General features: G+C 22.9%; 9 protein-coding genes and 1 long non-coding RNA gene across 12 annotated transcripts; 6 read left to right on the forward strand and 4 right to left on the reverse strand.

Annotated features, from left to right (window-relative positions):
• Nucleotides 1–1,553: 1,553 nt before the first annotated feature.
• On the forward strand, nucleotides 1,554–7,810 carry LOC122498080 (serine/threonine/tyrosine-interacting protein B-like). The gene is made up of 5 exons (XM_043605635.1): nucleotides 1,554–1,728; nucleotides 2,308–2,409; nucleotides 2,950–3,101; nucleotides 5,768–5,956; nucleotides 6,252–7,810. The coding sequence occupies exons 1-5, from the start codon at nucleotides 1,690–1,692 to the stop codon at nucleotides 6,451–6,453; spliced, it is 684 nt and encodes a 227-aa protein (XP_043461570.1). The 5' UTR covers nucleotides 1,554–1,689; the 3' UTR covers nucleotides 6,454–7,810.
• LOC122498087 (NPC intracellular cholesterol transporter 2-like) lies at nucleotides 7,801–11,190 on the reverse strand. The gene is made up of 4 exons (XM_043605649.1): nucleotides 11,009–11,190; nucleotides 10,554–10,667; nucleotides 8,315–8,484; nucleotides 7,801–7,933 (listed from the first exon to the last, which is right to left on the reverse strand). The coding sequence occupies exons 1-4, from the start codon at nucleotides 11,091–11,093 to the stop codon at nucleotides 7,850–7,852; spliced, it is 453 nt and encodes a 150-aa protein (XP_043461584.1). The 5' UTR covers nucleotides 11,094–11,190; the 3' UTR covers nucleotides 7,801–7,849.
• A 502-nt stretch (nucleotides 11,191–11,692) lies between these two features.
• On the reverse strand, nucleotides 11,693–17,734 carry LOC122498093 (NPC intracellular cholesterol transporter 2 homolog a-like). The gene is made up of 4 exons (XM_043605663.1): nucleotides 17,329–17,734; nucleotides 13,866–13,979; nucleotides 12,407–12,576; nucleotides 11,693–12,114 (listed from the first exon to the last, which is right to left on the reverse strand). The coding sequence occupies exons 1-4, from the start codon at nucleotides 17,399–17,401 to the stop codon at nucleotides 12,028–12,030; spliced, it is 444 nt and encodes a 147-aa protein (XP_043461598.1). The 5' UTR covers nucleotides 17,402–17,734; the 3' UTR covers nucleotides 11,693–12,027.
• Nucleotides 17,735–18,851: 1,117 nt separating this feature from the next.
• LOC122498228 (protein transport protein Sec61 subunit gamma) lies at nucleotides 18,852–21,493 on the forward strand. Its single transcript, XM_043605875.1, has 4 exons — nucleotides 18,852–19,121; nucleotides 19,860–19,967; nucleotides 20,282–20,384; nucleotides 21,237–21,493. The coding sequence occupies exons 2-4, from the start codon at nucleotides 19,874–19,876 to the stop codon at nucleotides 21,244–21,246; spliced, it is 207 nt and encodes a 68-aa protein (XP_043461810.1). The 5' UTR covers nucleotides 18,852–19,121; nucleotides 19,860–19,873; the 3' UTR covers nucleotides 21,247–21,493.
• A 4,313-nt stretch (nucleotides 21,494–25,806) lies between these two features.
• LOC122498280 lies at nucleotides 25,807–93,993 on the forward strand. Its single transcript, XR_006301214.1, has 3 exons — nucleotides 25,807–26,296; nucleotides 70,670–70,723; nucleotides 93,862–93,993. It is a non-coding gene; the product is annotated as an uncharacterized LOC122498280 (long non-coding RNA).
• LOC122498259 (activating transcription factor 3) lies at nucleotides 27,392–71,403 on the reverse strand. 3 transcript variants are annotated; one of them, XM_043605926.1, is made up of 4 exons: nucleotides 71,274–71,403; nucleotides 32,097–32,359; nucleotides 29,924–30,054; nucleotides 27,392–28,041 (listed from the first exon to the last, which is right to left on the reverse strand). In XM_043605926.1, the coding sequence occupies exons 2-4, from the start codon at nucleotides 32,332–32,334 to the stop codon at nucleotides 27,598–27,600; spliced, it is 813 nt and encodes a 270-aa protein (XP_043461861.1). In that variant the 5' UTR covers nucleotides 32,335–32,359; nucleotides 71,274–71,403; the 3' UTR covers nucleotides 27,392–27,597. The 3 variants fall into 3 exon arrangements, with proteins under 3 accessions (XP_043461861.1, XP_043461871.1, XP_043461852.1); XM_043605936.1 differs by lacking the exon at nucleotides 71,274–71,403 and adding an exon at nucleotides 70,969–71,250; XM_043605917.1 differs by lacking the exon at nucleotides 71,274–71,403 and adding an exon at nucleotides 39,174–39,466.
• LOC122498251 (nucleic acid dioxygenase ALKBH1) lies at nucleotides 80,252–83,368 on the forward strand. The gene is made up of 4 exons (XM_043605905.1): nucleotides 80,252–80,399; nucleotides 80,484–80,595; nucleotides 81,131–81,284; nucleotides 82,727–83,368. Exons 1-4 carry the CDS (start codon nucleotides 80,307–80,309, stop codon nucleotides 83,301–83,303), a joined length of 936 nt encoding a protein of 311 aa, XP_043461840.1. The 5' UTR covers nucleotides 80,252–80,306; the 3' UTR covers nucleotides 83,304–83,368.
• Nucleotides 83,265–89,710, forward strand: LOC122498275 (V-type proton ATPase subunit D). The gene is made up of 5 exons (XM_043605949.1): nucleotides 83,265–83,283; nucleotides 86,094–86,209; nucleotides 86,532–86,649; nucleotides 86,791–87,276; nucleotides 89,003–89,710. The coding sequence occupies exons 2-5, from the start codon at nucleotides 86,169–86,171 to the stop codon at nucleotides 89,093–89,095; spliced, it is 738 nt and encodes a 245-aa protein (XP_043461884.1). The 5' UTR covers nucleotides 83,265–83,283; nucleotides 86,094–86,168; the 3' UTR covers nucleotides 89,096–89,710.
• On the reverse strand, nucleotides 89,975–101,308 carry LOC122498242. Its single transcript, XM_043605898.1, has 7 exons — nucleotides 101,172–101,308; nucleotides 98,955–99,531; nucleotides 98,230–98,541; nucleotides 95,859–96,191; nucleotides 94,728–95,141; nucleotides 93,902–94,423; nucleotides 89,975–91,490 (listed from the first exon to the last, which is right to left on the reverse strand). The coding sequence occupies exons 2-7, from the start codon at nucleotides 99,528–99,530 to the stop codon at nucleotides 91,041–91,043; spliced, it is 2,607 nt and encodes an 868-aa protein (XP_043461833.1). The 5' UTR covers nucleotide 99,531; nucleotides 101,172–101,308; the 3' UTR covers nucleotides 89,975–91,040.
• Nucleotides 100,163–119,811, forward strand: LOC122498233 (IQ and AAA domain-containing protein 1-like). Its single transcript, XM_043605888.1, has 10 exons — nucleotides 100,163–100,311; nucleotides 100,737–100,889; nucleotides 101,292–101,437; nucleotides 103,688–103,960; nucleotides 105,481–105,782; nucleotides 108,156–108,705; nucleotides 111,133–111,731; nucleotides 115,794–116,290; nucleotides 118,265–118,621; nucleotides 119,675–119,811. Exons 1-8 carry the CDS (start codon nucleotides 100,166–100,168, stop codon nucleotides 116,250–116,252), a joined length of 2,628 nt encoding a protein of 875 aa, XP_043461823.1. The 5' UTR covers nucleotides 100,163–100,165; the 3' UTR covers nucleotides 116,253–116,290; nucleotides 118,265–118,621; nucleotides 119,675–119,811.
• Nucleotides 119,812–121,896: the final 2,085 nt, after the last annotated feature.

The raw sequence follows: 121,896 nt of genomic DNA on the forward strand, positions 1-121,896 counted from the left end.
ATTTAAATTAGTCAATTTTCAACTGATTCAAATTTGGAAAACAGAAAAAAAATTTCTAGTTATTTAAAAAATTTGACAAAAAAGATAAAAACCATAAAATCTTTTTTCCTTAACTATTTTATCATTATTTAAAGAATAAACTTTTTAAAGTGGGGCAAGGTATATCGTAAAACATTAGCACTTTACCTTAATTGCATCGTTAAAATTTAAATATTAATACCCCAAGTGTGAACTGTTGAAATTCTTCTGCTCTAATAAAGATTTAAAGAGCGGAAAAACGTTTTTTCAAAATAATTTTAACTTTATTCTGTTGATAATTTGGTTTTTCTCATCTAATAGTTCTTTAATTTTATGATTTGTGATAAATAATATAATGTATATTATTACAATTCTTTTATTATTTTCATTAGTATCATTTTTATTTAGATTATTTAATTTTTAATTAATTAAATAAATGTTTTTCACTTTTACAAAAGGTATTATACAAATTTTATTATAAGTATTATTATTATTAAAAATTATTATCATTATTATTGTTATATCTTTTCTGAATTTTTATCAGTAGGTATCACTTTTAATAAAATATTTACATTTAATATAATTAATATTCAACATTAATATTTTTTATATTTTGAAATTACTTTTTTTAAATGAATTTAAATTATTATAAAATTATTTAACAATTTTATTATTACGTAATTTAAAACTTAGTTTAAAATAAAAAATTTTCCCTATAATTAATTATGATAAATAATAGACAGGAGCTGTAAATAATTTTTATTCAAAATATTGAAACATATTTCGAATGCCTATATATTTATTAAAATTTACAATCATTTCGTAATATTATGAAATAAAAGAAAGTTGATGAAAATTTATTGTTAATAATAATTTAAGAACAAGCGCTGCATCGTTTTATGAAATTATCGACATTTTACTTATATGTATTTAAAATCAAAGTCCTATGAATATTGACAAATAAGGTGTGTCCTTTATGGATCATTAAAGAAAAACAACAACACACTTGTGCAATGCAACTTTGATGACAACGTTTTTTTTCATAAAAATTAAAATTTCTCTATTAAACCTTGATAAAGAAAATTTTCTTTCAAAAAAGAAAATATTTTTTCTATAGAAAAAATTAATTTAAATAATATTAAAGAAATAAATAAAAGATGTAAATAAATAAATATTTATTGCAATTATTTTTACGTATTATAAAAATTATTTTTTTATAATAAAAATATTAATTATTCAAATTTTTATTTTGGTAGGTAGTGAATTATTTAAAACTGAATAAGAAATATTTGTAAAATTAAAAAAGTATTTCATTATATTTATTTATTTCTTTTATTCACATTTGCGAATAATTATTAGGAATATATTTTATTATCTTAATTTTTTAAATATTATATATTACTAAAAATTTCGAATGAATTTTTACTTTAATTTTTTTTTAATAAAAGAATCGATAAATTCAAATTTACCGCGACGGCAAAAAAGGTTAGTGTAGATAACTTCAGATGGCGCAGTGATTATCTCATCTTCGAGATAATCGAAAATTTGCAAATGGCCGCCATGTCAAAAAATTTATCCGAGTGTTGAAAAATTAGTGAAAGAATTTTATTTTCTCCGGTTATATTTTAAATTAATATTGTTTATTGATAAGTCTGTGTTAAAATTATCGGTATGATATCCGTTGATAATAATAGAAGTCATCACAAGGAGGTAAATATTAACAACACTAATGATTCCTTTGGTAACGTAGTTGTCAATTTTAAGGTTATGACTGCATTTGTTTGTCTGTTTAATTGAGTTTTTTTTTATTTTTCCTTCCTACGAAAATGCGTATGAATGTTGACCACAAAATTATTGTCGAGTCAAAACGCTTTTCTGCAAATATTGAAATGTTATTCGTCTGCATATACATATACATGACGTATTACTATTTTCTATAAAAATTAGAAATTATTCGGGCATTTTATTTTTTTGTTTTCTATAACGGGTTTGTACTCGTTAAATTTGTTGCTGTTTTTGCGGCGTTTTATTATTTGCCTTGCAAAAATTGGAAGTTTGTAAATGTTTTGGAAAATATTAGAGCGAATGTTTGTGTATATTTTTCAATATTATGAAGTGATTTGATTGAATCTTGTTTTGAAAGTTTCGTAGTGAATGAGAATATGAACCGTTACTTTTCATGCGGAAAAAATGGATGCGAATATGTAAACAAAGAGATAAGTATGTGTGGATTAGTAATTATTGTTAAGAGACTGGAATTTTATTTTTTTGCTTTTAATCGTCGTTTAGATTCAGGAAAACAATGAACAAAATCCTGAACTCTATCCAAGTATTCCTTCTGCTTATGATGCTCCTAAGGAATGGACCTACACAATGAGAAGGAGTATGCAGGTGATGATAATTACAATTTTTTTTATTAGGTATATTCGAAATTTAAAAAAGGGAAAAATAAGGACAAGAGAAAGAATATCAAGATTTACGAAATTTTACAAAATATTTTAATGTCTCTGTGTTTATTTTTATTTTAGTTTTATTTTTTTACTTCTGTTATGATTTATTGAAAAAATGGACATTATGACCAAAAATACATAATTATTTAACAATATAAATAAATATCAAATAAATAAATATTGTTAGATATTTTTCCTTCCACAAATATTAGTACATAATTATTTTTTTCGATCTAGAAATGTTGCCTTAGAAAAAAAATGAATAAGTATTTTCTTTCAACTTTCTACACATCTTTTGAAAATCGAAAAAAATAATTATTTACTAATATAATTATATAGTTAATTTACATAATTATAATTAAAGTAATAAAACATATTTATTGATAGAAAAACTAATAAGCAAAACTTTGATTCGTAGAGTATCAATTAAGTAGATAAAATTAATTATTTGTTATTAATTTTCTTTTTTTTTCTTTTTTAGGAAGTTGTTCCTGGATTGTATCTTGGTCCTTACAGTGCTGCAAGTCGCTCAAATTTACAATCTCTGTTAGATTGCGGAATAACTCATATTGTATGTGTTCGACAAGACATTGAAGCTTATTTCATTAAACCCAACTTTCCGGAAAGATTTAAGTACGTGAATTTTAATCCAAAATTTCGATTTTTGGTTAAATTTTTATAAGTACTAGGTTTATTGTGACTAATTGCTATTTTTACTATTTATTAATTGCAGGCTTCGCATATAATTACTTATTAATACCTACTATTTACTAGTTTTTTACGATTTGCTACGATTTGAAATTATTTTAGATCTGTACCATTAAAAGATATTTTTTTCTTTCGTTTGAGAATTTGCACTACTTTAAACCCGCTAATAATTGAAATAAAAAATTTAATGTTTATTTTTTTCAATATACTAATTTCAGTTACGATTTTAGAAAATAATTAAACATTAGAAGCGTTATAGTAGGAATTTTTAGAAATAATTGAATTTCAATAGGTTTTTAAATTAAAATCATGGTTGTCACAGGTTAGGGAAATCAAGAAATTCAGGGAAAGTACAGTTGATCAAGGAAATCAGGGAAAAGTCGGCGAATTTCTTTTTGTTGCCTTATAAACTTTTAAATCACTACGAATTTTAATACAAAACATTAAATTTTTTTTACTTCTAATAATAGTTTAAATTTGCAGAAAAAGAAATTTAATTTATTTAAAATAATTCAATTCTTAAATAAATATTATAAATTATTCTTTAATCGATAATTTTACTTAAAAAATCCAAAAATAATTGAATTTTGTAAGAGTTAAGGGGGTATTCTGGTCTACAGGCCTCAATTTTAGGTATTTTTCCGAATAGCGATAAAAAAGAAAGTTTAACATTTTTAGTATTTACTTTTTTTACAAGTTGTTTATTAATGTTTAAAAAATACAGAAAAAAATTAGAAATAAAACTAAAATTTTAAAAGTTATAAACTGGTAAAGTGGGAACTGAAAAAAAACTGGTTGGCACGATATCTCAAAATCTATTCAACTGATTTACTGCAAATTTTGCAGAAATATTCTTTGTGCAACACCTGTAAGGAAAGTAATACTTTGCATGCCTGTAAAGTAGGCGCAAAACAGTACTTTGCTGCACTAGTGCGGCAAAGTGCTTATTTTGCTGCACTAGTGCGGCAAAGTGCTTTTTTGCTGCACTAGTGCGGCAAAGTTCTTAAACTTTTGGATTTTTTTGGTGATATACATAGGTATTTGTTTTCTATTTGTAGAATACCTGTTTTTTACAGTAATATACGCGTAAAAAACCACGAATATTACGTGCGGTAACATACGTTCCAAACCCTGCTAAACAGTACGTATGTTGGCGTCAACTAGCGTTTCCAAACAGCTTTTTTATCAAAACCAAAAGGTGTTGCACAAAGTACTGTGTGCAACACGTACGAAAGAAGATTTTCCAACTTCGTGCAAATTGCTGCCCTCGCTTCGCTCGGGACAGCAAACTTTGCACTCGTCGGAAAACAGCTTCTTTCTGTACTTGTTGCACAATATACTATTGTATATCTCTTTATGGCCGGGACCTTGGATTTTAAAAAATATTTTTTTTACTATTTTTAAAAAATTCTTTTTTATCTTACTCGGAAAAACGCCTAAAATTAAGGCCTCTAGACCAGAATACCCCCTTAAGGTTACAATTTTTTTAAATAATTGAAATTCAAAGAGTTTTAAACTCAAATTTTAGAAAGTTAGAATTTTTAATTTTACATTTAAATAATTTTAATTAATAATTCAATTAGTTATTTTTAAAAAAAAATTTTAATTAAATTTTTGTTTAAATTAATTGAATTTTTGAATATGATATTCAATTAAAAATTTCTTAAATAGAGAGAAGAATTCGAGTTAAAAATTTTAGAGAATAATTAAATTGAAATCTTGAAGTTAATTTTGAAAAATGGAAAAAGTCAAAATTCTGACTGGAAATCAGGGAAACATAAAGTCAAATTTTTTAGGCAACCGTAAAATCTTTGAAAATTTTAATTGCTCTAAAAGTATAATAATATTTAAATATTTAGTTTTAAAAATGATTAATTTATTATTTTTCTAAAAAGTTATTAAATTTTTAAATAATTTGTTTTAAAATTTCTAAAAAAATAATTGAATTTTAGAAAAGTTACAATCGTAATTTTCAGAAATCATTAAATTTTAAAAGGTTATTAAATTGAAATCTTTGGAATAATAAATAACAACTTCTAAGTATTTAAATATTTATTTAGCAAAAATTATTTAAGTTTTGATTAATTTAATTTAGAAATTCTGAAAAAATTAGTTTTTTGAAAAATTGTAATGAAACTTTTTTGAAAATAGTTGAAATTCATTGAAATAAATTTTATATTTTAAAGTATTTTTTCTTTCTTTTGAAAATTATTTTTAAAGAATTCTGACTGAAAATTTGGAAAATAATAATTGAATTTTACAGAAATTTAGAATTGAAGTTTTTAGCAGCATAAGGAAGAAAATTAATATTCTTTCTGGAAATCAGGAAAATACATAATTAAATTTTTGTGATAATCCTGAATAAATTGGTTTACTTTTCTTGCATATTTAATCAACTAAAATTTTTTCAGTTGTCAAATTTAATTTTTTACTTTTTTACTTCTTCTTTTCAGTCTTAAAAATACTTTTTGCTAGATTTTTAAATTAATGAACGAGTGCGAAGCCTGTATTTGTACTAATTAGTATAGTTGTTTGTTTTTTTCAATATTGAAATTTATGAACTACAATTTACTAAATAATTTGATTTTTAGATACTTAGTGTTAAATATCGCTGATGTTGCAACGGAAAACATAATTCAACACTTTCAGAAAGTGAAAACATTCATCGATGAAGGTTTACTATCAGGTGGTCAAGTTCTTGTGCATGGAAATGCAGGAATATCAAGATCAGCAGCTCTTGTTCTTGCTTACGTTATGGAAACTTACGGCTTGACCCACGTGTACGACAAATTTACTCTAAATTACTTTAATTTTAAAACTTGACTTCAATTTCAATTTAATTTATACAATACAAATTTAATTTAAATTAAATTAAAATTACAATAATTTAAATTTAAATTTAAATTGAATAAAATTTAAATTTAAATTTAAATTAAATTAAATTTTAATTTCAATATTGACAAAATATTCCAGTACTGAATAAAATATACATTAGCCAAAGTAAATTCTGTATATTTAACTAAACAAGAAATTTCACAAAATATAAACGAAGTAAATCGAAGTAAATTTTTTTAGGAGAGCCTACACGATTGTTCAACAAAGGAGATTCTGTATAAATCCAAATGAAGGCTTTATGGCTCAATTAAAAGAGTACGAACCAATTTATCAAGCGCAGAAAACATTAAAGAATGGACAACAAAGTAGAACAACGCAGAGATGCAAAAGGAGCTATCATCAATTAGACACGGAATTTATACCTGAACCGATGGATAGTTGATATCAGACAGATTAATGCCAAAGTTACCAGAAGACTTATCCTAGTGTAACAACTGATATTAGTTAGTGTCTCGTACATTTCTCTTTAAAAAAAAAACAAGTTCAAACCAATCTGACTGTTATCGAAAAAAATAGGCCTCTCTATTAATCATTAACTTCTTTCTTTCTTTCTTTGTCTTGAAAGAAACAAATTATCATTTTTAAGACTGAAGAAATCTTCCTATTTTTCATATAAATAATATGATAAACTAAGAATAACGTGAAATTAATAACAGTCAATAAGAATTGTATATTACAAAAATATGCAACTAGTAGAAAGAAGGTTCGGGGGGTTTTTTTTTTTGTTTAAAAAAAGAGATAATCGTGATTTATTTTATCAGAAATTACTGGATTAAAGTCTTTTCTTTTTCGCGACTATTTTTCATTCAGTTAGGCGCGAAAAATTTAAAAGTCAAAAATATATATCTATTGTGTTCAAAAAATGCGCTTTAAATACTCTTTCAGTGTTGTAGAAATTATTATTATTATTATTTAGTTAAACTTTTTATACGTTTTCATTTATTTAAATTTTCTAAAAAGAAAAAAAATTAAAATGTGTTTTCTAAGAGTTAAGTAACAAAATTTATCTATAAATAGTGATGGCTAGTTTATAAAAAAAATTCTTGTTTTGTCATAAATAATTTTTTCTTTAATATATTACCCATTTCATTTATCGATTAAAACATGAGAATATCAGTCATATCGGTTTGAATGACTCATTTTCCTAACCGAAGTAACAGCGAGTGCGTATTTCTGTAATAACAAAAAAAGAAAAAACAAACGCTTAGTGTACAAAAAGTATATTTAGGAATTTCTATAATATTAGAATCGATGAATGTAAAATTACTCTTTAAATGCAAACATCACAGAACTAATATTGTAGCTTTAAAAGCTTTCCATAAAAAAAAAAAAAGAAATTTCACGTACTTTCACACTCATATAGTATTTAACGCATCATTAGTTAAATAGTCTTTGATATAATTAGGATAAAATAATTCTCTCTAAAATGAAAAGAAAGAAAAATGAAAACAGGAAATTGTATTCGTCTCACTAGTTACTCTATTTATTTATTAAGCAATTAAGTTTTATTTTATAATAATTGTTACAAGTTTCTTAAATTATGAGGAAAAGAAAAAGGAAAAAAAAAGAATAACAAAAGTAGATAATAATTTTTCGTGAATTTAGAAATGTCACGTGTGCTGATGAAACATGAGTAGTTCTTAAACAAATTTTTTTAAACAAAATACTTGGCTCTGTGATCACAAATATATTATAACAGCGATATTTATAAAGAAAATATAAGTACTATCAGATTTTCATATATGTCTTTATTACTCAATAATTAATCTTTGAACAATTTAAACAATTTTTATGGGAACAATTACACAGGCAACAACTTTATTTTTTTCATTTTTTAATTTTAACTTCGCTACTGTCTCAATCTGAAAATTAAATATTTTCGATATTAGTCAATAATGTAATTTTTTTTTTTTTTTTTTTTTTTTTTTATTTTTTTTTTTAATGTAATTTTATATCTACTATATTTATATATATTTTATATAAATTTTATATATATATAATAAGAAATAGTATAATTATACTTTACTTATTTTAGAATATAAATTTATATTCTTGATAATTCAAGATATTATTAATCAAGAATATTAATTATATTAATTATAATTAATTAAAAAAAAAAACTAAAATTACTTGAAAATTTAATAATTCGGTTATTTCATGAAATTTATTGAATTAATAAATGGTTAATTTAATTATCGAATTAAAGTACCTAATTAAATCCTTATTGGATTTTTTTTGTTTACCTTTGGGTAATATTCTTCAATTGCCATTTTTATTTTGTATACATATGGTCCACCTTTTTTGAGAGGACACTTTAATACTTTACATCCATTTAAATTTGGTAACGTTGGAGAGAGATCCATTCCATTTAATGTGATTGAAGCAGAAGCTTTAAGATCTTTAACTTCTCTGTCTGGAAAAGTAAAGTTACTAATTGATATTATAATATTTACCTGGAATAATAACTTTTTCGACTATTTTTAAAAAATGCAACTTTTTTCGCGATTTATTTTCGAAAAATGCGACTACTTAGACTTTTCTTTCACATATTACAAAAAGTACTACTTTTTTGTATAAAATGACAATTTTTTTAATCCAAAATGTCTTACAATTGTTTTTTTCAAAAATTTTACTTTTTGGTGAATTTTGAAAATATTGGAAACTTTTAACTGTTCTTGATTGAACTTTTTCACCTTAAAAACTTAAAAAAAAAAACTAAAAGCAGTTACCAGTGGAATTAAAATTATTTAAAGTAATTGATTTGGGGAAAAACTTCTAATTAAAGATTCTGATAATTGAATTTTGGAAGCATTGTAGTAGACATTTTTTGGAAACAATTAAATTTAAAATTTCTGAGTAGTTCAACTTTTGAATATAAAATTAATTGAGAAATTTTCTAATAACGGATATTTTGTAAAATTGAATTTTTCAAATTTTATTTTAAGTGAACGTCCTTATTCTTTTTTGAATAATTCAATTCTTAAGGAACTTTATAAAAATTACGAGAGAAGAGGAGAAGAATTTGGCTTAGAAATTTTAGAAAATAATATTGGAAGAGTTATAGTAGAAATTTTTAGAAATAATAAAATTTAAAAAGGTTTCAAATTCCAATTTGAAAATTTTTTTAAAGATTTCAATTTTCAATTATGTATTTTGAGTAAAAATTGTTAACAACTTTGAAAAACTTTGATTTAATTTTTTTTAAATTAGTTATAAAGATAGTAATTTTTTAGAATTTTCTTTTGTTTATTTAAATTAAAGAATTGTCGAATAATCAAGATTTCGTAAAATAGAATTAAAAACCATTTTAATCTTAGACGAATTTTAAGTATCAAAAATTTTGTTTTCAAATAATTGAATTCTTGAAATACTTTCTCAAAATTAATAAAAATAATTGTTTTATAAAAGAATTTTAGAAAAATAATTGAATTTTGGAGAAGTTGCAGTGTAGCAATTTTTAGAAATAATTAAATTGCAGAAGATTACAACTTAAAATATTTCCTCTATGAGGAAGCAATTTTTTGAAAACTCCAATTGTTGTAGAAGTTTAATTATATTTATAAATATGTATTACATTTTTAAGTTTTGATATTTTTAAAATTATCAACTTCTGTGGAAAGATGTATTATTATAAATATTTGAATATATTTATTTAACAAGTTTATTGAAATTTTGAATAATCAAATTCAAAAACTTTAAAAAATTAGGTTGTTGAAAAATTTTAATTACACTTTTTTTAAGATATGTAATTTGAATTTCCAAGGGAATGAAGGAAAAAGTAAAAAAATTTTCTGGAAATCAGGAATTATTTATTTTCTTTTGCTTCGCCGCGACAAGTTTTGAAATAAGAAGTAGAAATGATGCAATTTTTTTTCTTTATTTCTAAAAAAAATTTTGAAAATTATTTAAAGAAATTTTAAATATTTTTTAAGTTAAAAAATTTGCATAATTTCTTATTTTTCTTATTTTTTAATTTATTACGATTTATAAGAACATTCTGATTCTTCAGAATTAAGTGAAAAAGATAATCGCAATGTTTGTTAGTTGTCCTATGTTAATCAATTATTGTTAATTTCAATTAATTTCTTTCTTAATTTTTATTTTAAATTTAATAATAAAAATAAATGATAGGCATAAATTGCATATTTCAGTTAATTTGTATTCTTTTAATTATTGAATGAGAACGTACACACGCTCTTTAGCGCACGTATCTAATGCGAGTATTTAGTATAAAATTAATAAATATCAAACTATAATCATATGCATATTTTTTTTTGTTCTGTTATAATCTTTTAATGACGTAGCTACGAAGTCAATATAACAAAATAAAATACAAGACTATTTTTATTATTTTTGCAATAACTTAATTAATATCGACAAATAAGGAAATAGTCGAATTAATTTATTGACTTTTTTTGTACACCTGATTTAATTTTTAATTTATTTTAATTAATAATAATTAACCATTGTTGGATAATTTACCTGTTGTGAATGTGACTTCAATACCAGCTTCAGAGCCCTGCTTTAAAAGATATTTTCCATTTTTGAATTTACTGCCAATGACAATTGCTTTTTCGACGTGTCCAATTGAAGATTCTGCAAAAAAAATTTAATTTTCGAAGAACTAAAAAACTGTTCCTTTAACATAAAATTTTTTTTTAAATGTAAAAAATAACTTAAAGACTGACGTTTTGTGACGTCAGTGGAGTGTTGTTGAAATTGCGACAAATTTAAAGAAAAAGTTACTTGAACAAAGTCATTATTTACTTTTTAATTATCATAAATATTTTTAAAGAAAAAAGGACAAATTTTGCATTTTGTTTTTAAAATAAACAAAAATGACAATAATTATTGAAATGAAATTGTTGTTACAAAATTAATTTTGTGTATTTATTGTTGAAATACTTTTATGAGAAAATTTTCTTTTGTGTACTTACTACATGTTTGTAATTTTGGAGTATCATCGCCTTGAACGCCTAATGTTAATGCGAATAGAAAATTTAGCAAAAGAATACGATTCATGTTCTTTGATCAAAAGTGTGAAATACGTATTGAAATTATTTGTCAATTTTTTAACTCACTCAACGTTACAGAATGATAACGATATATAAGAAATTAACTGTTTAAACATATTTACAAGTAACTATTCTTTGTTATCAGTAAAAAAAATAGTTTTTGTCTAATAGGGGAAACTTAAATTAATATTACGTAAAATGTGAGTAACGCGGTATTGTTTCTTTTCAATTTTTTGCACAATTAATTTTTATTTTTAAGTAAACAATTTTTAAAAAATTTAATTTATGTCCCTTTTTATTTTTGTCTGTAGGAATTTTTTTTTAAGAACAATTTTTTTCGTAAGTACGCTGCAAAGTCGATTTTTCCATTAAATTGAAATTGTTTTGTCTCTTTATTTCCGTTTGTAATATTTTTTGGAAAAAGAAAAATTTTTTCCTTCCGCTGCAAAAGAAATAATCTTGCTCGATTTTTCTATTATTAAATTACATTTGTTTTTCTGTTTTATTTCCATATTTAAATAATTTTTCTTAGTAAAAGAAAAAATAATAATAATATTAACAGTACAGATTTTAAAGTGAATATTTTTTATTTATTACAAAATTTAATTTTGACGCATTACAAACGCTTACATAGAAATTTAAAAAAAGTTGAAGAGAACTAAAAGTTTATTTAATTTTTAAATTGAGTATTTAATGAAAATGTATCTCAAAAGGAAATTGCTCATTTGGTAACTAGTGCTTTGAAAATTTAAAAATTTTCTGAGATTACTATTTTAAAATAAATACTTTTTGAGTAGAAGCATTTCTCTTTGTTTTCTTTTTTGCAAGAAAATTAAATTAAATTTTTTACACGAATATCATAATATTATACTAATTTTAAACACTAAATAATTGATAATACTTTCAATTATTTTCTTAATTTATCATCTTTTTTGGAAATATCAGGCAACAATTCTTGCGGGAATTATAATGCAAGCAAGAACTTTTTGGTTTTCATCTTTGAGTTTCCATATCACGTCCACGGTAAGCTGCAAAATTACAATGAAAATAATTGTATTTTTTATAATTAGTTATTACGTCTAATTAGTGTAGGAAATCAATAATTAAATTAATTAATAAATTACTAAATTAATACAGTTTAACAAAATATCCTAAATTTAAAATTTATAGTTTGTTGTCTATGCGAAAATTTAGCTTTTTTTATAGAATATTTTTCGTAAATGGTACTTTACTTGATTGAATTAATTATTTTATTTTATTTATGATATATTAGAATAAGAGAATTATTTATGATATATTATTGAAATTATATGAGGTTACCATAGGATAAGCTTGGAGGACGTCCAAAACATTATAATATTTATAGGGTCCACCTTTTTGCAGGGGGCATTTTAAAGACGTACATCCATTTGCATTCGGTAGTATAAATGGAATTGGTATTGATAATACTACTCCTGCAACTTCTGCAGTTACTGTCTTCGCCTCGTCAACTAATAAGAAAATTATCATTTTTAGCATTTTTTATTCAATTAATTAATACTAATTATTACATTAATTATTTTATTTAACTTTATTATATTATTTAACAAAAAATTGTTATTCAACCAAATAATTTTTTTTCTTACTTGTATTCAATGAGATTAGGATTAATTTTATTTTTTTCCTTCATTTAGATTAAAAAGTTTAAAAATTGATGGGACTGACAATTTTTTTATCGAATAAAGATTAGAAATAAATAAAATTTCGATTAATTGAAAGTTAGATTCTTTGAAATACAGAGCAAGTTGTGTCCCTAAAGTTGTGCAAATTTAAATTAACGAAATTTATTTATTTCTTTTTCAAATTCAAATTTATGTCACGTTTGAATGAAAAAGAATTTATAAACTTTGAATATCTTTAATTTAGGTCTTCGATTTTTATTAAAGTCAAATAACTTTTCAAAATATTTATATCAAAAAATTTTTCATTATTTCAAATGTTGAGAATTTTTGGGAATATGTATAGCAAATTTATAAAAACTGATAAATCTATTTTTGAAACTTTTTAAATATAAATTATTTTAAATAATATAATTTACAAATATAATTTACAAATTAAACTCAGAATCAACTAAGATTTTGATTGATGAAAGTATTTACAAATTAAAATTAAGGTTTGTTAAAATATAAATTAATTAGACTTTTTTAGAAACTAATTGTTTGATTAAAAATATTTGAAAAATTTCCAAAATAGGTGAAAATTAACGAAATAGATTTTTATCTATTTCGTTAATTGGTGACAAAATTCGAATAATATTTGAGTCACTTATTATCAAACTATTTATTTTTTACTTCCAAAAATTCTTAAATTTCTTTGAAGAATTTCTTTGTAAAATTGGTTTTTGTGTACAGAATACTAGTTCTTTTTCTGCTGACAATAATGTAAAAAAATGATTAATGATTTATAGCCTTTTGAGTAAAATTCACAGAAATCGTACAAAAACAACTTTTTTATTTATCATGATTAGAAACTTTGTAATAAAATGACAAAGAAGGTATTAAAGTTTTTTACTATAACATTCATCTCTCATTAGAAACCAAAGAAAAAATTATATAGACATGTTTTGGTTTTAAAAGAAAGCAAAAATTCGAATAAAAACTAATATTATAATACAAATTGAGAAAAAAAATCAGGAATGTTTGTAAAAAATATTGGTCGGTAAATTATTTATTTAAAGGAAAGAAAAAAAGATTTGTTTGAAAGAAGAAATTAAAGAATAATTAATGATCATTCAACTCACAAATTTCGAATTCAATTCCAATGCCAGCTTTTGTGTTACGCTTCAGTAGATATCTCCCACCACTAATTCTACTATTTTTTATTGTAGTATTAACGACGTTTCCACCTGGAGAATCTGCATAACAAAAAAAAAATTTGAAAATTTTCAAATCACAGTAGAATTATAGTAAAATAAGAATCACAATAATTAATAATAGAACGTATTTTTTCACACTTTTTTGTGTAAAATTTTTAATATTTCAATTTTCTTTTTTGGAACTAAAGTTTTAATGTTCAAAACATTTTTTCGATTATATTTATTATTATATATGATATTTTCTTATTATAATAATTAAATAAATAAAAAATATACAAAGAATTTTTAAATTACGGAATAACAATAAAATAATAAATCGTATTTTTTATCTAAAATTTTAATATTCAAATTTACTTTTCCGGCTCTAACGTTTTAATATTCAAAACATGTTTTACGATTATATTTATTTTATGTACTATTATTTTTTATTACGATAAGCAAAAGAATATTGATTTAAAAAAGAAAAAGAGGTTTTACTTTTTTTATTTTAGAAATTTAATAGATAAAAGCCATCGTTGGCAAATTTTTTTCTATTCATTAGCATTTATGTTACAAACATCTGTAAAGAGAGAAAAAAAAATCATTTAGGAAGAAGGAAAAATATAAAAGATTTTAATTTTCTGTGAGAGTATATAAATATTGAATATATAAAGTGGAATATTGAAATTTTATACAATTTTTATTTTTTTTTTTTAATGGTCAGGGTCCAAGTTAACATTCTGCGTCTAAGAATTTTTATATCTTGTCCTTGCTATCGACCTTTCATATTTAAACTTCTATATATATTTATTTTTTTTTAAAAGGAATCTTGTCTCTTGAAGAATCTAATCAGGTTAATGTCCAGTAGTATGGTTTTAATCTAAGTGAAATAAAATCAGTAAATGTCAATATTGTTTAAAAGGATAAACTGACGAAAAAGGAGACGAACCGTTTAAATTTTTTCTTCTTTTTTGAAGCAACAAGAATATCCTATCATTTTTAATGACGCAACAATGAAAATTGCTTTTACCTTGAAATCTTTGTGAAATTGAATGAGAATTATAGACCTTTATCAACATATCTCGAATTACCTGCTTTTTATTTAATTAATATTCCGCGATTATTTTTTTTGATACATTTATTTTTAATGGAACTTGAATTTAGAAAAAATTCTGTTCACTTAAATAATTGTTTAATTTTTTAACTTTGAGAATTTTATCAATTTTAGCTTTAAACTTATTTGTTCTTATAGCGTTCATAAGATTTTTCCAACATTTTTTATGTTCAAAATAATAGAAAAAATTTACTGAATATTTTTTGTTTGTTTTTATTTAACAAATAGACGGGATTAACCCTTTTGTAATATTTATTGATTATAATTTAATTAATAATAATGATAATACGAAAGGGCAATTTTCTTTTTTCATTAAAAGCCCGTTTATAAAAATAAAAAAATAACAATAATATAAATAAATAAAAATTGTTATATACAAAATAAAAAATAATTATTATTATTATTCTTATTATTATATTTGTTCATTTTATAATAAATTTATTTATTTTTTAGATAAAATAAGTTATTTATTTCATTGTACACCCTAGACAATTTAATTTTTACAAATTTAATTCTTTATTTTTCATTTATTTATTGCTTCTTCCTAGAGAAAGGATTTTATTTATTTATTTATTTATTTATTCAAAAATAATATAATAATAAAGAAAAATTATTGTGTTAATTACGTGAATAAATAAAAAATATATAATTATGTTATTGTTATTACGATTAAGTAATAAAAATTTTTAATAGAAAATAATTATTGATCTAATTTAAACTTTAATTACTTTCTCCTTGATCACGGAAAATTTATAAATAATTTTTCAAAACATTTACATTGTAATTTTCAAAAAAAAAAATATATATATAATTCCAGAATATACATTAATATTTAAAATGTATCTCTAGTATTCATAAATTATCATTTGACATTGTGAGAAAAAAGTGCAATTTGCATTCTGAAATAAAAAGACTATTGTGATATTTACAATTAAAATTAAGCGTTCTTTGTGAGATAAATTTTAATAACAATAAAAGAATATTCTAATAACATTAATTAATTAAACAATCAGGTAATTTTTTTTACGTAGGTATAATATTTAAATGCTTTGTAAAATAAAGAATAATGCAATTTCTTTGTAGATCATTAAGAAAGAAATATATAAAAGAAATATTAAATATTTGTTTCACGATTTCATCATTCGGCAAATATAAATCATAAAATTATGCTTACACGCATAAAATTATTATTCACTTTCAGTTGTATTGTCAGTTGGGAAATTTAAAATTTTTATATTTTCAATTATTATTATTATTAATCGAAAAATATTAAAGAAAATATTTAAATATAGTTTTATGTTTATATTTTATATTATATTTTTATTTTATAAAAATATATAATTATTTACACTCAGAGAAAAATTTTATTTAAACCAAATATAATTTATTTGACTTAAAGAAATGTACATTTTTGTCTCAGAGCCGTACTAAATTATTTATTTGTTTTAAATAAAAATTTTATTCACAACAAATAAAATGTTTAATTGAACGAAATAAAATTTATTTGAAACAAATAAAAAAATGTTGTCTCTGAGTCAAATCTATCTTTTTTCTGGGTGTAATTTTATGAATAAAAGAATATTGAAAATTATGCAAATTTATGTTACAATTCATAAATTTTGATCATATTAATATATTAAAATAATTTATAGATTAATATAGTATTAATGTAATATTATAATATTAATATTTATATTTTTATAGTTGTATAATGATAACATTATCATTTTGCATAATTTTATAATTATGCATAATTACTAAATTGATAATTAAATTTTAATTTTATGTATTTTTAAATTTAACAATTTGTTTAAATTAAATGTTTAAACAATTTTTCAAAAAACTTTTAAATATAAATTTTTATAAAGCAAAAACTTTTCAACTAGAAATCAAAATGTTTTATTTTTAAGTTCTGACGTTCTACTGATACTTTTGCCTATAGTAATGATAAAAAAACTACTACAAAGAATCATATAAAGAAAACTATGACAAAGAATACATATATTTTTGTGAGAGAAATTCAAAAATCGTATATTTAAATATTTTCTTTAATATTACTCGTTATATATAGTAAAACAAAAATAATATAATTTTATGATTATTTCATTATTATAATATTTTTTTCAAACAGTAAAAGAAAATAAAAGCATTTCAAAATGCGTCTAGGATTTATACATTACAAAGAAAAAAAGTTCACTTTGAAAAACTAGAAATTTTTCTTTTTCAAATAGAAAAAATTAAGAAAAAAATAAATCGATTTTATAATTAATTTTAGAAAAATTGTAATTTATTTACCGCATTTTTGTATTATTGAATTGTCGCCTGACACGAAGGAGATGAGGAGCACCACAAAAAGAATTCGTATCATGTTGATTGTTGAATAGCTGAGCGCACAATAAATGAAAGACGCAAGGATTCACAAAGAAAGAACTTCTAAACTACTACTATACTATACTTGACGCTTTAAGAGGGCGAGAAATTGGCACTTTTTTATCGATTGAGATACGAGAAATTTTTCAAGTGATAAGTTTAATATTTTTTATTTTTCTTTTTATTTTTAAACTTCTCACATATCGTCAACGTATTTAATCGGGTTTAGAGGATATCTTTTTTTTTAATTTGCGCTCAGTTGCAAATAAAAGTAAAAGTAATTAGAAAGTGTTCGCTAATTCTGTTCCAATTGCTTTTCCAATTCAATTAACTATTATTTTATAACAAAATTAATTTTTCTTGTTGTTAAAAAATTTATTTTTTTTACAGAATTTATAATATATATTAATAAAAATTTTATGATTGCGTATTTATTAATATATTTATAGCAAATTTTGTGATAAAAAATAATTTTTTTAAATATATTTTTCTATTATTATTATTATTTTTATTATTTTATGATTATTTTAATTTTGATTATTTTTTTATTATTTTTTTTGTGAACTTTTTAGTTACGAAATTTCTTATTTTTCGATTTTTATTTAGATTAATATTTGTCTATTATATTTATTATATTTAGTTTAACATAATTATAATTAATAATCTTTTTTTATTAAAATGGAATAAAAGCTATTTTTTTCTGTGCTTTTTCTTTTTACTATTTTTTTAATTAAATCAATTGATTTTTTTAAATTTAATTTAATGTTTATTATAGATATTTTTTATTATATATACATTGTTACATATGCATATAATTAAAATTAATAACATTTTTGAATTATAATAAAATTCAGTATAAATTTAATTTTAAAAATCTTAAAGTGCAAATGAAAAAGGGACTAATTAAAATTAATAACATTTTTGAATTAAAATAAAATTCAGTATAAATTTAATTTTAAAAAAAATTTTATACTTAAGGTGCAAATGAAAAAGGGACTTTCAAAAGTTTTCACTATTAAAGGACAACTGAAAATGCACATTTCTTACTCTCCTTTTATTGAGGGGAACACAAAACGTATCAAAAGACATCTGAAACCTTTTTTTTCTCGTTTCTTTTTGACCCACTTTCAAGAATATCAAGGACCCTTATGTAATTTTCTTATTACATGTCATGACAAATATTTAATATTTTATACTACCTATTAGATTTTTTTGATTTTTACAAAGACCGTATTTTTTTCAATATAATATTACATTTATATAATTTAATTAATCTAATCAGTGGATAATTTAAATTTTGAATTTCAAAATTTCGCGCGCTTGAGAACTGTCAAAATTTATTTGTGTGTAGTGGTTGCAGTGTTGCCAAATCAAGAAGTATTTATCAATTATTTTCATGGAAACTGAATTGCAAATGAGTAAAGAATTACTTGTTTGACATAATAATTAAGTGAATTGATAAATGTCAGTGTTTTGAATGAATAATATTAGTGGAATAGTGTAAATTAGTAATTGTAGAAATTGAGTGAATAGTAAACACGTGGCATTAGTTGTCAAGCATAGTTCGTATGCAACGTCGCCATTCCGGAAGTTACGTTTCGTGAAACACGAGTCCACGTAGGTGCTTTTGGTTGAAGTAAAGTGGAATTTTAGTCGTCAAACAACATACAAAGTGTGAGTAATCTGACAATCTTCTTCAAGACAACAACCTACTTTATGTGAGTAAAACAATATGGTTATTTTTTTAAATTAAAATCTTGTCTAATTATTCTACGCGATTACAATTTCATTGATTATAACCTCTAAATTGTTTTTTACGCCGACGATTAGATATTTTATAAATAATGATAAACAAATAATCACTTGTTTTATCCTTAGAGAATTTTCATCCGGATGTGAAAAAATTTCGACCTGGAAATATATTTCGGTTTAGTTATTATTTTCAATAAATTGAATATTTTTGACTTTTTTTGTGAGCGGAAAATATTTCGGAGTCGCTTTTGTTTATTAAGAAAAACGTAACTGTTAACTTTGTTTTATTTATAATTTGCTTGTACAATTATACAATTTACAATTGTAAGAGAGTATGCAACGTTAAATATGCAAACATTGGAAATATGTCGAAGATTTTCGTTTTGCTAAGTGGAGAATTTGTTTTGTCTCAAAAATAATTAATGTGTGCCAGATGTTGAGAACTGAAATTAAAGAAGAGTTTGTCGTTATCATTCAGAGTATGATTTTATTTCGACGGGAACCGTTATTTTTATTGCGTTTTTTTATAAAGCGTAATTTATATTTATTATTAATGTAGGTATTTATTATTTTATTTTTTCACGATTGAAAATTTTGTAGAAATGTCAAGTAATACAGAGTAGTATATGAGAATATTTACTCTTTTACTCTGTATTAACTAATTACTATTTTAATTTGATAATTAATAGTTTATTTTCTTTCAGTCCACTAAGCAGAAATGGATCAAATCAAGAAATTTACTGAACCCGGAAGGCAATTTGCCAAAGACAGTATTCGTCTTGTCAAAAGATGCACTAAACCCGACAGAAAAGGTATTTACGAATTAAATTCAAAAATTGACTCGCAAAAATAGTCGTTTAAACCTTTGTGTACATAATTGCAGTTTAAACATTTATAAACATAATTGCTGTGTTTTTAATTGTTCTATGGATCTCAATTGTAATTATTCTTACTTTTTCAATTGATACTTGATGAGAAAAGTACATAATTTACTTGTAAAGATGTATCGTAAGAAATAAAGGACCTTTTTGAATTTATTTTTAATTAAATTATGAATTATAAAAATAAAATAGAAAAACAAGAAGAAAAATATAAAATAAAACTAATACTATTCTCTTTTTTATAGAATTCCAGAAGATTGCTATCGCTACAGCAATTGGTTTCTGTATAATGGGCTTCATAGGATTCTTCGTTAAATTAATTCATATTCCAATTAACAACATCATTGTGTAAGTATTCTTAAATTTTTTTTGAATATTCTTTTTGTGTTTTATACAAATACTTTATATTTCCTAAAAGTTAAATAATTATCATAAGAGAAAATATGTTTGGCTTTAACTACAAATTTTCTTTTAGAAATTTGTGCGATGAATTTATTCTTATTTTCTTTAGCTGAAGAAAATTTATTTAATGATGCGACCCAAAAACAAACAAATTTTTATTGCAGTATTAATTAGTATTTTGTAATAAAATTTTGACTATATTTAATAACTAAATTTTAAGAAAATGCAAATGTAAAATTATTACTATTTAAATTTCAACTCCAATTATTATATTATTTTTATATTGAAAAATGTAAAATCTAAAAATAAAATATAAAATTAATTTCATACTGAATAGAATTTCATATTGAAAAATTCTAAAATTACAAAAGTTTTGTTATAAAAAACAAATAAGGATCAATATTCATATTAAATTACTATTTTGTAATACAATTTTATTAAAAGTAATAACTAAATTTTAACAAAAGACAAATATTAAATTATTATCATTATTATTTAAATTTCGGCTTCAATTATTATATTTTACATTAAAATTACTTTTATACTTCTAAAAAGTTCTGTTACAAAAGTACTGACATGTTTTGTAGTTTAAACAAAAATTTTTTTCTCACTCATTTACTAATGAATAAAAATTCATTTAATAATTAATAGAAATTAAGTCAAAGCGTTTGTTTCTTTTTCAAATAATTTATTTTTTTTATTTTTACTAGTCTTAGTTTTCTGTCATTAAAATAAAAATTGTTATTTCCGATCTTAATTTGATGAAATTAATTTTTCTCTTTTCTTTTTCTTTTTCAGAGGATCCTAAGACCAATGGAAATTACTTAATGTTAAGACTTATTAAGCATAATTTTCTATCTCATCCTTCCCCCTATCTTCCCATTTCCCCATGACGTTCACGAGAGCGTTACTCTCCTTACTCTTATTTATGCGAAATATCTTTAGATAATTAGATATATTATTATGTTCGAAATTGATTGCGATAAATGTAAGAAACAGTTTATATGAAATGGTGCGTAATTTAATAAAAATAGGAATTGTTTAAAAAACACAAACACACGTTTTCTGTTCATTAATAAACTTTCATTTATTTCATATTTTTCTTGTTTTTTCTTTAAATAGTTACAATTTACGTTCGTTCAAAAAAAAAAATCGTTTAATATAAACTACATTTGAAATGAAATAATAATGAAGGCACATTTATTTTTAAGAAATTCTTGGCTTACAATATAGACGAATTTTTAATTACAAGAAAAAATTTTTTTCTATTACAAGAAAGAAAAATTATTTTGATTAAAAAAACCTTTTTTAAGAAAAAGGTTTTTTCCTTTTTTAAAAGAGAAATGTTTTTTTTTCATTCGTAAAAGAGAAATGTTTTTTTCTTTCGTAAAAGAAAAAATAATAAAAAGACAGTGGACATTTGAAATGCCCCGGTAAAGAGTGTGTAAAAATAATTAAAATTGCTTCGCGTTAAAATGTTAAAAATATGAAACGAAATAATACAAAAAAACAAGTACATATATATATTCACTTTTTGACATTTGTGTCAACAAATATCCTGTCGTGGCAGTTATTTCTTACAAACTAAATTCAACGAAGCAATATATTTAATTTAATTTTGAATACGACAGCGGCAGAAATTTAAAGCTATAGAAAGCATATGAATTTTTTTGTTTAAATATACAAACGTAGCTTTTTTCTAGTGTTGAATATTTCAGACATGATTTTGTACATTTTTTTCAACGAAAAAATAAAATTATTTTCCAAAACAGTCTGACTTTGTAAAAAAAAAGTGAAAACACTACTTCAACACATTCGCGAAATATGAATTAACTAACGTGTTAATCCTGCGAATGTAATTCGTCATCCAAAATACTCGAGCTATTTTGTTCTTTCAAAAATTTTTTAAAGACTTACTTTTACTGGATTTTCAAATTATAATCGGTGATATTTTTTTTATTTTGATTATAATTGAATGTAATTAACAATTTATTGTCAAATTCATAAAAACAGTGTTTCTAATTGTTTTTAAATTGTATTTAAAGATTAAAAATATTGTTAGTTAAAAGTATATATTTGATTATTTAAAAGGTAATTTGAACTATTTTTTTTACAAAATAGACTTTTAATTCAATTTTAAAAAATTAGAAACATTTTTAGTTAAAAAAGTTCGTATTTATATTTGATTATTCAAAACATAATTTTCTTGTAATCAAAATTGACTTAATTTATTTTTTTAAATTTAGAAATATTCTTAGTTCAAAATTTTGATTTGATCTGATTTTTGTATTTGATTATTTAAAAGATAATTTCTATTTTACTTATAATCAAAATTGAATTTAATTATTATTTTTCTGCAGTAATTTTTTTTATTTTAATAAAAAGCAAGAGTAATTTGGATATTAGGTAACTAACCACAAGATTATTGAGGTATGTCGTTAGAGGCACATGGTTTACTTACTCTCTTATACATAACATTTAAAAAAATAATCCTCTTAACTCTTTCTATTTCGAATTTTCATAATTTTTCATTTGCAAAGACATTAGGAAAAATATTGTCGTAATTTTTATTCTGTACAAATTGGAAGGCAATTGAATGTAAAATAAGTCTTGAAAACTTTTTTCGATAGTGACTCAAGCAAAACTTATAGTTAATTACTTAAGTAATATTAATTAATTGTTTAATTAATCAATTTAATTACACGAGTAATTAATTATATTCAAATAATTGCGTTTAATTAGCGAAATACCTAAGAAATTAATTAATTATATTTAATTAATTTTTTTAATTTTATAATTAATTAATTAAGTATAATTAATTAATTACTTCAGTACTTAAATGCTTTTAATTAATTAAATACAATTTTTGCTAGAGTCACTATCGAAAATAGTTTGAAACTTTTTTCTTGAATTATATTTTTATAATTATATTATTAAAATACGAAAAGTCATAAAAACTTTTTTCGGTAGTGAATCAAGCAAAAATTACATTTAATTAATTATATTTAATTCCATAAGTAATTAATTAATTATATTCAATTTTGTAAGAAATTAATTAAGTAATCAAATTTAACTAACTAATTAATTTTTTAATTACTTTGTCACTGAAAAAAGTCAAGTATCCCATTTTTTCTCTGTCAACAAAAAATCGAAATAAGTGAATAATAAATAAATTATGCGTTTCTTAGAGTATTAAAATGTAAAAAAATGAAAATTATAAAAGTGATATAGAAAGAATTAAAAGTTTATTAGTTATTAACAGCAATATGCGGTTTTGTAGTATAAAATATGCATATACGTATTATATAATAACATTATTAAATATCAGTAAAATTTTTATATAATTATAAGTATCCTCTGAACGCTTGTCGGTGATACAATTTTTAATTAATAATAATAATAATAATAATAATTATACACATAGTAATCAATATCAAACAGAACATTCTGATACACTGGCTTTTTTTGTGTGACTCCAAAAGGTGAAAAAAAAACTACACGCATGTTAATTATTATACTCTTAAGTAATGTCCTGCAATTACCAGAGTACTGTTAAAATCTATTTCACATTTTTTTTAATATCACTGCGAATTTTGTGATATTTGAACCTTTCTATAATTTTTTTTTTTAAGAGAAATTGTTTTCTTTATTATACGAAAAATTGTTTTCTTTGAAAGAAATTATACTTTCTTTACGAGAAATTTTTCTTTGAAAAGTAAAACTTTATTTATCGAGAACAAATTTGTTTTTTCTTAAATTAAAAATAAATAAATTTGCGAAAAATAAATTAAAATCCAATTTGTGTAAAATGAATTTGTTTATCTTTGAAAATTAAAAACAGACTGAAAAAAATTTATTCTTTTAATAAAGACAAATTTATAGAAAATAAATTTGTTCATATTAATAACAAATAAAACTGAAATGTAATCCAAATTTAAAACAAAACTAATGTTGGCGTTTCGTAATTAAAGGAAGAATTTTTAATTTTTTAAACTTTTAATTAAAAAATCGTGAATTTAATTTCTTTTCTCGATTCTATTTACAAAAAGAAATTTTTTGAATTCAGTGGCATTTTATAGAGATATCACAAAAATCGCGTTTCTTACTTTGTCCTAAGAATTTTCTATACAAGCGTAGTTATTTAGAAAAAAAATAAAATAAAGAAAAAAAATGAGGCTTTAAAGAATGTCACAGTAGAAGTATTAGTAACGAAGGAATGTCTCATGACGTTCGCCTCGAACGTCTCAATAATAATTGAAAGTACAGAAAATTGTTACGAAAGACGGAAGAAGATAAGTTGTTAATTATAATAAAATACACTGGGCGACTTAATAATATTAAAACTTAATTTTAACGGAAAAGAGTGCTGGATACTTGACCAGTAGTAAAAAAAAAGAAACTCGCAGAGAAATTATTCTAGAGCGATTTTAAATATTTTTTTAAATTTCGAAAAGTAGAAAAATTTACCATCGCACTTTTATAAATTTTCAGCACTTCAGACTTCCTTTTCTCTATATATTTTCTCACTTGGAATGCATAATCTCTTTATCTCCCTTTTTATTTATTATAAAAAAAGAATACAGTCATATTTTTTATTTTTTAATAATTTTTTTCTTTTTGTTTTTGAATCAATTTTTTCGTTTTTATTTTTAAATGGATTATTTCTATTTTTGAATGAACTTTTTCTATTTTCACTTTTGAATGAATTTTATTGTTTTTAAATTAAATTTGATATTTTTTTAAGTACCGATAATGAATAATAATATGTATCCCGCATCTCTTTCCCACAAGATTCTGACATTTTATTCTAATTTGCTTTACTGTATTTTATTATATACAGTTCGACTAGGAACTAGAAAACTAATTTTTATTCTCGGAAGCTCAGTAAAGGAGACCATTCAAAAATTGTCATGAATTTTAATTATTTAATATTATTAATCTTTTTAGAAATTTTATTATATTAATTTAAAAAGACAATTGAAAATTTGAAATTAAAGAATTAATTCAAAAATACATATATAATTAATTTCATCGGTTTAATTCAACGAACTCACTGAAAAATTTTCGAGTCGAATATTTTTGAAATCGTAAGTTTTTGAAAATAAAAACTATTTTTTTCTGCTTTAGTTTGTAAAAAATTATTTTTTGATCCTGCATTTAAGGTAATTTTTAATTTGAAGTACTTTTACTTTAATAAGCGTATAAATTTCTTATTTGTATTTTTACATTTATTATTTTCTATTTACACCCAAAGAAATATTTTATTTGGATCAAATAAAATCTATTTGGATTAAATATAATATTTACATTTATCTCATAGTTTACAGATCTATTTAATTGTTTAAAAAAAAATTTATTTGTCACAAATACAGTTTTTTGACAATAATAAATATTCTATTTCAACCAATAGAAATTTACTTGAATCAAATAAATTCTTTTACAATCAAATAAAATTTATTTGAAACAAAGAAAACTTTATTGAACCAAGTAAATTCTATTTCAATCAAATAAAATTAATTTGTAACAAATAAATTTCTATTTTGCTGTGAGATAAATGTACCTTTTCTCAAGATGTATATTTTTATATTTATAATTTTCTATATTTAATTTCTTTTTGTATTTATAATTTTATATCCCCATTATTATATCTGTAAATTTGTTATTTTACATTTTTATTTTATTTTTATATTTCACATTATTTATATTTTACTTTTTAAAAGAAGATTTGCAAACGAGAATATTTTTTTCAGGTATTTTTTACCCTTTTTTCTAAGAAAAGTGAGATTTCGAAAACTAACCAGTGAGGATATTTTTGTCCGCGAAAAATGGAATCCACGATATTTTCTATCAATAAAAAAGTGAGTAATTAAATTTGTTTACTAAAATACTAGAAATAGAAAAATATTTACTATGACACACATTGAATGGTCGAAAAAGTACTTCAGGAAGAAACTATTTATACAAATTTTATCCATTAAATTCAGAATTGCCTCCAGCATTGGCGACGGTTTACATTTTTTTTAATTTCTTGACTTACACCCAGAAAAAAATATATTTGACTCAGAGTTTAGGTACTTGTTATTTGTTTCAAATAAATTGTATTTGTTATAAATAAATTTTATTTCTTTCAAAGAAATTTTATTTGCTTCTAATAAATTTCTTTCTTTTAAAGGAATTTTATTTGTTTCAAAGAAATTTTATATAGTTCAAATAAAATTAATTATTTTGTATCAAAGAAACTTTATTTCTGTCGAAAAAATGTTTATTGAAAATAATTAATAAATTTAAACAAACATACCTTCACTGAGAAAAGAAATTATTTGATTCAAACAAATTTTGTTTAAATCAAACTTAAAATATCTTTGCTATACAGTCAAACATATTTAAGTTTAATTCAAACATATTTTCTGGTTCAGCTTAAGAGATTATATATTAAAATCAAACATAAATTGTGATTGATTTTAAATTATCTGTAGTCAACTTTTTAAGTTTGATTCAAACTTAAAATTTTTAAACATAATTTTTGTTTAAACCGTAACAAAAAATATGTTTGAATTAAATATAATTATTAAGACAAATAATACTTTTGAATCAATGCAGTAGATATTTTCTGTATATTGAGATTAAACTTACAAACTAATTTCAATTAAACAAAATCGTCTAACATTATTTTTGTGTTTCATTTAAGTATAATGTTTTCTCAGTGTTTATTTAACTGAAATAAATTATATTATTGATTCGAATAAAATTTTCTCTGGGTGTAAAAATTGCGCCTCCCTTTTTTCGGCAAATCGATTGATTTCTCTTCTATAAAAGAAGAGTAAAGAAGAAGAAAAAATTTTTGTAATTGCCCTTTACATGGAAATTCCACAGAAAGTCGTATATATACGAGAATAAAAAAAATTGCTATGTTAAAAAAAAATACAATTCGCGGAGATATATTCTTTCTTAAAAAAAAAAAATTAAATTATAAAGCTAGCGATTAAATTTAGAAATAAATACTGTATCTTGTGCCAAATTTTTGTATACATTTGGAAGTGGATTGACGGCATTTGTGTCTTTCTTGGAAGATTCACTTTGATATCCAAAAGTCCACGACTCTCCGAATAATAATTATTAATTAATTAATAATAATAATAAAAAATCAACGTCTCATCGACTAGACAGTGCAACTTGAATCCGATGTTGGTATATAGGGACTATTTTGTCGATAATAATCCGATGCTGAACTATCGAAATTCTCAACTTTAACTGGATAATCCGAGACGCAATTTTGCGTTGGATTTAATTGTGGCGATAGGAAATTTTCTTGATAACTAGGTAATGGAGGAAGTGGCTCGGCATATTGTTGATAGGAAGTGTCACTTGCGCCACCATGCTTCACGCACGTTGGCGTATGTAAACTCAACATATCGACGAGTCTTCGTCGTTGAGTTTCCAATTCTTGTATTTGAGTCTTTAGATCGTGATTTTGTGTCTCGAGAATTTCCGATTCCTGCACAAGAATAACCGTTTTCTCGCGTTTTTTTAATCGGCATTTTGTCGCTGCTATTTTATTACGCTCTCGTCTTCGGCGACGTCTCTCCTCGTCCTCTGGAGTCAACTGAAAAAATTGAAAACATTTTTCTTAGTAAAGAATATTCTTTAAATACTCTTCTTCGGGAGTGGAAAAAAATGCCAGGGATCACAGTTAGTTCGCTTTTTTTACTAAATCCCCCTTTTACCCTTTTTTGTATCCTCCCGAAATTAATAAAATGTCCTAAAACACCTGAAGGGGAATATTAAAATTAGGGGATAAATTAATTGTAAGATGAAAGAATTCAGGGAAAAATATGCGAATTTTATCAAAAGTAATAAATTTCTGGAATTGATAAAATTCTAATTTTGAAAATATTGAAAACTCAAAAAAAAATTTTCTTTTTGTTCACTTTATAAACATTAAAGTTATCTTGAATTTTAATACAAAACTTTAAATTTTCTCTATTTTTGACAATAATTACCACGAAAATTTTTGTCAAAAAAGTTATTTATAAAAATTGAATATGCCACTCTTACAACTTCAATTATTTATAAAAATTGAAAACGTAACACTTATTTACTTATTTGTTTATTGACATTATGTCCTGGGTTGCTGTAGAACAAAAAAATAATTGAAAATAATAATTAATAATTAAAATTATCAAATAATTAATAATTAATTGAAAGAAATTTCAATTGTTTATATAAATTCAAACACAAGTCTTCAAAATTTCAGTCACTTATAAAAATTGAAAACACAATTCTTCCAAATAATTTTAAAAATTGAAAACATAACACTTATTTATTTGTTTATCTACATTATATCTCCCGCGTTCCTATAGAACAAAAAAAATTGAAAATAATTAATATTACAATAAATTTCAATCATTTATAGAAATTAAAAACGAAAATCTTTCAAATTTCAATTATTTATCACAATTGGAAACACAAATCTTCTAAATATCAATTACTTTATGCGCATTTCTAATTAAATTAATTTAGTGTATAAAATAAATTAAATTTTTTAGTGTGTAAACATTTTTTAAGATTTTGTATTGAAATTGGTAGTGATTTCAAAGTTTATTTTTTTTCAGTACTTTTAAAAAAATTCCTTGATTTTTTTCCTATTTTGGCCTGATCAATTTTAAAAAATTCAAAAGTAATCGAATAATTCGTAAGATTTTTGTTTGCAAAAAAAAAAATAAAATAAAATAAATTAAATAAATAAATAAATAATACAATTTCGGAAAGTTTTAAATTTCTAATTTTTGAAAATCTTTCTTCCTGTGAAAATGTGATGATAATGATTAAATATTTATTTAAAAAAAATGATTCATATTTCCAGTAATTTCACAATTGAATATAATCACAAATAAATGTATTAAGAACATTTTCTTGTGTATCCAATAATTTTTGGAGTGAATCAGAATTTACTAAGTTGAAAGAATATTTTATTAATTTTTTTCTATAATTTACTATTCGAATATTATAAAATTTACTCTGGAAATAACGATTTTTATTTTTAATAACAAATTTTATTATTTCCACAGTTTTTTTTATACATTTTTTTTAAGTTTTCTTCGAACATTAGTATAATTTGTTATTAAAAACTATTATTTCCAGAGTAAAAAAAAAATTGCATAGTAAATTTTACTGCTTTTGGAGGAAATTTTACTAAGTCCAAAGTAAATTTTACTAATTTTTACTGAAATTTTCTTTGCATATTGTAAAATATTATGTTCTTAAAGTTTCGAACGTTCAAATGAACGACGATATTTTTATTACATATGTTAATTTGAATTTTATTCACAAAATATTCCTAATTTTTTATAATTAAAAAAACAATTTTCAAATGGAAATTTAAAACAAAAGCTGTTATCTTTGATATTTCTTTAGGAAAAATTAATTTAAGGGGTGAAAAATTATTTTCATTTTTGAATGATGGGAAAAAAATGTCTCACTCTTACAGAATGATTGTTGTGATTGGAGTCGTCATCTTCTTCGTCGTCTGCACTACCATCTTCTTTTCTCGTCTTTTTCTTGCTTTCATCGCCACTGCCGTGTGCTCTTCTTTTTGTTTGAAGAGTCAGCTTTAATCCTGAAAAATTATGCAGATTTGTTAAAAACAAACAGGTTTAAGTATTTTTAGTCAGTAAATAAATAATATAATGGTAATTTCGCAAATTTTTTTTATTTAAACTTTTGGAACTTATTTTGCTTTTATTCATTTATAATAATTTATCGGAAATTCCGGTTGAATGCGTATTTTTGTTATACATTTGAAAAATTTTACTTGTATTAACTATTTTTGCTTCTTTTTCATTTTTTGTAGAGGGAAATGTGGAATTTATTTTTTTCTTCTAGCGTAATTTGTTAATATTTTTTTCTAAAAGATTGAAAACACATTTTTGGGACTTTTCGTTTTGTTTATTAATAATTTATCGGAAATTCCGAATACATTTTTTTTCTCTTTCTCAAAAAATTTTTCTTGTTTCGTCACTGTTTGTGGAATTGGTTTTCGACAAACTATTTTTATTTAATTTTTTTGTTTTCTCTAGAAGAAAATTTGAAATTTATTTATTTCTACTGGCTAAAGAATTATTATTATTTTCATTAATAACAATATTTATCACAAGAATTCAATTATTTTCAAAATTTAAAAAAAAATTCTCGTCAAGATTTCAATTAATATTCATATAAATAGCAAAATGCTTCGCCGAAATTCAATTATTTCGAAAAATTTTAGTCCTAATTTCAATTATTTTCAAAAATATTTCTCAATTCAATGTTCTTCAATATCTACTACTTTAATAAAGTTCCCCAAAAGAATTCAATTATTTAAAAAAAAATATTTAATAAAATTCTACCCAAACACTTAATTTTTTTCATAAATAATAAAACTTTCACAGGAATTCAATTATTTTTTATTTTTGTATTTTAATAATTTAATTCTTGTAAAATTTTCTAATAAAGATTTATTTTAAAATTAATTTTGGTTAAACTTTTATATAATAATTGAATTTTGGAAAAATGACAAATAATTGCAATTTTTAGAAATAATTGAATTTTAAAAAGTTTACAAATTAGAATCTTTGAAAATCTGAAATTTCCATACTTTTAATTAAACTTTCTAATAGAAACTAATTTTTTTGAAAAAGTTTAATTTAAATTTTTTTGTAAAAATTCTCAAAAAATTTTGTCAAATATTATTAAAAATAATTCATTTAGAAGTTTAGTTAAAAATTCTTGAAAATAATAATTGAATTTAAATGATGAAAATAATTTTGAAGAAAAAGAAAGTTATTGATGTCGTCGAATAATTATTTACAATTAAATAATAATTACATTTTTCGAGGAATTCGATTACAATTGTATTAAAAATAATTGAAATTCTGCAATGAGTTTTATTATTTATCAGAATAATTGAATTCCTAAATAAAATTTTATTATTTACGAAAATAATTGAATCCATGTAAAAATTTTATTTATTTATGAAAATAATTGAATGATTGTAGAGAAATTTATAAAAAAAATTTGTAAATTGAATTCCTGTAAAATTTTTATTATTTCATGAAAATAATTAAAGGATTGCGTAGAATTTTATTAAATTTTGTTGAAATAATTGAATTCTTTTGGAAAATTCTATTAAAATAGTAGATATTGAAAATAATTGAATTAAGAAAATAGTTGAATTTCGGAGAAGAAATTTAATTATTTCTAAAGATAATTTAAATTTTGACTAGAATTTTCAAAAATTTTTGAACATAATTGAATTTCTGCAATCATTTGTAATTTCTCTAAAATTCTCCAAATTATATCGTACAATTTACGAACTTTTCATCCTTTTTCAATCAAAATATGAACTTTACGGACCTTTTTTAAAAAAAAAATTATTTTTACGGCATTTACAAACATAGTTCGAGCCCTGTATGAAAAAAAACATATTCTATTTTTTCTCTATTTAAAAATTTCTTTTTATAGGTACCTATTTTAACTTCATTTGTAGAATTCGTTTTCGATAAGTTCTATTGTTTGTTCTTTGTCTTTTTCTCAAGAAGAAAATATGAAATTTATCGTTTTTGATCTATTTAGGAAAATAATCAATTTCTTCTGATGATAGAAAAAAATTGTTTTTGGTACCTTCTTTAATAAGCTGACTGCAGGTATGTTGAACACTTGGAGGACTTGGTTCGCCGCTACTCGTTGAATCGGTTCGATCTCTTGTTTTTTCGCTATTGTAACTCTCAAAGGGATTCGTCATGGCGATAAGGGAATTTACAATTTCCGGTGTCCTTGGAGTGACCTCGGCCGCCGCGACACCAAGAAGACCCGCGGCAGCCGAAGGACTAGGATTCACATTCACATTTAGACTGTACATTGTTGTTCCTTTTCATTTAATTAATCTGCAAAAAAAGAGAAGAGAGAACATAAGTAGAGATTTATTTTTACAACTCTATTAGATCAGGTAGATTCAATTTTTACAAGTATAATATGCTATTATATTCGCATCAACTCGCAACTATATAATTTTATTTCTCATATCAAAAAAAAAAAAAGCGCACCACAATTATAAATTTGCATTATTTATTTTTGAAAAAAAATTCTTTTTGTATAATTATAAAGAAGGATTTTTTTCAATTTTTTTACGTTTTTACCTTTTCATTAGTACTACTTATTTATTTTTTATTCAGATGGAACTTTTAAAAGAATTTTTTTTTTCTTTTTTGAAAATTGTAATTTTTTGATCGACTTTTCATGAAAAGGATAAATTTACGTGGGAGTAAAAATAATAAATTGGTGTTTCTTGTAGGATAAAATGTGTACTTTCAATTTATACGGGTGGTCGAAGAAGACGACGCGGACTAAAAGCTTGTCATTGTCTGTCAAAAAATAGTTATTTGACACATAGAGTATTTTTCGAAAAAAAAATGAAAGTCTGGTTTTTCAGGAAATATCGTTTTACCCATTATCTTGACACATTGTTTATTGTTTGAAAAAAAATTGTTCAATTTTTTCCAGTAGGTGCATTAGTATTGTATAAGAGAATTTTTTTTATGAAATCCATGCGCAACTGTTTTTCTTTAAATATCGATTCAATTTTGTCTTTTCGTCATTTTTTTTTTATTTCACTGAGAAACAATTTATTTGATTCAAATAAACGATTATAATTATTTATATTATAAAAGTAAATATTTCAAATAAATATTATTTACTTGAATCAAATAAATTTTTTGTTTTTTATTTCAATGAGTAATTATAAAAAATAAAAATATTTATAACGAAAAAATATTTCGTTTATTTGAAAGTTCAAAATTTTTGAAATATGTATTTGCATAAATACTGAAAAAGCGATTTTTTTATTTTTAAAAATAACCCACTGACAATATATAAAATTTTTAATAATAATAATATATTAATATTGCACAGAAAAATAAATTTATTTGATTGAAATAACTGATTATTTGCGTCTATTATCAATTAAATATTTACTTGAATCAAATAATTTTTAATTTTAAATCAATTAAATAATATTTGCTTCAAATACTGAATTTATTGGTTCAAATAAATACAATTTTCAATACAATTTATTTAATATCAATAAAAGTTATTTGATTCAAGTAAAAAGATTTATTTGATAATTGACAAGTAATCAGTTATTTGAATCAAATAAATTTTTTTTCATTGTGAAAAATTAAAAATTAACATTTGCTTTTTTGTTGTTAAAAAAAATAATAATTAGAAATGAATACTTAAAATGAATATTATATTAATATTAAAAACAAATATATATTGAAAATTATTAATCTTGTTAAGTTTACGATGCATTACCTATATATATCGAAAATTATCATAATTACTTTTAATAAAATAATAAATCATGACAATGAATCAACTATATAAGTATATAGATATAATGGTTTGAAAACAATACAAGGTCATGTGAGACAGATGTTAAAAAAAAGTTGCATATTTATAATCGCAATTATTACAGAGTAATTTATATAAAGTTTTCTTTTCTTTTTCTTATATAAAAATTTCATCTCTTAGAGAAATGGGAATAATCGACAATTTAATTCCCATCAGTAAATAATTAAAGACTTTATCGGGCGTATATATATAGGGAATAATAAAAAATTATCTCGACAATTATACTTTATGGCATTAATAATAATGCTATATGTATATATATATGAAACATCGCGCAAGTAATTTTATAAATTGATTACATTCATCAATCATTGTCAATAAATTTGACATTAAAATTATTTTATGTATTCGTACACAGGCAAAATATTTTTTATTTTTCTGTATTTTACTTTTTTATTTTGATTTTTCTGAATTCAGTTTTTTAATTTGATTTTCATATATTTCATTTTTCATTAATTCTAATTTTTATATTTTGTTAATTTTTTTATTTACGGGCACTGCCAGTTAACATTTTTGTTTTTTAATTTCATCTTTCTTATTTCGCTTCTTTTAGTTTTAGTCTTATATATTTCCTTGTCCCGTATATTTCTTATTAAATAAATAAATAAATTTTATTTTATAGTTTTATTTCACTTTCTTTTTAATTTTAATTCTTTCTTATTCTTTTCATTTCACTTTTTATTAATTTTATTTTTTTCTATACTTCATTTTTCTAATTTATTTTTTTATGCATTCGACTTGTTGAGCCTCCATTTGTTTTCAAATTTACATTATATTTATTCATTGTCATTCGAGTAATATATGTGAAATAGTGAAAGATAAATGGGAGAAAAATTCCACCTACTAATTCAGTAATCCCATGAACGAAACCTTGAACTATAACTAACTATAGAACTTTATGGGGCGTTTCTCTGTTTAAAAAAAATTCTTAATACACTTTTATTCAGCATTTTCTACTCGCAATCTCTTCTAAAACCGGTTTTTATCCATTTTTTTCTATGGGAATTTTCCTAAAAGTTGTATTTGAAATTTTGTTTTCATTATAAATAATTATGTGTGATAGGAAAAAATGTAAAAAAATAAAGATGAGAATTTCGTTGAATTATAAAAGTCGTAGGAATTTTATTTCCTTTCGAGAAAATAAAATTCACCTGTAAACTGTTGTCTATTGTAATTAGAGAGATTATTTTTTGTATCGTTCTTCATAATAAATGAATTTCATCTTTAAATTTATTTTTTTCATAATACTTTTCAAATTGGCAGAGGAGTTGCTTAAGAGAAAGAGAGATGACTCCAAAATGTATTGCATAAGAATTTTATCATTTCGGTTTCGTGTTTCTAATATGCCCTTGCAGGTCCACCTACTCCGAATTCTTGTATTTTTTCTGATTTCACGTATACAAATTGCATTATAGAAAAGAATAGTATTTTTTGTATTATATTAATATATTAAAATTATATTTATTTATTTTCATTACTGTTTAGTATTTAATATTATAATTATATTTAATATTATCTAATTAATATTTTAATATATATTAGAAATTATTAATATACAATATAATAAGAAATATGTTAATTGGAAATAAATAAAATAAATAATGAAACAAATGAGCAAAAAAGTGCATAATTAAAAATCTAATGAATTATTAGAAAAAGAAACTGATTTCAATCATAATCCCGAGAATGTAAATAAAAGAATTTTTTCACAATTATTAGTATAAAAAATTATATTTGTCACTTACATAATTAACGGAATTTTTTAATTGTTAAAGAATGGACAAAAAAAATTTACGAATGCAACAAATTTGAGCATAAAACTATTAGTAATATTTTAACGTATTTACTGTGTCAGAAATTTCGAAACTTACATTTTGTACTGTAATGATAAATAAATAATAAATAATTTTATTTTCAAATAATTTATTAAAATAATATTAAAGTACAATTTCTAAAAATGTTTTTAATTAATTTATATTTCAGTGAATTTGAAAAAGAAATAAATATAGATTTCGTTAATTTAAATTTGCAAAACTTTAGGAGCATAACTTACTCCGTGTTTTAAAGAATCCAAATTTTTATTAAAAAAAAATTGTCTATCCGATCTATAAATTTCAAACTTTTTTAACACTGAAAAAATTTATTTAATATTCTCGAGATTATGACTGAAATCAGTTTCTTTTTCTAATAATTCATTACATTTTTAATTATGCACTTTTTTGCTCATTTGTTTCATTATTCCTTTTATTATTTTTTTAATTAACATATTTCTTATTATATTATATTTTAATAATTTTTTTATTTGATTTAAATTATCGATTTACTTGTCTATTATCAAATAAATATTTACTTGAATCCAATAATTTTTGTTTAAATCAAATAAATTGTATTTGAACTAATAATTTCAGAATTTGAAGCAAATATCAAATTATTGTCTTAAATAAAAGTTATTTGATACAAATAAATAATTATTTAATAAAAGATAAGTAAATAATTGTTTATTTGAGTCAAATGAACTTTTTTTCGGTGTACTTATTTTTCATATAATTTGCACAGTAAATAATAGTAATAAATATCATAATAACAATAAATAATAATAAGTAATAATAATAATAGATAATGAAACTAAAAAATAATAATAAATAATAATAATAATAATAATAATAATATATAATATTAAATAACAGTTAATGATAGTAATAGTAATAATGCACTGATAATAAATAATAAGCAATAAATAAATAATTATAAAAAGTGTAATAAAAAAAATAATATATAGTACTGTAAAAAAAAGAAAGTTGATTTAGTATCTTTGGTGTACGTAATTTAAAAATAAATATAAACGCGTTTTCACACAGAGAGTCTTTGTTTTAAAAAGGAACTTCCTACGCGCCTGATTATAACCACATGTTGACTTTGATTTCCTCAGCCGGTATATTTTGGCCTCCATATGTGTGTCTAAAATTCTCGACACATTCTTTAGGTTTTATAGGTTCTCGCGACAAAGGGTTTTGCTTCTTTATTATATATAGGCGCGAACAACGCAACCATTGACCTATATATTTTTCATATATACATATATAGTCGAGGTTATAATATAATCTTCGACACATTTTTTCGTCAATTTTTCGAAATTTTTGACACAGAAAATTTTGTTTTATTTCATTTTTTAAAAAAGATAAGCAACAGCTGTCGTTTTTTTGTTTGTTTGTGTTATTTTAATTATAATTTTTTACTATTGAAATAAGAGTGTTGAGGTTTATTTTTTGTGGTAATTTTAAATACTTTTTGTATTCAATAAAATTGTTAAGTAAATTCTGTTTCACTCAGATTTGAATTTGAAAATTTATAATTTTGAACTTCAATTTATTCCATTTTACTGAAATTGGAAAAATTGGAAATTTTAATTAGTTATAAAAATAAGTACTAATATATTGGTCGAATTTTGGCTTTTTGTACATTTTATTTTGCTGAATTGTTGTAAATTAAAATTTTTTTATTAGTTAAAAATAACTGTAAACATTATGTCAAATATTGGCTTTTAGTAAATCATATTTTGCTGAATAATGAAATTGACTGTTATGAATTGTAATTAAATTAGTTATAAATAACTATATAAGAATTTTTGTAAAATTTTGTCTTATTTTTTCCTTGGTCAGTTAAAAAAAATTAATTTTATTAGTAAAAACATTAGAAAAAAGCAATTATTGATTTTTAGTATCTAAAAAGACACGAATTCGAAAATTTAGAGATCAACTTTTTGTAATTGTCCAACCAATTTTTTTTTTAAATTATATAATAACTAATTAAAATTATGTTTTCCGATTTTTAAATTCAGCACTTTGAGAAATAAAATAAATTCTGTTTGTATAGAAAAATAATATCGTTAAACACACTGCTTTTATATAAATAGAAAACTATAAAATTTTAATTTACGTTTAAAACGCCTGCATAATATTGCGTATAATAATAATATATTTTGCAGATAATTCTCCTTTATAATCTGGAAAATATAATTTATTTTATCGTTAAAACAAAATAAAAATTAACAAACTCTTTTCTTTTACAAACTTTCTCTTTGAAAATCAAATTTATGGAAAAAGGAACATAGAAAGTTTAGGAGAAAAATTCTATAGAAATTGAAATATATTCGCGAATACAAACTTCGTGTTTGAAAATGTAAAAAATATTTTTTCTGTACCTATAATGCGTCGTGAAATATAAGTAGAGGCCTATCTGGAAAACTTTATCACAAGATACGAAGTCTTTAAAAGTGAATAAGTCAAAGCCAACAAAGTCTATAATATACTTTTTACTAAACGAATTTAAATTATTTTATGCTTTATACATTTTTAATTTCCACAATTGAGATAATTGTAGACATGCATGCAATAATAATTTATTATTTAAATTCACACAAGTTTTAATCACTTTAAATGTTTTTAAATACAATGAATTTAAATTACTCTATATGTTAAATTAATTACTCTTTTGAAATTTTTCCGTTTCAAAACGTAGAAATTTTGTTTCTTCAACTTAACTAAAAAAAATTCAATTTTATAAGAAAATTATATTTTTTGTAATTTTTTTTTTAATGTGAAAAGTGGAGAATATGCACGATTTCATGTGTTTTAGGGGATTTTATTAATTTTAGGTGCTAACAATAGGGAAGAGAGGAAAAAAAGTACAAATTTGACCCGAAAGGTAATCAGTTTTCTTCTCTTTGAAAAAAATTTAATTTATGCAAAAAGAAAAAATTTAAAAAAAAAGTCTTTACTTCGCTAAAGTGCATATTAATATTGAATATTTTGCGTAAATAATAATTTATAACAGAAAAAAAATATATAAACAATTGATTAATGCTCGTGTGCAAAAAAAAATTGTTTTCGACGATTTTCTCTCGTAAAATATTATTTAATAAAAAAAAAAGAATATAATATTCGGTCAATCGAATTCCCGAGGTCGATTACTTAATAGAAAATAGGAATAAAAAAAAAAGTTGAGAATCTGCATTTTTCATAATTTATGATCAATATGCTTGCAAACCAAGATTCACTGACTAAGCTGGTTGGCCTCTAACATCACGCACTAAAGAAAGTGTCATTAGGGAAACACGTTTTTGTTATTTACTAAATAAAAATTCTTCTTTTCTAAAGTTCTATTTGTTTTTTAAGAACAAAATGTACTATCACTATATCAGTAAAATTCGAGGTAAAATTTAAAAAAAAATGTCGATGTAGAACAAATTTTTATTAGGATATTGATGATCCTAAAGTTTCGTACACTCACTCGAATGAACTTGTTGATTTGTGTTACGCGTCGAGTAGATAAAATTTTGTTAATTAACTGTTTGTCTCGAGTCGCGATTTTTGTTGTTTAAAATAATAATAGTCAATGGTTGATAAATGAGAAAATAACTAAAACACAGAATTTAATGTACAATAGTCTTGAAATTAATTTATTCACTTTGTCACAGGCCTGGATCACAATTACAATTAATTAAATTAAAATAAATTCGTCGTCAAATATAAAATACTGTTATCATTCGTTATTGCGAGAGACTAACTCTCAAAATTGCTCGTAAGGGCCATCACACCTGATTTCCCCCCTTTATCCCCTCTTTTCACCATACGCAATTAATTACTTAGTCATTTTAACTCATTACTAATACTTTGCTTCGCAAACAATTTGAATTGTTTTCAATACTTTGTTCAAATTTGAATTTTATTAAAAATTTACTTTTTGTAAATTAAAGAAATTGGATCATAACGAATTTAAATTGTTTAATTTAAATGATTTTTCATTTTGTTACAGTAATTTTTGAAAATATTAAAAATATTATAGGCAATAAGGAAATCAGGAAAGAGTCAGGGATTTTTATTAAAAGTATGTATTGGAAAAAAATTAAATTTTTAGAATTCATAAGAAAATTCTGAATTTTTGTGTCTTTTTTGGTTGACTCATAAACTATGAAATTACAACGAATTCTATGCAAAACCTTTAATTTTTTCTATTTCTGACAATAATTTCTTTTTAAATAACTTAATTCTTGAAGAACTATCATAAAGTTATTATGTACTTATAAATTATTTCGTGAATAATTTTACTTAAATATTTCAAAATTAATTGAATTTTAAAAGAGTTGCGTTTACAATTTTGAGTAATTTTTAAAGAACTTAAATTTTTGAAAAATTTTAATAATTCAAATTTTTTTTGAAATGAGTTAAATTTATGAATATTATTTAATTAATTGTTACAAGTAATGAATTTATAAAAGATTTTTTGTTAAAGACACCAAAAAAATTCAATTTTTGAGAAGTTAGATCAGAATTTCAATTATTTTCAAAAATAATAAAATTTTTAGCAAAAATTCAATTATGTTCAAAAATTTTTTTAAATAATATTATCAATATTTCAATTATCTTTATAAATAATAAAATTCTTCTCCGAAATTCAATTACTTTCAAAAATTTTAATAAAATTCTTGTCAAAATTTCAATTATTTTAAAAAATTTCCCTCAAGTCAATGATTTTCAATATCTATACTATTATAATAAAATTTTCCAAAAGAATTTAATTATTTAAAAAGAATTTTGATAAAATTCTACACAAACATTTAAATATTATTATAAATATAATAAAAATTCCACAGGAATTCAATTATTCATAAATTTTGAAAAATATTTCTTCGTAATAATATTCAATTATTTTGATAAGTATAATAAAAAAATTTTACAGGGATTCAATTATTTTCATAAATAATAAAATTCTTTTTAGGAATTCAATTATTTTTACAAATAATAAAACTCATCGCAGAATTTCAATTATTTTTAATACAATTTTAATCGAATTCCTTGAAAAAAATGTTCGTCGAAAGAATTCAATTATTTAAAAATTTATTGAAAAAATTTTAGATAATAATTGTATATTAAAAGAATTATAGCTTAAATTTTTTGGAAAAAATTGAATTTTAAAAAGGTTTCAAATTAAAATCTTTGAAAATCTGAACTTTTCATACTTTAAACTAACAATTTCGTAAAATAGTATTGTAAATAAATGAATTTTGAAAATTCTCAAAGACCTTTTTTGAAAACTATTAAAAATAATTGATTTTAACATTTTTATTATGATTAGAGTCTAATAATAAACCGAAACACGAAGTACTCAGAACTGTTTTAGAATTTATTTCCGATTTAGAAAAAATTTGTATCTTGAAAAACAACTCCAGTCTTGACAATTTTTTTAACAATTTTTGCATATTAAATTTGGGCTTTTCTTCATCAAATTGGAGCTTTTTTCGAAACACGGAGGTACTCAGAAATTGGAGCTTTTTTTATTAAAGAGGAGATTTTTCCGAATTACGGAAGTACTCAGAATTATTTTTGAATTTTTTTTCGATTCAGAAAAAAATTGTATCTTCAAAAACGACGCTGGTCTTGTACATTATTATTTTCACAATTTTTGGAGTCGAATATTAAATTTGAGCTTTTTTTATAAAGAAGAGCTTTTTCTGAAACACGAAGGTTTACTCAGGACTCTTTTAGAATTTATTTCCGATTCAGAAAAAATTCATTTCTTGAAAAACGACACTGGTTTTGCAAATAAATTGCAACAAAGCTTATTCCATGGGATTTTTCGACGTGGGGAAAAATTTGTATATATATAAAGGTAATAGAACATTTTTTTTGAGTGTCTATTCAATTTGAGAGTGAATTAGAATATTCTTAAGGATCAGAGAAAAGATCAAAATTTTGTCCGAAAATCAGGGAAAAAGAAAATAAAATTTTTGTGGCAACCCTGTAATTTCTTTTTTTTTCATTTAGTTGTAAATGTAGGTGGTACAGATATATGTTATTCGCCGTTGTTGTTCTGGCATGAAGCATCGCACACAACTCTTGTATTATAAAGATTCTTACGCAACTCTTGCCCATCTGGCCAGAAAATTTTTATCATACTTTGCTTCGACGGGAACGCGTCTCTTGCACATCTCTCGGGGCATAAAATGCGTGGGCGGCCTAATTCCGCGTGGCGCGTTTCTCCAACGCAAAATCTCTTACGTGTGCGTTATATTGCTCCTCAGTAATGTATCACGGCCCATTAATTTCACTCAGAAATCTCTCTGTATAGACACTATATACTAGAAGCGCGACAGACATCCCGTTTCCTCAAGTGCCAAAGTTTAACCAATCCACGCACTTGTCCTTATATTTCGATTTTATATTCAATTTATAGGTACTAATTAGTAATTCAAATAAAAAATGCAAGTATTAAATTTTTTCAACTTTTTTTTTACTATTATGAAAAAAATTTTGAATTAGGGAAAAAATTGTTTTTTTATTAAAAATTATATTTGCGCTGGTTTTATCAAAAAAGACGTCTTTTGAATGCCAAGATTTTGAAATATTACTGGTATTATTTTGAATATCCAGAATATAATAAATACTTGAAGGTATTTTTGTTTAGGGAAACGAAATTAGAAATATTTTTTTTACATCGACAAAGTATTAAATTAATTAATTTAGTATTTACGGACTTACTGAAAAAATACCCTTTCCCTAATTAATATTTCTTTAATTTATTCAAAAGCATAATTATATTTTTAAAATATTTAAATTTGAAAAAAATTTTGAATTTGTTTGCTATTTTTTTCGTTTTTGAAATTGAAAATAAATTGAAATTCCGTTTATTATTTATTGCGTTTACTTTGTTTTATCGCTTGAAAGATTATATTTAACAAGTTCACAACAAAAGTTTATGAAACAAATTGAATAATTTTCGGAAAATATTCGCTTGGGTAAAGAAAATAAACAATCGCGGTGGATATTTTTAAACACAAGGGTTAAAATAATTTCCCCTTGAACTTGAAGGTTTCTTTGGCTGCAAAAAGCGAATAATAAGAGTTGAAATGAACGAAATATATTTTCGATATATAATATTTTGAAAAATTATTGATTTTAATAAAAATGAAAAACCAAAAATTAATATTTTCAAAGTTTATAAATTGTTTTTTTTTCAAACATGACAGAATTTTGAATTTGAAAAAGAAATAAATAGATTTCGTTAATTTAAATTTGCACAACTTTAGGGTCACAACTTGTTCCGTATTTCAAAGAATCTAAATTTTAATCGAAAATTGATTTACATATTTCTAATTTTTATTGAATAAAAAATTGTCAGTCCGATTAATAAATTTTAAACTTTTTAATCTTATGAAAAAAAATAATATTAGTCATATTCTGAATAAAAAGAAGTTACAGTAAAAAAAAATTTATTTGATTTAAATTATGGATTTACTTGTCTATTATCAAATAAATATTTACTTGAATCAAATAATTTTCGTTCAAATCAAATAAATTGTATACTTGAACTAATAACATTTCTGTATTTAAACCGTTTAATTGAGTTAAATAAAAACTATATTTAATACAAATAAAAATTATTTGATACATAGTAAAAATTATTTGATACAATAAAAATTATTTGATACAAATAAAAATTATTTTGGTGCAGTAAAAATTATTTGATACAAATAGAAATTATTTGATTGATTTTGCTTATAACTTTAATTTATCTAATTTTTTAATTATCATCTTTTATCACCTTTTTAATAAAATAATTCACCCTTTCAAAAAAAAACTGTAATCCCCGAATTTATTGATTTTTAAATTTATTGACTAGTTTTGTTTAAATTAGAAAAAAGTCCAATTCTTGAAAATGAAAATTGATCTTTGATTTGATATTTTATATTTTCCAAGAATGTAGAACAACTATTAACGTAAGGACCAATATCTTATTTTGCAGACATTTTCATTAGTTTCGTATTTTCAAATAATAAAATTAGAATTTTGGCATCAAGCCAGCTTCCATAATTTGACTTTGAAAAATATATGCACGTTATATGTGTATGCCTTTCATTTGAAAATGTCGGAGATCAATGTCTTCATAAAAATGAAACAATAAACCATTTCAATTTTATTAATAAAAACGCGCGTTTAGACTATTTTTACACCCCATATATGTTTAAATAAATTACACTTATCGCACTTTAACAGTGTTTTTTTTATGTATAAGATAACGATAACTTCTTTCACTTTTTTTCTTACCTATAAAAAGCGAATATTTCTTTATTGAATTTCATTCGACAAAATTTTTTTTAAGTTTCACTCGAGAAACATATAAAAAAAAAATTTATGAACCAATTGGCAGTTTTATTTGAAAACAAGTTTTATCACTCGGTAAAAAAAGACGTTTCGAATAAAAGGCAAAAAAAAGTCTCATTATAAATTTTACACGCGTGTTGAAAAAAAACATGTGAACGAATCCATAAAGAAAGTTATAGAATTTAAGAGCGTAAAAAAATCGAATATAGTATATAATGGGAAAAAAAGGAAAGGGTTAAAATGCTATGAAAAAGAATTTTAAGGTCATTGTTTACAAGTCCCATAAGATAAAGCACGTAGGAATAGTGAAATAAAGATAAGATTTTTTTTTTTTAATTTAAATTTTCTTTTTCTTGAGAGAGAAAAAAAGAGGCCTTTCTGACTCAAATGCTTATTGTGCCAAAGAGGCAATTTTCTTTCATCTTGAAGCGAAATGCAGTCTACGTCCCAGATTTCCTAAAAAGGCAAATCAAGTTCGAAAATTTCTTTTTACAGGACACACCAAAAACTTGCTTTCCATCTCCCACTTCCCTTTGTAATTTACTTTTCCTTTTGCTTTCAATTTAAAAATCGAGAAAGAAAAAATTTAACATTTTATTATCAATTTGAAAAAAAGAATTGAAAATTTCTTCAAAATTTTATAGAGATCATAGTTTTCTTTTTATACCTAATCACTTTTTTTTCTTTCCCCTTTTTTATCCCCTTAAATTAATCAAATCCCTAAAAACATCAGCTAAAATCATGAATATTCTTCCCTTTTCCTTTCAAAAAAATAGAGTATCATAGGAAACATTTAATTCTTCTTGAATTTTTGTTATATCGATATTTAATTAATTATTATTTATTAAAGATTTATAATTTTAATAATTTAATAAAAATGCCTTTAACATTTTGTTGTCGATTTGAAAAAAATAATCGCGAATTGAAAATTTCTTTAACCCTGACATTTTAGTATATTTTGAAAGAACAATCAAATGAGTAAAAGAACAAAAGAGAATATTTTTGAGCTAGAAAAAAAAATTTGCTGCGAAAAAAAAGAATGCGCAAATTACTTATACTACTATATATGAAATTGAACCCCACAGACGAATTATAAAGTGAAGGTCGTATGAAATGTGCATAAATTAGCTGCTGAAAGCGGTGCGAGATACAAAAGAGGCGAAAGAAGCAAAAATTTTTTTATTAGTTGATCCTTGTCTTTTTATTCCATGCGTGTATTTCTCACGTCTCATTTTTCTTCGCCTTATATGTATATGGTTTACTATGAAGCGAAATAACAGATCTTTTATCTTTTACTTTTCTGACACTGATGTAAGATTTAATAAATGAAATATGAAGACCATAAGGCCGGACATGTATAAACTTGCGGCTCGCAAACAAAATGGAATAATGATGGAAGGGGTTTAAGAATCGGAGGGCTGTCGAGACTTATCAGTTCGTTTTCATGTCTGAGTGAAATGGCTTAGTGGTTTTTGTACTTGATTTGCAATAACAGGGACCAGGGTTCGATTCTTCATGACTAGATTTTTTCTGCTTTATTTTCTATAATAGTAATAATAATGAAAATAATATAATTAATAGTAAAGATTATAAAAATTTAGTAAATGGTAGTAAACAACGTTATATGTTTTCTCTAAATTTGAATTAGTAAAAATGTTTATTAATTTGAATTAGTGACTGATTTTTTGCTTTTGAAATAGTAAATTTTACTGATAAATAGTAATTTCTACTAATTTATTAGTAAAATTTGTGACTGGACTTTTGCTTTTGAATTGGTAAGTTTTACTAATAAATTAGTAGAAATGAATATTTATTAGTAAAATTTACAATTTCAAAAGCAAAAAGTCAGTCACTAATTCAAATTAATAAACATTTTTACTAATTCAAATTTAGAGAAAACATTCTCAAACATTTCTAAGCTTATTTATTAGTAAAATTTGTGACTGGCCTTTTGCTTTTGAATTAGTAAATTTTACTAATAAATTAGTAAAAGTTAATAATAAATTAGTAAAAATCACTAAATTACTAAAATTTTCAAAAATTTTAAATTAAAGCCTTTATGAAATTCAACAATTTATAAGAATATTATTATAAAACATGACCGAGTAATAAAATCATTATTTTATATTATAAGAATACTGTTACTGTAACTTCTTCAAAATTATTATTATTTAATAATTTTTTGAAAAAGTTCTTTGATAATTTTCAAATCCATTTGTTTACAACTTAATTTTACGAAATTTCGATTATTCGGAAATTCTTCAATTAAATATATATTAGAATATAAAAACAAATCATTTCAAAGAAATACAATTAATTCAAAAAAAATTAATTCTGCATAATTGTTTGTTAAAAGTATAAAAAAATTCAGATTTTCAAAGATTTTAATTTGAAACCTTTTCAAAATTCAATTATTTTTAAAAATCTACGCTATAATGCTCTTGACATTCAATTATTATCTATAATTTTAACTGAAATTTATTTTTAAATTAATTTTTATTAGAAAATTCTACGAGAATTCAATTATTGAAATACAAAAATAAATAATTTATTAAATAATTTAATGTTTCTCAAAATTGAATTCTCATAAAGAATTTTATCAACAAATTTTTAGATAATTGAATTATTCTTTCAACGAATTTTAATAAAATTTTTAAGAATAATTACATTTTTCGAGGAATTCTATTAAAATTTTATTAAAGATAATTAAAATCCTGCGATGAGTTTTATTATTTACGAAAATAATTGAATTCCTAAAGAGAATGTTATTATTTATGAAAATAATTGAATCCCTGTAAAAAATATATTTATTATGAAAATATTTTTTAATTATTGCGAAGCAATTTGTATAAAAAATTTGTAAATAATTGAATTCCTGTGAAATTTTTATTATTTATGAAAATAATTAAATGATTGCGTAAAATTTTTTTAAATTTAAATAATATTGATTTCTTTTGGAAAATGTTATTAAAATAGTAGATATTGAAAATCATTTAATTGAGGAAAATTTTTGAAAATAAATAAATTTTTGAGAAGAATTTTATTATTTATATAAATATAAATAATTGAAATTTTGATGAGAATTTTTTAAAAAATTTGAAACATTATTGAATTTTTGAGAAAAATTTTATTACTTTTTGAAAATAATTGAAATTCTGCCTGCAATCATTTGTAATTTCTCTAAAATTCAATTTTTTAGTGTTTTTAAGTAAAATTCTTTTACAAATCCATTATTTTTTATAATTAATTAAATATATATATATATATATATATATACGCAACTCTTTTCAAATTCAATTAGTTTTGAAATATTTAAGTAAAATTATTCACTAAATAATTTATAAGTAATAATTTTATGATAGTTCTTCAAGAATTAAGTTATTAAAAAGAAATTATTGTCAGAAATAGAAAAAATTGAAGGTTTTGTATTTAGAATTCGTGGTAATTTCATAGTTTGAGGCAAACCAAAAAAACACAAAAATTCAGAATTTACTTATGAATTCTAAAAATTAATTTTTATCCAGCACTTTTAATAAAAATCCCTGATTTCCTCAACCAATTCTTCTTTCCCTGATTTTTCCTTGAATTTCCTGACCTGTGGCAACCCTGTATTTATTAGTAAAATTTACCAATTCAAAAGTAAAAAGTCAGACACTAATTCACATTAGTAAACATTTTTATTAATTCAAATTTAGAAAGTTTATAATTATTAATTAATTTATTCTAATTATTCTTGTAATTTTTTGTTTTGTCTTGTCATTCTTGTCACAATAACAAGAAATTTTTTTTCTGTAATAAATTATATATAAGAAAAAACGTGAAAATAGGTAACTTTGTAATATGCGGGTAGTTTAACAGAAGTTTTCGATTATGTTTGAAGATTCTGTGAACAAGCAGAATTAGAAAGACCATATAAGTGTGTATATGGACCAAATAGGGATGAATTGCGAAGAAGGAAAGTCGTAAATTGATGCGGGCATGGTCGCATCAATCTCTATTAATTTTCGTCTGTTTCGTCTGAGTTTTTAGAGCAGGGCCGTGTAGTGTATAGTATTACCATCATTTTATATACGTATTTTTCCATTACATTTTTCTCTTAGCAATGCGTATATAGGTGTCAAAAATTTAACTAAAAATTCGAAAAACAAGGTTATCAATAATAATTATTATAATTTTAATAATTATAATAATTATTATATGTTATAAATAATAATGATAATTTTTAAAGTAGGCAGGCACTTTGCGTGACATTTTTCTCTAAAGTAAATTGTACGTAAGTTAACTCAAAGAGTGTGCATTTGAGTATACAAAAGATTTTTGCTCTGGTCAAGAGTTGCGTGATTGCATTATTGTAAGAGCACTAATTCATCTTTGTGTTAATGCAGTCACGTTATATGTATACGTACAAGAGCAGACAGGAAGCATAAATTTTACGAACATCAAACATAGAAAGAGCGGTCCCTTAGAACTTATCCCCTTCTCACTGTACATATATATAGTACATAAAGAAATTCTTATGAAAACCATTAAATTTTTCACTGGGCAAAATATTTCCCCTCATAATGTATTCGAATTCTTTATCAAATACTCTTCAAGTTCTTCAATTTTCTTGACACGATTAGTCGTGTACTCTTTTCGAATAATGTAACAATTTTCTTAAATGTAAAAATATTTTTTTTAAATAAATTTAATTAACCCTTATAACCAAACCCTTAACTAAATAACCCTAATTTTTAATTTAAAGAAATGGAAAATTAATTAATTAATGGAAATGTAAAGTAGAAAAAATTCTATAGTTGTAGGGAACGAACCCTGGTCCTGAGGTTTGGAAATCCGATTAGAAGGACGCTTGGCTATTGCACACGTTATAAAAATTAGATTTGCAAATTCGTCTTTTTGAACTAAAACTACAGTTGAATGTTTATTACAATTTTTTTAATTACAAAAAGTGAAAAAACCACCTCGTTATTTTAAATAGGGCAAAAGGGACAATTTCTAAAATATTTTTGTTCGAGAAAATAGTCAATTCTAAAAATTCTTTTGTACCACATATATTTTTATTTATTCCTTTTTTTCTGCTCGATCTCTATACATGGAAATCAAATGAAAGATAATTACTCTCACATTATACACATGATCTTGAAACATGTAATTAAAATGATTTTATAATCGAAACACTCTATGTAATAATGTATTGCATAATTTCTTTGCTACATTTTAAAGAAAAATATATATATTGTATTAATTCTCTCTTTATTAACTAAAACAAAGACGTTCTTGTCATAGAATTTTTATTTTTTAATTAATTTTACGGTTAATAATATTATTAAATAATAATAATTATTATTATTATAAGAATAAAAATAATAATAATGAAAATAATAAATAAATTAAAATATAATACAATAAAAAATAATATAATAAATGGTAATAAATAATAATAATAAAATTAATTAATTTTTAAATTTTCTTAGTATTACAGTGGAAACAAATAATTTATTTGATTCAAATAACCGATTAATTGACCCATTATAAATTAAATATTTAATAAATTGAATCAAATAATATTAAAATTGGAGTCAATTAAATGGTATTTGCTTCAAATACTGAAGTTATTGGTTCAAATACCATTTAATTTACTCCAATAAATATTATTTGATTCAAGTAAATCGATTATTTGAATCAAAAAAATTTTTTTTTTCAGTGCAGTTATTAACTATTATTATTTATTTATTTTTAGTATTAATTTGTTTACTTTTTATTTTCTTCTATTTCTTTATTTCCTCCAATTTAAAAATACTCAAATGTTACTCAATTTTATCAAAAACTGTAAAATTCTGTTTTAAACGAGGTTTTAAATTAAATGCGATTAAATTTTTCCCGATGAAAATATAATTCTTTTTCTTGAAAAAAAAAATTATAGCACCATTCTCGATTATGGAAGGATAGTAATAGTGATAAAGAAAATGGGTTTTTAAAAGATACGGAATTACATCTCGATTATTACTCGATAAACTTGATCGAGCCTTCTAATTTACGTGGGCGTTACAAACATAACAATTATTAACAAACTCCCACGAATAGACTGGTTTCTTCACGCAAAAAAATATATGTCGCTCTCTCTCTTTTTCTGTGTGTGAAAAAATAAGAGACGAAAAGAAAATGAATAATTATTCAGTGTATTAAAATAAGTATGTAATATGAATAATTTTTATTTTTTCAATTCAACAAGACCATAATTTCATTAATTAAAATTTCATTTTTCATACAAGGAAAGGTGAGATTTCATAAATAAAATTTGTTTAATAATTTTCGACAAGAAGATTATACTGTTGAAAAAAGAAAGGAAAATAGTATACAGAAAATAAAGAAAGAAGAGAGGAAAAAAATTAAGTAAATAAAAAAATTAAGAAAGAAGAAAAAAAAGAAAAAAAGAGAAAATAAATAAAAATTAGAAATTTTGAGAAATATTTTACCGAAAATTTGAATAAATTATTGAAAAATTTATTAAAATTCTTTATTAAAATTCTATAGCGACTATATTTTGATTTCTTTTACAAATTACTTAATATTTCTTTAGCTGTCAGACTCTAAGTCATTTTATCAGCGAATCAAAATCGAAATTGTTTACATTGAAGACTCTTATAGCTCTAAAAGTTTCTCGTTGCCAAATAGACTATATGCATTGAATTCTTCTTTCTTTCTCTAGCGCGCTTTTGCTAAAATCAAAGTCATGTCTCGTCTCAAAGTCTTGTCGAGAGAGAAAATACAAATTCTCTTTTCTCCTTTCATCGTTCCATCGCTCTCAATCGTTTCTGCTGTAATGCATGATTACATAATATGTATATAGACCAAACAGTTGGCAGAAAACCCAATTCTATACACCGTGAGATCTCTCGATCTTTTGCCGTCACTTCAGCTCGTCAAGAGTCGAATAAACCAAAGTAAAAAAAGAGAAAAAATAGTATTTTGTATAGAGTAAATTAATGGCATCTATACATTCGTTAGCCTTCGATTTTTTAGTTTTGTATTAATTAAAAAAAATATTTATCAAATTTTTATAAGGGTAGCACACAGTTTTTCTAAGGATATCAAATTGAGACAAAAAACGTATCAAAACGTTGCTTCGCAACTATTTTGATATACGTTGATCACAGACTGTCACCTTTTCACATTCTTTCACCTTTTTTTAAAATTTTTTCACCCATTTCACCTATTTCGTTAATTTTTACCTATTTCACTTATTTTGTAAATTTTTAAAATATTTTTAATCAAAAATTTAGTTTTCAAAAATGTTTGATTAATTTATATTTCATTAATTTTTTTTTGAATCTCTCATCGGTTTAAATTTTAGTTGACTCTGAATTTAATTTGTCAAAGCTTTTAATCTTTGGAATTCTAATTCATCCTATTTTTAATTAAGCTGAAATTAAGTTGACCTAAATTACAATTCATTCAAATCTTTAAAAGATTAAAAATTCAAATTCCAATGTTAATTAATCTCAAATTTAATCATTTTAAAAATTTAAACTTCAATTTATGTACTTTTGTCATTTATTTAAATTTTAGAAACAATTTAACAGAACCTGAAAAACTATTTTTCATTATTTTCCCAAAACGTCTATGAATGTTTGCATAAATAAGATGTTAAAGATGTTATGCATAAAATTTATATTTAAAATGTTTAAAAAATAGATTTATCGCAGTTTTTGTAAACTTGCTGTATTTATAAAAATTCTCAATTTTTAAATGAACGAAATATTTTTCCGATATAAATATTTTGAAAAGTTATTGACTTTAATAAAAATTGAAAACCTAATGAAATATTTCTAAAGTTTATAAATTGTTTTTCTTTCAAACGTGGCACAAATTTGAATTTAAAATAGAAATAAATAAAAATTCGTTAATTTAAATTTGCACAACTTTAGGGACATAACTTCCTCCTTATTTCAAGGAATCTAAATTTTCATTAATCGAAATTTGATTTATTTCTAATTCTTATTCGATAAAAAATTGTCAGTTCGATTAATAAATTTTAAACTTTTTGATCTTATGAAGAAAAAAATAAATTTAGTTAAATCTCTAAATATAAGTAACACTAGAAAAAAAATTTGTTTGATTTAAATTGTGGATTTACTTGTCTATTATTATCAAATAAATATTTACTTGAATCCAATAATTTTTGTTTAAATCAAATGTATTGTACTTGAACTAATAATATTTGTGTATTCGAGGAGTTTGATTGAGTTAAATAAAAATTATATTTGATACAAATAAAAATTATATTTGATACAAATAAAAATTATTTGATGCAGTAAAAATTATTAGATACAAATAAAAATTATTTGATACAGCAAAAATTATTAGATACAAATAAAAATTATTTGATAATAGTCAAGTTATTGTTTATTTGAAGCAAATAAGTTTTTTTCATAATTTTCTGTTACTTATTTATATTTTTTATCCTCTTTCGTAGTCTGCAATTTTTAGAAATTTGGTATCAAAAGTTTTGTCAGAATGTTACGTTTTTTTTTTTAAATTCCATGAATTTTACTATATCGGAAGTAAATTTCAGTAAAGCTGAGTAAAATTCATTTCGGACTTGGTAAAATTTCATCCCAAAACTATTAGTAAAATTTTCTATTAAAAATAGTTATTTCCAGAATAATTTTACTATTTTAAAAGAAAAATTTACTTCAGAAGTACTCAACACTCTGCTAATAAGTTTTAATAATAAATTGTATTACATTCGAAGAAAATTAAAAAAAATGTTTATTAAATTGTTAACAGTGGAAAAAATAAAATTTGCTGTTAAAAATTATTTCCAGAGTCAATTTTGTAATATTAGAATAAATTTGATTAAAAAATTAGTAAAATATACTTTCTACGTAGTAAAATTTATTCTGAGAACATTATAGTACAAATTTGTCAGAAATTTCAAACAGTTTAAGTTTTATTTTGTATTAGTAATAAAAATTATTTTATATTTGTTACTTTGTATAAAAAAATTTCTGAGTTTGAAAACTAAGAAAGTACGATAAACAGATTCTTAAGTTTCAAAAAACTAAAATTTTTCAAAGTTTACAAAAAGTAAAAATTTCTTTCTTTAACATAACTGAAAATGTTTTTAACTTACAAAAAATGACAACTTATGTAGGTTATTTCTTCTACTAAAAAGTGGGCAAAGAGGAGAATATATATGCATGATTTTTTTTATTTTATTATATTAAGGGGATTAAAAAAGAGGACTAACTGTGATGCCCGTAAAGATTACTAATTCAAAAAAAATTGTTTTAAATAAATAATTACGTAAAAAAGTTTTACTATTCTATTTTTCTACCTCATTTTTAATTTTTTAATTTAAAAATTTTTTCAGATAAATAATTGCATGAACAAGTTTAATCAACGTGAACACAATGAGACATAAAGGAAAATGTCAACGAAAAAAAAAAATGTAGCAATTAAGCCTCTCCCACTTCCGCCGGATTCGTTTGTTTCTAATTAATTATAATCCAAGTCTCATTAAGGTCTCTTTAATTTAATGACTATATATTAAGTTTGCAATTGTTGGGATTCTAATGAAGATGAAAAAAAAGAGAGAACATTTTCCCCAGTTAAACTGTCATTGGAAATTTTATAATAATATACTTAATTAGAGTTAATTGTTCCTTAATCAAATTAAGTTTATTATGACAATTGTTTCTTAATTTGTAATATAACTAAGTGAATTATTTCTCCTCTAAAAATAAACATTCCTTTAGACAAAAAAAAAAGGAAAAAGAATATATTTTATATATTATTATTGTCGTGAGTGAATGTCACAAATTTTCCAACTATGCAATAAAAATTCATAAAATGTCACAACTTGAAAATTTTTCAAGCATGACATTTAATGAGAGATAAAGTGGAAAAATAAAGAAAATGGGAGAAATTAATTTTGAAAAAATGCGCTTTTTCTCCTTGAAAGAAATTAGAATTTCGAGAGAGATTAAAAAATTTTTTCAAGGAGAAATTACTGTTTATTTAAAATGCATACATGACACTTTACCACACCCAAGAAAAAAATGTATTTATTTCCGAGAGGGAAAAATATTTATTATTTACATTTTATTATTATTATTATTATTATTATTATTATTATCATTATATTATTTATTTTCTTATTAATTTATTTTGTATATTTACAAATAGAAAACTTTACTAATTATTTGTTTCTCAATATTAAAATTATAAATTATACTTATTTAAATTATATTATTAGTGAATATTAAAATTTAAATTATAACTTTGCAACTAAAATCTACCCCTATTATAAACATATAATAAAATTTATTCTTGGTTTAAAATTCGAATTCAAATTCAAATTTAAATTAGCTTTTTATGGGACTGTAATTTTTGGTCAAAACTATCAGTAAATTAACACGATTTTTAACCAATTTTTATTAATGGACATTAATTCTATTAAATATATTTATATATAAATTAAAACTTATCGACTCCACTTTGAATAGAAATCAAAATAATTAACAATTACGAACTGAAAAAATTTATTTCATTCAAATAATCGATTACTTGTCTATTATCAAATAAATATTTACTTGAATCAAATAAATTGGATTTGAACCAATAATTTTAGCATTTGCAGCAAATATCATTTAATGGACTTAATTAACTTGTATAAAAAAATGTATCTGAGGCATATAAATATCTATTTGATATAATAGACAAGTAATCTTTTATTTTAATTAAGTAAATTTCACTTGAGTGTAAAATGAAGATTGTGAAGACATTTTCCAATAAATAATTTAAGAAGAAGAAGAAGAAGAAAAAGAAAAACAGAGATAATTGCTTAAATAATTTTTCTAATCAGTTGATATGCGATTTTCGTGTCAGGATTAAATTCTTAATATCTCTCGCGAATACTATGTATATAAGAATACACATATTGTATATATTGGCTCTGCAAAAATGCTGATGGTATCCGAAGACTTGAAATTTTTTTTTTTTTTTTATGAAAAAAAGACATCCGCCACTTTGCGACTCATTTATTGTTTAGACTTTGAAGGCAAATCAAGATGAAGAACCACTCATTTTGTCTTGATTGTTTGTATAGATACCAAAGCGAGACCTTCAAAATGAGCCACACCGTGGGAGGAAAGGATGTCTTTGCTTTGCACATGTACCGCGTTACTGTGTACACTTACGCGCGCAGTGGCGTAAATCAATGCTTAGGCCCCGAGGCATCTAATTTATCAATACTTATAGAACTCTGTCTATATACATATATGCATATAATAACCTGTCCAATGTTAGAAAAAATATTGTTAGTTTACATATTTTTTTAACCCATTTTTTTTACGACATTCTGAATTATAAATTATTATAATATACATTCACCTACACTTGGTTTTATGAAAAGGATTTTTTTATTCCACTTATTTGGAAAATTAAAAAATTGAATCAAATTTCAAAATTAAATTCTTTAAGGAAGAAAAATAGAAAATTTCAAAGCTCACAGGTTGTCAGCTTTTTTATACTTTATTTTACCTTCTTTCAATTTTTGTACCAATTTCACCTACTTGGTTCATTTTCACGCAGGGATTAGAGTTAATCCCTTTTTTTCTTAATTTTTCCCCCTTCTAATCCTCTTAAATTAACAAAATACTCCCCACCCCCAAATTAGTCAGATTCACCCTTTTTCCACTTTCCTTTAAGAAAATCTTGACAAATTTTTCTACTTTCTTGCAAACTTTGAAAAAATTTTTTTAAAACAAAAATTTTCTTATATTTTTTTCTAAAAGTTTTTAACTACCTTTTAAGCCGTTTTTGGGTTCGCCCATTACGAATCTGAAATCAGATTTGCAAATTCAAAATGGCGAATCGAATATGGCGGACAATGAAAACTAAAAATTAATCAAAATTTCTTGAATGTTTTTATTGACAACTCCAAAAATCCCTAAACAACAAATGACGAAAAACTCTTCTATTTTTAATATTTTAACCGCAACATTAGTCAGCGACCCCGAAAATCTCCAAATAATAAATTTTCAGCAAATTGATTAATTTTTTAGTTCCTTTTGCGACATCTTGGATCCGCGAAATTGAATTTCAAAAACTAACCTGAAATTCACAATCGGCGATCATAAAAACCCTTAAAATGATATCTTTCAAGCAAATTTTATCGATTTTTAATTTCATTGGGCACCATATAAATTTTGTAAATATTTATCAAGTTTCCTAATTATGGGACTGAAAGAGTCAAACTTAAAAATTCTTTTATACAAATGTAACAAAAATAAAATAACTTTTATAATTTGTTATTAAAAAAATATTCTTTAATATTAAAAATTACTATTTTTAGAATAAATTTTACTAAATTAAAAAAAAATTCTTCAGAAATAGTAAAAATTGTTATGGAAATAACAATTTTTAATAGTAAACTTTACTAGTTTTTGAAAGAAATTTTACCAAGTCCGAAGTAAATTTTCCTAATTTTTATAGAAATTTACTTCTGTTATAATAAAATTCGTGAAATATTTTAAAAAACAAAATTGGTGTTCTAACAAAAATTTGGATTCCACATTTAGAACAAATATAAAATTTTTACTACTTACAAAGTAAAACCCGAAATATTTGTAATTTCTGCCAACTTTTACTATTTCCGGAATAAATTTTACTACGTTGAAAGTATATTTTACTAAATATGTACTATAATTTACTTCGGATGTTATAAAATTTACTCTGAAAATTAAAATATTAAATATTAAAAATCATTATTTTTAAAAGCAAATTTTACAATTTCCGCAGTTAATTTTTGTACAAAAATTTAAAAAAAAATTTTCAAAACGTAGTACAATTATTGTTATATGAAAAATTATTATTTCTAGAGTAAATTTTACTATTTTTGATGCAAATATTTCTAACTTTTGTAAAAAAAAGATTTTCTTCGTAGAAATAGTAAAAATTACTCTGAAATATTTCTCATCAAAACTTTAGTTTCTGAAAAGTAATTAATTTTCATTTGAATAAATCTTATTCTTAATGTTTTAAAACTTTTATCTATTAGAATTTTAATTGACAATCAATTTGTTTCGTCAAAATTTCTAACCTTTGGAATTCCAATTCATCTTATTCTCGTAATTAAGTTAATTCAATTTATCTAAATTTCAAACGATAAAAATTTCAAATTCTAATTTTAATCAATCTCAAATTCAATCATTTCACTGAAAGTATAAAGTCTGAGGAAAAATGCATATTTGATTTAAAATATTTAAATAATACTTGTATATTTTAAAATTTGAATAAAAATTTTTTGATTCAAGTAAATATTTATTTTTTAGTAGACAAGTAGAATTTTTTTCATGTGTTCAGACTTCAATTTATTTATTATTAATTTTTAGAAAATAATTCACCTTTTCATCTATTTCAAAGAAAAAAAGCTTCTGTGATCCCTGAATTTGTTTTGAGCTAAACTTTTTTAATTCCCGATTTATACATAATAAATTTTTGAAAAACAATAATTTGGTTTCGCCAACTAAATTTAAAAAGAATGAGAATTTAAAAGTGTGTTGTGTCTGAAAAAAACAGATTTTCTTTTCTTGCGTTCTTTTGATTACCTTTTGTTATTAACAGATAACATACTTCTACTATAGGTATTGAGAAAAAATGAAAATAAAGAATGAAAAGAAATAAGAAAATACTGTAACTGCAACGAATTTTTTATCATTGTGCTCTGTCTTTTATACTGGAAATTCCACGTGCTTGAAATTTAATGTACAGTTAGTTGAAATTTTAAATTACCTGTGCAGAGAAAAGTTTCCAATATGTGTACATTAAAATTCAGTCTGAGTTTTCTAACAATGTGACTAACTCTACGAGTGCAAGAGGCATAAAATGTGTATATCCTGGTAAAAACATTCCATTCAATTTTATAACAAGCGCGAAAAATTTTGAGAAAAAGAAAAATATATAGGGAAAATCCCTGAAGTATTTTGGCTTTTTTATCGCCAATATAGAATATTTTAGCAGCAAATGTACAATTTTCTTTCTAATAATAATAATCAAAAAGAAAAATTGTACTTATAATTATTGACAAATACATGTTGAATATTTTTACTATTATTAAATTTTTTTATACAACATATTCATTTTATTTTTATTCTCTTTTAGTTATTTTGTATTCAGTGTAAAAATACCTTTTTTTTAGGAGCAGAAGAAAAAAAAGAATAGAAAAGAAAAGAAAACAATATAGTTAAAAAACAATATTTGAAAAAAATAACGAAATCTCATTGTAATTACGCCAGAGAAACGACCGTGGCCTCCAAGAGACAACACTTGTGTGTAGAGATTACAATATTGTGAACTTTAAATCTAGCACAATTATACGTGCCGTCTTTATTTACAATTCTAAAGCACTTTGTGTTTTCATTCATTCAAAAAACCACTTTCTCAAGTTTCAAATACCATCTGTCATTATTTTTAAGCTTTTTATATACGCAATATATGCGTGTATTTATGTACAAATTTTTTTATCATTACTGTGCAAAATTTTGTCTTTTCAATTATATTTCAAGTAATTTTTATCTGTTTTTCGCGAAGAAAAAATTATGTTGCGGAAAAGTTTATAGTAATAAACTTTTATTAAATTTAACAGAAATCCATTATAATGAATTAATCTTTTAGGAAAAAATCGAATAATGTAACTTTTACTATTTTTGTTTAGTAAAATTTAAACTGTTTGGAATTTCTGAGAATTTCCACGATGCTAACTTTTATTATTTCGGGAATAAATTTTACTATTTCCTATAAGTAATTCCATAAGTAAATTTCAGTATTTTTTCATTAAAATTTGCTTTGCATTTAGTCCAAAGTAATAATTAATTGTTAATTAGAATAAACTAAATTTTATTTAATCATTTAGTTTAATTTTTGACATTGCAAAAAATGCGCAGAAATTTCAAAAAAGTTTCTTACTATGAATGTCATAAAAGTTATTTTATTTAATTTTCCGTTGACAAAATTTTGACTTAATCGAAAAAAATTATCTTTATTGATAAAATTATTAAAAGATTAAAATTTTGATTTAATCGCAAATTAATGTGTAAATTAAATTTAAATTATTAAATTATTACTAATAATTTTTATTACTTTTTAATTTATTATATTATATTTTGTTTATGTTTTTTTTTATTAATTTATAGTAATTATTAATTTAAATTAGTTTAATTAAAATCAGTTTCTTATTTTTATAATTAAAATTACTTTGAGTAAAAAGTTCCAAATCTCAAAGTTCTAAAATTTCTATATCATTTTTCGTCAATTTTTACTTTTTCTGAAGTAAATTTTAATAAATTTTTCCAAAATTTTGTAATTTTATTTAAATTTGAAGCTTTACTAAAATTTACATTGGACGTATATCGTAAAATTTACTCCGGTGATAGTAAAATTTACATCGCATAAATTTCTGATAATTTTTATTGGGTTCTACTTTTTATACACAATAAAAATTGCTTTATTTCCATTTTGCGAGTATGAAATTTATTGTAGAAAATTTTTTTTATTTTTAATGAGACAAAATTTCTATTTAGCTGCAAATAAACAAAATATATAGTCATTTTACTTATTATTTTTACCAATTACAAGAAGTAAAATATAATATATGTCAGCAATTTCTCTTTTTATTTTTTTGAGAATTTTTACTATTTTTTAATGTAAATTTTAATAATTGTTACTAAAATTTACTTTCGACGTAAAGTATTTAAAAATAAATATATTTGAAATTACTACAAAAATATAAAAAATTACTTTCATAAATAACATGCACTGTTGCCAACAATTTATTTTTGTTATTTTTATTTTATTTTTGATTTTATTTTAAAATTTTAATTTTAATGTGTAAATATAGTAAAAATTATTGTAAAAAATTTTATAAATTATATAATTGTCTAAATGTCTTTTTTAATTTTCTATTTATTTATTTATGTATTTATTTATTTATATAAAATTTATTTTATTTTCGAACGTTAATGCAGTAATAACCAATTTATAATGATAATAGGTAATTATTTATTTTTTACTAAATAAATTATTAGTTATTTTTAAATAACTAAAATTTAGAGAGTAATCACAGCAATTTAATTTTTATATAATTATTTTCACACACAGTAGACTGAATTTAAAAATAGATGAAAATATTCTAAAATAAGTGCCAAGTATATACCCTTTATTCTCAATTTCAAAATATTTTTCTATAAATAAAAAAAAACTTGTTTGTGCAAGTATTGTTAATAATTATTAAAAATATTATTAGTTATGTTTAGAGGAGAGAAAAAACATATCATTACTGCAATAAAAGAAAATGTTTTAAATTGTTAGAAAACGAATGTAAATTAGAACTAAATTGTTCAATGTAGAACACCTAATTTGTGGTAATAGATATATAGAAATTGACGACGCCTTCAGTGCGTTTAAGTCTCGTTATGCACAACCTTTTACTACTTGAAAAAAAAGTAGGTGCACTGAAAATGTCATGCTCAAGATATTTTGCCATAAAATGTAAACGTTATTGTAGTTTGTTGTATATATACTGTTGTACTATTTTTATTTTTTTGTATTTGTTTTACTATTTTGCTTCTATTATATTCTATTATTAAATGCTTCTAAAAATAATTTTGCTCTTTTTCTCTCAATTTATCTAAAAAGTTTCAATTTTTTTACCGATAAAAATTGTACATATACTTGTATTTGTAAAAGTATTGCGCCAGGGGCGAAGAATGAAACGTCAAAAAGGTCACGGTCACAAAAAAAATAAAGAATCCTGAGCATTCGAGTATATAGTCTCAACAATGAAGGGATCAAATGCGTTTACACAATCTAAATGACCTCATAAAATACATTAATTATCAAATAATTATAATTTTTAGAGAATTTAGAAAATATTTTCTCCAGATTTTTATTATTTTCCTATATTTAAAATTTTCAAGATTAAATAATTTCGAAAATTATCATTTTACATCGAATATATCACTGTTAACTTGAAATTATCAAAATGCAAAAAATTGATACCAAAAATGTGGATCAAATTAAAAATTGATCCAAATTTTTGGCATTAATTTGATACTTTCAAGAAAACTGTGTTTAGACTTTATAAAAAATGTAGGTTTTCAATTGTTAAAAATTTGTTTCAAAACAAATTTTTCATTAAAAAGAACATTATTAAACTACATTATAATAAATTATCAAATAATTAATTTTAATAGACAGTTTTTCTGAGAATATCAAATTGAGACAAAAAATGTATCAAAACGTTGCTTCGCAACACTTTTGATACTTTTTTGTCTCAATTTGATATCCTTAGAAAAACTGTGATACGTTTATTGTTTTAATTTATGGTATCCTTGGAAAAACTGCGAGAATTTAGAAAATATTTTCCAGATTTGTATTATTTTTCTGTATATTTAAAATGTTTGATATTAAATAATCTTGAAAACCAATATCAAACATCAAATATTTTAGACTGTATATGAAAACTTTAGATTTTCAACATGCAGTTAAAATTTTGTTCAAAAATAAATTTTTTGTACGTATATTATATTTTTTTAATTTAATTAAATAAAATTAAATTTGAAAAATTAGTTATATTAACTGTATTGCAATAATAACTTGTTAGGATAAATTATTCATAATTTACATAATTGAAAATTATTTTAAAATAATTTTATAATAATAAATTATTAGGAATTATGTAAGGTATAGTAAAAGAGAAAGAAATTAAAAAAAATAGAAAGAGATTTTTTTTGAGAAAATAAAGCTTTAGAAATGAGGAATAGACACATGCGGAAAATTCTATTTAGTTAAAGTTAATTAAAAAAGATAAAATTAAAAGTTTTTTGTTAACATGAAAGCTAATTAAATTAGCTTAGAATGCGAGAAGGGTCTTTAAAGTTGTTTTTTTTCACTATTTCACAAGCAAACTCATTGAGTTATTTCCTGGGACAATATTTCAGCTCAAGGATACAAAGCGCTGACTTTTGAAGTGTCAGTTTTCAGAAAGAATTATTTCTTAATTAGAAATTTTTATTATAATAATAATTTACATTAATTTCATTAAATAATGAAATCGTATATTATTATATTACTATATGTTAATATCTAATATATTTTTAAAATTATGACAATCAAAATTATAAAAATAATTTTAGGAATAAACTTCTTTAATTTAATTTAAAATTTAAAATTGAGATTGAATATTATTTTGGTACATATTAAAAAAATAAATCAATGCCACTTTAAAATTCTGCCTATTATCTTAAAATAAAGAGTAATTTTGAAAAATTCTGTACTTTCAAAAATATTTTCTTAAATTTAGAATTAGGTATTTAAATATGACAATAAATTTTATTTTAATTATATTTAAATGTATTTAATTAATTTTCTGAATCATTAATGGTAATAAATAATATTAATAATACATGAAAATAAAAATAGAGTAACTATTACTATATAGTTATAAAGAAAAAACCAAACTGTCCTGAAATTTTGAGCATTTCTTAATATTTTCAATATATCTAAAATAAATTTTAGAATAAACAAAAATAAAGTAATTACAATATTAAATATTAGTATTAAAAATTAAAAAATATTCAATCATTGAAAATATTAAAAATGACCAGAAATGAACAAAAATATGTAGACAGTTTCGCGGTTTTAGTGTGAAAGTATGGTAAAAATTACTGTATTAATTTTGTTGTGTAGTATCGATAATAATTATTATACTGTTATTATAATTATATAAGTATTTTAATTAAATAATTCATAATTAATTGCAATTATTATTTTATTTATTATTTGATGTAAAATGTAAAACTCTAAATTTAAATTAGTAAATTTGATTAATATTAGTAATTGTTACTAATTTATGAGTAAATTTTACTAATTCAAATTGATAGAGAAAGTAATTATATATAGCATTTAGGAAATAAATTCTATTCTATTATTTATTACTTAAATCGAGGGGGTATTTACTTGTGTATTAGCGTGTACGCTCCTCCCGTAATAGTCACGTAATAGAGTGTAATTGAGCATTATTACGTCAGTGTAATACCACATAGTATAGAGGTAATATTCTGTAATAATCAGTAATACCCTGTAATAGTTCTGTAATACCCTATAATACTAGATAATACGCGTAATAGCAGGAAAATTTAGTGTATTAGAGTGTACACCATTTTAACCAGTAATTACCCCCTCGGCTTAAATAAATAAGAATTTACTGACAATTACAATAATTGTAGTAATAATAGTAATACATTAATAATATAATAATGATAATAGTAATATAGTAATAGAAGGTAAAAATAACAGTAATAATAAAAATAATTAAAACAATAATAATAGTAAAAAGTATACTGATAAAGATAACAAAAACAAATAATAATAATAATAAAAGTAAATAATTGTTAGATTAAAATTGCAGTTAAGTATTGAATGAATCTGAATAAAAGAGCTCGCTCAATCGATAAGCATTCATTGATTAAACTCTCAAGGCAACGTGCGAGAGATTCAAGCATGAAAACCGGAACTGCTCAAACAACAAAGGCGGAAATGAAAGCGGACCTTGAACGAAGAATTATTTTGGATATTTTACGTTTATTATTATAACATATTACGTAACGTGCTTCGATGCTACAAATTTTAAGGCTGGATTAGCGAGAACACCTGTTTCTAATATAGTAGACTTTTGATAAAATTTAACTCAATTTTTAGATAATTTAGTATCAATAAGTAACTTTTATTTTAATAATGAGTCCTAAAGTGTCTGTAATTTCTGTCAACTTTGACTATTTTTGGGGCAAATTTATCCAAGAAATTGTAAAATTTTTTTGACATTTTGAATTTCGGACAAACGATTTCAAATTTCATTAGCAAATCCAAAATTCTAGTTCCAGAGTGATCTTCGAAAAGTCGAGATTTCTTTAATTCCGAGTTTTTCAAAAATCACAATTAAAAATTGTTAACTAATTATTATTAAAATTTTTAATTTTTTTTTTTTTTTTTTTTTATATTAAATAAGAGAAAAAATAATCAAAAATATACAGGACTGTCTAATTATAATATAGTATTTATAATAATTATTATTATTATTCATTTTAATTATAATTACCGTTGATGGTATAATTATATTAATGGTATTATGGGACATAAGCTCACAGAGCATTATCTTCAAAAAAGAAAAAAATACTTTTTTATCTGAAAAAGTTTCTGAAAAGTAATAATGCTTATTGTAATGTTGCATATTCCTGAGAAAATACAATCTTTTATAGAATTTCTTTCTTCTTTTTTTTTTTTTGTTCAAAAAAATACCGCGGAGATCAAAGATTAATAACGTCCGTTTCACATTAACTTATTTTTATGTGATTATTATTCGAAATGATACAAAGTCAAGAAGAATTTGTCAATATCTGCGCGAGTACAATAATTATATGATAACCTTTCAATATCAAAATTGTCTGTGATAGTAAACTGTTTTTTATTCAAAAATTATTTTTATTAAAATATGCACTAATTATATAATTAGCATCTTAATTTATATAGTATGTTAATAAATAATTAATATATCATAAGAACGTTTAGAATATAGAATTTAATTTCTTAATATGCTGCATAAATGTTTTATACATCAAAGTTAATATATTAATAATAATTTATATATTTCCTCTTGAAACTTATCTATTTTTTTCTTCTTCTTGAATTGAAAGACCTAATTTGAAGTGCTTGTAAACTCTTGATCTAGAGTGTAAGAAATTTATAGTTACGACTACTAATTTAAATTCTCCGAAGTCCGATTTGCAAGCATCGCAAATGTGTGCTCCTTTAAGTCAACAAACTAATGGTTAAGTATGAAATGCTTGCGAATGGATAATTTCTTTAGCACGTTGACTTCTCCATATATATTGACATCTCTTTAAGCAGAGTTTCAAGTTTCCTTTCGTGTATAATGTCTGAGGGAGAAAAAAAGGAAATACACCTCTAATTTTCGCTATACATTTTAACACAATTATGTTTCAAATGAATCACTTCTTTTTTTCTCAGTTCTTCTTTTTATTTCCTCTCTATAATATATCATTAATGTATCAATCCTTTTCAGAATATAAATTTTCCCGTAACGTGCACAATTTTTTTTTTTTTTTTGAATTATTCTTGTATAGTGTGTAATCATTAATTTCATGCTACTGGTATTATACGATTTTAACTACCGTAAACTACAGCGTCGATTAGTTATTTTTTCTGATGCTTGTTACATTATCCTTCTTTTGGATTTGGTTTTTCTGAGAATAAATCTAAGAAAGAAGTTTCTTACTGGATAAAATCAGTTTTTCTGCGGATATCAAATTGAGACAAAAAACAAATCAAAACGTTACTTCGCAACACTTTTGATTTGTTTTTTGTCTCAATTTTATATCCTTAGAAAAACTGTGATGATAATGGTACAGAAGTGCCATTTTTGTAATGGTACAGGCACTTTTTTTAGTGACTGTAAATCATCAATCGAGATTGTATCAGTTTGAGTAGAGATTGTACGGAGTAATGTCTAAATTGTCTGGAGTGAAATAACAGTATTATTGTACCATTTCGGATGGTATTCCAGTAGCATATTGATTGTATCGTCTAGCATCTTTTTTTTCTATCCGTTAAATTAAAATAATTGAAAATTATTTGATATTATAGTAAAAATAATCGATAGTATTTACAGTAGATGTTGGTTTCAACTAATTATTTTTATAGTTAGCAATAGTTTTAATCAATACGAGTTATAATGTTACAAAAATCAATAGTATAGTTATAACCAATGGTAGTTATAATCAATGGTAGTCATAGTCAATGATAGTTATAATCAACAGTAATTATAATCAATGGAGTAAACAAAGTCTCCGAAGCTGCATAGTTCTCTCGAAGACAAAATTAAATTACTAATGTTCTTTGTGTGAACTAGAAGCAACTAAGAAACAATTAAGCTGCATAGTCCTCTCGAAAACAAAATTAAATTAATAATGTTCTTTGTGTAAACTAGAAGCAACTAAGAAACAATTAACAGCGATCTATTAATAATTAGAAAATATTAATAGATACTATTAATAATTAGACATTATTAATAGAAAATTCTTTTTGTTCCTCCTATAATAAACATTACTATACAAAATTGGAAAAAAAGATAAAAAAAATTTCTCCGCAGAATGAACCCCATCAGAAGAGCGAGCGATAACTTGACGTGCGAAACGAAAGATATTATATATTTACCAAAGTTATTTTCGTTTGCCGAATAGAAGCTATATAATAATAGTAAAGGAAAAAAAGGAACATCGAGTTGTGATTTACGAAGCTTCGAATAAATGAATCCGAAGGACACCGCGAATAAAAGTATACGCACACGCTTTTCTAAAACTACCTGGCACTTTTTTGTGTATCTGCTATAAAAACAAAAAAAGAAAGATATTTGATTGATGACTCTGTCTGATGAGTTGTGTCTACAGAACAATAATCATATGTACAGAACATAACACAACACTCGAAAATGTTTGAAGAAATGCGTGTCTATGTTCTTCTCTGCCGAAACAGTAATTAGGAATAATTAAATTTTAAAAGCAACTGAGACCACTAGAGGACTTGAAATTTTAATTTAGTTTAATTTACCTATGCTACGTTAATTAATTTCATTTTAATAAAAGAGGAAAAAATGAGATGGAAATTGTCCATGTATAATTAAAAGTAGCAACGGTTGTAAATCTTTAATGTTGTATAACTGACTGTAGAATTATTTCAGGGTAGTAAAACAATAATTGCAGGTATTATTTATAATTAAACTAATTTATTTGGTCGTTGACTATACCAAATAGGTAACAACAACAACAACCAAATGGATTATATAAAAATGATTAGAAAAGCTGAGAATATTTATTATAATTTATTTATTAGTAAAATTTATGTGAATTGTTGGATTATTAATCGAAATGACGAAGGGTTATTGGTGAGAAAAATGACCACCATCAATATTTGTTTACTTTAGTACAACTGATTGAAACTATCAGTGAGTGTAACTAAAATTGAAACTATCATTGTTATTAGTCCTCTCTTTCACTTTATCCCTTTTTTTTCTTCTTTTTATCCTCTTAAATTAATATAATCCTCTAAAATCCTAAGACCATGCATTTTCTCCCCTTTTCCCCTTTTTCTTAATGAAAAACTTAAAAATTGTCATTTTTTTGTATAAAAACTTTAAATTTTCTTCAAACGTAGTACAATTTGTTATTGAAAATTATTATTTTCAGAGTAAATTTTACTACTTCTGAAGAAAATTTCTTTGAAGAAAATAGTGAAAGCGTTCTAACAAAAATTTTGATTCAAAAATTAGAAAATTTGCAGACTTCGAAAACTGATAAAAAATATCACAAATGAACAGAACAAATATCAAATAATTTCTACTATTTCTACTATAAAGTAAAACACAAATTGATTGAAATTTCTATCAACTTTTACTATTTCAAAAATAAATTTTACTACGCTGATAGAATATTTTACTAAATATTTACTACATATTTTCTTCCGATGATATAAAATTTACCCAGAAACTAATGATTTTTAATATAGCAAATTTTACTAATTCTAGAACTAACTAATTCCATAATTAATTCTTATACATAACATTTTTTTAAATTTTCTTTCCCTCTTAATTTGAATCAGTGAAATTTACATTGAATGGTATGTAGTCAAAATGTTCAAAAATTTTGTTAAACATTTACTTTTGTTTTAAAATTCCATGAATTTCACTATATCCGCAGTAAATTTCAGTAAAAATTACTTCGGAATTAGTAAAATTTTCTCTAAAGATAGTAAAATTTAATATTAAAAATTTTTATTTCCTAAATAACGTTAAATTTTATTTTATTTTACAGAAATTTACTGCGGGTATAGTAAAATTCATGGAATTTTAAAACAAAAGTAGAAGTCTTAAAAAATTTTTTATCCAAAGTTTAGAGAAATTGAAGATTGATTTAAAAAAGCTGCAATTAAGATAAAAAAAAGTAAAAAATCTTGAGAGTAAACGATGTACGGTATATAATACAATAGTTTTTACTCATAATTTTGAAAAATATCCTTTTTTAAACTTAATCCCCTATTTAAAATTAAAAACTCCCTTGTTACTAATTTAATAGTAGTTTAATAGTACTTTAATAGTAGCTTCGTACTCTTTAAATCTGAAATTGTTAAAAATAACTAATTGTTAGTAAAATGGTAGTTGACTTTTTGCTTTAGCAACTAGTAAGAAAGAACTAATTATTAGTAAATAAATTACTACGAAAATAGTTAAATTTGACTAAAAAACTTAATTACTAACTGTCTAAATTTGAATTAGTAAAAATGTTATTGCTAATTTGAATTAGTGACACTTTTTTCTTTTGAATTGGTAAATTTTACTAATGAATTAGTAGAAATTACTATTTATTAGTCAAATTTACTACTTAAAAAGCAACAAAGTCAATTAATAATTTAAATTAGTAAACATTTTTACTAATTAAAATTTGGAGAAAAAATTGTTAGTTAATTTTACGTAAGTTTATTACAATCAGTGACTGACTTTTTACTATCAAGTTTATTATTTTCAATTATTTCAAATGCAGAGTGTAGAAGTTTGATAATAATTTTATAGTAGTTTAGTATAATTATGGTAGTAGTTCGTTAGTAATATTATAATAGTTTGATAGTACTTTAGTAGTTTACTACTCTCTAAATATAAATTAGTAAAAATGTTTACTAATTTGAATTAGTGACTGCCTTTTTGCTTTTAAATTAGTACATTTTACTAATAAATTAGTAGAAATGACTATTTGTTAGTAAACTTTACTAATTCAGAAGCAAAAAGTCAGTCACTATTTCGAATTAGTAAAAATTTTTACTAATTCAAAATTTAGAGAGTATCTTATAAAAGATATTCCTTTGAAACAGCACTACCATAATAAAAATTATAAAATGCTATCATGAACTATAACTATACTAACAACCAATTAACTATATGAAATATTATTTCAACCATAATTAAAAGTTTAAAAAAATAGAATAAAATTGTATCGAACTACTTGTGCTGATACCATATAATGAAGATTATATTTAACACGCTAAATAGTACAAAAGATACTATGTGTCATATGAATTTTAATTTATGGGAGGCATAAATTCATATTTATTATAGGCCATATGCAAAGTAACTTCCCTTACTAATAATTTACTGTCCCTTTCAAATTAAAATACGTCAAGTGTATCATAATTCTCCAAGAAAACATATATCATTAGTAAATTGAGAATGTTTCTCACACCACAAAATGGAATTCGTAATTATTAAGATTTTCTCATTCTTTTAAAGAGTCGATCTAATAATAAAATCACGTGGAATGTGTTTTTTTCTTTCTTTCTCAAAACTCCTTTTTAGGAAAAATTTATTTTTTACACAATCTAATATTATTTAATTTTTGTATTGTTTAGAAATTATAGTATTATTTTATTTTATTACTGTTCTATTTAAGTTTATTTTAGTACTATTTCATTTTAGATTATATTATTTCAGTACTAATTTATTTTAGTGTGAATAAACAAACAAATTTTCCTTCAATGTGTCCTATATATACTAGAATTAAATTCAATAATTAATAATTATATTTCAACTCCTAGTATAAAGTTATTGAAAAAAATATTTCATAAAAATAATAATAATAATAATGAATTGTTGAAAAAAGAAAAACGTGTTATTTGAAAAAAATGCTACATACAGATAAGATTCGAAGTAGTTCCGCTATATAGAAACAAACTTTTCAATGAAATTCGATAAATAATTTTTTCAAAATTCCTAGTCGAGTAAAATATTATATTTATAATAATGATGTTTATGCTAATAAAGTATTAATATATTTTTAATGTATTTATATTTTATCTACAGGCATTTGTCAATTAAAAAAATTTTTTTTATTATTTTTGCTACGAAATTATTTATTGAAAATAGTTTCTTTGCTTTGTGAAACTTAGAAAAATAATAATAATGTAAAAAAATAATAATTATAAATAGTAATAATAAAGATAAAAATAATAATAATAAAATAAAAACAATTATAATAATACTATTAATAATAATAACAATATTTTAAATAAATGTAATAAAAATAATAATTATTATTATATAAAGAAATTGTTACCTTCCTTGATAAGGACATACAATAAATTAAATTATTATTATTCATTATAATAAATTATAAACAATAATGATACATTATACCACAACATATATTATAATGAATTAACAATCAAATTAACAAATATATATTGTTAAAAACGAGGTTAAAAACTATTATAATCATTGTTATTATTTTATTTTTATATATTTTTATTATTATTAATTATTACTATTATTATTAATGTATTTTATTATCATTATTAAAATAGAATTAAAATAGAATTTATAATTTTCATTTTTTTCATTATTATCATTTTTATTATATTTCTTCTTTTCATTTGATTACTGTTTTCTACTATTTGTTTCTTTATTCAATTAAAATATTAATTTACAATTTTTTTTGTTTTCAGAAACAGATGAAGACTTCTAATCTCAATCGCAACTAGCAAGGTGGGAAATTTACTGTGAGTAGAAAAAAAAATTATTATTTACTTTAAATATTAATTTCTGTACATAAAAAAAGTTAATCACATAAGAAATTTGAAAAACGGGCTAAATATATCTGGCTAATTATTAAAGTTAGTGAAAAAGATTTAAAATTAGTGAATTCAGATTCAAGAAATCATATAAAACAATAAAGTAGAAAGTAGAAAAAAAAATATTAAGTGTCAATAAACATAATATTTAGACAAGACTCCATGTGCTTTACCACGTGATGTTTTAAGTTGAAACGTGTGTACTCAGGTGGCTTTACATTACGCGCACTTGTAACACCAAATTTTTTTTTAATTCACCTTTCGTCGATTCAAAAAAAAGTATTTTAATAAATGAAAAAACTAATTCACTTTCAAAATTTTGCCATAATAAAATTCCGTGGGTTTAACACACAAATTTATTTTGTCTTCCATTCTTTTTTCTTTTATGCAGAAAAAAAGAATTTTGAATCGAAAAAATAGATAATATTTTGATCAAAAAACATGCTGACAATTTTAAAGGTAATTTATTGGCGCCTACCTTTTAATTGTAAAGAAAATAAATAAAATTGAACACTCGAATACATTTGAAAGAATAGTATTTAAATACTTTTTTTTAAGAGAAAAAAAATCCTTCGTGGTCGGCTGCCGGCGCACGACTGTGCATAATTCGCGGCTACAACCGGCCTAGATATATACGTGTTATTTTTAGAATCTGTCGTCACTGAGAAGCAATTCGATTGGTCGCTGATGACGTGACATTAAATTCTTATTGGTTCCCCGACTCCTATAATATATGTTATGGTTGAGAGTCTCTCTTTCTCTCTCTCTCGCTGGCTGCCTGGGTGCGACTTAACAAACGCGACATTATTCTCAATGTGTGTATATATGCGCATATCAAGAGAAAAAAAACTCATTCAAATTTACGCGTCCAATCTCTATATTGCTGGCGATAATTTCGATAAACGAATTTGTAATTGACGAGTTTAATTTATTTTTCTTTTTTTTAATGTATATTTTTCGGAGACGGTTTTGAGAGAATTTTATTGTAATCTTTGACAGTGTTTTTTTTCTCATTTTGAATGAATGAATACTGAGAGCTGACGGCGCGCAGTGAGAGATCAGAATCTACTCTGCGATTCGCGCGGATGATCTTTTGCGCCTGCGTACTCGTTTGGGAGTTAGTTTTTCAAGCGTGTCGAATTCAATTCGGATATTAATCACAAAATTTGCGAACGAAGAAACAGTTTCTTCTGGTTTGGTATTTTTTATCTCTTCTTTTTCTCTTTTTATGTCTTCTTCAATTTATATTATTCTTTATAACTGATATTAATATTTTTTTATTATTATTATTACTTTTTCTACTTAAATATCTATTTGCCATGTGAAAATAAGTTTATTAACTGAAAATATGCTTGTCCTACTAAAAATGACCTTTTCTACTTCAAATCTACTCTTCTATGCCAAAAAAACCTTCTTTACTAAGTCAAGAACTAAAGTCTTGTTAAGATAACTATATCTACTTAGAAACTACTTGTCTTACGAAAAACTACTTTTTCTACTTAGAAATTTATAAACTGCCTTGCAAAAACAACTTTATATACTTAAAAAGTAACTGTCTGGACAAAAACTATTATTTCTACTTAAAAACTAAGAAACTGACTAGCAAAAAATATTTTTCTACTTAGAATTTACTTGAAGCACAAATGAAGCATTTATCTAGGTATAATTTAAAATTAAATTGTCTGATAAAAAAAAAGTCGTTCCTACTAAGAAAAACCGGACTGTCTTTGCAAGACAACTTTATCTACTTAAAAGTCATTATTTTGTCTTAAGAAATTACTATTTCTACTTACAAATTTTGAAACTCAATTTTAAAAACTATTTTCCCTACTTAAAATCTGCTTGACGTGCACTTAAAGCGACTTTTTCTACTTAAAAATTATAATATTTGACCAAAAACTACATTTCTATAAAAAAAACTAAATTGTCTTGTAAAAAACAACCTTTTCTACTCAGAATCTACTTGAAGCACAAAAAAAAACAATTTTTCAAGTAGAACTTTTTCCCTTGTAACATCTATACTTGAAAACTAAATTGTCTTGTCAAAAACAACCTTCTCTAACTTCTAATGTACTCCAAGCAATCAAAAACCACCTTCTCTACTTCTAAATTAGTTTTTCTGGACAAAAACCAATGGTAAGAACTTTCTCTACTCAAAAGTCACTTGTCTTAAAAAAATTATTATTTCCAACTAAAAATTTTGAAACTTAATTTTAAAAACTGCTTTAACTACTTAAAATCTTTTTGGAGCACTTAAAGCGACTCTTTCTACTTAAAAATTTAATTATTTGACTAAAAACTACTTTTGTATAAAAAAAAAAAGAAATTGTCTTGCAAAAAACAACTTTTTATACTTAAAATCTACTTGATGCACAAAATACGACTTTCCTCTCTTTAAAAATTAAATTGTCTGACCAACAATAACCTTTTCTACTAAGAAAAAAGAACATTAATGTCAAGACAAATAACTTTTGAAAAACTACTTTTTCTGCTTAGAGACTAAACTGTGTGACCAAAACTTGAAAACTAAATTATCTGCTCAAAAACAACTACTGTTTCTACTAAGAAAATTAGAAAACAAGAACTCTTTCTGCGCTTAGAAATTTTGGTACTTAAATTTATAGATTACTTTACCTATATCTGAAAATTTACTTGACGCATTAAAAGACACTTTTTCTACTTAAAAATTAAATTTTCTGATCAAAAACTATTTTTCTTTAAAAAAAACCAAATTGTCTCTGCAAAAACAACCATTATTTCTACTTATAATTAAATTTTCTAATCAAAAACAATTTTTTCTACTTAAACGAACACTGCGAATTTAATAAGACAACATTATCTATAGTTAAAAAATACTTGTCTTATCAAAAACTATTTTTTCTACTTATAAACTATCGTGACTTACCTACAAGAAACTTTTCTACTTAAAATCTACTAGACACACAAAAAATGGATTTTCCTTTTTAAAAATTAAATTGTCTGACCGATAACAACCTTTTATAGTATACAAAAAAAAGAACTCTAATGTCGAGACAACTGTCTGATGAAAAAATACTTTTTCTACAAAGATACTAAACTATAATCTGACTAAAACAACATCGAAACGAAACTGTCTCGCCAAAAACAACCTTTACTACTTACCTATTATCTAATTGACGCAACAAAAGCCACTTTTTGTTCTTAAAAATTAAACTGTGACAAAAAGCAACCTTTTCTAGTAAGACGAAAACTGTGCGGTCTTGATAAGACAACCTTATCTACTTATGAACCTCTTGTCTTACGATAAGCTACTTTTTCTACTTGGCAATTAAATTGCCTTGTGAAAAAGAAACTTTTAGACATTGAAAAAAAGGAGTGTTTTTACAGAACTAATTTATCTATTTTAAAAATAATTGTTTGGATAAAAATTATAATTTCTACTTAAAAATGTAGAAACTAATTTTCAAAATTACATTATCTTTTTAAAATTTACTTGAAGTATAGAAAAGAGTTTTTCTATACTTGAAACTTAAATTGTCTTACAAAAAACAACAATTTTCAAATCCAAAACATCATGGAAAATTACCATTTCTACTCTGAAATAAAATTGTGTTCTGTATATTAGAATTTAGGTGTCTGACATAAAACAGCATTTTCTACAATATATGACTTAAAAACCGCTTGTTTTAACAAAAAAAAAACTTTTTCTACACAAAAACTAAATTTTCTTAACGAACAGAATCATTTCTACTGAGAAAAAGGGTTTGTCTTTGAGAGGACAAAATTATCTACTTAAAAATTACTTGTCTAAACAAAACTTAGTATTTCTACTTAGAAAGTCAGGAACTACTTTGCAAAAACTACTCTCTTAATATGAATTAGTAGCAAGTTACTAATTTTTCTAAAAATTAGAGGAATTGTTTTATTAACCTTCGCGCTACCGGCTGGCCACACGGTGTGGCCAAGTATACATAATGTTGTATATCTGCTCGACTTTTGTAATCAATCGAATCGCCATTTTAACTCACTGGACAAAATTTTTCAGTTAATTTGTATTAACACATAACTAATATACAAAAGCTTTGATGAATTTTAATCGTTTTGGGAACATAAAAGTAAAATAGCGTTTGGCCACACCGTGTGGCCAGCCAGTAGTCCGCGTATACAAAAATCTTTGGTAGCGCGAAGGTTAATAGTCGATATAAAATTAGTTAAATCTTACTATCAATCAGTGATATTCTAGTAATTGAAAAGTAGAAAAGTCGTCCATGATAATAATTACTAACAATTAGTAAAATTTTACTATTTCTGAGTAGAATTCGACTAATTCATATTTAGAGAGTACTTTACTTACTTAAAGTCTACTTTACACAATGAAGAATAATTTTTCTACATTAAAATTAAATTGTTTGACTTAAAATTGCATGTTCTATTATGACGAAATCTGTTACGTCTGACTAAAAACAACTTAATCTACTTAACAGTCACTTGTCTTAAAAATCTACTTTTTCTACTTAAAAATTTTAAAACTCAATTTTAAAAACAACCTTTTCGTACGACTTTCCTCATCTCTTTAAAAATTAAATTGTCTGACCGTCAATAACTTTTCTACTATGAAAAAAAAATTTAATGTCAAGACAACAATATTCCTTTAGAAAAACTAGTTTCTCTACTTAGGAACTAAACTGTCTGACCCAAGCAAATCGCACAAAACTGTTGTGTCTCACAGTAAACTGTTAGGTGTTAAAATAACATCAAAATGGATTAAAATAATCTGCAACAGTTTAATCCTTTTATTTAAAATAATCCATTTTGGTGTTATTTTTTAATACGATTGAAATTTTACTGCAAATCATTACCAAGTCAATGATTTGTCAAAATTCACCGAATTTAGCTTTACCAGGGACAATAGATACTGATCTAAGTAAGTAAATAAGCAAGTAAGCAAGTAATAAGTAAGTAAGCAAGAAGGAAATAAGTGAGTAAGCAAGTATGTAAGCAAGTAACTAAGCAAGTAAGCAAAAAGGAAATAACTTTCTTACTTACTTACTTGCTTACTTCCTTACTTACTTAATGGCTTACTTACTGTACTTTTTTATTTTATTTTTTGCTTCCTTGCTTACTTTCTTATTTCCTTTTGGCTTCCTTGCTTACTTTCTTCATTAGTTTTTGCTTCCTAGCTTACTTTCTTATTTCCTTTTTGCTTCCTGGCTTACTAGCTTGCTTACTTGCTTGCTTACTTACTTATACTCAGATCAGAATCTATTGTTCCTGGTAAAGCTTAAATCAGTGAATATTGTCAAATCGTGACTTAGTTTTGATTTAAAGTAAAATTTCATTGATAGTCAAAAATAACACCAAAATGGATTATTTTAATCTTTTTTGGTGTTAATTTCATCTGCAACGATTTTTAATACCTCACAACTTACTGTGAGCTTACAAAGACAACTTTGTCTACTTAAAAACATAATTGTCTTACCGAAAATAATCATTTCTGTCTAATATGAGAAAGGACTGTCTTGACAGGACAAATTTATCTACTTAGAAATTAATTGTCTGACCAGAAACTATTGTTTCTACTCAGGAACTAAAAAGCTGCCATGCAAAGTCTACTACTTTATCTACTTAAAATCTGCTCGACGAACTATATAAGTGACTTTTCGTCTTTTGGTAATTAGTTGTCTGACTAAAAATAACCTTATCTACTTATGCGAAACAGGATTGTCTCGCCAAGACAATTTTAACCGCACTTAATAACTAATGTCTTAATACTTGTCTCTAAAGAATCGACTTTTTCTACTTGAAAAGTGTTACCAAAACTAAAAATTTAGTATTGATTACAATTTATCTTATGAAAAATAAGTAGTTCTACTTAGATGAGAAGTATTCTCTCTTACTATGACAAGTTTACCTACTTGAAACCTACACTGAGAAAACATTATACTTAATTCAAATAGAAAAATAATGTTAAGTGATTTTGTTTAATTGAAATTAGTTTGTAAGCTTAATCTCATAATGAAGAGTAATATTCTTAATTCAAGAATAAAAAAATGTAAGAAGATTTTAGAAGAGGAATTGTCCTCTCAAAACAAGATGAATATTTTTTTTCGGTGTAATAATAATAATTTTAATAAAAAGTAAAAAAATAAATATTAATAGTAATAATAATTATTATTCTAGTTACACTGAGAAAACAGTATATTTGAATCAAACATAATTATCTTTTTTCTACAGTCAACCAAAAATCTTTCTTGAATTAAACATAATAATCTTAATTCAATTATAAAATATGTTTAATTCAATTAAACATTTAATTTTTTTATTTTTATTTTTAATTCAAACATATTTTTTTGGTTGGATACTTATTGTTGAATTAAAAAGAAATTTTCTCAGTGTATTATTATCAATATTTTCATTTTGTGTACGTTCTGAATATCACGTAGAAATTGGAAAAAATGACCAAACTTATTTACAATTTTTTTTTTTTTTTTTTTTTTTTGACTAAAATTCGAAGAATGAATTATGACAAAAGTGAATGATAATAATGTATTGTTTTATTATTATCATATCGTGAGTGAACATTAGTGATCTATTGAGCTATTAATTTTCCTATTGAGCTTTCAAAAATCCTTGAAGGCGATCGGTGACGTGCCTCTCTTTTCTATGAAATCATACAAATTCTCATAGCAGCGTCATTATATATGACAATAAGACTTTTAAAATTATTACTCATAAAAGATTGGCTGCATATAAGTAGGGAAGGGCCCTAAAAAATGCACTTGGCATGCGTATGTAAATTGCTCGATTATCGATCGTTAGAATATAATTTTCTAAAAACGATAATGATTTTATAATATATACACATTGTATTATTATAATAATAATCGGCGTAAAGCTCGTATGTGATTTATTTTTATATAATTATGGCTTTAAATCAATTTTTTATTTTATTGAAAATCATTTTTAAGAAGTGATTATAAAACGATTAATTTAAATCGAAAGAGAAATGTTTTTTAAATTACTTTGTTTATTAATTTATTTATTTATATATTTATTTTCTAATTTATTTACATATTTATTTGCTTATTTGTTTATATGTTTTTCTATTTGTTTACTCATTCATTTTTTTATTTTGCACTTTTAATAGTTGTTCAAAAGAACAGATTTTCAACAAGATATACAATAACTAGATAAACATTTTTAACAACTTTTCGAAGAAAGAATTAATTATTAAAGACGATAAAAATTCCGAGTAATTTTTATAACTATAAAAAATTACTCATTTAATCATTATAGGTACATAATTTTTATATTTAATTTTTTGAAAACATATTTAAAAAAATTTTTACAGACTTGATAAATTCTTTAATTACTTGTTTACTTGCAATTTATTTTGCAAAGAACAATGTAAAGTTTAATTGAAATTTAACTTTTTTTTTCTTATTAACATTTGAAATTCGAATTTCCCGCTGAAACCGAATCGGAAAAAATGGCGCGTCAAGATTTTGAATCTGATTGGTCGACATTTTGCTTTTTAATTCACATTTTCGTTAGTTGGCGGAGTTACGTTATTTACGCGCAGGCGTAAGATCCGCGATTTGATTTGATGTTCAATCTTGGTTTAATCCTTTGAAAAGGAAGGCGGAAATATTCAAATAAAACAAGTTAATTTCCGTTAAAACGGAGGGAAAAACCTCACGAATAAGAAGGATCAATTAATAATTAATAATATTAATTAATTATTAATCCAACTAAATTCGCAAGTAAACCCAATACATTTATTAAAGTCAAAAACATTACACAAGTCGAAGTTATTCTTATGACTATTTTTGGGACTACTCTGAAGTACATTACGAAAGAACTCCAAAGTAGAACTGAATTCGTGAGGGAGCATTTAGCCCATGATCCAAGTAACAAGGTCTCGCCACGCGCAGGCAAAAAAAACGTGGAACCAAGCACCAATCAGAATGCGGACGAAGTGACGACCATATTGAAAGTCTAGCCGCGTATTTTTAAATGTGTTTCAAATCCAGAAAATAAGATTGTTATTGTTATTAATATATTTTTATTTTTAATAATAAATATTATTAATTGTTATTATTAATATTAATACGTATAAAATTATTGATAATAATAATAATAAATATTACAATAAATAGTAATTAATATTAATAAATTATTATGAATGTTATTTTATTTTTAATAATAATTATTATTTTTAATTATTGTTAATATTAATAAATATAAAGTTATTAATAATAATAATAAATATTGCAATAAATAGTAATTTGATTTTCAAGATTCCAAGCAACCAATATATGTGAATGTTATGTATCAAGTTAATAATAAGTATTTAATAAAAAATATTAATATTTAATAAAGAATTATTTTACTTTTAATTTATTATTCTTTATGTTCTTTAAATTTGTTTCTGTATTTGATTCAAAATTTAGCGCTTCAATATGGTCGTCGCTTCAGGTAATCGCTATGATTGGTCGGCTTTTTTATGGTGCGCGAACCGAGTTAAAATTGAGCCCGACTTTGGCGAGACCTTGTTACTTGGATCATGATTTAGCCCTTGGTCCATGGCAAAATCTTTGCGCATGCCCTGTTATAGAGTTTGTAAAGTCTATGGAGTGTTCAGAATCACAACACCAACACTGCACTGCACTAATACACGTATAAACATACTCTACGTATTGAAAACATGTATCACAACAAGTGAACATAACCCTTTTTCATTCACACTAATTACACAATTATTAATTATTTACATCATATCTAGTAACAATAAATCTCTTATACTGCACTCATCATATTTAAATATAAATAACAATTACAACGATAACCAATTTGATAATATATCATAATATAATATTATTATTATATTAATACGTTACAAATATATATTTATATTCAATACCATAATATTACAACACTCAATTAGATGAAGTTTACTAATAATATCATTTTCAAATAATACATTCATATTGCATAATTAGCAACAATATAATATTATTGTCAATTGTTCATAATGTTCATATTATACAATTGATAATTAAAGTTCGTCGCATAATGAAAGTCTATGTGTACGTGACTTTTCGAAGCCATTTCTGTGGTCACAAGTATGGTAAACACATGTTGCATTGTCCTATGGAAAAGGACACTTGAGATATTTTTTATATTCTTTCGAGGGTTTCTCGGTTTTATGACTCTAAAGAAACTAGAGATTACATTTTCTTTCGCTATTCTACTTGATTTATGACAATTCTAAGAAATGTTGATTTTCAAATACATATTCAGAATTTGGAAACTATTAAACCGTGAAGTATTATATTTTACAATAGTCAAACTTTCTTGTTTAGTCTCGTCAATAATTGTCTAAAGTCGTGAGAAAATACTAAAAATAATTAAGTTTATTAACGAAATGTTATAATTCGCGCTTCGATAACTCGTAAATCGATATATCGAAAGTTAACGAGCGAGATGGTAGTCGCTCGTAACATTAAAAATGGCAACTGCCAAGTGAAAAATGTTTAAAGAATCTTTTAAATATTATAAATCAAGAAATCCACCTCCTAATTTAAAAAATGTGATTGATTTTAGAAATCCGTATTTTTCTGAGGTAAGCAGTAAAAAAATCTATTCATTTCTATTTTTCTATTTAACTGTTTTCTTCAAAAAAACACTTGCGCATGTTTATTTTTAGGTTAGAAAAATCTTCTTGGATGTAAATAGAATTCCAAATGTAAATGATGTAAATAAATTAGGATTAAAACCACTTAGCGAATGGAATATTTACGAATTAATAAATGTACCAGGTATGTTTAGTAATTGCTGATTTGTTTTTTCTTTATTAGAAATTATTGTTATTAAAAATGTAAATGTTCGCAAATTCTTGCTCTATTCTGTATATGAATTCACATTATTATGAATATTTAAAATCTTATACTTAATTATCATTAGTATTTTTAAAGGGAAAATGATGTCGTTTTTCATTTTGACTTATGTGGAATTATTTAATTAATTGATTTGTTGATTTGGAAGACATTTTAAATAAAACGTTTTAATAAACATTAAAAAAATTAAATTATAGTTATTAATACAAATATGTTAATTATTAAAAAATATTAATAAACAATAAAATAATATATAATATCTAATTTATTATTAATAAAAAATGTTAATAGATCGTCCATAATAATTAAATGAATTTATTTATACTAAACTTTTTAATAATCTCATAATATTTTGATTTTTTTACTATCTTTTTTACTACATTTACTTTAAATTAGGCTTTTTATTTTTGAATTCAATTTCTCTGAGAACGAAATAATTATTTTAAATCATTTTCAGGATTAATTTGTATCGAAAATCCTTTTACTGCTTTGGGACAACGTTATTGGATTATCAAGTGCCTTAGGGATTTCTCCAAAAAACCGAATAAATTAAATTTAGATGCTCACTCTTTACTCGGCGATAACGATTCTTGGTGGGAAAGGTGTTTCGGGTAGGAAATTTAATTTTTTAACTATAAAAATAGTAATAATTATTAGAAAATAGTAAATAGACTGATCTATGTTCAAAACGTTCAAATGAATAAAATGTCGATATAAATTTACTCAAAAAATTGCTTTCTTTAATAAAGAAGTAGAAACTTTTTGAAAAATATTTAGAAACTTTATTTATTATCTTTTTAATACGTAACGTAAGGTTTTACAATAAAATTTATGAAGAAATAATTCAATTTTGTTAATTTGAACATTCATAACACTATTGGGATGTAAAATAGTAAATAAAGTTTCTAAATTTTTCTTTAAGATCGAATAAATACGAAAACGAAAAACATGATTTCTAGTCGTTAAAGATGTGAATGTTCAAATGATCTAAATTGATTCCTCAGAAGAATTTTATTATTTATTTTTTTTGAAAATAATTGGATTTTTGCCAAGAATTTTATTAAAATTTTTGAAAATCCTAATTAAATTCTTTTAAGAATTTCATTGAATTTTTTTAAAATAAATGAAGTTTCTTCAATAATTTTAATTGAAAATTTTGAAAATAATTGAATTTTATGAAGAATTTCTTTCGAGTTTTTAAAATAATCGTCTTTGTTAATAATTGAATTAAACATATTTTGATTATTGACTTTTATTAAAATATTTAGAAAATAGTTCTTCTAAGAATTTTATTACAATTTATTTAAATAAATTCGTTCTTTCAAGAAATTTTATTAAAATATTGAAATTAATAAAATTCTTTTGAAGAATTTCTTTAAAGTTTTTTGAAAATAATGCATAGTTTTTCGATAATTTTAATTGAAAATTTTTATGATAAATGAATTAAACAAAGAATTTTTTTCAACTTTTTAAAATAAATCGTGTTTGTTAATAATTATAATTAAAGAATTTATTTATTGAATTTTATTAAAATTCTATTAAAAATAATTGGATTCCTGAGAAGAATTTTATTATTCATAAAAATAATTGAATTTTTACGAAGAACTTATTGACAATTTTAGAAAATAATTGAATTCTTTTGTATAATTTTACTAAACTTGTAAATTTTGTTATTATTATTTATGAAAATAATTGAACTCTTGCGACGAATTTTATTACAAGTATTGAAAATAATAAACAATAATAATTAATTGTGTACCTATTAAGTGGATTTTTTAAATTTTGAATCTGAAATTGTTTTCCATTTTAAAGGCATTCAGTAATTTTTGAAAATATTTATAGAGAAAATAAAATTATTCTCCCATCATTTGAACGTAAAATTAAAAATATTTTTTCCACGCACAGATTTACTATGTTAAAAGTTTTTCTTTCAAAATGAATTAAAAATAATGGTAGGTAATAATAAGAACTAAATTTTTTGGTATTAAAATTTCATTATTATATTATATAAAAAAATTCTAAAATAAAAATAATTTTCTCCTCCTTTGTTTAGAAATGAATCAGAGAAGAATAACGATCTTCTGACAAAATTACGTTGGTCAACGCAAGGCTATCATCACAATTGGGATACAAAACATTATTCAGAAGATTCAAAGACAGAAATGTCCCAGGATCTTTGCCACTTAACGGAATTTCTAGCGATTGTCTTAAATTTCAATGATTTTCAAGCGGAAGCGGCTATTATAAATTACTACAGAATGAATTCAACTCTAGCTGGTCACACCGATCATTCGGAATTTAATACCGAAGCTCCTCTATTTTCCATCAGTTTTGGACAAACGGCGATATTTTTAATTGGCGGCCTCTCTTTGGACGATAAAACGCAAGCAATGTTTTTGCATAGTGGTGACATTGTCATAATGTCAAAACAATCACGATTATCTTATCACGGTGTTCCGAAAATTTTATCAACTGACATTCAACCCTGGAAAAGTGACAATGAATTCGATGATGACAATTTTCGGATAAATCACGAAGACTGGCGAAAGGCAAATTCGTACATTCAAGAAGCTCGAATTAATTTAAACGTTAGACAAGTTTTGAAAAAAGGTCAGTCGAGATTGTTATAAAAAATATTTTTTTATTAATATTTTACATTCTAAAAGATATTAAATATATTTTTATTGGAGAGAAACAAAGTCTTGAACTGATTTGTTCAAACTTTTCCTACTGTAGACTTTTCGCAATAGTAAAAAGTGAATATTTTATACAAAAGGAAATATTGTCGATTTATGATAAAAAATTATATAAAAGTATAAGTTTGTGAGTAGAAAAAAATTAGGGGTAGTTTTAAAAGTAATTATTCTCTTGGAATGATGTTTTTTTCTGACTTGATGAAGATTGACAGTATTTTGTGAAAGTTTATCTATACATACAGTTGATGTTCTCCTTTCGGTTTTCACGATTTTCGAAAAACGTTGGATACATTAAGAAATTCCCAAGCTGTCGTTGCCATTTTCATGAAAAAATACTTTCCGGAAGTTTCTAAATATCCATCTTCGTTCGTCCACTGACCATTGTATTTCCAATATCGAATTGGAATATTACAATTTTCTTTATCGTACTTTTTAGAATTCGGTCCGAGTAAAATTTCGAGGGCATCTTCAACTCCTGTGTCGAGGAGAAAATTCTTAAAGACTTCCGTGTCGCTTATCATTTTTGAGTTTTTTCTTTCAACTGTCGATAGATAACTGAAATTAAATCAAATTAAATTGAGAATTAGAATTTTTAATTTGAAGAAATAATTTAGAAATTGAAAATCTCAATTTCAAAAAATAGATTGGAATTTTTAATTTTCAAATTTAAAAAATAATTTAGAAATTAAAATTTTTAATTACAAAAATAGGTTAAAAGTTAAAATTTTCAACTACAAAAAATAATTTAGAAATTGAAATTTTCAATTATGAAAAGTAATTATCATATTCTAATAATAATTTTTGATAATAATAATAATTTAATTTAATAATAATTTTTAATATAAAAAAGTAAATTAAATATTCAAATTTTCTATTTGAAAAATTAATTTGGAAAATAAAATTTTCAATTTCAAGAAATCGATTAAAAATACAATTTTTGACTATAAAATGTAATTCAGAAATTAAAATTTTCAATTTCAAAAAATAAATTAAAAATTTTAATTTTCAATTTCAAAAAATAATTTAGAAATTGAGTATTTTAATTTCAAAGAATAGTTTAAAAATTTAATTTTTCGAATTGAAATATAATTCTGAAATCGAAATTTTTATTTTCAAAAAATATGTTAGAAGTTAAAATATTTAATTTGAAAGATTATTTAGAAATTAAAGTTTTTAATTATTTAAAAATGGATATCAAAAATTAGAACTTTCAATTTGAAAAAATAATTTTGAATTTGAGTTTTTCAATTTCAAAGAATAGATTAAAAATTAAATTCTTTTAATTGAAATACAATTTAGAAATTCAAACTTTCAATTTCAAAAAATAGATAAAAAATTAATATTTTCAACTCAAAAAAATAATTTAGGAATTGAAACTTTCAACTTGAAAAATTAATTTAGAAATTAAATTTTCGAATTGAAATATAATTGAGAAAATGAAATTTTCAGTTAAAAAATATAGATTAAGAGTTAAAATATTTAATTTGAAAAATGATTTAGAAATTAAAATTTTTAATTTGAAAAAGTAGATTACAAATTAAAATTTTCAATTTCAAAAAGTAGATTAAAAATTAAGATTTTCAATTTAAAAAAATAATTTAGAAATTGAAATTTTCAACTTGAAAAAATAATTTAGAAATTGAAATTTTCAGTTTTCTAAAGTAATTATTATATTCAAATAATTTAAAATTGAAAAAGTTATTAAAAAATTAAAATTTATAATTTGAAAGAGTAATTTCAAAATTAAAATTTTCAGTTTCGAAAAATAATTTTAAAATTAAAATTTTGAAATAGAAAAATAATTAACAAATTGAAATTGTCAATTTCAAATAATAATTATTAATTTAAAAAATTATTATATTCAAATAATAATTTTAATTCGAAAAAATAGTTTAGAAATTGAAATTTTTAGATTGAAAAAATAATTTAAAAATGAAATTAAGTTAAAATTAAATTTTTTCTAAACAACTTTTTCCAAATAATAGAGGAAATGAAAACCTTTATTTATTCTCCACTTAATTTGAATTAATAATATTCATTCTTCTCAAAACATCATTACAAGCTTGTTTAATTATTCCTGACTGCAGTTCATTATTTTTACACGATTTTATAAATATTTTTTCGATTTCTATCTTGTTTTTCTCCTTTTCTTGATCTTCCTTTGTTAATGCAGCTTTTAGGAATTTTTTAAAAACTTCTTGAATCGTATCATTGGAATTGAATTGTTGTTTATATAAATCGTAAAATGACATGAAGACTGCTTTTTTTGTGAATTTTTAAATAAACAAATTTTTTTCACTAAAAATTTAAAAACATTTAGAAGTTTTGAAGACTTAAAAATTTAAGTGACAGGAGAGAAATTAAACGCCATACCGAATTTTGTTTCGGAAAAAAACGATTGTCCTTTTTTCTAAAATTAACATTTTTCTCTAATTATTAAAAAATTATTTCAAATAAAAATTATTTCACATTTAAAGAAGAAATTTTTTTTAATTTAGAAAAAAATATAAATTTTCAATTTGGTTTTAATTTAAACAGATTCGAAAATCTTGTAATAAAATTTAAAGAAATTTAATATTTTATTTTTTTTTGTTTATTGAAAAATGAAAATTATATGATTGTTAATAAATGATGTAAATTGTTTACTTTTTTGAATTACGCGCCTAAAGCGGTTCAATTCCGTGCCGAGTTCCACTCTTCCATCTGTTCCATTTCATTTTCCAGTGTTCAAAGTCAGCTGATCAATCACATTTTCTGTCTGCGTTTGTCACAAAACAGTCATAAAAAAAAGAAGAAAATATGTCAGGAAAAGATAGACTTCCTATTTTCCCTTCTCGGGGGTAAGTTTTCTTGAAAATAATTTAAAATACCAATAATTCAAGTCTTGTCTAACTTCTAATTCAACTATTTTTTCTCTATGTTTGAAATTTTCTCCAAAAAATAATTTCACATAAAAAATGGGTGTAACCTTAATTGAAAATGTCAATAATTGTTGTTTTTATATAATATTTTCAATTTTACAAACGATAATTTATGTTTCCCCTAGATTTCTACATTAATTTGATATAAATTTCTATTGTAATTTATATTTTGTATATTCATAAGTTATAATTAGTTAAGCATTAGGAGAAGTATTCGTTATATTTAATTTTTCATTTTTAGGGCTCAAATGTTAATGAAGTCACGTTTACAAGGGGCGCAAAAAGGTCATGGTTTACTTAAAAAGAAAGCAGATGCACTGCAAATGCGATTTAGGATGATTTTGGGAAAAATCATCGAAGTGAGTAGAAGAAGCAATTAGTTAATCACTTAATTTAGAGTTATTCCTTTATGTGACATTTATGAATTATAATTAGTATTTCTCAGTATTTTTTTAGTGTTTTAGTATTTTAAATACATTTTCGAAAAACTTATTTTCCAGACAAAAACACTGATGGGTGAAGTAATGAAGGAAGCAGCATTTTCATTGGCCGAGGCGAAATTTGCGACGGGCGATTTTAATCAAGTTGTTTTACAAAATGTGACGAAAGCACAAATTAAAATTCGTTCGAAAAAGGATAACGTCGCTGGGGTGAATTTGCCTGTATTTGAATCATATCAGGATGGAACTGACACGTACGAATTGGCCGGTTTGGCACGTGGTGGACAGCAACTAGCGAAATTGAAGAAAAATTATCAACGTGCAGTGAAGCTATTAGTTGAATTGGCTTCACTACAAACCAGTTTCGTCACTCTCGATGAAGTAATTAAAATTACAAATCGTCGTGTCAATGCAATTGAACACGTTATCATTCCAAGAATCGAGCGAACACTTGCCTACATTATTTCCGAGCTTGATGAACTCGAGAGAGAGGAATTCTATCGATTAAAGAAAATTCAGGATAAGAAGAAAATAGCTAAAGCAAAGGTATTATTATTTATAGTCAAATTCTCTTTTCATTATTGAATTTTATTTACAGGGATCACAATTATTATTCTCCTTCTTTGCCTAATTCCCTTTCTTTGTCCCCTAGAGCAACAGAATTCATGCATTTTCTCCTTTTTTCCCCTTTGTTTATAAAGTTCTTTAGTTTTTTTTAGTTATTCTGAAGAAAAAAAATTCTACTTTTTGCAAATAAGGTAATTTTACTTGTAATTCCAAAGTAAATTTTGCTCATTTTTACTGAAATTCTGATATAGTAAAATTAATGGAATTTTGAAAACAAAAGTTGAATTTTAACAAAAATTTTGATTCTAAATGTAGAAAAATTGCAGACTACGGAAAAAGATAAAAAAAAAAAATATTAATAACTAACAGATAGAATTAAACAAAAAAAATCTTATTTAAATCATTAAATTATTACTTAAAAATTATTTGGCAAATAATTTTCCTTAAAAAATCCAAAAGTAATTGAATTTTAGGAGAGTTACATTTACAAGTTTCATAAATAATTTAATTTTAAAAGGTTTCGAATTAAAATTTTAATTGAATTACAATTTTAGAAATTTTAGAGAACTTGAATTCTAAATAATTCTAATAAAAATTATGATAAAGTTAGTTTTTTAATGAATTTTAAATAAAATTTTTTTTATTAGTTGGATTTTTAAATATATGAAATATATTAAATGTTAAAAGAGTTATAGTAGAAATTTGTAGAACAAGGTTTTAAATTAAAATTTTTTTCCTTTTTTCTTATCAAATCTCTGTTTTTTTTTCTCAAATTTGTCATTTTCCTCTTCTTTTTTTTTTGTTCTTTTCATTATAATTTTTTGTAATTTTTGTTCAGAAATTCGTCATTTTCTCTTCTTTTTTATATAATTTCTGTAATCTTTTTCGGAAATTCCATATTTTCTTGATCTTTTTCTATAATTTATTTTTTCTTTCACATTAAAATTTTCAAACATATGAATTTTTTTTAGTTTTAATAAAAAAGTCAGAAGATTTCATTTTTTTCAAAAATTTTATACCAAATTCTTTTCAATTTAGTTGAATTTTTGAATATTTTTTATTTGAATAATGAAATTCTCAATAAACTTTCTCAAAAATTATTAAAAATAAATTGAGTTAGAAAAGAATTTAAGTTAAAAATTCTAGAATATAATAATTGAATTGAAATTTTGAAAATAATTTTGAAGAAGTTATAATAACAAATTATGATAAATTATTGAATTTTATAAAGTTAAATTTGAAATTTTTGCAAATTATAATTCCTATGTAAAAATAACAATAATGATGAAATATTTATCTATAAAAAATACTACTGATGCTTTGAATAATTATACAATTTTAAAAATATTCACACAAAAAATGTATTAGAAATATTTTTTGTTATAATCATTCTTAGAATGAATGATAATATTCTTTAGGTTCAAGGAAAAATGCAAAATTCTGTTTGAGAATCAGGGAAAAAAATCCAATTTTTGCAGCAACTCTGAAAAAAATTTTAAAACAATCTGTATACGCTATGGTACAATAATTTTTTTACTTTTTTGAAAAATCCCTTTATAATAATTAAATCCCCCCTTTTCACCTAATATGACACTTAAAAAATACTCTGATTCTTGTAATTACTAAAATTTAAATTAAATTTTCTTTTTGTGAATCCGTTTACAAGTAAATAAATTAATATATTTAAATAATTCCTAAATTTTAGACCGAAGCTCTGAGAAAAGAGATGATTGCCGCAGGAAATCACGAAGAAGCAGCTAATATGTTAGAAGAGGGTGATGAAGACATTCTCTTTTAAGCGCCGTAAATATTTAAATAATTATATATATATAATATATTTTTTGGCATGATCGACAAAAAATCAGAAATGAAATTTTACGAAACGTACGAAACAAAAAGTTAACAAGTATCGCACCTTTCGTAATAAATAATTTTAAAAAAAGAAATATTTAAATCGTACTTTCACGATTTGGTTCGTGGACAATATTCAATTATTAAGGAAATATTTGTTACGAGTCAGTAGAGAACTGCTTAAAAACAATTGAATTTATTAATAGATCCAATATTTTCTCTCTCTCTCTCTCTCTCTCTCTCTCTCTCTCTCTCTCTTTTCTCTCTTCTCTCTCGTCTATAGAATTGTAAATTAATTTCAACGATAATCTTCAACCAATGTTTTTTTGTTTTGAAATATCAAACTTATTACTTCGTATTCGATTAATTTCGTACAAAGAAAAAACATTGGACAAAGTGTTCTTATCTAGAATTGTTTTCAGTGAAAAGGAAGAAAAGTATTCAAGAAACTCACATAGAAAAAAAAATTGTGAGTATATTAAAAAAAATATGCTGTACTTTACAGCTTGTGTATTATAGTGATATGTTTAAGATCAATAAAAAAAGAATATTAATGTTAAAATCCTAGTATTCATTTAATGGTCCATTTTTTCTACTAGTTAAATTTCCTAATTTTATTACTATTTTTATTATTATTAATAAGTTGGCTACTATTAATATTAATTAATAATAATAAGTTATTAACTTATTTTTATATTTTGATTATTTATTAAATTTTGTTTCAAAGTTTTGGGTCGCAGACGAGAAATGAAGGAAAGTAGTTTTTTATTTAAAGAAAAACGAATCAGTATAAAATTTTCAATTGTGAACAACAATGACATTAGAATAATGTGAGAATAAAAAAAATATATATAATATGTACAAAATAACTCACGCATAAAAATGACGTATAGTTAATAACAGTTAAAATCTATATTAATAAGTCAGTTGGTTTACAGATATTTTAAATAGTTGTAAACGAAAATTTCTTCATTATTTTACAAAGGCATATTTTCATAAAATAGAAAAAGTATTTTCAAACACGATCGATGAAACAGTTTTTCAATAGCAAATTGAAATTGAAATTAAATTTCCTATTAAAAAACTTAAGGAAGAAAACTTATCACTTTTAAAAGGTGAAAAGTTTTTAAACTAACATTATTTCACAGCTATGGAGATAATTTAATGAAATCATCGTCGCGATTCTATGTTTTATTTCAACGTTTATACAAAATCAAGGTAATAATTTGTTATATAATTTAACTCTTAATGATACTCTATCTACAAGAAATTATAATTTGTTTTTATTACCTATATAATATAATAAAAATAATATAGAATTTAATTTATAAAATTTTCTGCTTTTATGTACATAAATTCGACGTTTATGATTTGAATAATATTGCACTGCAACTATATTATAAAATATAAATCTTTACTCGTAAGTAGCTGTCTATAAAAAAATATATATATAATTTATCTCTTCTTTTTCCGTCTTTATTAACGTTAAGACGTTGAAAACGTTTTTTTTATTATAATTAAGACAGTCTGAGACGTCTTTTTTATTTCGTTATTTTTCCCATTACGACATTTTCCCTTTTTTTCAAATTTTCGATGACAAAGTTTATTAATATTTTTAATTTTAATGATTTACGAAAAGTTAAAATACTTATGGCACATTTTTATCTTCTTAATTTTTATACATGCAAAAAGGAAAATAATTTTTGTTTCAGATTATTAATTGTGGACCGATAGAATTCACAACGAATTTTTTTTATAAAATTGGCGTGAATTCTTTGTGAAATTTTAAGTAATAAATTTACTTTTTAAAGTAAAAATTTTTTTATATATAAATTACTTTTTTTGTAATTTAAATTATATCTGAAGATAATATTTCATTGAAAAATGGAAGACTAGACTTTTGTGGTGGCCAAAAGTTTAATATAGTGAGCCTTTTGTGTGATTTCAAATTCTTGCGTTGGCATAAAACATTGTGTTTGTATCTTTGGATTTCGTAGTTTTTTCATGAAACTTCGACTCACAAGAATGATAATCAATAGAAGAATACTGACAACAATGACGATAATGAGAAACCAAATTTCTGAATTTTGCTTAAACGTTTGAACTTGTACGCAACGATATCGATCGTGATTGGAAATTGCCAATGTATCGCCGGCAATTTCATCGAGACTCGCGCATACTTTATAGTGTCCTGGCAATAATCCCGAGAGTGTTATAAAAGTTAATGAACAATTCATTTTTTTCCGATGAACCGTCGCACTTTCCGTGGCGAAGACAACAACCGACAATTCACACTTGGTGCCAGTTTGAAATTCCGCCGGAAGCGACAGACTGACGTCCACCTGAAAATTAAATTTTCATTTTAATCAAAAGTTGTAAAATTCTTTTTTTAAGAATATTTTATTCTGAAATTCTCAATTCTTTAAATTAAGAAAATTTAATTCATTTACATATTTATAAATTTAATTTCATTGATTTAAAAATAAATTATCGTTGCTTATAAAAACTTTCTTTTTTGAAATTTAATGAAAATGTATTATTTTTAAGAAATATTGTCTTTCGAAATATAAATAACCATTTTAAAAGTAATTAATTTCTTTCAAATATAAAATTTATTTCAATGAAATTTGACAAAACTTTTAATTGTTTAAATTTTTTTAATTATTTTCGGGAATTCAATTATCTTCAAAATATAATTTCTTTTCAAATAACTTAATTCTTGAAGAACTACCATAAAATTATTACTTAAAAATTATTTAATGAATAATTTTACCTAAATATTTCAAAATTAATTAAATTTTAAAAGAGTTTCGTTTACAATATTCATAATACAAATTTTATAAATTTTGATTGAATTTCATTATAATTTTTAAAGAACTTAGATTTTTGAAAAATTTGAATAATTCAAATTCTTCTGAAATTAGTTAAATTTTTTAATACATATTAAATTAATTATTAAAAGTAATGGATTTAAAGAAGAATTTTAGTTAAAAACTCTTTAAAAATTCAATTTTTTAGAAGTTAAATACAAATGATTGCAGAAATTCAAATATGTTCAACATTTTTTTTAAAATTCTCGTCAAAATTCCAATTATCTTTATAAATAATAAAATTCTTCTCTTAAATTGACTTATTTTCAAAAATTTAAATAAAATTCTTGGCAAAATTTCAATTATTTCCAAAAATTTTCCTCAATTTAATGATTTTCAATATCTACTATTTTAATAAAATTTTTTTTTAAAATTCTGATAAAATTCTATGCAAACATTCAATTATTTCATAAGTAAATAATAAAATTTTTTTACAGGAATTCAATTATTTTTATAAATATTAAAACTCATCTCACAATTACAATTATTTCTAATACAATTTTTATCGAATTCCTCGAAAAATGTAATTATTCTTAAAAATTTTTTTTAAATTCGTCAAAAGAATTCAATTATTTAAAAATTTGTTGATAAAATTCATAATGAGAATTCAATTTTAAGAACCATTCAATTATTTAATTTTTCTAATTTTAATAAATTTTACTATTCAATTTTAGTAAATTTTACTAATAAATTAGTAGAAATTACTAGATATTAGTAAATTTTACTATTCAATTTTAGTGAATTTTACTAACAAGTTAGTAGAAATTACTATTTATTTGTAAAAAATTTACTAATTCAAACGAAAAAAGTCAGACACTAATTCAAATTTGTAAACATTTTTACTATAATTCAAATTTAGAGAATAAAGAAAATTCTTATTTCTATATTTTTTAAATATATGAATTTATGAAAAGTTCCTGATTAAAATTAGTACGAGATTTTACTAATTTTTTTTTTTTTTTTTTTGCATATTTTCATACATTTTATTAATTATTTATATCTTTTTACAATTTTTTTTCTTCTAAATAATTGAAATTATTTCGAAATTCTTATTTTTAAACATATTTTTAATTGAAGAATTTCCGAATAATCGAAATTTCATAAAATTGAATTGTAAACAAATGGATTTGAAAATTCTCAAAGAACTTTTTCAAAAATTATTAAAAATAATTGACATAGAAAAGAATTTTAGTTAAAAATTCTAGAAAATAATTCAAATTGAATTAAAATAAATAATTTTGAAGAAATTACGGTAACAATATATTATTATAAAATAAAGATTTTATTACTCGGTTATCTTTAATTATTCTAAAACATGAAGAAATCGAGCACTCTTATAATTTGTTGAATTTCAAAACGGTTCGAATTTGAAATTTATGAAAATCTTAATTCTTATGGAAAAATAATAGTAATTAAATATTTATTAAAAAAAGAAGTTATTGATGTTTTCGAATAATTTTACAATTCAAGAAATTCGTAAATAAATGTAACAGAACATTTGTTTAAGTAAAATTTTTTCCTTTCTTTTCTAAAAGTTCAAAAATTTTTAATTGACAAATAAAATATATAAACATTATTTCCCTTTATTTTGAAAAAAAAACTTTGAATTTTATTAAAACAATAATTGTAATGAAGAAATAGAAATGATGCAAATTATTTACTTACGAAAATTGAAAATTTTCTACAAAAATATTAGAAAACAGAAATGAATATAGAAGTTAATTTCTAAATAAATAGAAAAATATTTTCAAATAAATAGAAATAAAAGATTATAATCTAAAACGGCCAAGAAAAGGAATATAAAAACAAACTAAAAATGTTTGCTTTTGTCTTCTTTTTTTAGTTATACAGTGGAACAATTTTCGTCCGCGTGATAAATTTACCTGAAGAAAGCCCTCTTTGGAAACGTTAACATGAACAGCGGTGATGGCGGCTTTAGAGAGTGACGAGGTAGTAGCCAGGGAAACTTCGTTTAGGTTCAATTGATGTTGATCCTTTCGTCGACTTCTGGTTTCCTCGAGAACAATAACATCGCTGCAGCCAAGACCAAGGGAAATATCATCATAGCCGGAGGGAATTAAAATTGCCACACAATAGCGATACTTGTGTTTCAATTGTAAATGAATTGACGTTGGAATGGCAACAGGAAGTGTAAATCGGTCTCGCATTAAACGCGAGTCACAATGAAGAGGACTCGATTCAATGCGCTCTTCCTTAACGCCAATTGTCTCGTAAATCATCAGCGTATCGCACGTGTAGTAACTTGTACCAAGATCAATATTCCACAAAAGATTTATTCCATTCAATTCGTCGTAATGAAATTCTTTCAGGATTATTTGAACATTTGAAATGGGAAGTCTCGTCGCTGGCGTTGGATCACCGCAGAGAAGACTTCCAGGTGACACCTGAAAAAAATATATGTTAGTTTATTTAAAAAATTGTTGAAAATTTAAATTCGAAATTCAGTTTTAAAAAATCGGAGAATTTCCTTATTTCGTTTGATTAAAATTTTATTGCAGAACAATTTTTTATAATTATAACTAATTAAATATTTTATTTTTCATTTGAATAAAATGGAAAAAATTTTCGTTCCTCTGAACGTTTGAAAAATAAGGATAATTTTTTTATTTTATTAATTTTGATTTCTTTATATTTTAATTAATTATTAATTACTTTAATGAATTAATTTCTAATTTTCAGGAAACACACCTGGACAAGAATGCCATTCTCCAAAGCCGGTGGAGTCGCGCACACCGCCGAGAATTTGTCCTCCTCCTCTAAACTGGAATTCGTGAGCCAATTGGCAAAATCCAAAAGTGTGCAATCACAATTCAAGGGATTGTCGGAGAGTGAGAGTCGTTTTAATTTTAATTTATAAGTTGGTACATCGCTCGCCACTAGAGTAATATCATTGTCATCGAGGCGAAGATCCTGTAAATTTTTCAACGGCAAAATCAAATCTGACGTTAATGATCGTAGAAAATTGTGCGTCAAATCCAGCATTGTTAAATTTTCCAAATGAGCCAAAGACAAATTTGACACGGCAATTATTAAATTATTTGATAAATCCAGTCTCGTCAATGATGACAGATACATGAACGCATGATCTTCCAGGACGTCGATCTGGAAAAGAATTGGATCTTCAGATTTTTTTTTCAATAATTCTAAAATTAAAGGTAAATAATGTTACTGGATATAAAAATAAATGAAAAATTATATTGAGTATAGAAATATTAAATAAATATTATATAGAAACTTATTATTTAAGTATAATAATTATGCTAATAATAAATAATTAATAATATAAATTTCTTACTATTATTTATTATTATTAATTATTTATTATATATATTAATATAATATGAATAATTTTATTTTATTTATAATTAAAAATAGAAATTATCATTTTTAAATTTCTAATTCTTCAATTAAGGTAGTTCTCCGGCTGCTACTCTTGTAAGAATTGACTTTCGATAGAATTTCTTCAAATTTTGAGAAAATGTTTCTTTGGGTGCCCTTTGAATGTGGTAAAAATTTAAAAACCCTTTGCCATGTCAAAGAACGAGATATTGTGATTGACATTTTTTATTTTTAACATAATCGCATGTAAAAGTGAAAGTTTGAACTTGAATAACTCAAAATTTAGCATAGCAAAGGGGTTTGAAATTTTTACCACATTTAAAAGTCACCCGAAGAATCATTTTCTCAAAATTTGAAGAAAATTTATCGTAAATCAATTTTTACAAGAGTAGCAGCCGGAGAAATACCTTAAATGATTAAATGAATTTATGAATTGTAATGTATGTAATTCTTTGTTTTCGTAGAAAATTTCGATTTTACCTGATTGTGACTGAGGCTCAAATACATTAAATTTCGTAAACCGGAAAGTGTGCCTAGTTGAACTTTGGTTAATTCATTTTCCGAGAGCATGAGATTTTTGAGTCGTGGCATCAGGGGAAGAAGATTCCCACTGACATTTCCGACGAGAATATTTCGCGAAAGATCGAGTTCTTCGAGTTTCTTGAGTCCTCTGAGAGCCGATAGTGCTGATACGCTGAGATGATTGCTCCGCATTTTTAAATTTCGAAGAGACGGTAATTTTAAAAACGCTCCTGGTGACAGTTGTGACAAAATATTATCACAAAGATCCAGGTACGTCAAGTTCGTTAAACCCTGAAATCACCGAAATATTAACAAACAATTCAATAATTATTTTTGTTAAGAAATAATTAATTTAGTCTAAGATCATTATTATTTAAATTAAATTTTTTAATACTAAATTCCTTTTATAAAAAGATAGTTAAATTTTTGTAATTTTTATTTTTAGTCACTCAAGAGTATTTAAATTCTTTCTCTAAATAACAATTCAATTATTTTTCTAAATAATAATGAAACTGTTAATTATTAAATTAATTTGTAAATTTATCGTTTAAATTTATTTTATAAAATATTGTATTAAATAATTAAAGTTTGTATCTAATATTTAATTCTTTTCCTAAAAAAATTATTGAACTTGAAATTCTAAAATTAATTTGTAAATTACTATTTAAATTTACAGCAGGTTTTGCACTCATCTACTAAAACCTACTATTTACTACTTTTTACGATTAGCTACTATTTGTATACTTTTTTTAAAATTTGTGACACTGAAAACTACTTTTTTCTTTAATTTTATGAAAATTTACACTACTTTAAATCCGCTAATATTTGAAATAACAAAATTATTCTCAAAAATTTTAATAAATTTTTTCTTTGAAACAATTCAATTATTTTCAAAAATAATGATCGCTGAAATTAAAATATTTTTAGTATCTACTATTTTCATGAAATTTTTCGAAAGAATTCAAATCCTAGGTATTTAAAAAAAAATTAATAAATTCTAACGCAAAAATTCAATTAATATCTCATGAATAATAAAATTTTCACAAGAACTCAAATATTTAAAATACAATTTTCCAGAAAATTTTTCAAAAGAAATCAACTATTAAAAATATTTTGAGGAAATTCTTTGAAAGAAATTAATTATTTTCTAAAACTTTGATAACATTTGTTTATAAGAATTAACTAATTTTCATAAATAGTAAAATTCATTGCAAGAATTCAATTGTATTTTCAATACAATTTTAATTAAATATTTCGAAATAATTGAATTATTCTTTTAAACTTTCATAAAACAATTTAAAAAATTTAATAAAATTCGTCGCAAAAATTCAATTAATTTCACAAATATGTAATAAAATTCTTCTAAGGATTTCAACTATTTTTAATAGAATTTTAAAGAATTCCTCGAAAAATGTCATTAATTTAAAAAGTTTTATTAAAATTCTTCGAAAGAAATAAATTATTTTCAAAACTTTTCATAAAATTCTTTATAAGTATTCAATTTTAAAAAAACATTCAATTATTCAATAAATTATTTATTCTTCCATTGAATTCTCGTAGAATTTTCTAATAAAAATTGATTTAAAAATGAATTTCAGTTAAAATTTTAGATTATAATTGAATATTAAATGCGTTATTGTGTGAATTTTTAAAAATAGTTCAATTTCAAGAAACTTTTAAATTAAAATTATTTGAAATTTTAATTCCTGTGTAAAAATAAATAAATATTTAATTATTGATCAAACATTATTTAGAAATTATGAAAAATAGTCTTTTGAAAAATTGTAATTAAAATTTTTTCAATATAGTTAAATTCTCGTAAAAATTAGAAATATTTATTTCAATTTTTAATTTAATTCGAAATTTCGTCAAATTTAATTAAAATAAATTTTATATTTTAAAAAAAAATATTTTTTCCTCTATTATAAATTATTTTCATATATAATTGAATTTTTAAAGAATAAAATTCTAACTAAAAGTTTGGAAAATAATTGAATTTAATAAAAATTTAGAATTGAAGTTATTAACAGAATAAGAAAAAAAGTAAATATTTTTTGTGGAAATTAGGAAAATACAGAATCAAATTTTTGTGATTTTTGTGAATCGACTAAAGCGATAGGTTTTTAATCGTAAAATTTAATTTTTCGATAACTACTTTTCTCAGTCTTAAAGCTACTTTTTTTAAAATTAATTATTGAGTGCAAAGCCTGTTATTATGTAAATTAATTAATAAAATCTTGTATTAAATATTGGATAAAATAATAATTAAATTTCAGAGTCAAAGAAATTTCAATGGCTGTGAATAAAGAAAATATGTAAAATTCCTTACGAGAAATGCATCAGACTCCAGTGTTTTGAGTTTATTTCGAGACAGATCCAGCCTGTCCAAGCCAATTAGACGTGACAATGCAGCAGTCGGGACTGATTCCAAAAGATTATTAGGCAATCCCAGTGCTTGAAGGGGTCGCTTCAACGATGTGAAGGCATTTTCGTGAACCTTTCGCAATTCACCGGTGGAAACAACGAGACCGTGAAGTGAAATGTCCTCGAGAAAATTTGCCGGCAATATTGATAGTCCAGAGACTGTTAAGTCCAATAGAGAAATACCCAAATTATTGTGTGTCAAGTGACTATTGATTGTCTGTAAGAGAGAAATTTTAATCATTATTTTTTATTCTACAAACAAATTTACCATTTTCAAAAAAAAATATTACAATATTGCTTGTCAAATTGCATGAAAATTATGTTGCTCAATAAAAAATTTAATAATGAAAACAAGAGAATGAGAGAGACTTTTATCATTCTCTTGTTTTCATTATTAAATAATTTATTATTTTATTTATTTTATTATTTTGACACTGTTTTCTTTTATTATTTAAAAATCAAAATAAGAGAATAAGAAAAAAAAATTCCATCATCTGTTTAGTGAAACATTTATTTAAAAAAAAAATATGATTTAGAAATCAAAGCAGGAGAAAGAGAAAAATAATTATTTTTCTATTATCATCTTTTATTTATTTATTTTTTGCTACTTATGGAAAAAATGGTCAATACCTTCAGACCAGTTGTGTCCCCAGTGCATCTCAGCGTATGTGGAAAATCGCAAGAACACTCGATTCCGACTCCCGTTATATTAGGACATTCCCACGCTACATTCAAGGAATCATTTTTTGCTTTCCAAGATTGTTGAGGTTCAACTGTAGTCGTTGAATTTTGAGTATTTAACATTGTACTCGTAGGTATTGAAATTGTGCTCGTCGATATTTCTGTTGTTAAAATTTCCGGCATTTCCGTAAATTCATCTGCGTCAATTGTTCTCGATGATGTTGTATTTATCACTAATATTGATTCAGTAGTAGTAGTAGTATTTGTTGTTAGATTTTTTATTGATTCTGTTGTAGTTGTATTTTTCACTAATTCTGTTGTTGTATTTATCGAATTTCCACTTTCTGTCGTTGTTATATTTACTGAATTTCCATTTTCTGTTGTTGTTATATTTACTGAATTTTCATTTTCTTCTGTAGTCATTGCTGGCCTTTGTATCGTAGAATTTTCATCATCCGCTCGAAAAGAGTGGGCCATCAAAATCAACGTCGTCATAACTAACAGAATTTGTCTTAATCTCGGCATTCTTTGAACAAAGTGAATCAGTAGATTAGAATACGAGATCATTTAAATATTAGAGTATTAAATAAATTTCAATTTTAAATAGGAATAAATTTTAAGTAATAAAGGGAACAATGTGTTTCATAATAGGGCCCTTTTCCTTAAATGAAATAATAAATTTTAAATAATAGAATAATAATAAATAGAATAATAATAATAATAAATAGAATAATAAATTTTAAGTAATAAATAAAATACCTAATAAATTATAAATTGTAAATAAAATTTAATAAATTAGAATTCAGTATATAAAGTCATAAATAGTAACAAGAAAAAAAAACAGAAAATTACTGAAAAATTGAATTTTTTCAAAGCAAAAATGACCTTTTTTTAAAGTAATTTAAAAAATGTTTTTTTGGTTCTTCTAATTATTTTTTAAATATTTTTTACTTAATAGGTATCTAAATATGTATTTTTTTTTAATTTGCGACTTTATAAAAGACAACTTCAGTTCGAGTTTTTTTATTACAAAAATAACCTCAACAAAATAAATAATTGGCAAAAAAAAATTTTTTTTTTAAATTGATAGAAAAAATTTTTTAATTTTAACAAAAAAATTAATTTCAAAATTAATCAGTAATTTTTAATTTTCAATTTTCATGTCTGAGTCGTATTATTCCCAACTATGGCTAACTACGGAAAAAGATGTAGAGCAATTATTAGGATTGGACCAAAACGTGCAAGCAAACGAAAACAGAGACAAAAAATCAGAAACTTTAAATCGTATTTTGCCTATTTACCTCAAGTAAGTTACTTTTATCGAAATAATTTATTGAGAGAATTACTAGAAAATAATTATAGGTTTAAAATTCAATTTCATAACTTTAAACCATTTAAAATTTTTTCAAAAGTTTGCCTTCAAATTATTTTATTTATTACAATTTTGACTAATTTAATTTCCCCACTTTTTCTGCGTATTGAAATTAATTTAATTTTATTAAAAAAATTTATTATTTTTATCGTTATTAAATTTTTCTCTTTATTTATTGATTATAGCTTTGAAATTTTTTAAAAAATTTCTATTTTTATTAGGCTTCTCCTTTTATTTATTAATTTTAACTTTTATATATTTATTTAACTTTTTCTTATTTTTATTGAATTGTACTTTTCTCTTTTCATTTATTTAATTTAATTTCTAAATTTATTTAAATTTATTAATTTTATTTTCAGATATCGAAATATTGTCAAGCGACTTACTATGTGTCACGATCAAATAATACAAGTCCAAAAGCGAAACCTAATTAAACAAATATTGGATTGTGCAATCATCAGAATGCTTGAATATAAACGAGACATCGTCAATCTTGACTGTTCAGAATTTCAGTAAGTATTAATAATTTGTTTTATTTATAAAAGTATTTTTTAATATTAACTCATTTTTCGACAATTTTGGTTCAAAAATGTAGAGTTCTAGAAAAAAAAATCGAAAAATGCCACTAATTTCTATAGCTTAATAAAAATATAGAAACTAAATAAATAAAATTAAGAAAGAAATGAGTAAAATTAAAAAATTAAAAAAAGAAACACTAAAGAAGATATTTTAGAAATGTACATAAAAATTGAAATTAAAAATTTTCTATATCTCCAAATGGATAAAATAATTACCTGAATAATTCGTGAACTTCTTAATGGGCGTCTGATCTTTCTCCTCAAATTTCCCTCAAATTGCCAAAATCGGGAGGTCGTTTGATGTAATTATTAATCCTCATTGTTTGCGATTCCTAGGTGGCCGGACAATTTCATGATTCAAATGAAGCTCACGCCCGACGATGTAGCGCTAACGACTCCCGCGTGTTTTACGTCGGATAGAAAGGCTCTGCTGGAACAGCGCAAAAAATACATTGAGGACTTGATCGCCAACGCGAATGCACGTTAGTTGATAACATCGTGGGACGATGATTTTGATATCCCCCTTTAATTATATCGCTCGTGATCGAGAATCTAATGCAATCGCACTCACCACTGCGGTTGAGAGATCTGATTCGATTTGTTCATACCTTCGATTAAATTTCATACATACAATGAATTAAAAAATTCAATAAATTGATTGGATATACTTTATTTCTATTACGTATCGAGAGATAAAAAAAAGGAGGAAAAAAACTTCTTTATAGACAAGTTAACTCTAATTTCTCATTATTGGATTTTTTTTCTGATCTTTATTTTCCTCACTGGACAATTTTTTATTTTAATCTGATTTTTTCAATTCTGAAAAATCACTTTGAAATTTTATTCTCCAATAGAAGTAAAAAGAAAATCAATTTGTTTTAATTTTTTACTTCTTTTTTATTTCACTAACGGTTAATCTAATTATTGCAAAAATGATTCAATTGATATTAAACAAATAATTTCAAAAAATTATTAAATTTTATTATTAATTATTATAATTAACTATTAAATTAAAAATTAACAACTAATATTAAATAAATAATTTTTAATTCTGCAGAATCACTTAAAATAAATTTATTTTACAATAGAAATAAAAAACCTTCAATTTATTCAATTTTTTATTTCTGTTTTATTTTTAATTTTTTTTCTTTCAATTTTCAATTATTATTATATTATGTTATTGCTCTATAATAATAATCGAGATATTCTGTCCTCATGTGAAGTTAGGACTTTTTGATTACAAATTGTTTTAAAGTTCAAATTGTCATGTCAAAAGTTTAAGAATTAATTTGTAAATAGAGTGATTAGTGTTTTAGTGAAATTAATTCCCCTTGAATTTTGACAATAACAGGATTTTCACAAGACAGTAAATTAAGAAAATTTTATCCAAAGTATTAAAAAAATTTCAAATTTATTGAAAATCTTAAATAGTCTATGAATTTTCATTCTCAAAAAAATTTTATCCAAAGTATTCAAATAATATCAAATTTATTAAAAATCTTAAATAGTCTATGAATTTTCATTCTCAAATTAAAAAAAAATCCATAAGTAGTTACAATTTTGAAAAATAATCGCAATAATTTTATCATTTATTTTTGTATTTAAATAATTGAATTATCGTACAACTTTTTGATAAGAATTGGTTTGAAAAAGAATTTCAGTTAAACTTTTAGAAAATATTTTAAGAATTGGAAGAATTACAGTTTTAATTTTTAGAAATATTTAATTTTCAAATGGTTTTACATTGCAAGTATTTTGAAATTTTTATTCCTGGTGGACAAATTAATAACAATAAGTATTCAAATACTTATTAAACAAAAATTAATAAAATTTGAAAAATTTTACTTAGAAATTCTGAACAAATGAGGTTTTCAAAAATTGTAATTAAAATTTTTCTTGAAAATAATTAAATTCCCGAAAATAATTTTAAAAAATTGAAAATATAAGAAATTTTCTCAAATCTCTTTAAAAAAGAATTTATATTTCAAAGATTTTTATTTTCTCACTTTAACAAATTATTTTTAAAAATTATTGTAAATTTTTTGAAGAATTGTATCTACAAATTTGAAAAATAATTAAATTTTACAAAAATTTTAAATAATTCAATTATCAATGAATTCTAATAAGAATTGATTTAAAAGGAAATTTCAGTTAAAGTTTTGAAAAATAATTTAATATTTGAAGAGTTAGAATAGAAATTTTAAGAAATAATTAAATTTTAAAAGTTTTTTGAATTGGAATCTTTTTAACATTTTAATCGCCGTAAAAGTAAAATAATATTTAAAAAAATTATTTATTTATTATTTTCCTTTGAAAATTCTTAATTTTTTGAATAATTTTATTTAAAAATTCTAAAAATAATTGATTTTTGAAAAAATTTTAGTTTTTGTTATTAGAACTAGTTAAATTTCTAAATTGAAATTATTTTAATTTCCAGTTAAAATAAATAACAATAAGTTCATTAATTTTCAAAAAGAAAGTTTTTGCAACTAACAATGGGCGTTAAAGTTACACGCGCGTGTGTAGTCATACTAGTTCAATAGTTAATTTTAATAATTGCAATAGTAATTAAATTGTATACTTTATTTACTCTTTCTTCAATTAATTAAATTAATATAAAGTACATAAATTAATTACTATTAAATATAAAGCAGAGAAAGTTGATAATTTAATTATTTTTTTTTTAAATCCTTACGGGAAACTGCTAATGATTAATTTTTGTTGTATAACAGGAGAAGTCACGTATAAGGAAGAAATTGAGGAGTTGAGTGAACCAGGATCGACAAAAACTAGTGCATTGGATTTGCGACGACCGAGATTACGTAGGAGAACGGAAAAAATTATTGTTCAACCCTCAAAAGCGCAATTGGCATTAGAAGCAGAATTATTGGAGGAAAAAGCTACGCGATTGCGTTTAAAGGAGCAACAAAAAGAATTCTCCGATGCAATTCTCTTGATACAGAAACATGAACGAGCAAGAGTTGCACGCTGCCTTGCAAAGCGAGGTGAGAAGAAAGAATTAAAAAAAAATTTTCCTCTTTAATTAACAGTGAGAAAATTCCTCTCAAAATATATTTAAATATCGTCACTGAAAAAGATTTTTTTTCTCCTCTTTCTAAAAGAACAAAAATTTATTCTAATTTTTACAAATTTTGTTCTCTTATCTAAAATAAAGTTTCTCTTGTTTCAAAATTAGAATTTAAATTTGCATCTTTATTGAACTTGAACGAACTTTCACAATGAACAATCCATTAGATAGACGGAAGAATTAAATCATTCGTTTGAATGAAGTCTGAATATAAAATATATTTTCTTGTCTCTTGTTGTGTTTTAAAAAAGCAGAAAATGAATTGAAATCTCTTTTTCTCTGACGATATAAAATATATATACATATATTTCTTGTCTTATATGCAAAACTTGAAGAAAATGACATATATCTTGTCACGATGTAATATTGAAATATTGAAAATGAAATTGAAATCTTTTTTGTGAGAATAATCAACTGTTGGCAAATATTTAGCTAAATATTTAACTTTTAAGAGTGCGAAACACAGTGACGTAATTGTGTATAATATAAGGAAGAGTTTGTGGGGGCATGAACATTTTATTGTAGTCTCTCTCACTCTCACCACATCTTATCTTACATTCACTGTGTATGATACTGTTGTAACTATATAAGAGATGAGAGAAAAGAGAAAGAGAGGAAAAAAGTCATGTCCCCTTGTCCCCTTTCGTCACCGTTATCTGCGTAGGCGCAAAATCGAATCTGGAACCGATATCACATCAAGAATCAGACTCCAAGTCTTAAACCGGATTTTACATTCCTGTTTTTGGCTTTCCTTTTTTTCTTACTTTTTTCTCTCCCCCTCCTCTCTATCATTCAATGAATGAAGTTTGCATTTCGATCCAATAAAAAAAAAAGAAACATTTCCTTTCCTTCTCACCTTTTCGCTGATTACTTTTTTTTAGAAGAGAGAGAAAAAAAGGATAGTGCTAAAATTTAACAAGTGAGAGGACATTTAATTGGGACGTAGCAGGCAAAAAGAGATTTTATATTCAAATTCACTTCAAATGCAAATCGAAACTTCTTTTCTGTTCAAAAAAGAAAAAAATTGTATTTTTGTAATTTAAAGAGAATACGCAAAATATTGAAACCTCAATTTTAGAAAGTCTACGAAGGTGGTAATTAAATATACTATTTATAAATGAAACCGAAGGCGGTTTGTAATTCAAAACTGATATGTAAATTAAAATCAATTCTGAATGGGAAAAATCTACAATATTGTTTAAAATTCTTGATTCAAATTTTTATGATGCATAATGTAAATATGATAATTTTCCCCTGTATATCGATTTTAATTAATATTATTTAATTGTAATAGTGGAAAATTATAGCTCTTTTTGCCTTCCCTTAAGAAAAAATGAGAAGGAAAAAAATGTATAAAAATTTGTATAGCAAAAAAAGGGATGAGGAAGATTCAACTTTCTATTTATGGTATGAAAACATGATAAATTTCTTTTCAAGCTGAGCGGCAGTTCAATTACGAGAATAAGCTAAGAAAGGGAGAGATAGAACCTAAAATGGATAACGAAAGCAGAAAAATGAGTGCAACGATAACCATTCAGAAGGCATGGAGAAGTTACCTTGTCCGTAAGTCTCTTAAGAAAAAGATGAATCGACTTGAGACACTGCTGGGAATGACAATACTGAGTTGGAAATCTCAAGACGTCTTCAATCAAGACGAAAAAAACTTTCAACGACGACTCGCTTTACAACCCTTGGCTATTGAAAAAATTGAAAATACCGTAGCCAACATAAAGGACATAGTAATAAAAAATGGAAATTAATTTTTCCAAATTAATTCAAAAACTGGAATTAATTTTTATTTTATTAAAAATTTAATTTTATTCGAAAATTTAATTTTTAATTAACAGGGTTGCCACAGGTCAGGGAAATCAGGGAATTCATGAAAAAGTCAGGGATTTTTATAAAAAGTACGAGAAAAAATTTAATGTTTAGAATTTATAAGAAAATTCTGAATTTTTTTGTCTTTTTGTTTGCCTCATAAAATATGGAATTACCACGAATTCTAATACAAAACCTTCAATTTTTTCTATTTCTGACAATAATTTCTTTTTAAATAACTTAATTCTTGAAGAACTATCACAAAATTATTGCTTATAACATTTAATGAAGTATTTTTTTGTAAAATTTTAATTTTAATTCTGTTAAAACTAGTTTCAATTTTGAAAATTTTAACTCAATTTTTTGAAAGAATTCAACTTTCTTAGTAAATATCAAAATTCTTTTCAGAAATTCAATTATTTTCAAAACTTTTAAGAAAAATTCTTGTCAACATTTCAATTATCTTTATTCAATTATTTTCATAAATTTTAATATAATTCATTGCAAAATTCAATTATTTTCATAAATAACAATATTCATCACAAGAATTCAATTATTTTCAAAAAATCTAAAAAAAAATTGTCGTCAATATTTCAATGAATAGCAAAATTCTTCGACAAAATTCAATTATTTTCATAAATAATAGTATTCATCACAAGAATTCAATTATTTTTAAAAGTAATAAAATTCAATTCCTTCCAAAAATTTTAATAAAATCATTGCAAACTTTTAATTATTTTTAAAAATTTTTCTTAACTCAATGATTTTCAATATTCTACTATTTTAATAAAATTTCCTAAAAGAATTTAATTTTTAAACAAAAATTTTGATAAGATTCTACACAAACATTAAATTATTTTCGAAAAAAATAAAAATTTCACATGAATTCAATTATTTAAAAGAGAATTTGCAAAAATTTTTTCGAAAAAATCAAATATTTAAAAATTTAGCATTAATTCTTCGTATTAATTCAATTATTTTCTACAATAATGAAAATTTCTCAGGAATTCAATTATTAAAAATAAAATTTACATAAATTTTTTCGTAAAAAATCAATTGATTGAAACTTTTTTATAAAACTCTTCGTAATTAATTCAATTATTTTCACAAATAATAAAACTCATTGCAGAATTTCAATTATTTTTAATACAATTTAATTCAAATTCCTCCAAAAAAGTAATTATTCTTAAAAATTTTATTAAAATTCGTCAAAAGAATTCAATTATTTAAAAAAAAATTTTGATAATATCATGTATGTATAAGAATTAAATTTTAAGAAACATTCAATTATTCAATAAATTATCTATGGTTGTATTTAAATAATTGAATTCTCGTAGAATTTTCTAATAAAAATTGAATTAAAAATTAATTTCAGTTAAAGTTTTAGAAAATAATTAAATTTTGGAGAAGTTACTAATAATTGCAATTTTTATAAATAATTGAATTTTGAAAAGGTTTCAAATTAAAATCTTTTCAAAATCTGAATTTTCCTTACTTTTAACTGACAATTAATTTTTTTCCAAAACCTTAATCGGAATTTTTTTTGTAATTATTTGAAGTTTAAAAGTTTGATTTAAAGAAGAATTTTAGTTAAAAAATTCTAGAAAATCATAATTGAATTGAAATGATGAAAATAATTTTGAAGAAGTCGCAGTAATAATATATAATATTATAATTTTATAATTACAATATAATATTTTAATTATAATATAATAACAATTCTTATAATATATATAATAATGATTTTATCACTTTGTCATCTTTAATTTATTATAAAACATGAAGAAGTCGATTACTCCGAGTCGAAGACTCGAAGTGATCGATATCTTCATGTTTCGTAATAATATTCTTATCAGTTAGGTATTAAATTTCAAAAGGTTTAATTTTGAAATTTTTGGAAAATCTTAATTCCTATGGAAAAATAATAATGATTAAATTTTTATTAAAAAGTGAAGTTATTGATGTTTTCGAATAATTTTCCAATTAAAGAAATTCGTAAATAAATATTACAGAACATTTTTTTGAGTATCCAATAATTTTTATATTGAATCAGAATATTCTTTAGGGTTTAGGGAAAAAGTCATAATTTTGTCTTTAAATCAAGGAAAAGTCAAGGAAAACCAAAATTAAATGTTTGTGGCAACTCTGATTAAAAATTAATGTTTAATTAAAAATTCAAATTTATTCGAAAGCTTAATTTATTTTTATCAAAATTAAACATTTTTAAATAAAAAATTCAAAATTTTGAATTTGAAATTCTAGTTTATCTAATTCTAATTCCTGTTAATTTTCAGCTTTGGAAAACTCGTGGCCCAGAATTAATAGAGGATATAATAGATGAAATTCGAGAGTGGTTTCTTCTGTGGTACGAGGAATTGGGATTTTTTGACGTTTATCCAGCGACGAAAGACGGTGGTTCGGTTTTAATAGCAACTGGCCAAGTACGAACACCTGGGGAATATGCAAAGGAAATAATGGACAAGAAGAAAGCAGCTCAAGGTGAAAAGGGAAAAATGAGAGAAGAAGTTGTCGATAAAAGGGAGGCAAATGGAAATAAAGCAGAGAAAGATTCACGAATGCCGAAATCACAAATTCTACCACTTATGCGAGCCGTAATTGATAACTTCAATAAAAATTGGACTCATCGCGATGAGAAGGGTAATAATCCCGAAACTATACATCTCGATATGATAAATGAAGAATTATGCTATAAATTACAACTGGAAATGCGAGAAATCGTTGATGAACTGATGCGACTCGAATTAAATAAATTTGTACAGGCCGTAAAAAAGGATAACGCTGGGAATAAGGCGAAATTATCAGTTATGCCTGAGATTAAAAAAGGTCCGTTTCGTTACTCTTTTTTTTAACTTTTAATAATTTAATTATTTATTATCGGTTATATTATTTCTAATAATAATAATTAAGTAATTGAAGCAATATTTTCTACAAATTATTATTATTATTTCTAGCAAATGTTGCGTTCGAAACGCGATATTTCATTTATTATTATTTTGCAAATTAAAAAATTTTACATTTTCAAATCCAATATTTTTGAATAATTTCAGATTCAAAATTTAAAAAATTCACTTATTAAGTACACAATTAATTATTATTGTTTGTTATATTTCCAAAACTTATATTAAAATTCGTCGCAAGAATCCAATTATTTTCATATAAATAACTTTTTTCGGAAGACTTCAATTACTTATATAAATAGTAAAATTTTTTGCAGGAATTCAATTACTTTCAATACAATGTTTTAAAATTTCTCGAAAGTATTCAATTATTTTTTTAAATTTGTAATACAATTTGTCAAAAGAATTCAATTATTTTCATGATTAATAAAATTCTTCTCAGGAATTCAATTATTTTCAATACAATTTTGAAAAAATTCAATCATCAAGTTTTTGATTATAATTATTAACAGATATGATTATATTTCAAAAAGTTGAAAAAAATCCTTCATCTTATACAATTCTCTAAATTCTCAATTAAAATTATTAAAAAAGCTACATTATTTTCAAAAAAACTTAAAGAAATTCTTCAAAAGAATTTAATTATTTAGAAAGATTCTAATAAAATTGTTTAAAAGAATTCAATTTTTTTATTAATAATTTTAATTAAATTTAATAGTAAAATTATTTAAAAATTCAATTATATTCAGTAATTGAAAGAAATTTTTAAAAAATCCAATTATTGTCAAAACCTTTAAAAGTATCTACTCTTCGAAAGAATTAAATTATTTTCAATATTTTAATAAAATGCCTTGAATGAATTTGATTATTTAAAAAAATTGTAATAAAATTCTGAGAAAAATTTAATTATTTTCTAAAAATTTTAATAAAATTCAATAATTAAATGTTTAATTAAAATTATTAACAAACAGGATTATTATAAAAACTTGAAAGAAAATTTTTTATAAAATTTAATTACTTTCAAAATTTCCAATTAAAATTATTAAAAAAATCTCTATTATTTTAAAACAATTCAAAGAAATTCTTCAAAACAATTAAATTATTTATTCAATCAATTCATTTTGTTTCTTTCTTTCTTTTTTAACTTTTTTAATAAATTTCCTTTTTAGAGGTTTTGAATTTTAAAATTAATACTAAATTGAAAATCACTGAATTCTTGGGGAAGAGTTTTATTAAGAACTTTGGAAATAATTAAATTCCCTTAAAAATTTTATCAAATTATTTGAAAATATTTTCAAAGATAAGATTTCAGTTCTTTCAAGAAATTTTATTAAAATTCTATTGAAAATAATTTAATTTTTGTAAAGAATTTTATTATATTTATGAAAATAATCGAATTCTTCATCACAATATAATATTATTAAAATTTTTGAAAATAATTTAATTCTTGGCTAGAATTTTATTTAAATTTTACAAAATAATTGAATTGTTTAGAAGATTTTCTTTGAATCTTTGGAAAATAATGAAGTTATTTTAATAATTAAAAAAATTTTGAAAATAATAGAAATTTAGAAAGAATTTTATAAAAACTTTTGAGAATAATTGAATATTTTAGAAAAATTGTATTACAATTTTTAAAAATAATGGAACACGTTCGAGAAATTTTGTTAAAATTTTTTTTGAAAATAATTGAATTTCTGAGCAGAATTTATAAAAATAATTGAATTGTTCCGGAGAATTTTATTAAAATTTTAGGAAATAATTGAATTCTTTCGAAAAATTTTATTAAAAATTCTGAGAAGAATTTTGGAATTTATAAAAATAATTGAAATATTCCGAAGAATTTTATCAAAATTTTAGGAAATAACTAAATTCTTTCGAAAAATTAAATTAAAAATTCTTTAAAATAATTGAATCCTTTCGTGAAATTTTATTTAAATGTTTCAAATGTCCTTAACGCTCAAATTAGCGAAATATTTTTTAAATTTCGAAAATTATTTTTGATTATAATAAAAAAGATAAACGTAAATTAAACACTTGGAGATTTCATAATTTATTCTTTTATACTAACGCTGAATTAAAAAAAATAAATTTTGAATTTGAAAAAGAAATAAATTAATCTCGTTCATTTTTGAAAGTTAATATCAGAACTTTAGGGACATTTATCAACTTTTGAAAAATTACTTCTCAATTGATTTATTAAAAAGTAAAATATCTTTTGCTCTTCTCGCATGATAGCAAAATTTAAACTTAAATCTAGAATTGAAAACTTTAATTTTTATACTTAAAAAAAATTGTCATTGATTTTAATATCTTTATAATTAAAATTTCTTTTAACCATTCTTTCAACCAGGAAAAAAAGGAAAGAAGAATAAGAAGAAGAAGAAAAAAGAACCCCTATCAAATGTATCAGTCGAAGAACTTTTCAAAGAACTTGCATTGGCGAATATATTAAGATACAATCCTGAGGCAAAATTACAAGACTGGATTGGTGATTTATCGTATCAAAATTATGAAGCGCAGAAAGAATTTCGCGACCACAGTCATCGACTCGGCGAAATTAAACAATTAATCATGGAATATTGTATTCTACCATTGGGCTCAAAGCAAGTAAATCTATTGTCACCCCAAGTGAAGTCAGTGTGCATTTGCGGTTTGCCGGGTTATGGAAAATCATTTTTGGCAAATATCATTTCAACTGAAGTCGGTGCACTTGTATTCGATTTGACGCCAAGTATTTTAATTGACAAATACACGAGTAAAAAGGAACAAAAGCGTCTCATGAGTAAAATTGGAAAAGTCTCACGTTTTCATGCACCTTCGATAATTTTCATCGATGGTGGCGAGAAACCGTGGTGGAAAAAAATCCCCCCCGAGGAAAAGCACACGAAACCCAAGAGATTCGCAAAACTTTTGACAAAATTCGTCAAAGGAATAAAACCCGGTGATCAGGTTCGTTTTTTTAATTAGTATTTAGTCTTTATTTATTACTAATTTTAGATTTAGTCTGTGATTTTTAGTTCCTTTCGTAAATATTTCCAAGTAATAAAAAAGTAACTAAAATGGAAAATAAAAACGACAACAAATTTAAAAATAACATAAAGCGAATTAAATAATTCATTTAACTAAGTAATTTAAATGAATTAAATCATTTAATCACTTTTATCAATTCGTATAATTATTATTATCATTATTCAATTCGTGTTATTATTATTCAATTCATATTATTATTATTCGATTAAATATAATTTCTATAATTATTGATATATTTAATATAATGACTCGATTAATCTACTTTTATTTATTTTAATTAATTGATAAAAATTATCGAATACATTTGAAAAATTAATTTCTTGTGCAAAATCGTAAAATTAGTGATCTAAGGGAAAAAAATAAAAGTTGATACATAATTTAGAGATTTAATTTAATATTCGGCAGTTAATTTTGCATATAAATTTTATTTTCGATCTGCTTGAAATGGACTCGAGGCGGAAGAATCTGCGGACGGACGTGTAATTCATATCATGATTAAAGTGAGATCTGTATTTTTTTTATTTGATTTTGAATTAAAGTAGGAAATTAAAGTTTCTTTACAATGTCATAAAACCAGAAGTTCCAGTATATACGTAATTATATAAAAGAGAGAGAGAGAGAGAGAGAAAAGCTTAAGTTCATCCCGGATGCCATGTTTCACTTTTCATCTACCGTTTCCCTTAGGTTTTGTGTTTCATTTAGACGTGCTGTGTACCTTTAATGCACATTTGCAACAAGATCTCAACTACATATGTATATCTAATCCCCACCTTGCTTTTTTTCCTTCTTCTCATTATTCTTATTATTTTCCTTCTCTTGATATCTTTAAAACGCATCTGGAATTGTTTGAGAAAAATAAAGTAATATAAAATTAAAACAATAGAGAATTAAAAGTAAAATTAAAACAATAAAATAAAAATATATAATTGAAACGATAGAAAAATAGAATAAAAACTGAAACAGAAAATAATTTTTGCGAAATTAAGTTTTCTATCTTTTATACAAGAAACAAGTATTATTAAAAAAATATTAAATTAACAATAAGTTACTTATTTTTCTATACCATTAATTGATGTATTCCGTCTGTTCGCAAATTGAAATTTGAGGTTTTCCTTTGCTTTTTTCTTACCTAATTATTTTGTATAATATTTTTCTTTTTTTGAAATGTTTTGCTTTAAATATTTACTGTATTTATTAAATTTAAATTAAATTATATAAATTTAAAAATAATTACTTTATTTTTAATTCAGAAAAATTTTGTTTAATTAATTATTTTTATACTTTGAGTAATCTTCAAAACATTAAAGTTAACATTTCATTAATTTTAAACTTCAAAACATTGCTAAAAAAAAATTTAGAAATTATCTTATTTTTCATAATTCACCATAAATTTTAAAAAATTGAAAAAATAACACTTTTGTTTAAAAAAAAGATATAATTTTGATAACTTTTATCATATGAAATTTAAAAATAATTTAATTTCTGCGTGGAGATATATTAAAATGTTTGAAAATAAATAAATACTTTTGAAGAATTATTTATTTTAATTATTTTTGAAAATAATTAAATTCTTCAGAGGAATTTAATTCAAATTGAATTGAAAATAATTAAATTATTATTTGTTTATTTTAAACAGGCTTTTAGTGCCAATCGTATTATAAGAAACTTTTTCAAGATTTTTGAAAATAAGTACATTCTTTCGAAAAATGTTATTAAATGTTTTAAAAAATTATTTCTTTGAATATTAATATTCATAATTTAATTCCTGTGAATTATATTCACTAATTATAGAAAATATTGCAAAATTACGAAAAATTTTATTTAAATTTAAACAAAATGAAATTTTTTTGAGAATATTAATTGAAATTGTGTTTGAATTATTGTAATAAATTGTATTAAAATTTTCGAAAATAATTGAATTGCTTTGAAGAATTTTATTAAAATTTTTAAAAATACCTAATTGAAATTCTGCAAAGAATTTTATTATTTAGAAAAGTAATTAAATTCTTGTAAAGAATTTTATTTCAATTTTTTTAAAAATGAAATTTTCTCAGAATTTTTTATTGTACCTAATAATTTGTACTAAAATTTTTGTAAACAATTGAATTGCTTTGAAAAATTTTAATAAAATTATTAAAAATAAATGAATTCCTGTGAAAAATTTCATTATTTTTGAAAATAATTGAATTATCAAGAAATTTTTTAAAAGTTGTTGAAAATAATTGAATTATCGAAGAATTTCATTCAAATTTTTTAAAGTAATTGAATTGTGTTAAAAAGTTTTATTTAAATATTAAAAATAATTAAATTCTTGTGAAGAATTTTATGTAAATGTTTTTCAGAATTTTAATTGAAATTGTATTGAAAGTAATTGAATTATTGTAATAATTTGTACTAAATTTTTTAAAAATAATTGAATTCCTATGAAGACTTTTATCAAAATTTTTAAAAATAATTGAATTCCTGTGAAGAATTTCATTATTTTCGAAAATAATTCAATTATCAAGGAATTTTATCAAAATTGTTGAAAATAATTGAATGATCGAAGAATTTCATTCAAAATTTTGAAAATAATTGAATTGTTTTGAAAAATTTTATTTAAATATTTAAAATAATTAAATTCTTGTGAAGAATTTTATGTAAATGTTTTTCAGAATTTTAATTGAAATTGCATTGAAAGTAATTGAATTATTGTAATAATTTGTACTAAAATTTTTGAAAATAATTGAATTCCTATGAAGAATTTTATTATTTTTCAAAAATAATTGAATTATCAAAGAATTTTATCAAAATTATTAAAAATAATTTAATTCCCTGTGAAGAATTTCATTATTTTCGAAAATAATTTAATTATCAAGGAATTTATCAAAATCGATGAAAATAATTATTGAATTATCAAAGAATTTCATTCAAATTTTTGAAAATAATTGAATTGTGTTAAAAAATTTATTTAAATATTTAGAATAATTAAATTCTTTTGAGATATATAATTCAAATTGAATTCAAAATAATATTATGTAATATTAGGAATTTTTTCAAGATTTTTGAAAACAATTTCATTCTTTCGAAGAATTTTATTAAACGTTTTTTAAAAAATAATTTAATTCTCTTGCAGAATTCTATTATTTATGAAATAAATTACATTGTTGCGAAGAATTTTATTAAAATTTTTCAAAATATTCAAATTCTTACGAGGAATTTAATTGAAATGTTATTGAAAATAAGTGAATTATTAATGAAGAATTAAATTCTTGCAAAGTATTTTATTATCTATGAAAATAATTGAATTATTGTGAACACTTTTACTACAATTTTTGAAAATAATTCAATTGTTTCCAAAAATGTCATTAATATTTCCGAAAATAATAATTAGTTTAATAAAAGTGAATTTTTTAAAATTTTGATTCTAAAATTATTCAAAAATAGAAGTTGACATTTGAACATAAAAAATTTTCTAATTTGCCTTAATAATAACGATAATAACTTAAATATCACGTTTTGGGCGCAAATAAAATATGATTTTCATTGATGTTCAAAAGAAATAATTTGTAAATATATAATTTTAATAATTACAAAATTAAAAGAAGAGAAATCAATGAATTTCGAAATAAAATTTTGAAAATTTATTACAGTTGAGACAAACGATTCATTAAATATATAAATATATTTTTTTCTACTTGAATTCAATGTTTAAACATGAATATGATTAGTTTCTTCTGCCCGTAAAAGTATTTTTTGATGTTTCTAAACGATTAAGAGAGAAATTAAGCAAGAAAGAAACTCGATGTTCATTATTCTTGTGTATTATACATACAAGAAACGATATTTTCACTATGTATATATACATATAAACGAATGTGCCGTCCCCAGATTCTTAACGCCCACGAGTCTGTCCTTGTTACCGCTCCACACTTATACACGTGTATATCATTAACTAAAAAAAAAAATTTATAATATTTTTCTTCTTCTGCTTCTTCACAGATACTCTTCCTCACGCTCACATCACAGCCGTACAATGGAGGAAAACCTTTTATCAAAATTCACGATAAATTTATCATAATTCCAGTGACCGATTACAATAGTTTATTTCTATTTTATCAAAATCTCCTAATGAAATATCATGGAATCGACAGAAATATTGATCTCTCGTGTTTGGCAAAATTATCAATTGGATTGCCATTTGAATTTATTCGACAAACGGTGGAAAATGTACTCAATGTGAGGAGACGCAGTCAACTTTTATTTAAGCCTTTGAATCAAATGGAAATTATGGAAGAACTTTTCAAGTACAACGGACCTGGTGAGAAGATTGTGGAAAAATTTAGGCAATTTGAGAATAAAACACCGCTTGGGATGAAGAGAATGGCAATGTTCCTTGAGAGAAAGAAGGAACGTCAACGAAGGGAAAAAGTGAAGAAAAGGCTTTTTCCCCCAAAGTAAAAAGAATTTTTTCTAAAATCGGGTCCATAATTCCGAAGGTAGAGAAAAATGCACATTTTAATGAAATTTAAATTTTTCAAACTTTGGACCAAAAATTGCAAATTCAAGGTGCCACAAAAATTTGATTACCTTTTTCCATAAATAAAAAATTCAATTTATTATAATTTCTTCACGACAATTGAAAATTTCAAAAATTTTAGTTTAAAACCTTTTAAAAATTAAATTATTTCTGAAAATTGCAACTGTTTTTAACTAAAATGGTCATTAAGTTAATTATAATTAATAACATTAAAATAGTTATTCTAGAATTTATGTATTTAAAATCAATCTAATTATATACAAAAGTAAGAAAAAATTAAGGTATTATTTTAAAATTTATTGTGAATCAAAAGTAGGGATAAATTTAGAAACTCTGAATTCTCCTTGAATTTTTTTCACTTTAAAAACTTTTCGTAATCGCAATGAATTTTGAAACAATATTTTAATTTTTCCTTATTTCCACAAATAATTACATTTATTTTAAATAATTATAGATTCTATAATAACTATCTTAAAGTTATTAATTATAATTAATTTCAAAAAGATTTTAGTAAAAAAAATAATTGCAATTTTTCAGCAAAAATTAGATTTCAAAAGGTTTTGAACTATATTTTTTGTAAATTCCAATTTTGTTTTGAAGAAATTTATGATAAATTAATTTCATTATTTTTGAAAATAATTTAATTGTCAAATAATTTTATCAAAATTGTTGAAAATAATTGAATTATCGAAGAATTTCATTCATTATTTTTTATAATAATTGAATCATCAGAGAATTTTATCAAAAATTGTTGAAAATAATTGAATTGCTTTGAAAAATTTTATTTAAATATTTAAAATAATTAAATTTTTTTAAAGAATTTAATTCTAATTTTGTTTTGAAGAAATTTATGATAATTAATTATTTATTTAAAATTATTTAGAGTATTGAATAATTTTATTTAAAATTCTGCAAAAATTTATATTTCTTCATTCTTTTTAAATATTATGTATATATTTACTTGAAAAATTTTCAAATAATCGTAATTTCAGAAAATTAAATTGTAATTAATTTCAGAATTACTTTAATTGAACGCCTTTTTTTTGCTCTGAACAATTGAATTCTAAAAGAACTTTTTCAAAAATTATTAAAAATAATTGATGATTGATTTAGAGAATAATTTTAGTTAAAAATCTTAGAAAATAATTTAATGATAAATCATGAAATTAAATTTGGAGAAAGAACAGTATCAAATTCTTATAAAAGAAATTCAATAGATTTGAAATTTTAAATTCTGCAAATTTTTTAAATAATTGAAATTTTTGAAAAACAATAGAAACTTTCTAAAACTCTCTATTAAAAGTAATTGAATTTAAAAAAAAAATAATTGAATATTTTTTAAATAATTAAAATTTCTTAAAATTCTATTAAAAATATTTTTTTATTGAAAATTTTGTGAATTTTTACAACAAGGTAAATAAATAAACAATTTTTGTAAATACAATTGAAAATTTTTGAGTAAATTCTTTAAATTTTATAAAATTCTATTACAATTAATTGAAATTTTCTAAAATTTTATTTAAAATGAATGTTTGAATAATTTTATTGGCATTGTTTAGAATAATCGAATAAAAGTTTGCCATAGTAATTCATTTTATTTTTAAAATATAGATAGACACTCTTCAAGTTTTAAATAAATTTTTTGCTTTTAAAAATTATCTTCTTGATAATTGAACTGCTTTGGATTTTTTTATAAGCATCATAGGAAAAAAGTCAAAATTCTGTCTTGAAATTAATAAGGAAAAGTTGGGAAAAAAGAATTTTAATTTTTGATGGCAACCTTGAGTAAAAATTGGAAATTAATTTTTCACAATTAATTGAAAAAACAAAGAAAATTAATATTTTATTTTATTACAATCTTACATTTTTTCATTTTAAATTTAAATAATTTTAATTTGAAATTTTTTAATCTGTCTTTCTTTCTAATTTTCAGTTTTGGAAAATATGGAAAGTAAATAATGGAAAAGAGAAGGATTCGCGAAAGCCAAAATAAAAATTTCTACCATTTATATACGAACGATGATGACTTATCAATAAAAATTGGAGTCTTCGCGACAAAACCGGAAATAATCCCGGAATTTTACATCTCGATAATGATAAATGAAGAATTCTGCTATAAATTATAACTGGAAATACGAGAAATCATTGAGGAGCAGATGTGACTCGAACTTAATAAATTTTAAAGCCGTAAAGAAAGGAGAATGAGAAATAATAATAAAAATTATCAATTATTCTCGAGATTGAGAAAGTGGATAATATAATTCCTCAAAACGGATCCACAATTCCGAAGGTAAAAAGAAGTGCAAATTTTTTAAATTTTGACTGAAAAAAATTGCAAACTAAATTAATTTTCAATCCAATTAATATATATAAGAATCAAGACATGGATTAGAAAGATAATTAGAAATTTAAAAGCAATTAAATTCGATATTAAAATTTTCGCAAAAAAGAAAGAAAAGTGCAAAAATTATAATAATAATGAAGAGATTACAAAACAAATATAAATGAGATAAATTGGACAAATACCGCAGAATAATGAATTAAATTTTCTCTCTCACTCAATATCGAGTTAGTTAAAAGCACAAGCGATAAACGTGAGGCGGGTGGGTTGTTCCTTAATTTATTCAACTCGCACAAATATACAAGAATGAAACCCACACACGTACGTGTAAAATGTTCCCATAGCCGGTTAATACCTACCTACACCCTTGTCGCGAATTCTCCTTCTCTTCACAATGATATATACTCGGTGATGTTTTCTTCTATTATTCTTCTTCTTGTTCTTCTTTCCTCGTGAGATTCGCGGGTTTTCTCCACTCACACATTCACAACACTCGCGCACGTGGATCACACACTTCACTTTGAATAAATATTCTGCGCGCCCACTCGCGTACGCGCACGCGCACCAACACGTGTCAATTTGAATTCGCCTGCACGCAGACGCATCAATCAGCGCGGCACCCTTAATTCTTTTTCAATTTGATTTTTCACATACAAAATTCCCAACTCTTCACATTTCGTCGTAACATTGCGCTTACTTTCTTTTTGCACTACAATTTTTTTTCCTCTTCTTTTCTTCTTTTTTCAACACTTGTAAATTACTTTGCAACTTTACATTTACTTTACAATAATTTTGCATTTACTTTACAATTACTTTTCATTTACTTTACAATTACTTTGCATTTACTTCACAATTACTTTCCATTTACTCTCCATTTACTCTACAAGTTTAGGTACTTAATTATGAAGTGATAATTAGAAAATGTTTCTTTTTGTACTTTTTATTTCTTTTGGGGGAAAAAAAATTTTTATTTAACTGTATAATTAATTTTTGTTGTTTTAGATTAGATAAGGATAGAGATGATCGCGAGAGATGAGGAAAACTGAGAATGGGCCGGTTGCTGATCCGTTGTGCATGGGTAAAGTCGTCGAATGGGGGGACTCGCCTCCGCCAAGTCCACGGTGGGGACTGTCTCTCTGTCTTTCAGTTTCCACATAGCATAGCCATGTAGGGAACACACGACGTTCTCTCTGCGGCCTGTACGCCCACTTGCAAACTTGGAGCAGGTATCGTCGCGTATAACGAGTAAGAAAGTCACTCTTTGCTGTCCTCCTCATCCCCCCCCCACACACACATAAGGCCCCCACGACCACCACCCCACCCCATCTAAGGCGAGCCGCCACAACCGGATGATACGTCAAACCGACGCCCGCTTTCCGGTCTCTCTTATTCTTAACGCAATCGACCACCATCGCTGATAAAATTTGGCGATCATTACATCTTACTTTTTTCAATCAAAGAAATTCATTATTTTTTTTTTTTTATCAATTTACCTGTATGGATTAAAATTTTTTAGTTCAATCTATATTTTCGGATTTTATTCAGGGTTGCTACGAGAATTCAGCATTTCAAAATTCCCTGACTTTTCCAGGTTTTCCAGACAATTTTTTTTTAAATTCCCTAACCAAATTAGTTAGTTGTTGTTTGCTTTTTTTGTTTCCTAACATTTTTAATATTTTTTCTTTTTAAATATTTTCAATTTTAAAATTAATGTATTGAACATCATTGAATTCTTGCAAAGAATTTTATCAAAAAATTTGAGAATCATTCAATTCCTTCGAAGAATTTTATTATTTATAAAAATAATTTAATTCTTGCGAAGAATTTTATTAAAATTTTAATAATTCTAATTAAATTCTTTGAAGAATTTGTTTTAATTTTTTTTTAAAAATGAAATTTCTTTAATAATTTTAATTGATAATTTTCAAAATAATTGAATTTCATCAACAATTTATTTTAAATTTCTAAAATAATCGTGTTTCGTAATAATTGAAATTAAACATTTAATAATTGAATTTTATTAAAATTTCTAGAAAATTATTGGTTATGTCAATTTTTTTAATAATTATAATTAATAATCATACTGTAAACATTTATTAAAATTTTTGCTGGAAAATTAAACTCTTTTAAACAATTTTATTTGAGTTTTTGTAAAGTATTAAATTCTTTTGAAGTATTTCTTTAACTATGTTTTTGAAAATGTAGTTTTTTGAATTAATTTTTAAGTAAAAATTTTTAAAATAATTCATTTAAACAAAGAATTTTTTTCAATTTTTTAAAATAATCGTTACTATTCATAAAAAATAATTTAATTCTTGCGATGAATTTTACTAGGGTCAATTCCCAGTAAAAAAAAACTAATTCAAATGAATTGAAACGAATTAACATTTTTGGTAGGCTCCAATTCGTATTTGTCACAAAGCGGGATTCACTCAAGCTCTTTGTATATTCAATTGAATTTAATTCAATATGTACCAATTTGTCCAAACGAATTCGCATTCGAAAGAAATGGCCAAGGAATGCATTGAATTCGTGCTAACGAATTGAAAAAAATTAAAGGCTCAAAACTTGTCCAGTGAATTGGTACGGATAGAAGGTTCGGAAGTTCAATACAGTTTCACGAATTCAGGAAAATTGCATCATGGCTCCAATTCGTATTTGTCACAAAGCGGGATTCACGAAATCTCTTTGTGAATTCTTTTTAATTCATTTCAATTAGTTTTCGTTTACTGGGTTGGGGTAAATGTAAACGGAATATGTATCTTTCACCAAAAACATTAGTTTTTTTTGTTTGTTTTGTTTTTTTTGCTAGTGTTCCCTAGAAAAATTTTATGTGGTACAAAAAATTATTGATGCACCTGAATCGCCTAAAACTGACTGTTTACATTTACCCCGAGATTTTGAAATTTTCCTAAAATTCGGGGTAAATGTAAACACCACTGTAGTTAAGCGAGGTTTAAGAAACAAGTTATTTCAAGTATACTACTGTTTTAAGGGATGAAAAAACTGAAAAAAAATTCTTCGTAGATGTGTAGTAAATCAACCAGTTGACTGATAATTTATCATATAAAATAAACAATTAACCATTACAAAATTAGTAATGTAAAAACTTGAATAACTCGAATAAATTTTAATAGATTTTCATTCAACTTGGTAAAAAGAAGTTTTTAAGGTTGCTCAATAAGAATCTGAAATCGAATTTTTAAATTTCAAAATGGTGGATC

This window comes from Leptopilina heterotoma, unplaced genomic scaffold (genome assembly GCF_015476425.1).
Source record: "Leptopilina heterotoma isolate Lh14 unplaced genomic scaffold, ASM1547642v1 Lhet_10, whole genome shotgun sequence".
Classification (NCBI taxonomy): Eukaryota; Metazoa; Arthropoda; class Insecta; order Hymenoptera; family Figitidae; genus Leptopilina; species Leptopilina heterotoma.

Coding starts and splice junctions, on each gene's coding strand:
- LOC122498275 (XM_043605949.1), top strand. CDS start 86,169: ATGTCAGGAAAAGATAGACTTCCTATTTTCCCTTCTCGGGG. Junction 86,210..86,531: donor CCTATTTTCCCTTCTCGGGG/GTAAGTTTTCTT, acceptor TTTCATTTTTAG/GGCTCAAATGTTAATGAAGT. Junction 87,277..89,002: donor AGAAAATAGCTAAAGCAAAG/GTATTATTATTT, acceptor CCTAAATTTTAG/ACCGAAGCTCTGAGAAAAGA.
- LOC122498242 (XM_043605898.1), bottom strand. CDS start 99,530: ATGCCGAGATTAAGACAAATTCTGTTAGTTATGACGACGTTGATTTTG. Junction 94,424..94,727: donor AGAATGGCATTCTTGTCCAG/GTGTGTTTCCTG, acceptor TATTTTTTTCAG/GTGTCACCTGGAAGTCTTCT. Junction 91,491..93,901: donor CCAAAGAGGGCTTTCTTCAG/GTAAATTTATCA, acceptor TTTAATTTTCAG/GTGGACGTCAGTCTGTCGCT.
- LOC122498087 (XM_043605649.1), bottom strand. CDS start 11,093: ATGAATCGTATTCTTTTGCTAAATTTTCTATTCGCATTAACATTAGGC. Junction 8,485..10,553: donor TGAAGTCACATTCACAACAG/GTAAATTATCCA, acceptor TTACTTTTCCAG/ACAGAGAAGTTAAAGATCTT. Junction 7,934..8,314: donor TTGAAGAATATTACCCAAAG/GTAAACAAAAAA, acceptor TTTAATTTTCAG/ATTGAGACAGTAGCGAAGTT.
- LOC122498093 (XM_043605663.1), bottom strand. CDS start 17,401: ATGATACGAATTCTTTTTGTGGTGCTCCTCATCTCCTTCGTGTCAGGC. Junction 13,980..17,328: donor TTCAATAATACAAAAATGCG/GTAAATAAATTA, acceptor TTTGTTATGCAG/ATTCTCCAGGTGGAAACGTC. Junction 12,577..13,865: donor TGGAATTGAATTCGAAATTT/GTGAGTTGAATG, acceptor TTTTCTTATTAG/TTGACGAGGCGAAGACAGTA.
- LOC122498251 (XM_043605905.1), top strand. CDS start 80,307: ATGTTTAAAGAATCTTTTAAATATTATAAATCAAGAAATCCACCTCCT. Junction 80,596..81,130: donor CGAATTAATAAATGTACCAG/GTATGTTTAGTA, acceptor AATCATTTTCAG/GATTAATTTGTATCGAAAAT. Junction 81,285..82,726: donor TGGTGGGAAAGGTGTTTCGG/GTAGGAAATTTA, acceptor TCCTTTGTTTAG/AAATGAATCAGAGAAGAATA.
- LOC122498233 (XM_043605888.1), top strand. CDS start 100,166: ATGTCTGAGTCGTATTATTCCCAACTATGGCTAACTACGGAAAAAGAT. Junction 100,312..100,736: donor ATTTTGCCTATTTACCTCAA/GTAAGTTACTTT, acceptor TTTTATTTTCAG/ATATCGAAATATTGTCAAGC. Junction 103,961..105,480: donor ACGCTGCCTTGCAAAGCGAG/GTGAGAAGAAAG, acceptor TTTCTTTTCAAG/CTGAGCGGCAGTTCAATTAC.
- LOC122498259 (XM_043605926.1), bottom strand. CDS start 32,334: ATGTACAGTCTAAATGTGAATGTGAATCCTAGTCCTTCGGCTGCCGCG. Junction 30,055..32,096: donor CAGTCAGCTTATTAAAGAAG/GTACCAAAAACA, acceptor ATAATTTTTCAG/GATTAAAGCTGACTCTTCAA. Junction 28,042..29,923: donor CCAATCACAACAATCATTCT/GTAAGAGTGAGA, acceptor CAATTTTTTCAG/TTGACTCCAGAGGACGAGGA.
- LOC122498080 (XM_043605635.1), top strand. CDS start 1,690: ATGATATCCGTTGATAATAATAGAAGTCATCACAAGGAG. Junction 1,729..2,307: donor ATAGAAGTCATCACAAGGAG/GTAAATATTAAC, acceptor ATCGTCGTTTAG/ATTCAGGAAAACAATGAACA. Junction 2,410..2,949: donor CAATGAGAAGGAGTATGCAG/GTGATGATAATT, acceptor TTTCTTTTTTAG/GAAGTTGTTCCTGGATTGTA.
- LOC122498228 (XM_043605875.1), top strand. CDS start 19,874: ATGGATCAAATCAAGAAATTTACTGAACCCGGAAGGCAATTTGCCAAA. Junction 19,968..20,281: donor CACTAAACCCGACAGAAAAG/GTATTTACGAAT, acceptor TCTTTTTTATAG/AATTCCAGAAGATTGCTATC.